Genomic DNA, 144179 nt, shown 5'->3' on the forward strand with positions numbered 1-144179 from the left:
GTTGGCAGTCAGTGAATGCAACATGGTGAGCAAATGTTCGGAATATAAAGGTTATGTTAAGACACTAATATGCCCAAAAAAGGGACACCTTCGCAAAAGCTCTTTTTAAACACTGTTTACACTTATATAGAGATATGCTGTACTACAAGTGGCCTCGGGGTTGGAGCGTGGCTAAGCAGTTCCTCTATTCGTTTGACATTTTCAGAGAAATTAGAAGAGATTTACTCTATGCAAGGAGAAGTTATATAAAGTGGTTTAAAATATATATATATATCTTGACCCCTTTGAGATTGTGTGTCCTTGATTTTGTGACATTTCAAGCCACACAACAAGACCAAACATTTGTGAAGGGGCTGATATGGTGAACTTTTGCATGAGAGCCAGGGTTCGTAAGTAAAAGAGTAGGAAGTACAGATGGAATATGTTATCTTCTATTTTTCTCCTGCTTTGTTTATTTGTAAAGGGAATACCAAACAGGACAATGCAGCTTATTTGTCAGTAAGTGCTAAATAATTCCTAATTTACTGTTTGATTGATTGAAAAATGGTTAGAAAATAATGATTAATATATAATGAAGAGAGGAAGGACATATATAAATGATCTCACTGTTTGTTTACGTTTTCCTTTGGATGCAGCCATCCAGCCAGTCACGTCAGCCTCGGGACACACAACATTACCGTGTGTGTCTCTTCTTTGCAAATCAGAACAAATCTGTATACTCTGCATGTTTTTTAATGCATGTCACATATTTAACATATGTAACAATAAGCTGTCTGTGGCTCTTTTTTCCAAATGTCCCCTCCGTGGGACTAATAAAGGTATTCTGATTCTGATGTCTGTGGCTGTCAGGGTAGGATCTTGATTTGTTGGAGTGAACCTGTCATGCAACAGCGGTATGAAATCAGATAGATGGGTCAAGAAGAGAGAAAAATGAGAGCCTGGATGTATATATCATGTGCCATTTCTCATGTGACCTGCTGGTTGATGCATTACAGTAGATCTTACTGAATCATCACTTATGGTTTATGTTTCTGTGTCAGCTGTTGCTCAATATGTGCTATGTGAACATATTGTGGGAATTTACCGCCAAACCATATGAGTAACACCTTCACCATATGGGACATGACACACAACCGCAGTAATAATTTACACGGTTAAATTCCAGCAATTCCTGTGTGTGTGTGTGTGTGTGTGTGTGTGTGTGTGTGTGTGTGTGTGTGTGTGTGTGTGTGTGTGTGTGTGTGTGTGTGTGTGTGTGGTGTGTGTGTGTGTGTGTGTGTGTGTGTGTGTGTGTGTGTGTGTGTGTGTGTGTGTGTGTGTGTGTGTGGCCTAGCATTACTATACTTGTGGGGACCTAAATCTGTTTACACAGTCACGTGTGGGGACTCGCCTCCCTTATGGGGACAAATTGGAGGTCCCCATGAGGGGAATCATTAATTTTAGGGTGAAGACTTGGTTAGGATTAGGGTAAGGGTTAGGCATGTGTTGGTTATGGTTAAGGTTAGGATAAGTCTCCAGGAAATGCATGTAAGTCAATGTAATGTCCACTGAAGTGAACAACAGCATTCTCAGAAATGTCGGCTCTGTTTAAAGTGCAGTGAACTTAGAAATAAGGTTACCTTAGAGAAGGTTCTGATTGGACTGACTGGTTGCTACGTCTGGTTGCTTGGAGCTGAGTTGGTATAACCCTGAATTAGATTAGAACATTTTAGAAATATGAGGAAAACCTCTTGGTTTTATAAACCGTTTTGTAATTACTTCTTCATCCATTTTTGGATCTCTGCTGGGTTTTCTTTTAAAACCTTAAACCCCCCCTTGGGCTTGGTCCCTCCCCTCTGCGGATCTAAGGTCCGGTAGAGGGGGATGGGGCACAGAGTCGCTTATCCAGGCGGGGGAGTGCATCTGACGAGAGGTTGTTGTGCTCTCTATCTCTGTTTCTTATCCTACATTTTCACCCTGGACTAGAAGGAAAGCGTTCTTGGACGCCTTTTCAGCTCTGTTTCTTACTATATTCTTCCTACCCCGTTTACCTTGAACTATTCTAGGAGAGTGTGTTGACGTTGACTTGTTGGGCCTTTCCTCCTGTACTTGTTTGTTCCCCAGTTCTTTCCTTTAACTGAATCTAGGAGAGGGCATTTAGGCCTCTCTACTTCCTTCTTTTGATTAGTTTAGTTTTTCACCCCCTTTCCCTTGAACTAATTTATACAGGAGAGTGCATTTACGTAGTCACGTTGTGCCTCTCGGCGTATACTTTGACTTTCTGTCTCTTTGGAGAGTGCTAGTACGTTGGATACGTTGGGCCTTTTCACTGTTGTCCCTCTTCACTAGTATCCCATGTCCCCTCTTCATAATTTGGGTCTTCATAATTTCCACCCTATTCTAAGGGGAAGCATGATGGTGCCTTTTCATTTCAATTTCTGGCTTTGTGTTTCTTCACCTCTTACTCGTTTAATATTTATGAGAGTGCATTTACGTAGTCACGTTGTGCCTCTCTTCCTCTGTTTCTGGCTGTTCTTTTCATACCCTTGTTTCTCAGAGAAGAGAAGAAATACTATTCTAAAAAGGAGCTGACACATGGTGTCTCTTCACTTGTACACTTGAGGGGTCAGAGTTCATATGGTGAGGGATTCCATGAGCGGTATGCGCCGGTCTGTGCCTTTACCTTGGACTTCTAATAGAACTGCTCGGGTCTTGATAGATTGAGTGGGGAAGTTCATGAGATCTTTCTAGAGGATTATCAAGAATAACTTTTATCCAATGACCTTTTCCCTCTCTGTCTGTGTCTGTGTATTCTCTTGTTCCGATTAACCCAGCCAAATCTTTTTTCTTGTTTTGTATCTATATACGCCGGGATCCGGAGTCGAAGCTGATCCTCTTGCTGTAGTCCTGTGTCTTGGATCCTCTATCCCGAGTTCTGGATTAAGTCGTGGACTTCGGGTCGTGGCTGAACCTGTCTCTGCGGTCCTGCCCTGTCCTCTGCGGTCCCTCATGCTGCTTCCATGATGGCTTCCACAGGATTGTAGCTGACATCCTCGTGGATTCATCTTCTTATTACAGACACATGCATTTCCTAACTTTCGGTCTATATGCTGTAAAATGTATTATCTCTTCGATTTACACACGGCATCTATTGCACGTATGTCCGTCCTGGGCGAGGGATCCCTCCTCTGTTGCTCTCCCTGAGGTTTCTCCCATTGTTTCCCCATTAAACTGTGGGTTTTTCTCTGGAAGTTTTTCCTTGTACGATGTGGGGGTCTAAGGATAGAGGGGGTCGTTTTTCTCATACTGATATTCTGAACAATCTGTGCTGTTGTATTTGCTGTAAAGTGTCTCTACTGTAGGCTATTTTTATTATATGTACAGCACTTTGGCTTGACCAAAAATCGTTTATAAATGTGCTATATAAATAAAACTTGAGAAATGCTGTAATCAACTGCTGTGTTATTTATGGGAGTTTCAATCTGGAAGGAAATGTTTTCACAATGAGAAAGACATTGTTAAAGTCTGGCATTCGAAGTGGCTTGTGTTCAGTTTATTACATCTGTAGAGGACTAATGTAGTGAAAATAATAATGCTACAAGTGAAAGGAGTCACTAGTACACTCCATATAGTTGCTAGGTGAATGCAAATGTGTTCTGTCTTTATTTTGAACATACTGATAGCCAGCGCCACAGGTTTTTTCATATTTTTGTCAAAGTTTATTTGTCTTTGATGAAATAGCTGCATTATTTTTCTATACAATGAAAGCATCTTCATTTTTTTCCTGAATCGAAAACCATTATTTTGGTGATTTAAAGACATCATTTTTTGGTCTGCACAGCATGTGTTAATAATAATCGTTGTTTATTCTGAAAGAGGTGATCAAGTGTCTTTTCATGATCAGAAATGTGTTAACCATTAGCAACAATACAGATTGGTCTTCAAACACTGTTTTTACAAACACTGTGAATGTATAGCAGAAGTATTTGTGCAATGATGTTGATATAAAATACACAAATGACTTGTCTACTTGAAGGCAGTACTATACCAGCTTTACTTTGCCTATATTCTCAAAAATGTACAATGTATTTATGCAAATTTGTTCCTGTGCATCTGCAGTATCCAGACAGAGAAGGTGGCAGCAGTGGGAGCTCTGATATACTTTATTTTATCTTTTGTTTTTCCATATTTTATTCCATTCTGCACCAGTGGGAGTCACCTTTGTCAAATCTCAGTGGGATATTTGAAAATAGCTGCTGCCGACTTCAGGAGGATTCTGTGGTTTCCCCTCAGGCAGTCGCAGTGTCGCTCAAAAAATTACTTTAACATGCCATTTATTTGCCCTTTTCCCCTCCTTGCAAAAACACTGGAAAATAATTTATGACTTTAGATTTTATTTTGGGATGAAAATACATTAACATTTTCTATGCCACCCATGTCTTTAATTCATCATAAACATGTTTACTACGCATTATAATCTGTTAAGTAGACTTTTAAATCCTAGTTATAAGCGCTCATAAATATTCATAATGCTTTATCAACAATCATGAATTAAATTGCTGTTTATTTAGGACATACAACATACTTTTATAAACACAGTATATGGTAGTGAGTTATTTAAGTATTGTATATCTGCCTATAAGTAAGGATAGTAAAAGGATAATGCGTTATTATTACAATATAATATTGTTGATTTGTATCCTTTTTTTTCAAATGTGAGTCCGGCAATGTTATAGAAGTAGCTTTTTATTATTACTCTTTTAGGCACACTCAAATGCCTTCATACATAGTGTATATGTACACACACACACACACACACACACACACACACACACACACACACACACACACACACACACACACACACACACACACACACACACACACACACACACACACATCAGGAAACAGATTAACATTGAAGGAGAAAACCTTTCCTCATCAACAAGTGATCTCATCGACCTTTCCCTTCTGCTTTTCTTTGGCTTTAAGTAGATTGCTTCTTACTCTGTAATTATCTTGCTTCCTCTGTGGGTACTTCTTGTATTTGTATGACTCACCCCACCCTGCTTTTGCCCTCTTTTGCTCCACATGTTTAATTCTCCAAATTCCTCCTGGCATTTGCTTTCCACTGAATACCTTCTGGTTTCTGTAATTGTAGGAGAAAGGTTGAGTGGAAAATGTTGTCCCTGTTTCAAATGCAGAATCCAAGTATGAAGATGTGTTTGTCTTTAAAAGTAGTTGATGGCTTATGTTTTTATTAAAGTTTAGCAGCAAATCAGTAGGGAAGAGAGATCACACTCTATTTTTGTATGTCTCTTTCACTTCTATCAGGTTTCATTTCAAGGTGACTGTGTGATGAGACCGATATATGCGGATGAATAAAGGACCAATTACAGGCTAATTAGAGGGAAGTGGAGGGAAAAGAGGAGCATAGATGACAAGGGATAGGTGAAGAAATCTGTGAATATTAACTCAAAATGAACACCGCTCTTTCCTTTAATGAGAACAAAGACCCGAGCATGAGACATCATTATTTCACCTGAATATGCAGCGTTATTAAAATCTCAAGAAAACAGCTTTCTTGAGAGCTCTTTATATGATTTAGATTTGATATGGTTGTTGAGTGATCCTTAAACTGAATAATCTAAGGTGCAGTCAGTGATTATAATCCAAAATAGTTTTTTTGTGTCAAATACAACCAATATCTCCTCATAGTCTGTTCTGTGTGCTAAAAACCAATCTTGCATTAACAATGTCTCCTGTATAATACAGTCCATATCTGAAGCTTAGAATAATTACTGCTTCTAGTTTTGTTTAAACTATGTAAACCATTTAACACAATTATTAAGACTATTGTTGATTTGAATATAAATGATTGCTAGGCCAGAGGTTTTAACCTGTTAAACCCTGAGCCTGTTTTTCAGGTCTCAGGCTCGAAAATGACATTCCCAGAACAAATGACCATATCTTCCCTTCTAAAAGGGTTAAATTAATAATCTTTTTTCTCAAAGTAATGATAAACCTGTGAGTTGGATGTAGAAAAGTCAGAATCAATATAGATGTTTTTTATTTTAAAGAAAATTCAGATTGAACATGGTAAAAAATCTGTAAATTATAGTGTCCGTCCAAACAATATGTTGTACTTATAGTGAAAACTAACCTTGGATGATGGGTTAGTAGACTAAAAGCTTTAGAAATCCAAAGTACAACATATAATAAGTACCCTGTATCAAGATTCATGCAAAACAAGTGATATTTGACCTTTTTAGACAGATTTAGCAAAAAAAACCCTCTTCTGGGGCCATTTGGGTGGATTTTCCATATCTCTGGCCCCCCTTGTTCGATTTTGACATGTGACATCTCTTTCTGACCGTTAGAGCCAATAGAATCCAAGGGAAATCGTCCCGCACACACTCGTGTTAAAAAAAAAGGGGGAGAAATATCGCTGCTTTTCCGTTGCTAAAGCAACGGAAAAGCTGTTTTATTGCTTATGGATTATCAGAACATTTCAAAGGGGACGCAGTCACATTGGATTAACCTATAGATTAACTACAGCATCGTTTTAACGCCATTGAAGACCAGTTTAGACCAGACAAAGACAAAGGTAAGCCATGTTAGCGTTGTGGGCTACCTAGCGCCACTTGTTTTGATGTACGTTTTTGTTGATAACGTCGCGAGTTTGTTATCTTTCAGTGTTGAGGTGGGCACCGTTAGATTCTGTGTCTCCTTGCGATCATAAACGATGTGTTGGATGTGCACCTAGGATAAGTAATAAGGGAGCTAGGAGTGATTATCGGTGCAGTAATAGGTTAGCATTTTTCGATGCTTCTTATGAGACTTGTGTTTTGTTTTGGTAAAAATTGTTTGTATCGTCAGTTAGCTGAGATTATTCCCGTTAATCTGGTATAGCACATTAATAGGTTATTAAATATTAAGATCCCCTGAGACCAGTGGCGGAGCCAGGACATTTTCAGTGGGGTGGCCAGGATGGAACCAGCGATCATTTTGGGGTGGCATTGAAATAACTATTATATGAACATAAAAATACATCTCACTATAAAATAAGGGGTTATTTAAGGCACCTATAACATACCTCTACATTATTTGGGATTAAGTGGTGGAATAGATCAAATAATATTCAGTATATCTAACTATTTTTTTCGTATTCCCGCAGGCAAAGTATCAACGAAGCTTACACTATACAATGTAATGCAATATACAGACTGTTTAGCTTATGATGATCAGCAGCACTATGAGCTCATTCTCTCAGTGTATCATCAGGAATACAGAGACACACACACATCGTTTAAATAAGAGTTTTTAAATTCAATTATTGGTTAAGAATAAACATCTTAAAGTAAATAACAATAAACAATAGCCCTTAACCCTGTAAGGCCCCCGGTTGTAATTTTACAACATTACTTTAAGCTATCCTAAAAAAGTCAGTAAATGTTTTGTTTTTTTAAAAGACTACATTTACATAGTCAAAAGGTCCTTTTGTTCAGCCTCACAATGCTATTGGGTAGTAAATGTGTTTATATGTCATGCCCTCTGGCCATACACGCCAGGGATTTTGGGCCCCATGAAAATATATCACATTGGGCGCCACCACCAGGCCCAGGCCACGCCAACCAAGCACAATTGCTGTAACCACACCTCCAGAACCCATTATCGATATAACGTCCTATTAATGTTAATTATTGATGAATGATGAAAGGTTACTTAAACATTTTTTTCTTAATGTTCTATAATTGTTTGGGCCCCCGTGGTGAGGGTGTTTGGGGTGGCCAATAGGGTGGCCAGGATTCAGCTGGGGGTGGCCGTGGCTCCGCAACTGCCTGAGACACAGTGTCGTGAACAAAAAAAAAAAGGACTCGCCGAGGGGTCCTTGGGGCTTAACAGGTTTATAATAGTATTTTTGCCCCATACTATAAAGTTGAATTGTCAGAAAACCTTGGTTTCAGCATTTTTTCTGCTGTTGTATTTACTTTATGGATTATTCTTATTTGATTCAAAGTAGGGACAAAGCTACAAAAGCTCATATTTCCTAAATTCCTCAGTTGCAGGATCAGAGAGTTGTGTTCCAATCACTGGAGCAAAGTGCTTGGGTGTCATTGTGTCAAGACTACAATTAAACAGTTTGCTGCTCATGTTGGCATGTCCAGCCTCTTCAGAAGAAAACATGAGTCATACAATGAACACACTAGCCAGCAAGTGCACATGAAATGCAGCCAGGCTGGTATTTAACGCCTTCTCTTAGTAATCCCCGCTCTCACAGAGCACAGTTTGCTGCCTGCAGCACACAGAGTCTTGGCATCCATTCCTAAATATGACTGACATATGACCACGGATTATCCCATTGCCCCAGTTTCACAGAGAGTCCTGTGTCGCAATAATATCCACAGACTACACAAAGTTCAGTGTGTGTGTGTGTGTGTGTGTGTGTGTGTGTGTGTGTGTGTGTGTGTGTGTGTGTGTGTGTGTGTGTGTGTGTGTGTGTGTGTGTGTGTGTGTGTGTGTGTGTGTGTGTGTGTGTGTGTGTGTGTGTGTGTGTGTGTGTGTGTGTGTGTGGTGTGTGTGTGTGTGTGTGTGTGTGTGTGTGTGTGTGTGTGTGTGTGTGTGTGTGTGTGTGTGTGTGTGTGTGTGTGTGTGTGTGTGTGTGTGTGTGTGTGTGTGTGCACACAAGAGATTAAGCATGAAGGTCTACACATCTGTGTGTGCATATGTTTATCTGCTAAGGAGCATATCATCAGGCACCAATGTCTGCTTTCAGTTATTGAGTGTGTCGCTGTGTGTTCCTGCAGATTAGGGTAGTTAAGAGAAAGATATAACACATTTATTTGCAGACCTATGACCTGTGAAGTTTGCTTTCAAAAAAGTATATAAATAATAAAAACCTAGCACTATGTTGAGGCACTTTTCCTGTTTATTGCAATGACAAATACTGCAGGCATCCAGATTATTATGCTCTGAAGCTGTTTCCTGAGAGAGAGGCAGGACATGACCCAGACATCTTTCTAAATAATTGAACTGTGTTCATTATTTTGAATATTAAATGTACAAAACTCAGCAGGATTGCCCAAGTAACAGCAAGTCTGTGGATTTCACAGACATCCCCCTAAATGGATGGTGGAAAAACTAGGCAAAAAAAAAACAGAAAACACACTCACCCAGGGACACACACATTAACATTTAAACATATGTATGCTCGTTCATTAAAACAAAGTACACTTTAATTATAGCAGATTAAAATGCAATGCTGGAAATACCGTATCCATCCATTTGGAAAATGATGAGTGTTAGGGAAATAATTGTCCTAGACTCCTAGATATGACGTACAGGACCAACCCTGACATCTGTTTATCTCCTTTAAGGACATAGGCTGCTTCAGCCATAATGTTATTGTTCCCATTCTGTGACCGGTCAACACTAGGTCACAGATGGTCTTTGTTGTGGGTGCACTGGGACACTTCCTTCTTTGTTGTTTGTGGACTCCAGGGTATGACATATTCGAGGCCGTAAGTGGCGGAAGCAGGTAATTCAGTGTGCCCAACTGTCTAAAGCTATCTTATCAAAATATGTTGATTACTCTCTGTGAAACCAGTTAAATGGGCTAGCAAGAGAGAGGCGCTCCAGAATTGACGTGGCAACCCACCCGTGCAGTCTCACCGTGACTGCTGTGATTTGTGATGTGAATGCTCCGGCCGAAACTCCAAATAAATCATCAGTGGTTTGACATCAAAGCTCCTGCTCTACCTTGTCTCCTTCCTGAGTCGGTGACTCCCATGCATTGCTACACAGAAGTTTCCCCTACAAATTGGCGTTGTCGGCAGGATACCAAAAAATCTTCAGAACTGGTAAGTGTGATTTTCAAATCTACATTTGGACATTGCCTTACCAGAATCTGTGATTGACGGTATCCTAAAATTACCTGTGAAACTGAGCGGCTGTGTTTCGTTTTTGGTTAATGAACATTTGGGGATAATAAACCCAGGAGATCAGTGTCTGGGGACTCAGTCCTGGCTGATTTCCTCTGTGTGTGCTGCTCGGGACGGAAGTGCCATACAAGCATACACAGCTCATGTTTAGAGTGACCTTAAAGAAGGGCATCAGTAAAGTGGAACTTCTGTTTAAAAGCAATGTAAAGATTTGTATTGGACGGTCTTCAGGCACGATCTTAGCACTTGTACAAGGGTGGATGCGCGAGTAGGTGCTCCATTTCTATAATTCCCTACCCCTTCTGAAACCTCCTAATTCGGACTAAATTGAGCTGAATGAACTTTGCTGTCACGCTGGTATTTGTTGCGAGTTCATGTTTGTTTGTCCAAATTGCAGTGTTGATCTTCTTGTACTAACCATACAAATGGGTAATCATGTGTCCACACCTGAGCCAGGTGTTAAAACTAAAACACACACATACAATAAAGGACAGACTCAAGCTGGACTAGTACACCCCCCACAATTAACAACAGACAACCAGAATTACACACACATGTTTTCCCCAAATATGCCATCTGGGATAGTCGGCAGAACTGTAGGCTGGAATCATGTGATGCCTTTCACATCATTGATGTGCGAATTCTCACAACAGAACAATCAGAGAGGGATAACCCCGTTTGAATGGCCATACACAGGCACTTTTGATATGAGTGTGCTGCGGCAGGCGTTTCAGATTGTGGATGATGACCCAAACCCCTCTTGGGACAAAGTGTACATGAAAGAATGTGTGAGAGCGTGGATGTCTGTGGGAGACAGAAAAGGATTTCATGAGAAAAAGAGTGAAAGTGGAGGGGGATGCGAATGGGGCTCCAGTGAGCTCAGGAGGCTGCTTGATAATGTTTCCAAATGTGTTGCGGGTTGTCACTTACTCAGCTTAGAAGCTGCTTTTGACGTCAGAGCAGAAAACATGTCCAAAATAAGAGAGAGACATGGCAACGATGTAGCGGCCGTAGCTAAGGCTGTAATGTTTGACTGGCTTAAGCGCCAGGGCAAAGCTCCCCTCCCGTCCCAAGTGATTAGCATCTTGGTAGGCGCAGGGGTCCCACTGACACAGAGCATTATCAAGGAGCCAGTGGCGAGCCGTGACTTTTATACCTAGGCCCTCTGACCCCTCGAAAGAAAAGAAGATATATTACATCACAGCGTATACTTCAGCAGAATATCAAAACAGCGGCCCGGGGTGCAAAACGCATCAATGACAGCGACCCACCACACAAAACAACACCATTTATATAAACACATATCATGACAGGGCACCCACAGCCAAGTAACAATTACAAATGAATTAACTCGGCACTGCGGCCCACATTGAAAATGACTTAGGCCTACCTTTGATTATCAAATCACTTAAACACAAAGTCCATCCTCCTGTCCATTTGGATGAAGCACTTGATGGCGGGTCATTCAGCTGATCCTTTGCCACTCCAGTTTATTATTGTAACTCAATCTTGAAAATGACTCGGTTAATAATTTCGCAACGATGTCATCACTATCACTGAAGTGAGCAATCATGAACGAATTTATGCTAATTATAAATCTATCGATCATAAATCTATCGATTAGATTTATGATTCGACAATAATAAAAGTAGGGTATTGTCCGGCTGAACAAAACGTGCATTTATCTAACAGGTTCGTTTTCCACAGACCTTATTTCGAGCTATTTTCCAAAACCCTATGGAGAAATCCCATTGATTTCTGTCGAGGGAACCCGAGCGCAGCTTACTTCCGGGTTTTAGGACGCGTCACTGCACCACTTGCATAGACCTCACAGCGGGCGGAACTTGTCATAAAGTCCGCGAAAATAAAGCCCGCCCATTTAGAGGGAAGATATGATTGGTCAATTGTACTGTCATTTGACATTACTCTCTCATTGAGTTACTATAGCTGGGCCCTCTGTGAATGTAGAGAGGGACCAACAAGCTCTCCCGTCTTCACATAACTCGCACAGACGGCATTTAACCCTTCACATTCTAACAGAACTGAACAGGCAGATTCGAAGGATTTATTTCTTTGGAAATATTATTTTAAATACAATTAAATCAAGTTATTTTGGTAAAACTAATGAAAAAATGTAACAACAAAAAAATATAAAAAATAATATTTAAAAAAAAATGTTTTTTTTTTAATGTTTTCAAATATTATTTTTTAGAATATCTTAGGCCCTCACAGAGGGCCTAGAGGGCCCTGACGGCTCGCCACTGCAAGGAGCACACTGTAACTCTCTGCCCCAAAGTGATCCCCACCACAGACACAAAAGAAACAAATCCTATTGCCAGAAACTCAGATAACGACTTGCTGATGGCCGCTGCAGCTATCATAAACAACAGACAGGTAGAAGTGAACAGGGAACTGAAAAGGGAGCAGGAAATACTAGAGGCACACGCAGAGCAGAACGCAGGTTTACAGGAAATGGCCGATCACAGGGGCGGAGGTGAGGCTTCTGGTTATTCAGGCAGCCAGTCTTCAGCAGAGACGGGACCATCTCCAGCGCAAAGCCCCCTCCTCCTCCTCCTCCTCCTCCTCCTCCGCTCAGTTTAAAACCCAACATTCCCACAGCACAAACACAACACCAATACACATCAGAGCAGATAGCGGCACTCAGGGGGAAAATGATCACAAGAAGGGCGACACATGCAGCGCAAGAGCAAGACATACATAGTACAACGCAGGAAGCACAACAAGCCGCTGCCGCCAGTGAAGCACTAAATGCCCCGAAAATCCTGATAGGAGAAGTCCCGGTTTATAAACCATGGACTCCCTCAGAGGTTATCGATGTCACAAGACACGCCCCCAACCCCACTAAAAACCCAGATGAGTATCTATCATGGCTGACTAATGTGTGTATGGTGTACAACTGTTTGGGGCATGATGTTAAACAGCTGATTGTCCTCACATACAAGGCCGAATGGCCCACATGCAAAGATGAGTTTAAATTTCCAGTGTGCACAAACGCAGGAGATTGGCCCATAACACAGTCCCTCGCTCAGTGGCTAGAAACTGACGCAGCCAAGGCTATCAAAGCATGTGCTAAAACCCACACTGACTTTTCCCAAGTGATGGCTTGCATCCAGGGCCCTACAGAAACAGTGCCAGAATGTATCCAGAGATTCATAACAGTGTGGGACAACAGTGCAGGCATTAAACGAGAGATCAATGATTTGTTTGCAGTACAGAGCTTATTGCATAACCTTATCCCAGAGACAGCTCAGGCTTACATGTTAGCCACCCCTGATTGGCAGATAAAAACCTGGAAAGTTACTATTGCCACCATGCTAGCCCTACATAGAAGCCAGATTTTTCTGATTCCCCGAACTGCCCAGCTGCTGCAACAACTTCCTCAGAGCAGCACACAGGCTTATCAGGGTCAGAATAACTTCCAGCAGACTCAGGGACAAAACCGCACACCACAGTATCAGAACCAAGGATAGTCACAAGGTTATCAAAACAAGAACAGACAGCAGCAAAACAGAAACCCCCAAAAACAAATGCACTGCCACGTCTGTGGCCGCACTGATCATTGGGCAGGGAAATGCCCAAACAGGTGGGGAGTACAGCAGCACACACACAACTTGCCTGCCCCGCCCCCACCCCTGCAGCCCTTACTGCTGCCTCCTCCACCACCCCCACCTAGGTCCAACAGCCAGTTTCCACCCTATGACAGGCAGGCCCAGCAGGGGCAGTATGCCGCAGCACAGGATGGCTATTCCTTTGCATCCAGAAAGCCAGTATCTGTTTGCATTTACATTCAGAGGTAAACAAATCACATACACGCGCCTCCCACAGGGGTTTGTTGAATCACCTACTGTGTACGCAGCAGCTGTTAAAAGAGACCTGGACACTTTGGTCCTTACAGGGGGTAGCACCCTCCTTCAGTATGCTGATGACCTGTTGATTGCATCCCCTAACAAAGACGCCTGTCGCATCGACTCCATTCTGCTCATGAAAAGACTTTCTGAATGCGGACACAGAGCATCCCTGGCCAAGTTGCAATACTTCCAGACTGAGGTCACGTATTTGGGTCACATTCTGAGAGATGGACACCGCCTCCTCTCACCTGCGAGAGTCTGCCTTTTGAACAAAGTGCCACCACCGCACACAAAGAAGGAGATGCTTTCCTTCTTGGGCATGGCAAACTACTGCAGACATTGGATATACGAGTACGCTGCTATGGACTCCGTCCTGCGTGCTGCCACTCTGTAGGCCGCCCCTAACATTGTTCAATGGTCTGATGACATGCACACAGCTTTTCAGGACTTAAAGCAGGCCCTCACATCGGCTCCGGCCCTGGGTCTCCCTGATTACCATCAACCTTTTCATCTACACGTCCATGAAAAGGGGGGCTTTGCAACGGGCATCTTGGTACAGAAGCATGGCTCTAATTTTCGGCCTGTGGCGTATTATTCGTCTCGACTTTCCCCTGTGGTACTTGGTATGCCTTCATGCCTGCGAGCAGTGGCCGCAGTTGCAATAGTTATCAAGCAATCCTCTCCCATTGTACTGGCCAGTGACTGTGTAGTTCATGTCCCACATGCAGTTTTGCACATTCTGAACACCTCTGCTACTCAGCATATGACAGCAGCAAGGTGCTCTGGTTATGAGGCGGTCATTCTTTCAAGCCCGCACATCACTCTCAGGCGCTCCCCTCCTCTGAACCCAGCCACACTGGTCCCAATACCAGACTTTGATCTAACACATGACTGCATCACAACCATTGATCTGTCTTCTTCCCCCAGAACTGATATGTTGCAAACTCCAATCCCAAATTCAGATATGATTCTGTACACAGACGGGTCTGCTATGCTGTTGTGAACGACTGGGAAGTCTTAGAAAGCCGAGCGTTGCCCAATGGCACGTCGGCTCAGGCGGCAGAGTTGTATGCTCTACTCAGAGCGTGCATTTTGGCTAAAGATAAAATTGGGACCATTTTCACAGACTCCAGGTATGCTTTCGGTGTAGGCCACGATTTTGGAGTCCTGTGGAAACTGCACGGTTTCTTAACATCAGCTGGTAAGCCTATTCAACATCATGCGTTAGTGGCTCAACTGTTAGACGCTATCCTGCTCCCGGCACAGCTAGCAGTAGTTAAATGTGCTGCTCACACAAATTCTGATGATCCTATTTCACGCGGAAATGCGTTAGCCGACACCGCGGCTAAACAAGCGGCCATTTCCTCCTCCTCCATGGTGCTCCAATGTCCCTCCACACAACCCGCAGAACCCATTTGTTTGCCTTCCTTTAATGATGTCGCGGACATGCAAGCCCGCGCTGATGCTAGGGAGAAAGACTTATGGCTGCGCAGAAGTTGTACACTTGACGCAGAGTCCCGCTTGTGGCTCCACCCAGATGGCCGAATGGTCTGCCCCCGCTCGTTCCTCCATGTTTTGGCACATGTTGCTCATGGCTCTACACATGTAGGAAAAGGAGGAATGAATGGAATTATACAATCACAATGGTTTGCTCCAGGCATCACACTAGCGACACAGGCCCTAGTAGATAGATGCATGACATGCCAGCAGACGAGAAAGAAAGGAAGCCCAGTCCAACACGAACACTTGGTATCCCCGTCGGGGCCCTTTGTACAAATGCAAATCGACTTCTCACACATGCCACCATGCCAGGGTTGCAAGTATCTCTTGGTAATAGTGTGCCAGTTCTCCAAATGGGTAGAGGCTTACCCAACCAGAAAAGAAGACGCTAGAACAGTTGTAAAGTGTCTTCTCAAAGATGTTATTCCTAGATTTGGTGTGCCCACAGGAATTAACAGTGACAGAGGTCCAGCATTCGTTTCTAAGATAACCCAGAGTCTAGCTACAGTGTTAGGGTTCAGATGGCAGTTGCACGTTCCCTATCACCCACAGAGCTCAGGCCAGGTTGAGAGAATGAACTTGACCATAAAGGAGAAACTCACCAAGACAATGTTGACCACAGGATTGAAATGGGTAGATGCACTACCACTAGTCCTGTGCTCCATCAGAAACACACCAAATGCTATGACAGGGCTTAGCCCCCACAAAGTATTAATGGGAAGGGTAATGTCCACAGGGTCCAGCCCCCCAGTAACACCCCATAAACTTACTCTTCTGTGGACAGATGATTACATGACTAACTATGTGAAATATCTAACCGACATGTTGAGCAAGTTTCACGGGCAGGTGGCTGACAGGCTCCCTCAGCCTGGAGAGGAGCCCACCCACCCTTTTAAGATTGGTGATAATGTGCTAATCAAGTCTCTTGAAAAAGATGTTCTGTCTCCCAGGTGGAAAGGTCCTTTCCAGGTGTTAATAGTGACCAGAACAGCCCTAAAAGTCCAAGGTAGGACAGAGTGGATCCACGCTTCGCGATGCCGCCTGTCTCCTCCACCGGTCAGTGGGGAGGGTCAGGGTGCTGGCGTGTGAAGGCGGTCCTCATACTCCTTGTTCTGGGTCTACTATACCTGGCCAAGGAAGCCCCGCCAGATGAAGCTGAACTAATCCCTGACGACAGGTGGCAAGGGCTCTCGCCCCTCAGAAGGGAAAAATAAGGTGCTCTTATCCAAGGGCGCAGGCAGGTTGACCACTCAGGGCCCAGACCCTGAAGGCCAAACCACATCAACGGGCACATCATTGCCTAGCGACAAAATCAGGTTGTTTGCAACCACCACACAAACATTTAAAAAAGAGAGAGAAAAAGAGGGAGAAGAATGAGGAAAGTGGGCCCCGAGATAAGGCTACTCCCTCTCCCTGCTCTTGTCATTCCCAAGACAGGATCACAGAATATTTCCTTTGAATGTCCGACTACACAATGTAACTCACATGACTGTGTTGTTGTGTTTCCTGTGTTTTTAAGCAAAGGCTTGTGGGCGTGGAACGTCTATCCAGAGACGGGGTACCAGCGGTTCCAGGTCTCACAGCGGATGGTAAGAATAACACTCAACACCATTGCAAATGTACCCCCAGAAATGTGGTGTTTCACTAAAGGACAGTTAAAGAATGATCCTATGTGTACCACATGGACACCCAATTTACGAAGATCCCAGTACAGGGGTCACTAGATGCTCAAATATAGAACCAGGTCCAGCTTTAATTAAGTCACCAGGAAGTTATGTGGATTCTTTAAAGAGTGCCCTAATCACTCCACCTAAACAAACTAAAACCAATTCTAATTCTGCAATAAGTTTAATGTTAGATTATGCACATGAACGCAATGTTAGCAACTGTTGGCTGTGTCAAAATATGCCAGAGTCCATGCACTCTCCCATGTTCAGCCCAATTCCTTTCACAAAACTTGACTACAGTTTAGTTAGCTGGAATGATATAGCATCCCGAATTAGCGATGAGACCGATGATTGTTACATCCCTTCTTACCCCATAGACTCTAAGCAACCTTTAAGGTACAAGGGCTTACAGTAATCTCGCTCATTGTTGACACAGTAAATAAGGTTTACCTACCAGACGGTTTCAAACGATTAATGGTCCTAAAACTTATATATGTGAAGAAGTACTTTAACCTAGTTTTTGAATACAGATTCCAATTAGCTCTAGTCCAGACTAATTGTTCAGCTAACTATACGAGGCCAACATGTTCACCTCAACCACACACACCATCTTTGTTGGTTGAAGCCGTGGTAACAGTCGTACCCTGGTTTGGGTCCCGAACAGTGGACTCAGTTAAGGTTAAAATACATGACTGTTCGCTGCCGTTACCCCTAGGTAAGTCCCCTACACGTGACTGTTCAGTTTATATTCCCCCAGTTGTGGTGCATGAGTGGAGGAATGTGTCCATCTGCTTTCAGAACGGAGGAGGGTCTCTACCCTCTCATGATGTGGGCCACAGCGACTGTAACACCGTAATAAAGGTCAAATTAACCAGAACTCCCCTCCCAGAGGGAGTTTACTTGGTTTGTGGGGACAGAGGCTACGGTTGCATGCCTTATGACACTTTTGATGGCACCTGTTATCTAGCCTATCTAATTCCTTTGATCCGTAAAGTAGAGACTGATGAGATTGCAGCAATACTCCCCTCCCTACACAGAAATCGTAGGACCATCACAACAGGTCAGCAGCTGGCTAGCGCTGTCCTGCCCTGGTACGGCATTTATGTTTCGCAGCAGGAAATTATAGCTCTCTCCAAAATCGTGGAAAACCACCTCAATGTATCCAACACAGCCATGTTGGCTGAACACAAAGAACTGCAGGAAATTAGAACAGTGGCATTACAGAATCGCATGGCACTGGATCTTCTGCTAGCAGCACAGGGGGGCACGTGCAAGGTGATTGGATCTGAGTGTTGTTCTTTCATCTCTGATGCTACACCTGAGGTCATGGATATGGCTCATGATACTGCTAGGGGAATAAAAGAATTGCACGAAACTCATGGGTTTGCATTTGGGGATTTATCTGGAACATTTGGGTCATGGGGAGCGGGATTGGGTAAACTTGCCGTTACCATTTCACTGTTTATCTTAGCTGTGCTAATCCTGATAGTGTGCCTAGTCACTGTTGTTAAACTAGTCGTGCAAAAGATTGTCAAAACCGCCCTCCAGGCCCCACAGACACTGGTGGGGTACACCACCGTTGATGACACCGTAATGATGTACGACGTCGAGCTTCCAGACCCGTGGGTCTCTACCGTGGCAACCATGGGTTCCCCCTTACAACGAATGGCCAATGAATTAAAACTGATGCTCAGATTAAAGTTGATTTTTTTTCCTTTTCAGGTTGTTACACTACACAATAAATGTCTGACTTTTCCTTTTCAGATTTTGAATGTATTGATATTACTAAAACTAAGTGCCTGACTCTTAAAGTAATCCTAAAATTGAGGACACTGCACTTTTGCAGATTACAGATTGATCAAATCACCATTGTGAATTCTATACTCTAACTGTGAATTTTTAGCTGGATCTCTTACGATCCTGAGTTTTAAAATGCTTTTGACTAGTGATTGCCTTGAAGTAAATCTTTAAAGCGGCAAGCTGGTTTTGATTTTATAGTTTGATGAATGAAATTAACTAATGATAAATGATAAAAGATATTAGTTTAAAACAAATATTTAGCTATTGTGCACCTGTGTTTTATGTGTGTTCATTATTATGCTTTTAACAAAAGATGATCAAACACTGATGAGAGATGATTGTTCCTATTATGATTGGCTGTATCAATCATTGTGATTGAATGTTTCAATCTTATTCTACTTTGTGATGTAATTAATGTAAGGTGAGACCACACTCAAATCTGGAGACACCTATTGAGTTAATTATTGACCAAATTATTATTAGACTAATGTTTTTAGGTTATCATAAATGATAGAAAGAGTGGACTGTTAGGGAAATAATTGTCCTAGACTCCTAGATATGACGTACAGGACCAACCCTGACGTCTGTTTATCTCCTTTAAGGACATAGGCTGCTTCAGCCATAATGTTATTGTTCCCATTCTGTGACCGGTCAACACTAGGTCACAGATGGTCTTTGTTGTGGGTGCACTGGGACACTTCCTTCTTTGTTGTTTGTGGACTCCAGGGTATGACATATTCAAGGCCGTAAGTGGCGGAAGCTGGTAACTCAGTGTGCCCAACTGTCTAAAGCTATCTTATCAAAATATGTTGATTACTCTCTGTGAAACCAGTTAAATGGGCTAGCAAGAGAGAGGCGCTCCAGAATTGACGTGGCAACCCACCCGTGCAGTCTCACCGTGACTGCTGTGATTTGTGATGTGAATGCTCCGGCCGAAACTCCAAATAAATCATCAGTGGTTTGACATCAAAGCTCCTGCTCTACCTTGTCTCCTTCCTGAGTCGGTGACTCCCATGCATTGCTACACAGAAGTTTCCACTACAATGAGTACTCATTTCAAAGTATTTAAACACACACACACACACACACACACACACACACACACACACACACACACACACACACACTAGCACATCACCTGTTATGGTAATGTGGATGAACCCTACATATTTAATGCAAATGTGGATAGTCTTTAAGATTTTATGCTCTTTGTAAGTACTCTATATTGTGGCTGGTTCACTAACCTCAGCACACTAGTAGACTGTGGGGTAAAGAGTCATGGTGATGTTTCATGTCTTTTTAACAGTTACTAAATTATTATTTACTTCCTTCTGTTGTATGGTAATGTTTCTTAGTAGACGGTGGTTGTCTTTGTCGTGGATCCGATACCTTTACATTCAGGACATTAGAATAAAACCGGATTGAAAAAACGCAGACAGTGTGTCTGCGTTTGTGTTCACCAGTGTGGTGATTGAATTTAAGGTTTTATATTGGGTACAGCACTATGAAACACCACATTTCCTCCTTTTGTACTTTTCCCTTTTGTAAATGCAGTAAAACATCCTAATAGATTAAGACAGCCGACCGTACAGTTCTCAAATTTGAGTGTCCACATTTTGGAGGAGGTCATAGCGACTACATCCACAACAAATATGAGATCAAAAAGAAAATCTCCTCCACATGGATAAAGTCAGCAGTTACACGCTAACAACTAGCTGTTTATATGTTAAACACAACCTATAATTATCCTTCCTTTTCTTGTGATCATGGCATTTAGTTTCTGTGCTCTCAGTGACTAACAGTGGTAACATGAAGTTATTTAGCTACAAAGCGTCCTAGGAAGCCGTCTGGGTGGAGTGCTGGAGCAAATAAAGTGCCTGACTTTGATTAAGCCTGTAGTTCACATCCTGTCTCCTAACAGTTCACTTGACCATAATCACATGTTATGGATTAATCCACAGGCCATGTTTTGAATCCTTATTATCCCATGAAAGTGGCAGATCAGAAAATGTTGGGATGTCGGTTATTTTCGAGAGTCGTGACAAACAATCTATATTTTTCATTAAAGTATTAGGTGTTGTTACAGGATGATGATGCTGCAAAGGTTCTCTGAAAACAACATGTTGTGTTTTAAAGTGACTCACCAGTGTATGAAATCCATAGAGCCTACAGTAAATCTGTGTCTTCTTGATGGAAGATGATAGATTTTCTCTTGATGGAAAGTACTTCAAAATTGTTTTTGTTTTATAGTTATATAATAAAGACACATCTTACTTGAGGGAAAAACTGAAAGACAATATTTCATGTTTTGTTTTTTCTCCCCATTTATAGCTTAACATCTACGTATCCACTTTAATGTTAACACACCCATCATTTCCAGAATGTAGCCGCCATGAAAAGAGTATCTTTAAGACCCCTATCAGTGAAACAAAATGCATTTGTCCTTACAGCTCATATCAAATGTTATCATACATTGACAGGAACAACTAAACCCATGAGGGACAAATCAAACTAAATACAAAAGTGTCTGCATCTGCCAGTATGCATGTCTGTCTAGTGCAGCTTTGATGAAACTCCTGATGGCTTCATGACTCTTCTCTTCCTGTATGATTTCTTATTCCCTGTGGCTCTGTTCCTCTCCAATGTCATTTCTCTCCTTCTCTTCTTTCTGTTTTTTTCTCCTCCACAACTCCCAGGGCCGACTGCTGAGGAGCAGCCTTTCTCTGACAGCAGGGGAGAGATGGAGGTGCAGTGCACATATCACACAGCCGTATGTGTGTATTTTGTGGATGTATACAAATAGAGACTCGATAGAAGATGGGGAAACACACGGCCACACTTTTCCTTTAGTAATTACATTTTGGTTTAATTTGATTATTTTTGTCAACATCCGTAGAGCACATTTACAAACAACAAAATGTTTTGCAGATCAGATTGTTTTTTTGTATAGATAAATAAATGATTGAAGGATCAGACCACACTACTAAGTTTATGATGCTACTATGTTTTGTTCACAGCTAGTGAGCACAACACCAGGCCTCTTGGAATTGCTGGACAAATTGGCAAACAGGCAAGCATTAATACCGTTGCACGGGAAAAAACTGTAAGTTGGAAAATAACTGGAACAAACTCACACATTGTTTTATTTCATCCCAATCACATCCAGTTTTGTTTTTTTCATTGTAGCTCCCAATAAATCTTTCACTTCAGTAGTTTCAGTTGTTTCAGATGTGAGCAAACTTTTTGCTGTTTATTTAAATATATACCAAGACAATAACTAACATATTTGCCTTGATAGCAAATCTTGTCTCCACTGAGTCAAAACACTACAACACTGCTGCCCATCTTCACCAGCTGAGAGCCAAGTGAGGTGAGGAGTGACAGCTGAAGTGGGTTGAAATAGAGAGTGTGTTGAAAGAAAGACTCAGACAGACAGACAGGTTGATGTGTAATGAGGAGGACAAAATGTGAGCCAAAATGTAGTTGCATTATGCGCGGGAAAGAGCAAGTCTGAATATAGAAGTCAAAAATAAATATGGTCCACACCGAGAAGCAGCTGTTACCATCGTGTAGGGAACACAACTTTAAGATCATCATCAGAGTTTCAAGCCCTTCAGATCCTTTTATGTGTTTTCTCCATACATCATTCATTCATTCAAACATGTTTTACCTCTTTTAAAAGTTCACTTGGTTTTCCCCCATCTACATTGACATGGAAATGGCTATTCATTTCCACATGTCAGGGATAATTTCCCTCTGTGTTAATCAACACAAAGCCTTTTGTCTCTCTCTCTCTCTCTACCCCTCTACTTTTACTTTTCCCCTGTTCTTCCTCCAACATCCCTCTCCACTTTGAAAGCATCTCACCAATGACAGGTCTGCAACAATCAGTCCTTCTTCACATCAATATCTAATATTCTGCACTGGCAGGAATTTAGCATGAATTATACCACTGCAAGCTATTTGCAATTATAATTAGAGAGCCAGAGAGGATTAATCCACAGTTCATCCCATATCTGATTGCCAATTGTCCCTCGTAAGTAATCAGGGCCATAAGGTCTTTTAAATGAATGGTCTAATAAGCCTGCTGAGGGTTGTATGCTTCCGCAGAAATTAATCTTAAATTACGCAGTTCTGCTAAAATCAGTGAGCTTTTAAAAAAACCTACACGTTATTATTGTCTTTTAAGGGTGTCTTTTTCAAATGAGCAACTGCATTTTTTCCCTTTATCTTTACATACACTGATTTATTCCCAGTTCGGTCAGTCGTCTTGTTGTTGTTGCCCTTTGTTGGCCTGTCAAAGATTGACAGCTACCCTTTCTGGCCCATATGAAGTCGCCAGCTGCTTCTGTTCACCTGACCCTTCCTTTCACAACATGTCAGCGTTGTGCTAGCATTTTGTAAGCATATGCAACCATCTGTCCAATAAGGGTGGACTCTTGAGTTAGTTCTGTTGTGTATCCATGTGGGAGAAAATAAAGCAGCAAGCATAAGGAAACTTGTCTTTTATGAGCAGTTGTCAACATTTAAGTATGCATTGCAACTGACTGACTTAACAGTGAGGCTTTCTTATTTTATGGAGCTATTATGGGCTCATTATGGATAAACATGTTCATGAGCAAAGACCATCAAATGGAGTGGCCCAATTTCAAAGAATAAAAAAAACAGAAACAAAAAGTAATCTTATTGTGAAAACTATTCGTTGGCCTCCAAACTCGTCAAAGTAGGATCCGTTTATTAAATAGAACTGCAATAATAGTAAGATAATAGAAGAAAATAAACAAAGCTTTATGCTATTGCTGCCTCTTTGTCTTTGAGATACCAATTACATATCTTTTGAAACCCTCAAAACTTCTGTTGGATTCTGCTTAACATGCAGGAAGGTGTGCGATTACTGTACAAATTGCCACTTCCTGGACATTTAAATGTGAAATTAAATGTACTTGTGTTTATATTTTAGAGTGACAAACCCTATATTTCATTCATGTTGAGTTTTCTGTTTTGTTTAGTCGGCCGGCGATTTAGTCCTCAGTGATAAAAAAAAACAGACAGCTGACGGATTCATTATAATACAAGCCTCTAATTAGAAAAGCTAGCTCTTCTTGTCACTCACTGAAGACTCTGTTGTTAGTGCTGCTCGCACGAAAAACTGAGGCCTTATCTGCCATTCACAGAGGACTCTGTAGACAGATAATGTATCCAGTAGCTATTGCAGATACATGTATTCTTCTGGTGGTACCTTATTTGCTGTCAATCACAGCTGCTCATCATTACAGCCGAAAAATCTGTCTGCAGCCCTGAACATTTCTGTACACGGGGAGCAGAATACATATCTAATGTAGTGTGGATTTGTGTAGGAGTATGACAATCTGAATAATACAACCCGTAGGAAAAACCATCACTGTCATTCACACTGCACTATCTCCGGGCTGGATTGCCCTTTGTGTGTGTGCTAGGCAGACACAGCAGTAAGTGGGACAGACAGACACACTCAGCACAGGTCACAGCTTGTTTTATTTTGAATTCAAACCAAGAGAAGAGGGGACAGGGATGCACACTGATAAATTACACCAGGTATCGCTACATATCAACTAACAACATCACAATATCTCGTAAAAGCGCTCTTGACAACAGATCCAACATTTACAAAATGAAAAATAACAGTACAGGAAGAAAACTTGGCCGCAGTTAAAGCCCATCCATAAAAAGAACAAAAACACAGCGGTAATAACAGTGTGGCAGGAGACCGGGATATGCACTGTATTTATTTTCCCGTCTGCAACATTTTGTTAAATGGACCTACAAGACTGAAGCAATAGGCTATGTAAGTAACTTGCAGAAACCAACTGTAGGTCTGTAAAAAAAAAGAAAGGAAAAACCTCCTAATAAAAGCTACTACAAGGCACACACACAAAAACTAACCTGAGCGCTCAGTTTTATTTACAGAGATTTCAGGATATAGCACAGCACATTGAAATGTTACTGAATAAGAGCCACCGAACAGCCATGATGGGAAAATAATGTTATTCAATCAACACACAATGTGTTGCGGTTGTTGAAATTGTCTTTAAACCTTAGACAATACAGCGGAAATGTTTGAAAACTGTGTTACAGAAATACAAGACCATACTGACATTTTTTTTAATTTAGAATATGGAGTTATCTGTGTGTGTGATGTGTTTGTCAAATGTGCCTGAGGTTACGCAGTTTGGATAAGAAAGGCAGGAAAGAACAAGGGCTGTGAATGAATATACAATAACTACAGTATACACACTTAACGAAACAAAAAAAGGACTCAGCGAGCGTGAAATTCCATATTGACTGGTTCCTATGTACAAAGATAATCACATACAAATCATCCATACATTACAGTAGAAAATAAATATATCAAGACATTCAATAAATAATAAGTTAGAGAGAGGGACTAAAAACATGGTAACAAGATAGCTGTGTGTGTGTGGTGCGTGTGTGTGCGTGTGTGTGTGTGTGTGTGTGTGTGTGTGTGTGTGTGTGTGTGTGTGTGTGTGTGTGTGTGTGTGTGTGTGTGTGTGTGTGTGTGTGTGTGTGTGTGTGTGTGTGTGTGTGTGTGTGTGTGTGTGTGTGTGTGTGTGTGTGTGTGTGTGTGTGTGTGTGTGTGTGTGTGTGTGTGTGTGTGTGTGTGTGTGTGTGTGTGTGTGTGTGTGGACAATGATAATCCCAATATAGCAAAGGTTTAATGGGAAACAAAGAGACTATCGTAAATCAGAATATGACCTAGCATGTGCTCATGGTTTTTTAATGTCTGCATGCATGTTGTCACCCTATATATTCACTATATATGTAGCTGTTATGGATGTGTACGTCTCTATATTTTTAACTTGTCACCTACATGTATGTGTGTGTGTTTCTGTGTCTACATCTTCCGGTGTTTCTTCATGTCTGCATGAACACCCTCAAATGACGGCTAACTTAGTGGCCCTCGCTGCCTGGGGGCTTCGGGTCGGGCTGCTGCCCTGCGGCCCCTCCAGGCAGCCAGGGGGAGACAGAGTGTGAGGTGGTCTGCTTGGCCATGCTGTAGTGGCTGATCACTGTGTAGAAACGGCCCCTCGAGTTGGCATCCTGGGCGGCGTAGTACGCCTCCAGAGAGGCTGGGATACACCGCTTGTGCTGTGAGGGAGAAACAGTGAGGTTCAGAACATTTATCAATTACTTTTTGTTCAAGTGCTACATGTAGTTATGAAGGTGGGACAATATACTGTAACCAAAATCTGTAGTAAAAAAAAATGTTTTTACCAAGGATATTTACATGAACGTGTATTTTACATGAATGGAATCAGATCAAATATAACAGTTCTTACTTGTTATTGAGGTATCCTCTACTCAGTCAGAGAAAATTCTAACTCTCAGTGAAATGCCCCACTTTTTTATGGGAAAATGTACACTTACATTTATAGAAATATAAAATGAGTGGGATACTTGGCATTACTCAGTAATGTTAAAATATAATGATATGATCTTTATAAAAATGCCTCAAAAAGCTAACATCAATGTCTAAACAACTTACAAAATATACTGTGTGGTTCCCAGTAGGCCAAAACTAAACAAAAATGTCTCACAATCATTTTTATGAGGAAAGATAATATATATATTTTTGAGGGAATAGGGAAGAGAGAGAAGAAACCATTACATTAACATAACTGAATTCATTAGCACCCTGTATATGTTGAGGGGATACACAGGCCATTCAACTGTAATGTAGTGTGTAAATGATTGTATTTTGAGTCTGTAGATAATTGTAAGTTGCTTGGAGTGCATATATTCACAACCGTATGTGCTGTTGTGTAGTGTGTGCTATATTGTATGAGCAGGTTTTCTATTAACACTTCTGCACCCGTTGTACACGCATGTGACACTGCTAATAATACCTCAGCAGACTGCAGGCAGAGCCCCTGCAGGGACTGTAACTAGATGTATTCTACCTTAAGATTTGTCCAGAGACACATACTTCCAAGGTGACCTCTCACAAAGTACAGAGACACTTGTGTTTTAGGTGCAGTGCAGGAGAAAGAGGAGAGGAAACAAGAGGAGAGTTAAACCTTTCTAGACTAATACTATGCATATCTAGACAGCAGATTGTTGGATAAGGATGGCTGTATAAGCCGTTATCTTTTACGGCCCCAGCCATATATTGGGGGTTGGTGACCATAATGTGGTAATTATTGTCAAATAGGCAGTTCCCCTAAAATGGACATGGCTAATTACATTTGGCTTCTGAATGAAAGCAGTAAAGCCTAAAATAACATGAGATTTTACTTGTCGTAAAAAAAACACTGATACCATTGATTGATTGAGTGCCTATACGGTGAGCCGGTTAGCATTTTCATGTTACGTGACCTCAAAAATGAGCAAAAATAGGGCTGTGCGTTTTTTTTCAGCTTTATTTTTTAACTTGTTTTGACAGGAGGGAAAGTAGATAAGGAGACAATGTAGGGACAATATTGTCTCTAGTGCTAAAATTAAAATATTTCAATTTCTTCGAGGCCATTTTAAGAAATACGCTTATTCATTTTGAGGACCTTGATACAACCCTCAAAGGATGTGTTGCTACTACCGCCAGGCTGAAAAACATCAACAAAGCAGAAATTGATCCTGGCTTTCTCCAAAGGTAACTACATCTGCTTAAGCACTTCTAAAGCTCACTAGTAAACACTTTATATCTAGTTGTCCTTATTTGGATTTTTGGAAAAAAACAGTTATCTGATGATGTTCCCTTGGAGTGTTGGACATTTTGAAGGACATTTCTAGCTATTGAGGATTTTTGTATGGAGTAATCATATCCATCATCTGATTTAAAAAAATTATTAAAATAGGGATTATTTGCAGCTTTACTTCTCATCCTGTGGAAGCTACTTTACTACCCAGCTGCCCTGCTAACAACCTGTCTGTCTCTGGGCTGTGAATAGATGTGTTGTAAAGCTGTAATGAAACGTGTGCCACTTATGGTTCTTACCTTGTAAATGAATCCATCTGGGCAGGCGTGGTCATAGGTGAAGGCTTTATAAACCACCAGGAACACGATGCAGGCGAGGAAGGCTAGGGCCAGGATGATCAGAATCGTCACCTGAGGGCAGGACAAACTCCGGTCAGTGTGTGTGCCAGAGCCATAAAGCAGGGTTGTGAGTGTGTGGTTTATATAAGTGGGGCAGGGTTAGTACTAGACAGTGAGAAAGATGGAGTATCTGCACCAGTGTGTGTGATTGTGTGTGTGTAGCCATAATAAATGGCACAGTAGGACACTGCTGAGTGAAGTGAATGGCTCCTCAAGGCAAGGTGTTCCTGTTGAGCTTCGTGATGGATGGCTCAGGTTGTGACACTGTACCAGGACCTGTGCCTTTTAGCATTGCCAATTTGTCACAGGCAAGGCAAAGCAGGCTTATTTATATAGAACAGTTTAACAACATGGCAATTCAGAGTGCTTTATAGGAAGCATTAAAAGCATCAGGAAAAATGTGCAAAATAAACCCATTTTGAATTACAATTCAAACACAATTAAAACAGTCACTAAAGAGCCAAGAGAAATGAAAACAAGCTTGTATACATTAAGACAGGTGTAAATACAAGAGTACAAGTTACATTGCTGTTTAAGAAAGGCATAATTGTTTGATTGAATGAAAGGCAGAGGCAAATGGCAAGGTCATTGGCTATAATGAGACTTGCAGCAGACATTTTTTCTGGGGGTTTGTTCCAGATATACAGTATTGATATATATATAGGATATTTACTCTGGGGACAGAAAGCAGACCTGTTCTGAATTCATAATATAATATAGAAGAAGATCATACATGTACTTTGACTACCAAACCATTCAGTGCTTTATCAACCACTAGTAGTATTATGCAGTATTATTACATGAAGCCAGGGAAGTAACATCAGAACTAAAGTGATGTGATCCACTTTCTAATGTTTTTATTATTCGAAAAGCAATGGTGTGACTTACAAAATGACCAATGTCTGTTCTGCAGGCACCATGACTGAATCAGCATGCACCAGCCTGAAACTAGAGCAGATCCACAGGATTCAGCCATCTTCAAGTCCATTATTTAGTCTTGCTCTGTTCCTACTGTGACATGTTCAAATGTATTCAGTGAAACAGGCCTATTGCAAATATGAACTTCTAATTATGTTTCTTGAATAAATAATGGTTTAATTAATATGCAAGAAAAGTTCTCATAAGTTCCCTCCTCATTCAATTATAAATGTTCTGCAAAAGTGAAAGATCAAAGCGCACTAAAGCTACATGTATAGGAGAGTTATCTCAGTTTACACTAAATCTTCCTGTAATCCTAAAAGATATCACCTCCTGTTATGCAGATGGTGAAGTTTTTTTCACATGATGTGAGCTTAACATGAAGGACTTCATTATGACAAGATGTCTCATATAGAGTCCTATTAAATTAGGACTAGGACATCATTCATTTGTGCTTCAAGTTTGACTAATATCACTTGCAACCTTAAGGTACTATGATTAGGATTTGTCTGATATAAAGTAACCAAACATTCAAAAACTGAAATTTGCCCTGCCTTTCGTCTTGCTATATTTGCATTGTGTTGGCGCCGTTTCCTTTTCCGTAGCTCTTTCTTGGAGCTGTTTCATTTTCCGTAGCTCTTTCTTGGATGTGTTTATACGATCTATATCTGGTAACTGCATTTTTATCTCAAGTTGAAGCCCAAAAACGTCCATAAAATATCCGAACATACAGGCAGGGGATGATGTCTCTACAAAAACATACTGATAGATTTAGTGGCTCAGAAGAGATGGTTATTTTTGTATTAGTCCATACACAATTTGTAGGGAAATCCTATTTATTGTGCCTTTTTAAATGCCATTTTGTTCAAGGACTTCATCATTATTATTGAGTTTTTTTCGAAGCAAATTGCTAATAAAAACCACCAAATGTATACAAACACTTTAACGTGAGGGTTTGCTCTCATGAAAGGCACAACGCCATTGCATCGAACATCAACATGATTATATTTATTTTGATTGGCATATCTTTTTTTCAAGGTTATTCAATATAGTATATAGATGTTCAGCTCAGCCCTCGATGACGACCCACATTGACTTTGGTGTTAATGATTGTGAGGGAGAAAAATGTATTGATTTTCAGTTGTTGTGTATCTTTTTTTAATTAGCCTGATGAAACTATCAGCATCCTTCCTCCCATAAAACCTTTGCCGAGATAAATCTTTCAACTTCCAGCTGAACACGGTGAGAAGCATAAAACGTTATTGTCCTGTAAATACGTTGAAGAAACTGTATTTGTTAAACCACAGGAAGCTATGAGGTGTAAAATCTGGAACAAAATTAAAATGTCTGGTACATCTTGACAGCAATGAACAAAAATATTATTAGCACTCGCTTAGACAGAGTCAAAATAGTGTGAACAATGCTTAATAGCAACTCAAGAAGCAGAGTTAATTTAAAGTGAATAAAATGAAATTACACAATTTGTCTTTCTGCCTACTGATGCAAATACAAAATGCCTCTCTGTAATGTTAGGTGTGAAACATTCATTTCCCTGGCAGGCTAGACAATGTCGAAGTAAAGCAGATTAACATATAAAAGGATTTATTTCCTCCTACTTTCTACTTGACATCCTGGTTGGGTGCTTCTGAGCGAGCACTTCATTAGAATTATGCAAATCAAGAGCATTGGATAGCTATGTTTAAATATTATATTTTCCGCCATGTCACAAATTTCAAATGTGTGGTCCATGCATATGCTTGTGTCGGCATTTGTCTGCATTCCCTGCATGTCCAAGATAAATGCCTTTTAAAAAGTCAGACTTATCCCAGTGACTGAGTCGAAAATATAATACAAGCTTCCATTATGGTCGGATGCCCCTAATTTCCTGTGTCCATTTTGAAACTGGCGTTAAGCCATTCTCGATGTTCTGCTCTCTATGTGATCTGTCACTGTGATATGTCAGAGCAATTACACATGGGTGTGATCATTAGTCTCCATCAGCGTTATGGGGGTGGACAGGGACACGCTAACTAAGTGGCTGTTTACTTGGTGTCAACGGGGGGACAAGACTCTGAGGCTTCATGCTACTGATACTCCTTTTAAGTTACATCTCACATCACACAATGAGGAACATTTAAAGGATACATTTAAAGTCATGGTGACCTGCCTTTGAGAGCAGACACAGACATGGAATGACTGATTAAGACCCACCCAGACCCCTTTTTTTGATGCACTTGAAAACAGCTTATTAAGGAGAGGGATTACTTTAAAACTCCTCATATCACACAGCAAGCAATCAGCGCTTTATGCATGTGGAGACCCAACTTTGTGTAGACACTTTAAAAAATGAAAAGAAGACTTGTGTTTCTAATGACAGAACATACTTTCTCTTTTGCACCACTGAAACTAAGGAAATTACAAATGCATGATTTTGAATTATTAGTCTGTGCTGCCCACCCATCTGAAACATACAGCTGATTATTTATTGAATCAAACTGCTTCCTGCAGAATATAGGATCTGACACTCTTAAATGATGCTTGAAATCAAACCAGATACATGAAACAGATTAGTGGTATCAACTCTTGCATAGAGAGGCTAGCTTATGTTAAAGTTTGCTGACACTTTTATTGTAGATTCAACACAGAAGTCGGAGCAACAGTTCAGTCAATAACCCCACCCTTTGTAATAGAAACGATCGCTACAGTGTCTCTGTTGATGCAGCTGCAGCCATGTGGTGTATGAATCCATTAAAAATCTATCCTGACCTTTCTCCATTATTCATAATCTGGCTGAACTCTGCAGTAAACCTCAGGAGGTCGTCAGGGTAACGCTACAGCTCAGGGATGAAGACTTCCCCCGTGAATGAAGTGGATTCATACATTTATCGGCCAGTATCTACTGGACTGATGCAATATTCCTCCATGATAAGATAATGCTCTTATGCTTCTGATAACGGCTGAATCTGGGCCAAGGGTGCGGCCACATTACTATTGAATAGGAGAGAACAAAATGCAGTAGAATCAAATACCAAAGAAAATCCTTCTTTTGGTCAATACACCATTATGATATATCCCAGCAGCTTCTCCCAACCACATCAACATCATCCTGTTTTCTGTTGAACGCAGTAGACAGGGCTGTTATGTCATTAGCGCTCCAGTATATGACATCGTAGAAACACTATCACCACCAACACACGCATCATCCTGTTTGCTGTGCCACACAGATAACAGAGAGACATTTGTTTCTCTTGGATGCAAGTGGAAACAAAGCATGCTGTTATAGTTTGGACTGAAAGCAATGTGTCTTTAACTAAAATTGGCTGCATCAGTAAAGATAGGATTGACTGCATGGCATGTGACTGGGCCCACTGGGCTTTAGTTGTTTAACCTCATCCACCCAGTCCGTTGGAAAGATAATAATAATAATACATTTATTTATTTCTATAGAAAAATAGGAAAGATGATCATGTTTATATTCAAATATTAATTTGACCAGCTTCCTAGTGCTCCTTTGAATTCACACTGTTTGCCCCATGATACTGGATATGATACATCAACACTTCAGACCAAAATGAACACTAGACACCCAAATAAAGAAAGTGTAATCAAACTATTCCTGTTGTGTTTGGCTTCTTATTTGGATTTTCTATCTAGGAAAGTCAAACTTGAACAGTGACACCATGTTCATATGAAAAGCATAACAACAAGTTACAGTCAAAATAAAAAAGGTCCCTTTAATATTAGTGATCACTATTTGGGTTAAGCCAAAAAAGCACCAAAAGAAATCCTTAAGGCCCAATTTCTTTCTTACATATAGTCAAAACACTAAAAATGTTTAATTAAAGTATGCAAACTTCCTATACATTGAAACTCAGAAGTCAAATTGGCAGTAATATTATACTAAATATCCTTGATGAAATAAAAAATAGCTAATCTTGTCAATTAACTGGCAGACAATTGGTATCATTGCTTCAAAACAAACATTCAAATGTCAACATTTTTATATCTTTCTGTCATTATACTTTATCATCACACATTTTCATGCACATATTCTCCCATTCCTTTGTTATGCATCAGAGTGTTCAGCTGTAGACGATTGCGTATTATGGAACTAGACAAACAATCAAACCAGATTAGAAAAGTTCCAGTAGGATTGTTTCCCTCATCAGAAGATTAAGCATTGTTTATGTTTACCCACATCTTTCATAACACACGCCACCTGTTTAGATTTCTAACAATGCACCCCTCTGGATTGTAGAAAATAATTGATTTATAAATGATATCTTCCACGAAATAAACTTACATTTATGGCTGCACAGTGCATCTTAGGTTCAAAGGCAGTTTCTTTGAAGATAATGCTTCTTCACAGTCTATTTCATCTCCATTCGACATATGATTTATTTCCTTTTTTTAACACCACACCATGTTAGAATGCAACACACCACCCACACTGCAGGAACTTGATAGGCCATATGGGGGGAACAGACACCTCTTCACATTCGCCCGAGGAGAAGAGGTGAATATGTAAGTGTGTGTCTGAGCGAGAGAAAGGGGGAGTGTGACAGGAGGGGGGTGGGAGAGAAAAATGACGCTGATAAAAACAGATAACAGAGTGGCAGAAGGAGCAAAGTGAGATATAAAGGAGGATACGACGGAGACAATAAAGCGGCGTGTGAAAGGCAGACAGAGATGGAGATCCAGAAGCAGAACGAGAAGCTCCTTCCCACTCGTGGTAGCAGGTGGCAGAGTCAGACAGAGAGGCAGGCGGGCAGCAAACACAATGGGATATCAGTTCATGCACCAATCAATACATCACTGATAAACAACAATTCAGTCATCTTCCTATTACCCCCTGAAACCTGCTTTACTGCAGCACAAACACACCTCAATCTTCCGTGTTTGTAATGGTTTATTTTACTGCGACTTTTCAGTGAAGCCTTGTGCAAGACATGCCTAGAAACATGCATTAAAAAGAGCTATAAATATCGAATGAGAAAAAGTTATAATATTAAATCCATGTAATAACTTCTGATGCCCTAAGGGAAATTTGATGATTATGAAATTAACTCGACAACAGGGTGAGCTAGTGCCGGGAGAAGGCCTCCTCTATAAAGATAAATTAAATAAGAAAAGCTTAAAGGTCACCGGTCAAAAGGAAGCAGAAGTCAGTGGACAATATATTTCCACAGGATTCGGCTTTGTTAACAGGCTGTAGTTGTTCCTTAAGGGAGATATTCTTTATCCTCAGGAACCAGACCACAAATGTAGCTTTAAGATCCAGCAAAGCGCAGATTGAAATGAGTCCTGCTGAAGTCTGTAATGGGGACACTAAGCCCTCACCTGCTCATCATATGTAGAAGCGTTTAGGTCAGGGATCAGCTAGCTACATAAAATGTAAATGAAAGACTTTCTTATCCTCTTAGGGCAGTTATGTAATGATGAATGTAATGAAGTGTGTAACAGCATGCCTGCTAGGGCAACTGGTTGGTATCTTTAACCGATAACTGAAAGGTCACAGGTTTGATCCCTGTGTGTCCTTGAGCATTACACAGAGCCCCCAGCTACTCTGTCATTGCACATATGATATCAATGTGCAGGTGGTGGATAAGAGCATTAGGTAACTGATGCCCCTGGTAAACCTGGTTCTTCAGTAATGGAAGAGATATTCCCTTTCATTATATAAAAGTACCCCTTACAACAGTATAACAGTGTATCTTGCTTTATACCCTAATACTTACCATTACTTGTGCATAAAAAGTGCTTATTTCTTAAAGGGGGTTCAAACTAAAATTGTTATGGTTTAATCCTTAAGATTATAGTTTGTTTAAGCTACAAATGTTTTACATCTTAGTTGAAAAAGTAACTATTAATCATAGCCGAACATGCACTATTTCACTCTGAAAAGCTGTATAAAGTAAAAAAAGCACATACAAATACTACTTCAGCACAGTTCAAACCGGAGAGACGTGATGTAAGAATTACATATTTATTGTTTACACGTCATATGAATGAAATGATTGCCACGATAATACAACAGGAGAATGTAATGGTGTTTGGCGATTAGGCCCCGGTTTGCAGGATAATCATTCAGGAGGGAAAGAACCGCTCCGATGAAATCCCCGGGGTCTAGACACTGGTGGTGGTGATGAGTAGGTGAGACCGGTCTGAAGGAGGAAGGTTTAGCTTTGTCCTGAAGGAGACGGGAGGCGAGAGGGGTGGAGGCGGGTTGCGTGTGATCATCTGCCGAAACCCGCAAAATAAAGCAAAAGTCGAGACAACTTGAAAGGATATGGCGTTCTACTAAACTTGAAGAATCTCGTTTAATTTGGCATATTACTCTCAATGAATATAAGAAAGCATTGCGTAAAGCGAGAGCAGCTTACTACTCTTCATTAATAGATGAGAATAAGAATAATGCAAGATTTCTTTTCAGCACTGTAGCCAGGCTGACAGAAAGCCACAGCTCGATTGAGCCTTCTATTCCCATAGCACTCAGTAGTAATGATTTTATGTGCTTTTTTAACGATAAAATTGTTACTCTTAGAAACAAAATTAATGACCTCTTGCCTTTGACCAGTATAGTGTTATCAACAGCTCCCGGAAACGTAAGTTCTAATATTACACTAGATAGTAAACTAGAATGCTTTTCAGCCATAAACCTTGAACAATTAAATTCAATGATTCTCTCTTCTAAACCATCAACGTGTATGTTAGACCCAATTCCAACTAAGCTGTTGAAGGAAGTTTTTCCATTAATTAGCACTTATTTATTAAATATTATGAATATGTCTTTATTATCAGGCTATGTTCCACAATCATTCAAAGTAGCAGTGATAAAACCGCTTCTTAAAAAGCACAACCTCGATCCAGAGGTTTTAGCCAACTATAGACCTATTTCTAATCTTCCGTTCCTCTCAAAAATTCTTGAGAAAGCGGTCGCAAAACAGTTGTGTGATTACTTAAAAAACAATGATTTATTTGAAGCTTTTCAGTCTGGCTTTAGAACACATCATAGCACAGAGACAGCTCTGGTTAAAGTCACAAATGACATTCTAATAGCCTCTGACAAGGGACGTGTCTCTATTCTTGTTTTGCTCGATCTCAGTGCTGCATTTGATACTATCGACCATGATATCTTATTGCAAAGACTAGAGCACTTAGTTGGCATACAGGGAACTGCTTTAGACTGGTTTAGGTCCTATCTATCTGAACGCTCTCAGTTTGTACGTGTCAATGATGAATCTTCCACGCAAACCAAAGTTAGCCATGGAGTGCCACAGGGCTCAGTGCTCGGACCTATTTTGTTCACATTATATATGCTTCCGTTAGGCAATATTATAAGGAATCATTCTGTAAACTTTCATTGTTATGCGGATGATACTCAACTATATTTATCAATCAAGCCTGATGAAATTAATCATCTAAATAAAATTCAAGACTGCCTTAAGGACTTAAAAACGTGGATGACCTTGAACTTTTTGATGTTAAACACGACCAAAACTGAAGTTATTGTACTTGGCCCGAAGAATCTACGAAACAAATTATCTAAGGATATACTAACTATGGATGGCATTAATTTGGCCTCCAGTGAGACTGTAAGGAATCTTGGTGTTATATTTGATCAGGATTTATCCTTTAACGCCCACATAAAATCAATTTCAAGGACCGCCTACTTCCATCTACGTAACATTGCAAAAATCAGGCATATCTTGCCTCAAAACGATGCAGAGAAACTAGTCCATGCATTTGTTACTTCAAGGCTAGATTATTGTAACTCTTTATTATCAGGGTGTACCAAGAAGTCAGTCAAGTCGCTTCAGCTGATTCAAAATGCTGCGGCTCGTGTACTAACCAGAGTTAGGAAAAGGGACCACATTACTCCTGTTCTGGCTGCCTTACACTGGCTCCCTATAGAACACAGGATAGAATTTAAAATTCTTCTTCTCGCCTACAAAGCCCTTAATGGGCAGGCGCCATCTTACCTTAAAGAACTCATTATACCCTACTGTCCTACTAGGGCATTGCGTTCCAAGAATGCAGGGTTGTTGGTTGTTCCTAGAGTCTCTAAAAGTACAATGGGAGCCAGAGCCTTTTCTTATCAAGCTCCACATTTGTGGAATCAGCTTCCAGTTTGTGTTCGGGCGGCAGACACCCTATCCGTTTTTAAGAGTGCGCTTAAGACCTTCCTTTTTGATAAAGCTTATAGTTAGGGCTGATTAGATCCAGCCCCTAGTTTTGCTGATATAGGCTTAGTTTGTCGGGGGACATCTTACTTCTTCCTTCTCTCTGTCTATACCTGTGTACTCTCATGTTCCGATTAACCCAGCTTCCCCAAATGTCTTTCTTTTTGGTGTCTATATACGCCGGGATCCGGAGTCATGGATGATCCTGCGCTCCTCTGTCCTGGATCGCGAGCCCTGGATCTTGAGTCGTGGCTGTGGTCCTGGATCATAGGCCCTGGACTACCTATGTTGCAAATGTATCCATCCATCCATCCATCTTCTCCCGCTTATCCGTGGTCGGGTCGCGGGGGTAGCAGTTCCAGCAGAGAGCCCCAAACTTTCTTTTCCCTGGCGACATCAACCAGCTCTGACTGGGGATCCCAAGGCGCTCCCAGGCCAGCGAAGAGATATAATCCCTCCACCTGGTCCTAGGTCTACCCCTTGGTCTCTTCCCAGCTGGATGTGCCTGGAACACCTCCCTAGGGAGGCGCCCAGGTGGCATCCTAACTAGGTGCCCGAACCACCTCAACTGGCTCCTTTCGACGCGAAGGAGGAGCGGCTCAACTCCGAGTCCCTCCCTGATGACCGAACTTCTCACCTTATCCCTAAGGGAGACACCAGCCACCCTGCGGAGAAAACCCATCTCGGCCGCTTGTATCCGCGATCTCGTTCTTTCGGTCATGACCCATCCTTCATGACCATAGGTGAGGGTAGGAACGAAAATGGCCCGGAAGACCGAGAGCTTTGCCTTCTGGCTCAGCTCCCTTTTCGTCACAACGGTGCGGTAAAGCGACTGCAGTACCGCTCCCGCTGCTCCGATTCTCCGGCCCATCTCACGCTCCATTGTTCCCTCACTCGAGAACAAGACCCCGAGATACTTGAACTCCTTCACTTGGGGTAAGGACTCATTCCCTACCTGGAGTGGACAGTCCATCGGTTTCCTGCTGAGAACCATGGCCTCAGATTTGGAGGTGCTGATCCTCATCCCAGCCGCTTCACACCGAGTGTGCAAATGTATTATCTTTTCAATTTACACACGGCATCTATTGCACGTCTGTCCGTCCTGGGAGAGGGATCCCTCCTCTGTTGCTCTCCCTGAGGTTTCTCCCATTTTTCCCTTTAAACTGTGGGTTTTCTCCGGAAGTTTTTCCTTGTACGATGTGAGGGTCTAAGGACAGAGGGTGTCGTATTGTCATACTGATATTTTGTACAAACTGTAAAGTCCACTGAGACAAATGTAACATTTGTGATATTGGGCTATATAAATAAACATTGATTGATTGATTGATCTGCAATGACAACTGACAGGGAGGAAGAGCAGGTATTTAAGGAATTTAGCATGTGCAGCGATTGGCTGCTGAGGGGTGACGCCCTCGTATTTAATGAGGGGGGAAGGGAGCCATAGAGTGATGTGTAAGTGACTCATGTTAGGTCTTCCTTATTGAACTTGCGCTAAAGCTTTCATTACTCGTATGTATCGCTGTAGTTCTTAACTTATGTTCTGATACCAGATTGATGCCACATTTCAAAAGAAAAAACACTTGTTTTATCTCAATCAATATCTCGAGAGCTGAATGTGAGAACGGTTTACTTTTTTCATTGATTTTCTTCCAGGACATCTTCGCAGAGGTGACTTCTAATCTCTTTGCTCCTTTAGCCAAATTCTCATAGTCAGTGAAACAAGGAAATTTCTCAAAGCAGGAGCCTCTGAGGAGCAAACGTCCGAGCGGGGATCTGAGAGGGGGCGGAGGGACGTCGAGGAGGCTGTGTACGGGGACCGGGGCTCTGGAGGACTGGATATCTGGTTGAGGCGAGCACAGTTACATTAGTGTGTGGCAAAAAAGAACAAACACTCCACTGTTGAGATGGATCGTATCTCTGATGGAAACAAAAACTGTTAAAATGCCAACCTGAGAAAACACAATTTTCCTCTGAACTCAGGTGGTCGGTTTACCTCAGGTCTCATCTATTGAGAGACCTAAGAGAGACTTGGCCTTTATAATTTGGAAATGAAAAACGCACGACAATCGTTCTTCTCTGACATCATTACCAAAAACAAAAACAACGCACGTGCCTTGTTTGCTACCGTCGACAGACTAACTAACCCCCCAGTGTCAGTAGCCTCTGAATTTCTATCCACCAGGGCGTGCAATGATTTTGCCTCCTTTTTCACTGACAAAATTCAGAAAATCAGACAAGCAGTCAGTGCCTCTGCATCAGGAACAGCAAATGTGTTGTCTCTGTGTCCACTTAACATCAATTCAAACACCATGACACAATTCCATCAGATTAATGATAAAAACCTAGAGGACATTATTCAACTTCTGAAATCCTCCTCTTGCTGCCTTGATATTATTCCAACAGGATTTTTCAAAGATGTTTTGCCTTGCATGGCCTCAGATCTACTTCATATAGTAAACAAATCTCTTCACTCAGGTATTTTTCCACAGGCCCTGAAAACTGCAGTCATTAAACCGCTCTTAAAAAATAATAATCTAGATGCTTCAGTAATGAACAATTACAGGCCCATATCAAACCTCCCATTTCTAGGTAAAATCATTGAAAAAGTTGTTTTTCAACAGTTGAGTAATTTCTTGCATTTAAATAACTGTTTGGATGTGTTCCAGTCAGGCTTTCGTCCAAACCACAGCATTGAGACTGCTCTTGTAAAGGTCTTTAATGACATCCACTTAAACACAGACAGTGGCAGAAATTCAGTGTTAGTATTATTAGATCTCAGTTCTGCGTTTGACACTGTTGACCACAGCATATTACTAGACCGACTGGAAAACTGGGTGGGACTTTCGGAAACAGTTCTAAATTGGTTTGAATCCTACTTAAAGGACAGAAACAACTTTGTTTCTATAGGTAAATACACATCTGAGTTGACAAATATGACATGTGGGGTTCCTCAAGGCTCCATCTTGGGGCCTCTTCTCTTTAACATCTACATGCTACCACTGGCTCAGATAATGAAGAACAACAAAATAAGTTACCATAGCTATGCAGATGACACACACATTTACGTAACAATTTCACCAGGAGACTATGCTCCAATTCAAACACTGAGTAAGTGCATTGAACAAATCAATGACTGGATGTGTCAGAACTTTCTCCAATTAAACAAAGATAAAACTGAGGTAATGGTTTTTGGAGCCAAGTCAGAACGTATAAAAGTTAGCACTGAGCTTCAGTGTGCAATGTTCAAAACAACAGATAAAGCCAGAAATCTAGGTGTAGTCATGGACTCTGACCTGAGTTTCAACAGTCACATTAAAACAGTTACTAAATCAGCCTACTATCACCTAAAGAATATATCTAGGATTAAAAGACTAATGTCACAGCAGGATTTGGAAAAACTTGTCCATGCTTTTATCTTCAGTAGACTCGACTACTGCAATGGTGTCTTTACAGGTCTCACTAAAACATCTATTAGGAAGCTGCAGCTGATTCAGAACGCCGCTGCTCGAGTCCTCACTAACACTAAGAAAGTGGATCACATCACTCCTGTTCTGAAGTCTTTACACTGGCTTCCTGTGTGTCAAAGAATAGATTTCAAAATACTGCTGCTGGTTTATAAAGCACTGAATGGTTTAGGCCCAAAATACATTTCTAACCTCCTGCTAAATTATGAACCATCCAGATCTCTCAGGTCTTCAGGGACTGGTCAGCTTTCTGTCCCCAGAGTCAGAACTAAACATGGTAAAGCAGCGTTCAGTTATTATGCTCCAAATATCTGGAACAAACTCCCAGAAACCTGCAGGTCCGCTGCAACTCTGACTACTTTTAAATCCAGGCTGAAGACTTTTCTTTTTGTCGCTGCTTTTAATTGAACTATTCATATCTTAGACTGCACTGTAACTGTTATCCATGTATTTTTTCTTTTAATGTTTAATGGAACTCCATGTATTTTTTCTTTTAATGTTTATTGTATTAGCTTTTCTTTTTAATGACTGATTTTAAATGCCATTTTCTTAATGTCTTTCATTTTTTGTAAAGCACTTTGAATTGCCTTGTGTTGAAAAGTGCTATATAAATAAACTTGCCTTGCCTTGCCTATTGAGTTCAACAAGCATCACAGTTTATCATTTTCCAGAAACAAGGAAAATGGGTTTGGAAGAAGGTCCATGCAGTGCTCATGCTATCTTTCTTTTTGAGTCAGGGGATTCACCGTTTCTTAGAGGGCAGTGGGATAAATAAAGAAAACAGTTAATCCAGTAGAGCTACAGCAAAGTGTAAAGGTTGATGAACGGCATCTTGGACCACAGAATCAAAGAAGTAAATGCAGGAAAAATGTAGAATTGCACAATTAGATTAGATTACACACCCAGAGGTGACCTATAAACACCTTTTACTTGAACGTCTTCTGCAGCCTCCTTCATAAAAATGCAGTCAGTGGTGTTTAATTTTCTTTAACCAGACGTGGTGGTTTGCTATTGTGTTCAAATGATTAGGAAAATACCAGAAATATTTGAAATGCTTAGCAACCTTGAAAAGTATAATCATTAGACATTTAACTGATTTATATGGATTATGGTCATCTCAGTTAAAAATCTTAAAGAGACAGTGTGTAGGATTTGGCAGAAATTAAAGCAACAACTTGAATGCATAAGAAACATTTGGGGGTAAATGAGGCTACATTTACAAAAAGAGCACTTGACTGCAATATTAGGGGTTTTCTAGTTTTTGTATCAGCCGTTTTGTTTGTCGTTAAACAACATCAAAAGTCTTTCTCCCGCATGTATGCAGTATGAAGGAGTATAGCGCATGCTAAGCAGGAGATAGATGCTAGTTATGCTAATGCAATCAAGAAAGGTCTCTATGGAGACAAAACTTCAAAGGTTTTGTCTGAGCATGCTGTTGTATTGGTTAGAGGAGAATGTGCTCTTAGGGTATAGACTTTAATTCAAATAGCAGGTGGGCTTAAAATGACGGAAAACGTAACACATAAAGGGGTAAAAGAGACAAAGAGAACAACAGCATTAACAAGAGCATAATGAATAAACATGTCTCCCTTTTACAGAGACATAATGATGCTCAGTTGCTCCTAAAATATGATCTGAAACCTTCTGTGCTCTAACACCTATGTGCACTGAGGAAATAGACAGTACTAATCGATAACGACAATATATCCAAATGCATCCTCAATAATGTGAACATAACAGTTGCACACACGGACACACAATCAAACACACACTAATTATGAATCATTAATGTCTCTGAGGAGTCACCAAACATCTGGATTAGATTTGCTAATCAGCTCCTACTCTGCTGGATGAAGACGTAGCAAGAGAAGACATATTATTAATGATAGGACCTCCTTTGCATACACACACACGCAAAGAACACAAACACACACAGGACACTTAGCGCACCTGAAATGTTGTTCACCAGACACAGTTCATTACTCTCATGTTTCCCGAGCTCTCTGTCTCATGGGTATTGTTTATGTTCCTGCATATGTTCAACATTCAGACAGCTGTGTGTTGTGTGTGTGTGGTGTGTGTGTTGTGTGTGGTGTGTGTGTGTGTGTTGTGTGTGTGTGTGTGTGTGTGTGTGTGTGTGTGTGTGTGTGTGTGTGTGTGTGTTGTGTGTGTGTGTGTGTTGTGTGTGTGTGTGTGTGTGTGTGTGTGCATGTGTGTGTGTGTTGTGTGTGTGTGTGTGTGTGTGTGTGTGTGTGTGTGCCTGTGTGCCTGTGTGTGTGCGTGCATGTTTGTTAGTTAATGTGCAGGGCTGCTACTTTGGCAACTTTCATTTGTGCAAGTTCAAATCATGTTGAAATTGAAATCTTCTTACATTTGATATTCAAGAGGCATTTTCTTTCCTTTTAACTATCAACCAATCATTACTTTTTATTTGTCATATCTTATCACAATCATAAAATAATGGTGTTGAGAGAAGAATTTAAAATATATAGGAAGGATTGCTGTAGAGTGGTGAGATTTAGGGGAGGAATATGAATGCAGTTGGGAATACAAGAATTGAAGAGCAAAGCTTTAGGGGTAAAACCATAGACTGTATATATAAATAAATAAAACTGTAAAACTGATGATGGGGAGAGGCTGTAAGCTGCTTTCCACCCTAATAAATCCTTTCTACCATTCCAGTCAGTAGAAAGTAATGAGAGCATTTCAGCTAACACACTTTACTGTTAAAAATTATGTTCAGAATATGTGGCTTATCAGCATTAAATTATAGATGGGGAACCAAAGGCACATGAATAATAATTATGGTAATAGAACAGAACGAGGACTAATGATACTAATAATAAATGAAGACAGTGAATATGCGATGTCTGGACTGAGAATACAGAATAATTTACATAATATATGGTAGAGAGGCGTATCGATAGAGAGGACAGAAGTGAGAGGAAACAACGAAGGAGTGAGGAGTGGAGGGTCGGAGCACTCATCCACGCTCTGTCTGTCTCCTAATTGCTCCCATGGCTCAGCTTGTCAGAACAGCGGCAGCGAGGTGAAGGACTCTGGCTGAGGACGAGCACACAATGACCACTTGCCTTCTTTCTCCGCTTTATCTAGATGGAAAATATCAAAGCCTGAGTTTTTCTTTGGCTCACGTCTCTATTTTTATTGAATGAACAGATTTTGCCATACCGTCGAGCAGCAGGAATGTGTTCTTTGAGTCTTATCAGGCAAAAATGCATCATATCTGCACAGGGCTTAAATGAAAAGATAACATTTTATTCCTACACATGGAAGAAACTAAAGGTATCTCCGAAATTAAAGCAACAGAAAACATAATTCGCTAAATAAAAAAATAGGGGACAGACTAGAAGTAATCAGACCTATATTTTGTCCACTTGACTAACCCTATACTCCGTTCACCCTTTCACCCTCGTCCACCCTCCTGGAGATCGATGAACACACAAAGGAGATACAGAGGGTTGGCACCGATTCCTTCCTGGAGTTCAAAGACCAAACGAAGGCGATACGCAGGGCTGGCACCATGTCCTTTACCCCCGCTCCTCAACGACGCCCACCAAAATCACCGCGGAGACGCGCACCATCTCCCCCGTCCTCATCACCGTGCCTACGTCGACCACCTCCCCTCCCTTCGAGGGGGCTTCTGCAGTCTCCGAAGCCTGATAAGGATGTGTGTGTACAAAACACAACAAACTCTTACTGATATGTGATGGGTCCAGGCTCAAGGGCGTATGGCACTCTCAACTCTTTCCAGGACATGTCGGGGCCCTGCCTGCCAGTAGCTTTGCCGATATCTGTGTTGATAGGTAATAGATTAAGAGCGGTGAATCATAGAAACAGGAAGCGCTCAAACGTTTGTGTGAGTGTATCTAATTTAGCAGTGATTCCATGTCAGCCACAGCTTGTTACAAAAAACATGACTGATAGTGTGTTTAACAAACTTAAACTAGCTTTATTAAATGTCAGGTCTTTGGCAGGAAAAACATTTTTAATCAATGATTTAATCACTGAGCACAATCTCGATTTTATGTTTTTAACAGAAACTTGGATTGAACAAAATAACAGTGCAGCTGTTCTTATCGAATCAACCCCTCCCAACTTTAGTTTTATGAGTCAGGAAAGAATGCATAAGAAAGGGGGTGGAGTTGCTATTCTGTTCAATGATTCCCTTCAATGCAGGAAGACATCTTATGGAAACTTTGATTCTTTTGAATATGTGGCCCTTCGGCTGAAATGCTCCTCTCGAGCTCTGTTCCTAAATATCTATAGACCACCCAAATACTGTGCAAGCTTTTTTGATGACTTTACTGAACTGCTGTCTATAGTGTGTATTGACTTTGACCGTCTAGTCATTGTTGGTGATTTTAACATCCATGTTGACAACCCCCAGGACAGAGGGGCTAAAGAACTATTTTGTGTTCTTGATAGCTATGGACTGACTCAGCATGTGACAGAGCCCACGCACAATAAGGGGCATACTCTGGACTTAATTATCTCAAAGGGTCTGAATATCTCTAAGGTTGTGGTGACTGATGTTGCACTCTCTGACCATTCCTGTGTTTTCTTTGAGAGCTCTATTTCTGTTCACAAAAATGTTCAAAAAGAGGTAACCACAAAGCGATATTTAACTGAAAATACTAGGGAAATGTTTACTCAGAATTTCTCTTCCACACTTGCCCCTGCCAACATCTCAGTAAATGAGCTAGTAGATCATTTTAATTCAAAAATTAAAAATGTTATAGATGCCATTGCTCCAACTAAGGTAAAGGAAGTGTCTGGCAAGAAAATATCTCCATGGAGAAAGGCCATGACCGTGAAAACAGAAAAAAGAGAATGTCGAAAAGCTGAACGCAGGTGGCGAAAAACAAATCTCCAGGTTCACTTTGAAATCTATAAAGAGAGACTTGGCCTTTATAATTTGGAATTGAAAAACGCACGACAATCGTTCTTCTCTGACATCATTACCAAAAACAAAAACAACGCACAGTGCCTTGTTTGCTACCGTCGACAGACTAACTAACCCCCCAGTGTCAGTAGCCTCTGAATTTCTATCCACAAAAATGATTTTGCCTCCTTTTTCACTGACAAAATTCAGAAAATCAGACAAGCAGTCAGTGCCTCTGCATCAGGAACAGCAAATGTGTTGTCCCTATCTCCACTTAACATCAATTCAGACATCATGACACAATTCCATCAGATTAATGATAAAAACCTAGAGGACATTATTCAACTTCTGAAATCCTCCTCTTGCTGCCTTGATATTATTCCAACAGGATTTTTCAAAGATGTTTTGCCTTGCATGGCCTCAGATCTACTTCATATAGTAAACAAATCTCTTCACTCAGGTGTTTTTCCACAGGCCCTGAAAACTGCAGTCATTAAACCGCTCTTAAAAAAGAATAATCTAGATGCTTCAGTAATGAACAATTACAGGCCCATATCAAACCTCCCATTTCTAGGTAAAATCATTGAAAAAGTTGTTTTTCAACAGTTGAGTAATTTCTTGCATTTAAATAACTGTTTCGATGTGTTCCAGTCAGGCTTTCGTCCAAACCACAGCACTGAGACTGCTCTTGTAAAGGTCTTTAATGACATCCACTTAAACACAGACAGTGGCAGAACTTCAGTGTTAGTATTATTAGATCTCAGTGCTGCGTTTGACACTGTTGACCACAGCATATTACTAGACCGACTGGAGAACTGGGTGGGACTTTCGGAAACAGTTCTGAATTGGTTTGAATCCTACTTAAAGGACAGAAACAACTTTGTTTCTATAGGTAAATACACATCTGAGTTGACAAATATGACATGTGGGGTTCCTCAAGGCTCCATCTTGGGGCCTCTTCTCTTTAACATCTACATGCTACCACTGGCTCAGATAATGAAGAACAACAAAATAAGTTACCATAGCTATGCAGATGACACACACATTTACGTAACAATTTCACCAGGAGACTATGCTCCAATTCAAACACTGAGTAAGTGCATTGAACAAATCAATGACTGAATGTGTCAGAACTTTCTCTAATTAAACAAAGATAAAACTGAGGTAATGGTTTTTGGAGCCAAGGCAGAACGTATAAAAGTTAGCGCTGAGCTTCAGTGTGCAATGTTCAAAACAACAGATAAAGCCAGAAATCTAGGTGTAGTCATGGACTCTGACCTGAGTTTCAACAGTCACATTAAAACTGTTACTAAATCAGCCTACTATCACCTAAAGAATATATCTAGGATTAAAAGACTAATGTCACAGCAGGATTTGGAAAAACTTGTCCATGCTTTTATCTTCAGTAGACTCGACTACTGCAATGGTGTCTTCACAGGTCTCACTAAAAAATCTATTAGGAAGCTGCAGCTAATTCAGAACGCTGCTGCTCGAGTCCTCACTAACACTAAGAAAGTGGATCACATCACTCCAGTTCTGAAGTCTTTACACTGGCTTCCTGTGTGTCAAAGAATAGATTTCAAAATACTGCTGCTGGTTTATAAAGCACTGAATGGTTTAGGCCCAAAATACATTTCTGACCTCCTGCTAAATTATGAACCATCCAGATCTCTCAGGTCTTCAGGGACTGGTCAGCTTTCTGTCCCCAGAGTCAGAACTAAACATGGTAAAGCAGCGTTCAGTTATTATGCTCCAAATATCTGGAACAAACTCCCAGAAACCTGCAGGTTCGCTGCAACTCTGACTACTTTTAAATCCAGGCTGAAGACTTTTCTTTTTGTCGCTGCTTTTAATTGAACTATTCATATCTTAGACTGCACTGTAACTTTTATCCATGTACTTTTTTCTTTTAATGTTTAATTGACAGCACTGTAACTTTTATCCATGTATTTTTTCTTTTAATGTTTATTTTATTAGCTTTTCTTTTTAATGACTGATTTTAAATGCCATTTTCTTAATCTCTTTCATTTTTTGTAAAGCACTTTGAATTGCCTTGTGTTGAAAAGTGCTATATAAATAAACTTGCCTTGCCTTGCCTTGCCTGCCTTGCCTATACTATTTATATACAATTACTTTTAGTTTAGTTTTGAAAGCACTAAGAGATGAAAAAACACTGCCTTGGCGACAACAATCTGCTCATAGGACACGTTTTGTTTCATTTAAGTCACTGTAATGGTTCAGGAAAGAAAAAAGATTTTTTAAATTGTCCTATTTCGCAATTTTAAGACATCCTTTGAATATTGCTAGATCAGCATCAGGCACTAATTGCTTTTTTCTGCCGGCAATGGCCTAATTTTCCACCAAAATGTTTTGAAATACGCTCACAAGTTTGAGAGATATCCCTGCTAGCTATTCAAATAAAATATATGAGTAATAATTATGTCCACAGGCCGTTTAAAACCAGCCACTTTAAGAAACTGTGACTTCATTTGATCGCTTCACTATGAATCTGGGGACGCTGCATTAAATAGATTGGGCTGTTACCATTCCTATCCTGAGCTGACTGATACAGAGCACTTAAACAAATCCAACTGCATATGAATATGTTTGCCAAGAGATTTAATGATGTCCGACTGCGTGTGCTTGTTGGCCATCGATCAGGCTCAGAAATCCTTTTTAGCCTTGGCAACCCCTGAGTTATTATTATAAGTCGTACAATGGAGGGTGGATGCAGCCGCTGTCTTGTCCTTGTATAAAAACAAGACTGGATGGTCAATCTTAAATGGATTTCAGTTCCTTTTTTTCTTTAATCATAAATCTGATTCTCTCTTCGACCTTTGAGATAAAATAGAATTTGCAAAATGTCAGTGCATTGTTTATTGAACGGATAAAAGAGATGATATATTTGTATATGTATTCACATCTGCTGATTTTGATAGGCAGACGGTGATTAGAGTCTGCTATCATTTCAGGTGCTGCTTTATATGGGATCTGAAACAAGATGTAGAACCATTTGGACTAATACATCTTCCCAAATATCACTCACACAGCAGCGATGGCTTCCTCTGTTGTTGTCTGTCTCTCTGGCCGTTTCTCAATGTCGAGTATACCTGCTGCAGAGCCACTATTTCAAGTATACTACGGCGCCGAATGCTGGGCATTTAACATGCATTTAAACAGTCCTTCGGCGCCACTCGATGACGTAGTATACTTGAAATAGTGGCTCTGCAGCAGCTCTACTCGACATTGAGAAACGGCCTCTGCCTTTCCATCTGGCCCTGGAGATTGCGAGTTGTCAGTCCTTGCGGCCTTTCTAAGTGTCTGTCAGCTTACATGGGGGACCTCTTTGCAGTTACAAATGACTCAAGACTTGTTTTGGCTCTGGTAGGGCAGGCTGACCTAACCTGCACTCTGTTTGTGGTTCAGTGGAGTGTGAAGAAGCACGTATGGCACCATCCGGCTGTACTGTATGCTGGATGGTGATTTGATTGATTTACAAAGTTTAATAATTCCCAGCATGTTAAAACAGCATCCTCTTCCTCTCTGTTTTACACTGATAACTGATGTTCTTGCTCACATGAAGCCAACACAATCATATTGAGCTGAGGCCGTCGAATACACAACCAAATTATGCCGTTCAGCAAATTCACTTCAAGTGTGTGTGGGCAAGCCAAGGCTCTAAGATCTTGCAATCACATCTGGCTCGTTCAATTTTTCAGGAGCCAATATTTAACAATAAGAAGACTGTGAATATCTGCCAATAGGAGCTGGCAAGGTTATAAAAGAAAACTGTGTGTGTTAGAAATGTTGAAAAATGCTTCCCAGTACTGAATTTGATGAGAAAGCATGAGCTTATGACAGGATGAAAAGGAAGAGAAAGATGGTGGAAGGACACAGAACAGAGATCAACTGGACAGATGGTGAGAGAGAGGGGAAGTGAAGGAGGAGAAGAGTGATGGAGAGAGAGGGGATGATACAGCTGGACGGAGAAGAGTTAAAGAGAAGAGAAGAAGATTAGTCGAACAACGATAGCCTTTAAGGTTAGCAGGTTAACAAACAAACCCTCACTTCTGGTACCATTTGCTTACATTATAAGATCTGAATTCAAGCAAACAACAGCCGCTTCAAATAACATTAATGTAAGATGATAACGAAATTCAATTCAGCTCAGTACTTGTTAAACATTAGTTCCATTGTGCTATAACTAGATAGCTCTAAAGCAGGGGTGCCCAACCAGTCGATCGCGATCGACTGGTCGATCGAGAGGAGATTCCCAGTCGATCGCGAGATGTGTCTAAAAATAGAACAACAACATTCTGTTTTATCGTTAATGTCCTGTAACATAATGTTCCTGTGCCAGAATAATGCACTTGAACGCATCAAAGCTTTGTGATTGGCCGGCGTGACCCCATGTGTCGGGGCGTGGCTGGTGGGCAGTGGGCACTATTTCGCTGACGTTGTTGTCCGACCTTGTCAACAGGAGTGACAGTCCGCACACACACAAGATCGCAATTATGGCAGAAGCAAAAAAGCCCAAAATATATAATTTTCACTCCGAGTGGGAGAATGATTATGTGTGTATCTATTCCAATTCAAAGTCCATCTGTCTCATCTGCAATGCGAGCGTGGCTTTATCGAAGAAGGGTAATTTAGGAGCGGCATTTCAAAACAGTCCACAAACGCTACGAGACGGAACTCCCTCCTAATTCTGCCCTACGCTCCCAAAAGGGGAGGAGCCTGAAAGGACAGCTAAATGCACAGCAGTCCATTTTCACCAGGCCCAACAACAAGAGCAAGGCTGCTACCAGAGCATCTTATCGTGTCAGTCACGTTCTTGCGAAACACATGAAGTCTTTCAAAGACGGCGAAGTTGTGAAAGAAGCATTCCTGGAGGCTGCGACGCGCTTTTTGGGGACAGTAAAAATAACAGTAGCATTTCAACAGGTTTTTGATAAAAACTCAAGTTAGATACCGTTATTAATCAGCTGTAAGTTTTAGTTTGTTTGAACTTATTCATTATAATTATTGTACAAAATGGTATAAGAATGCAAACATTAAGATCTGTTCTGTTTAAATTGATTATAGTCTATTATCAATTCAGGTTAAGAAACTAGTGTTGCTTGCATCCTATTTTAAAGGCATTTATTTTTATATTCTACTAAAATGCAACAAAAAAATGGTTTGATTCTATTAATTTTGTCTTATTTATTGCACTTTGGCAGCAGATTCCTGTGTAGCTTCAGATCTGAGTTGTCTTATTAGTAAGCCTCATTTATACTTTTGTAGCAACACTATTTTTATATAATGGCAAAGAAAGGGTTCAGAGTCTTTTATTTTGTTCCTGTGTCATATGTGGCAGCACTGTTCAATGTTTCTTGAAAACATGACCCACTGTAGTATGTGACGTGTGAATAAACTCCAACTCTGTATCAACAACACTGTTGTGTAACTTCAGTTAAATACTTGTATGTGTGTAGATTAGAAAGAGGTAAGATAAAGGATCTGCAGTATGTTATGAAGTATTAATCGTACAAAGGTCAGTTTTATACAAGTAGAAGTGTGTATTTACCTGGTAGTAGGCTGTCAGTAATGGCTACGCCTCTCTATTTGGACTGGTAGATCTCGGCAGACTGGCAACTTTAAAAGTAGCTCTCGGTTCAAAAAAGGTTGGGCACCCCTGCTCTAAAGTCTAAGGTTGTCTTAATGTAGTCACCTATTCATTTTCTTTGGTGTTACTGAAGGATCTGCAAAGATATACAGTACAGCACTAGCTACAGCATACTAAGGTTACATAAAGTTATTTCGAGCATAGAGTAGTTGTTTTGCTTCTGATGAAAATGTACACAATATTTCTGCATCACATATCGGATTGAAATATCTGAATGAATATAACAGAGAGGCAGAAATGATATATTTTTATGTATTTAAAACGGCTGCCACGACTGATGGTACAGATATCCTTTCAGGTATATTAACTGTGGTGATTCCTTAACCTCATATAACTGAAGTTTATGTGAATTTTCCCAATTGTCCAGTAGGCCTCTATTGTTTTTGTTTTTTTATGTAAACATGGGAATCTTATACATACTATAAGATATCATGTTTGCATTTCTATTGTGAACAAGGAAGAATCTGGGAATATGAAAGTCGATATTATACTGTGTAATAAATTAACAAATGCAAATCAGTTTTTTCCAAATGACATCTCCATCTCTTCATTGTATATGACTAGAACCATATTCATACCTTGCCTTGTCACAAGAGTACCTTGATTTTAGTAAACTGTCATCATCATTGTCTTCATGCAGCATCCATACTTATACACGATGCAAGCAAAACTTTTTTGAAACAACTCAAACAATTAGAAAGAAATATAGAGTGGTTTTAAATGTATAGCTAAAAATATGACCATAGTGGGAGGATAATGCTCACATGAAAACACATTATGATCTCCCTTTTCAGAGAACTTGCTGTAGAGTGCAGCAGAGGAGTTTTCACACTGTTGCTCCCACACCACAAAAACACAAAGCATCCGCCCTCTTCTCCCTTCAACAGCACACAGGCTCCAGAGTACAACACGAATGTTGAAGGTAAATCAATTACTTACTCAAATGCATGTGTTTTTGCGCATGTGTGATAATGTGGGTGTATAACTGAGAGCAAATAGCCTTGAACACTCGCTATAATGAGCGTGCTTTTAGTTGTCAATACAAGGAAGAATAATATGTGGAATAGGAGGCTGTGCGAGGTTTTGAACAACAGCAGTAATTACCTGAAACTTGACAAACAGTGGAGGCCTTCTGTGGAGGCGGCAGAATGCAGCGAGGCTCTTATCAGAAGACGAGGTGGAGGTAATAATTGGATAATTGTTTTGGACCTGGCTACCTCTCCCGTTGCTACCTGCTAACTTCAGCTGGCACCGACAGATTCAACTTGGCAGTATGGAGCTGCCATGTGGTCCTCTGTCTGTGTGTTTTAGGAGGTTTGTGTTGGAGTGTCAGACCTACGAGTGTGTTTGTTTGGCGAAGGTTGGCAAATTATACCATGTTGTCTGGATAGCGAGAGTGCCAGAAAGCAAGCAGGACACAAATGAAGTCCCCCTTTCATCAATCTCCACACCTGCATCTCTCAATCCCAGCCAGAATCATCTTTTACTCTCTTTCAGGTTAGAATTTTCAAGAATGCTCTTCACGGCATTCAGAAAGGCCGCAGTTGATTGTGGTGCAAGAAAGAGAAAGTGGATAGACATTTTGCAGAAAAGGTCATGAGCTGAATTATATCAATTGTAAAACACTGCAAACACCACCATGCAGCACCTTTCCTCTTTCCTTAATGTCATCCTTTTGAATGGATCCCAAAGAATATTACATGTCCGTGCTCAATGCAATATCAATATTTGAACGCGCATTTTTATTTAAATTGAAAATCTGGCCATTTTGACAAGAAAACCTATTGAAAAATGTGCTTTGCAGTAAATCACACTTACTATTCTTATATATTTGCTAGTACGAACACAGTTTTATTCTGTCTCCTAGAAACTGCTTGTATAAAATGTCATTTAGCAGCCACACAGGATTAAAACATGTATTATTATGACCTGGCAAGTCACAGATACTGTATGTAGATAGTCAACTTCTCAGGAAAAATGTTATCACAATATCTGATCTTGCATTACAATATCTGCTTGTATGATCACAGCATTATAAAACCTTTATTTTGATTTGTTTACCAACCTTTGACAGCATTTCAATTCCTCAGGGTTAAACCTGGTTTTAACCACTGCCAAGAAGGTTATGTTTTCTTAACGTCAAATAACTTCAGTATTCAGGATAACTCTAGTATTTAACTTAGATATGTATTCATCATTCATTTACAGGTATCATTTTGAATTCTCTAGGTGACACAGGCTTAAGGAGAGGTGTTGCAAACAGTATACAGTATACAGTATATGTCCACACACTGAACATCGTCTCACTCTCCAGGTTCAGTTTTCTCAACATGCTGGGAAATTCAGGAGCTTGTCGTTCAGTTGTATTTCACATAGTTAATGAGAAGGGAAGACGTGCCCTACCCGGTTTGTTCAAGGACCAAAACAACTACAGAGGATACGCTCTATCTGAGGTCTGCTAGGAGTAATGAGGGAGACAAGGGGAGAGAGAGAGGAAGGGAGGGAAGACGGTAAGCGATGACACATGAACTTGGTCTAAAGGGAGGAATCCTATGGAAACAGAAAGGGAAGAAGGGAGGAAGAGATAAATGAGAGGCCAGCAGAAAGGAAGGTCGAGTTGTGAGAAGTCATCATTTTATATCTGCCCTACTTCCACCAGATCATCACTGTGCTGTATTTTGATGCTTTTTTCTTTCTGCATTAATGCATTTTGGATATTATGTCGTCTGCCACTCATATTTCTGTCTGCTTTCCTTGCAGGACGATCACTGTGCTCACACTATGGCCATGGTTGTCACGGTGGATTAAAAGCTGCAACTACACACCTGTCTGTTTTTAAAAACAAGCGGCACTGTATTTCAAAATAAAGCAGCTTCGATCAAAAAGGACAAATAATTGCAGTAAGTACAAACATGGGAGAAAGAAAGCAGGGAAAGGGAGAGGAGAGCAGAGGAGAAAAGGGTGAGGGAGAGGGGTAAGCAGGAGTGAGGCGGTGAGGGAGGGCAGATTAGAGAGCATTTTTACACTGAGCTCTTCATCCATCAACACAATCTGCAAAGCTTTGAAGAGAGAAGAGATGTGCAAGCTTTTCATACAGAAGTGTGTGTGTGTGTGTGTGTGCGTGCGTGCGTGCGTGCGTGCGTGCGTGCGTGTTTGTGTGTGTGTTTGGACATGCCTGTGTGTCTGCAGAATCAGCTCAGACAGTCAAGCAAACCTTTCAGATGAGTGCCCAAAACGAAGAGACATTGCTCAAAATCACACAGACTGCAATGCCTTTCTGCCTAACAAAAGCTGATATGGTGTGGCTAGACGGAGATGACAGTTAAGTCTGCCGCAACATTTTGGAGCAACTCTGATGAGCAACAACTTCTAACAAGTTGGCTCAGCATTGCTCCATTGCAATGTGTGCATTTTTAAAACTGTCCAGGTTTGCTCCCCCCTAAGGAGCAACAACACAGGTCTCCAAAACACCTATGTAGTAGAGTACGATCCCTGCTGTGTTACATTGTCAGACAATTCCATATCAGATCAAAATCTATGCAGCAAATATGTTATTATTCCAATATTTGTCTTCCTTGTCAAACCTGGTGCCTACAAGGACCACAATGCAACTGCATCACTTTGCAGCTTGGTCAGAGGTGTGTGTACGTTTTGCTTCTAACCCCTAATGTAGCCTTTACTTTTTAGCATAATAAACATTTGATCAAAATGAAACACCATATTTGTGTCGAATGCATACTTCTTGTAAGTGGTAATAGCTGTAGAAAGTTGGGCAGTTATGAAAACATACAGCATGAGATGATAGATAATAATCAAATACCAGACATCTCTTTAATATTTCTGATTGAATAAAGCCTTTGTGTGCAACATTAAAATCATCTTTAAAAAGTATCTTGGGTTTTTAAGTATTATAATGAATTATATTGGTCAAACAAAGATATTCCTATCTAAGTATTGCATGCATAAAACATATTTATATTGTATGTCTTATTATGATACTGTATATATCAATATAAAATGATGTTACATTCTTTGGCAAAAGAGTTCATCCATATCACCCACTCGACCTATATGATGTCAAACAAGCTAATAGAAGGCTGGAGACCTTTTATGATTCTTATATGTTTGTATGATATCAATAAATGAATGCAAGACTTCATGGAAGAACAAGCCTTGTCAGGACTCCTGACTTTGTCCACCAGTGCTTCCATTTCCCAAACACTGAGCTCATTGCCTCGTTTGCAGGACTGTAGAGGCTCAAGTGATGCAGTTTGTCACTTAACCTTGCCTGCGTGCTCTGAAAGTGTAGCAATGTGTGTATATAGCTTGTGTGTGTGCACTTCAACATAGTGACTAATCCGGACAGATTTCACAGCCTCTTTTGGTGCCATTCTGCACACACACACACACACACACACACACACACACACACACACACACACACACACACACAACACACACACACACACCACACACACACACACACACACACACACACACACACACACACACACACACACACACACACACACACACACACACACACTTGTATTTGCACTCCTCTGCTTGAGCACTTCTCTCCTCTCTCTCTCTCTCTCCTCTCTCTCTCTCTCTCTCTCTCTCTCTCTCTCTCTCTCTCTCTCTGTCTCTCACTCACTCACTCACTCACTCACTCTGAGTTAGGGTTGCCATGGAGGGAGGTTATCTTTGCTGCCATGACAACGTGAGTTCTCTTTGGTCTCCCCTAACGACAGTGGAATTGAACACACAGCGCTGGGTGATGTGATGTGATGTCTTCGGAACGGAGGCTCAGAGATTCACACACAGCGCAGGAGTCACCCGAACTACTCTGTGCCAGAGAAGAGGAGTGGTAGAAGAAGAACTCAACTTATTTTTCTACTAACTAAAAGTAGCAAAACTATTATGTAAAAATACTGCCAGTAAAAGTCCTTTGTTTAAAGTCCTACTTCAGTACCATTGCGTACTGCTGAGAGAGTGCAACAATCTGTTGTCCCTCGAAGACCTTGAGGCTGGTAGGAACGATTTTAGATCCCTAACACTCAGGACACACACTTTTTGAATCATTCTGTTGAACAGTATATCCCACATGATCATTACTAGGAAAATTTTCACATCCTCTATCTATACCGTTTTGCAAAACCTGCACTAAAACTACATATTGTACACATTAATTATAGTACTTTTATCTTTTTCAGATTTGTATTTTGTTATTTTTTGCTTTATATTTATGTTCTTGACATTTCCACCGCTTTGACAGATCTTATATTTTCTCCTAATATGGAAATGTTTTGCACTAAAACCATAAAAGGCAGATTTCCTGTAAGTGAAAATGTAATACCAATAAACCTCATTCTGATATAAAAGTAGTACTTCCTCTACATGAGGTTATCATACCATTACCAAATCTTCCATGTTTGTCTACAGTTTTGTTTGCATCTCTACCCCCTGCATATTTTAATAGAGAACTAATTTGATTGTAGATGTTTTTCCAAACCAAATCGGTAGTTCAACCTTTTTGCACTGATTTTATTCTGGGAAATTGAGTGGGGGAAATGTCAGTTGAAAAAATGTCTAATTAGAGCCAAAACAAATGTCAAATTAGAGCCAAAAGTCATAATGAAAACCGCACACAGGAAATGTTCGACTGAAGCCCATTATACTTTTGAGCAATGTGCTAATTACAGCATGTCATCATCACCACCAAACTCTTTCTCTTCGGTAACTGAACTCAGGATTACATCCAATAATACCAGTGCTGAATTAATGCAACTGATTTTAATATTGACATTGACCAAGAAACTGCCATTAAAGCCTGACTCCATCCCGCTTAAAAGTTCAAGATCAAGGCATATCCATATCCCACATTTCCGATAATTTAACCCAAAACAAGTTTATAAACTCTTTCCTTCTTACCTTGAGTCTCTCAGACACCCCGTCAGTGAAGCTGATGGTGAACTCCTCCACCTTGGGAACTTTCAGCCTCTTCTTCTCTGTCTGGTACTCCGTCCGAGTTTTCACCACCACCTGCAGGATGGAGAGAAAGCAGTTTAATACTCAGAGATGCTTAAGGTAATATATGGGAGATGCATGGTATTGTAGCAGGAAATGGTAGAGTCATATTTGTAAAAGTCAAGGCAAAGGTCTAACTGTAACGCACTGAACTGTAGACAAAATGACAAGGTGCAAGGAGGCAGAACAAAATCAGATGTTGTGTGTTTTCTAGAGTTTACTAGAGGCAAAGTCTGCATGTCTTCTGAGGGATTGAGCTATACATCTTGGAGATATAGACTTATTAGATGCATTCGTTTTTATATTACCAGTAGTATCCCATTGTGTACTGTTTATATATGAAATAAAAATGGGATTACTGCTTCCTCTATAAACTGGATGTGCATAAGGGAACAACATGATAGATATGATAGTGAAAAGCACATCAGGAGGGCAGACATCCCTCCACAGTGTATACTCTGATGAAGCTGAAATGACTTTAAAAAAGTCATTTGAAAAACCGAGGTTGAGATGGGTTCACAGCTCAATACACAGAGGTGTAAGTTAGGATTGAAGGAGTGGATGAAAGCGTAGGCTGATAGATCTGGAAACACATTAAAGAATACACAAAAACAACACATCTAATATACAATATCGGTGTAGGATATTTGAATAGCAGTGAATGTTTTTATTTTGGCGGATCAAACCCAACACAGCTAGAAAGCACACAGCGAACACACAGGCATGCCAGGCATCTGTTGGAGCACTGCTGGATGTTAATAAATTCTGGTGCCCAGAATTTAAGACCCTGATAATCCAAAGGGAAAACATTGTGCTTTTTGCAAGCAGCTACATGTAAAAAAAAGAGTTAGGGCAGCACAACCCTGCCCCAATACTGTCAGTCTAAAACTCCTCAAGCAAACCTGTTCAGAGGGAAGAGAGGGGCACGGGGAAAAGAGACGGAGAGAGCTCAGAAACTTTCAGATTGATCAACTTTTATTTTTGTGAAAGGCATTTGTACACAATCAGTGGGTGTGGTGAAAATGGATGGGACTTTTCCAGCATTCTTGTTTTTTGCCTAAAACCTTAGTTCCTTTCCAAGTGACAAGTCTTCTTTTGCCGATAGAATTAGGACTAGTGGATAGTTAGGTCGACAAAACGTTTTTATTTTACCACAGGAGATCACTGTGTGTTCCCCCATTTCAACAGGGAGTTTAGGTTATGATTCATTGTTGTATTGTCTTTATCAGCAAATAGCAAGTAACTTGATTTGTAATTGTGATAATTAACAATAGGAATAATGTTCAAATCTATTTAGTTATGATAAACCTGGGTCTTATTTTGGTGGACACTATATGCATGCATTCATATCGTTTCACCTGAATAATCTATTTAAGTATTTGCTTGAGCACTTTTTCCTCAAATGTATTTTTAAAATTCTGAACAAATCAGTAAAATGTGTATAAACCTAAAACTATGCATCATTTGTAGTTTTGTGGTTTTAAGTCCTACATCAGGGGTTCTCAAAGTGCGGCCCGCGGGCCAATGGCGGCCCTCGGAAATGTTTCTGGCGGCCCGCGATAGTTAATGTGACACGCTGAAATGCATGCGTTATATTTTAATCCTCCATGGTTGTATCTAGTAAGAATTAGAATGAGTAGCTTTCCAGCGGTATCTCCTGTGAGACTGTAACCCGGGTTGCGTTCCGATAATCCAAAAATCAGCTCCTAAATTCTAACCCTATCTCCTATTCCTTGACCTCTGAGTGAAACGTCACGGGGTTAAGGGATAGTGGATAGGAGAATTCAAAAGGACTTAGGAGAAGAGACTGCGGTACTTTAGAGAATCCGAATGCACTTTCACTATCCGACGTGTTTATGATGCACCAGCGGACGTCATGAATGTGCGTCTGCTGCTATGGGGAAACTATGGAAACTACAGTTTTCTATACAGCGGACTACAACATGGATGTTTAATACGAACCACGGACTACTGTAAACTCATCTAGAGACTCTGCACCGTGCTCTGATGCTGTTGTTTTATACTTTATGAACGTGGACAACAGAGAAACATATTCTTCATGACCAAAGTTGGAATTGAAATAAAAAAAGTGAAACTTATGCTCGTCACCCTCTCCCTCCGGTCCACATCAATACAAATGATCCCAATACGTATGATTGTATGAAAATATCTTAAAATCAATACAAATGTATTTATTATAAACGTTAGTCCTTAACATCTATCAGTGTGTATATGACCATTCAAACATCTTTTAAAAGTTGAACAAACCCCACACAGCTCAGTAAAGACTGTGAGATGTTGACTTTATTTGATCATTTCAGTAAAAACTAACGTTCATATTTCTCTTTTTGATTATAATACTGATGAACGTTCAGAAAAAAGCACTTTAGCAACTTACCACATACGTTTTAAAATGCTTAATAAGCACCGTAACTTTCATGATATCATTTATCGGTCATAATCGGTTGTTTCCGTGAACGGCCGACTGTTGTGATGGCAAATGCTGCGGCTGCAATGCATTGTGGGGCAGCATTTTCTCCTCTCCTTTCGGTTAGGGAGGTCCAGTGGTTCCTAAGCTAAAGGAGGTTATAAAGGAAGTTTGAAACCTCCTTTCCTTTCATTTGGAGAATTGGAACGGCACTTATCATGGCTGCCACTGACGTATTTCCGGGTCATTTCACTCCGTTAGGAAGGTTCCTAAGCTAAATGGACTATTGGAATGCAACCCAGGGGCCCAGTCCAATAGTCCATTTAGCTTAGGAACCTTCCTAACGAAGTGAAATGACCCGGAAGTACGTCACTGGCAGCCATGATAAGTGCCGTTCCAATTCTCCAAATGAAAGGAAAGGAGGTTTCAAACTTCCTTTATAACCTCCTTTAGCTTAGGAACCACTGGACCTCCCTAGCCGAAAGGAGAGGAGAAAATGCTGCCCCACAATGCATTGCAGCCGCAGCATTTGCCGTCACTCAACAATCGGCCGTTCACGGACACAAACGATAATGGGAGAAATGATATCATGAAAGTTACGGTGCTTATTAAGCATTTTAAAACGTATGTGGTAAGTTGCCAAAGTGCTTTGTTTTGAACGTTCATCAGTATTATAATCAAAAAGAGAAATATGAACGTTAGTTTTACTGAAATGATAAAATAAAGTCAACATTTCACTGAGCTGTGTGGGGTTGTTCAACTTTTAAAAGATGTTTGAATGGTGATATACACAGTGATAGATGTTAAGGACTAACGTTTATAATAAATACATTTGTATTTATTTTAAGATCTTTTAATAGTTCATACAATCATATGTGGACCGGAGGGAGAGGGTGACGAGCATAAGTTTCACTTTCCTTTTTTATTTCAATTCCAACTTTGGTCATGAAGAATATGTTTCTCTGTTGTCCACATTCATAAAGCATAAAACAACAGCATCAGAGCACGGTGCAGAGTCTCTAGATGAGTTTACAGTAGTCCCTCGTTCTTATTATACATCCATGTTGTAGTCCGCTGTATAGAAAACTGTAGTTTCCATAGTTTCCCCACAGCAGCAGACGCACATTCATGACGTCCGCTGGCGCATCATAAACACGTCGGATAGTGAAAGTGCATTCGGATTCTCTAGTACGACAGTCTCTTCTCCTAAATCCTTTTGAATTCTCCTATCCACTATCCCTTAACCCCGTGACGTTTCACTCAGAGGTCAAGGAATAGGAGATAGGGTTAGAATTTAGGAGCTAATTTTTGGATTATCGGAACGCAACCCAGGGCACAGCAGCCAATATGGCCGCTCAAAGCAGCTTGACTTTACACTGTGTGGGATTTGTGGATTTGTGTGTCCGTCAAGGAAATCTCGGCCGGCAGCCATCATGGTCTGAAATGACCAATGGACATCGAGAAATCACTAAGGGCCTACCCACCAAGTACAAAAAACATAAACCACGTGTCTCCCATCAGTTTCCTTTATTGAGGAGAGAGAGACAGATAAAATGGCTAAAAAAAACGTTACAGTTGCCGACTTCGCTAGAGATTATTTTCGCTAGCAGCAGTGAAGATAGAGCCTCAGAACCTGAAGTCTTCGACTCTTCTGAAGAAGAAGAATACAAAGACAACAACAAGGATCCATTTGGACATGGGTAAGTGTAAATATGACAGTAATAGTGTACTGGCAATGTGTGGGGAATACCGCGAAAATGAACAATAGGTTTATTGATATATATTTTTTATCGATAGTCATTAACTTTTTATTGGGACAAAATAGACTCTCCATTAGCAAACGTTTACTCTGTGTTAACGTTATTTTGGTGTGTAAAAGTGAGATTACATGTGTAGATGATTTAAATTAATAATTTATTCGTCCCACAACAGAGACATTTACAGTGACATGTTTTTGCCATCGATTATTTTATCATACTGTTCTGTACATGGGCGTCGCAGCCATTATATGTGGGTGGGACAAGTCCCCCCCACTTTTTCAAATGATTAGTTTAGACCCCCCCCCACTTCTACCATGTGGAAAGTCCGTGAATCGGTATCTCCACTCGCCGCTCTCCAACCCTGTCTCCTAAAAATTACGTTCCCACAGAACTAAACTGCATTCTCAATTACGTTTAGCTAGAAACGTATTTTCTCCCACGTTACGTTTGTTATGAACGTATCTCAAATACGTTTATTTTCTACATATCTTCTAGAAACGTATTTTCTCCCACGTTACGTTCGTTATGAACGTATCTTAAATACGTTTATTTTCTACATATCTTTGCCATTTATTGTCTTGCTTATAATAATGATAATAGTCATTTATAAATATCATTTTAGAGCACACATTTGAAATCGAGAATCGGGCTCGATATATGGTTAAATTAAAATCAGTAGGCGAGGCTGTAATTTTGCCAGCTGTTACTCTCATGAGCGAGGCAGAAAATAATAGTTTTAACATGCCAAAAAGCTGCTGTGTCGTTTATTGCACCTCAAAGATTAAAACAAATCCAGAGTTACTTGTTTCTGTACTTCCTCTAAGAAGAAAGGACAGTAAAAGAAGAACTCTGTGGCTTCAGGCTTGATCGCCGTTCAAATGACAGCGTTGGTTTCCCCAAAAGTGGGCGGGGCTGTAAAGTGACGTAGATTTTACTATCATCTATTATTCAAAACCATTCTATTTATTCTAACGTAAATTACATGCCAGTGTTTTATCTTTTTATTTATTTGTTTTTATTTTAAATCGTATAATGTTGGACTTTTTTCCCGTCTGTGAGGAAAATAAATGGGGTTTAGAGCCTCAAAATACTGAAATCTGTATTTTTTAAAATCTTTTCCTTTTAAATTTGTTATTCTTTTCTAAATAACACACTGTTATTTACTCAACCATAACACACAATTATCCTTGTTTTTATTTATTCGTTTAATTCTATAATCTTGGGCTTTTTAGACGTAAATAAAGTCACCGGAAACAGACGGGACATTTCGAGCGATACACACCACAAACCCACCGAACTGATTACCCAAGATCCTCAGCTTGAAGCTCGTTGATACATAAATATATCAACAATTAAACAACATCTTCAATTTCTTTTCACAAAATACGTCTCCTTGCAGTATCAATAGTAATTCGGCTGACTTTTATATTTGATCCAATTGGTAGATAATAGGTTATATTTACACCATAACGGTGATAGAAAAGGACTTTAAAGATTTTTAAAGATATTACTGATTTTCTTTGAATATAAGAATGTAAATACTGAGTTGAGAGAATAGTCAGGGGATTTGGGTGATGGGAGACACATCTATGGATTCAGAATTTCAATAGCGTACCATTAAATGACGGATATACCTTTCTGTCTGTGATGTTTTACAAATCAGATATTAATGTGTAGAAGTAAAACATGTGAAATAATATAGCAATATCCTGTAAAAATTATGTAAAAACATGATTAAAACTACACATCTTCAGATGTTATACATACAAGTGTCCTACACTAATAATTCAAAGTTATTATTAGTATGCTGTGTGTACCTTGTGTGCACCGCCTAGTGGTTAAAGCACGTTATTGAATTATTTTTGTTGAATAATGTTATTTGATGAAAACAATATTAAGAGTACATACTTTCATATGGGGAAAGTAGAAGGTCAATGATAGAAATATAGAATATAAAAAGTCAAGAAGATACTATAAGTGATCTCTACAATAAAACAGTTTAGTGCCGGATGTACAAAGATATTAATAGGAGGATGTGCAAAACAGAAAAACAAATTAACCTTTATTAACACATTAAAGAATACTTTAGGTTAAGGTCTTATTTTAAACAAGAAAAAAGCTTTGGGGGTATCTATCTATGAATATTAAGCCTGACAAAGTACTTAACGTCTAATATATTGCTTTCCTGCAATGTTAACTATGTTGAAGCACTTCTTTTAACTGATATTATACACATTAATTATACTCTTATGTATGTAGATAGAATAAGAAATGTGCAGAATATGACAGTTTAATGGTGGAGGTACACACATATTGATAGATGTCTTGTAATGCGCTGTTGACGAACCTGCGACCCAAGTTGTGTATATGATCAATAAACCTTAGAAAATCTTGAAATCTTGAAAGGGATGTGCAAAATAGCCATTATACAGTTTTTAATTAACTATTAGTAGAGAATAACGAGTAATGAATATACTTTATAGAGATCTGCAGATAAATGTTTAGTCTTCTCAAGCACCACCTATCAAATATCTCTCCTGATTGTTGGCACTTGACAATCACCTTCCCTGAATTTTACTCAGGTGTAACTAAAGTCTGCTTTAAGGGTTGTTTATATTTCACATCATTAATCAGAATCTGCAAAGTAACTAAACAAATGTAGTGGAGTAAAAATACCAGGTTAACCTCTGAATTGTAGTGGAGTAGAATTACAAAGTAACAATGAGCTGTCGTGTGGGTATATATTAATGCTGCCCATTATGGATATAAGCGATTTTTACCCATTTAGTAATTACATGTTTTAAATGTGTACACACCAATGTGTTTCCTATCGCCTAAACCTCCAGGGCTGTACACAGTTTAATACTGGCAACTTCTAATTTTGGGAAAAACGTCTTTTAAAACTACAATTCCCAGTAGATACGTGCCATAGAGAACATGTTGCGAAACACAATAGCCAGCATGTGTAGTTCTCGGGGGGCGTTCGAGTCCAGTTTTGAATAGTCTGCCGTGGTTTCGTTCCATTTCAAAGAGCTTGACGCTCGGCGTAACCTTGGCGCACTGCCACTCCAACATCACGGGGTTTGTCAACGGGACTGTAGTCCCAAACGATAGCTGGGGATTGATTGATTGATTGATTGAAAAGTTTATTAACAGCTTGTATATTGGGTACAGTACAGTACAGCTCAAAACATACAATTGTTAAGGGGATGCAGACCAGAGAAAGACTTTCGTCTTGTTTACATCAGGGTCCCCCATTTCCAATTCATCATGTCATTTAAGACATATAAGACATATTTGACATACAGATGGCTTATTTACAATTTACATACAGGTGGTTTTTTTACATACAGATTGCTTGTTTACAATTTTCATTTTAGATTTCGTTCTAATACATCCTAACCGGACATTATGGGATTATGGGATTATGGGTAGTGTAGTGTCTTCGGCCATCCTAAATCTCGAAATGTCCCGTCTGTTTCTGGTGACTTTATTTACAGCTAAAAAGCCCAAGATTATAGAATTAAACAAATAAATAAAAACAAGGATAATTGTGTGTTATTGTTGAGTAAATAACAGTGTGTTATTTAGAAAAGAATAACAAATTAGAAGGAAAAGATTTTTAAAAATACAGATTTCAGTATTTTGAGGCTCTAAACCCCATTTATTTTCCTCACAGACGTTTATACGATTTAAAATAAAAACAAATAAAAAGATAAAACACTGGCATGTAATTTACGTTAGAATAAATAGAATGGTTTTGAATAATAGATGATAGTCAAATCTACGTCACTTTACAGCCCCGCCCACTTTTGGGGAAACCAACGCTGTCATTTGAACGGCGATCAAGCCTGAAGCCACAGAGTTCTTCTTTTACTGTCCTTTCTTCTTAGAGGAAGTACAGAAACACGTAACTCTGGATTTGTTTTAATGTTTGAGGTAAACGACACAGCAGCTTTTTGTCATGTTAAAACTATTATTTTCTGCCTCGCTCATGAGAGTAACAGCTGGCGAAATTACAGCCTCGCCTACTGATTTTAATTTAATCATATATTGAGCCTGATTCTCGATTTCAAAGGTGTGCTCTAAAATGATATTTATAAATGACTATTATCATTATTATAAGCAAGACAATAAATGGCAAAGATATGTAGAAAATAAACGTATTTAAGATACGTTCATAAGGAACGTAACGTGGGAGAAAATATGTTTCTAGAAGATATGTAGAAAATAAACGTATTTTAGATACGTTCATAACGAACGTAACGTGGGAGTAAATACGTTTCAAGCTAAACGTAATTCAGAATGCAGTTTAGTTCTGTGGGAACGTAATTTTTAGGAGACAGGGTTGCGCTCTCTGTAGAGCGCTGTGTCAGTGCTTCACTATCAAATGATCCATTCCACTTGCTTATTGAGAGAATGCCCAAATCAATGAAACTCCGTACCATGTTTTCACTGCTACTTTGTACCAAGGCAGATTCTCCCATAGCGCGCGCATGTTCAAGGAGTGTTGCCATAGTTGGACAGCTCAGATCTGTGATGCCGGTAGCGGAGGTAAGGCACACACACCAAATGTTCAGGACATTGTTAATACAGCGAAAATCAAAGCTGACGATCTCTTGGTTTGATATGTTTTCTCCCCCAGACAACATGGACATAAGAACATTGTTTTCAGAGAAGAGGAAAGTAAGTCACCAGCTGGTAGCAGTTAATCAGTTAGCAGTGATGGCGGCGGCGGCGTCTCACTTCTGGAGAGGAGTTTCGTCTTTATGTCATGATAGAGAGATACAAATACTGAATAGTTTAGATGAGAAAAGGCATCGAAATGCCAGGTTACTAGTTTTTATCATGAAAACAGGGAACATGAATAACCCCGTCTCTCTGTGCTCATGTAAACAACATATCCCCAATATGATCATAACCGGGATAATACTCATAACGGCTTACTGAGTCAGTATGGATTATTTTCTGAGTTCTTTAACTTCGGTACTCTCTCTCACAATGATAATGTGCATTATGTTTTAATTATACTTCTTATCATTCAGAAGCTTTGTGTGTGTTTATGTTTTACTGAGTGCTTATAGGCCATTTCCATCCCAGTATTCAGTTAACTGTTTATTTTCTGTACACATTACATAGACTAGCTAATATTCTACCTACTGCTTGGGACTTTGAGTCTTCAAAATGTCCAATGTCACAGACTGGGACTTACTTTAGAGTCAGTTGTATTTACATTCAGTATGACTTGTTATGGTTCAATGTGAAAGAGTATACTGCTCAATAAATAATGATCACTTCACCACCTCTCTTGACATCTAGGCGCTTGAGAGTGAGTCAGAGGCAGAACACAGGGACAGTGGAGAGAGGTCCGTTGCTGAGGTGAGTGATGAAAGGGAAATGACAGTTTAGAGTCAATTGTGATGTGGACTCATTGCTCTCATTGAGTGTTAAGGAAATCAGTGGGGATATTGAACAGGAAGCATTTCAGTGAAGGGGCATCATGTGACCAATATAGACAGAAGAGCAACATTGAAGTCAATGATACCATTCCGAGGTGAACTTAACATCTGTATGGAGTCAGATCAGTCTCAATATTAATAAATGCTCACAGAAGGATTCACAAATGTATTTTGCGATTTATATATAAATGACTCTCCACAACAATATCTCTCAATGCACTCACAAATATTTATTGTTGTATATAAATGTACAAACAATGGGCATTTAAACTGCTTTTTATTAATTCAAAGACAAATATGTTTCCTTTCTTTACTACTGGATGAAATTACAAAATGTACCCATCATTTTCCTCATGCTAGTATAGCCTGTCAAAACCACCTGTTAAAATGCACCAGAATACAGGAAATCTATTTTTTTTTCGTGGTGGGGACCCCCACACCCCCCGTTAAAAATGTCCCCCCCACATTCAGGATGCTTCCTACGCCCATGGTTCTGTACAGATGAGACTTTGTCATAGATTTATTTATATGTGTGCCTGTTATTATTTTACCGTCCTGTACAGATGAGACTTTGTAATCAGATGTAGCCTATGTATAGGTGTGTCTGTGATTTTATACTGAATGTAAAGTAACTGGAAATACCTCTGTCTGTCTGTCTGTCTGTCTGTCTGTCTGTCTGTCTGTCTGTCTGTCTGTCTGTCTGTCTGTCTGTCTGTCTGTCTGTGTGTGTGAGATCGAGAGAGACTCCTGCAACCTCCCAAACTTTATTTTTATGTGTGCATTGTTATTTGTGCTTGAGCAACATTTTACTTTAACTTTATTTCAATGAAATTAGTTGTAATTATTGTCCTACACAGGCGGCGTTTATCCAGCAGCCACAACATCCATCTGTGCCGGCCCCCAGGTCAAGATCTACTGTGGCTCAAGGGCCTTCACCAGAGCCATCACCACCAAGGACCAGCAGACCATCATCACTACAGCTGCCTCCACCTCCATCTGCGGCTGCCACCAGGTCAAGATACACCTCAGCACAAAGGCTCCACCACAGCCATCACCTTCAACCCAGCCAGCAAGGAGGTCTCGTGGAGGTCTCGAATAGCACTTGTACACCCCACCTACACAGCAGCCCATGCACCATCACCCCCACCTACACAGCAGCCAGACCTGTCTTGGAAGACAGACAAAGACCTTGACACTGTCTTGACATTTATAATGAATAGTTGGTTGAAAGTTCTGATGTTCAATATTGTAAATAGTGAGATTTTCCAGTTTCTTATATTTATATAAATAGTTGGTTGAAAAAAACATATTTATAATAAATTGTTGGTTGAAAAAAAAAAGACCAGAGATTGTCCTGAACATTTTGATATTTAACACATGTTAGAAGAAATACATTTAAAAGGTGATTTAAGAAAACATCTAAAAATCGAGAAAATACCCTTAGACTCCAGAGGGTTAAGAATGGTAAAACTGCGCCCCCTGGGTTGTCATTCCTAAATTATGAATGACAGCTTGTGGAAAGTTTGCTAGACTACTGGTTGCATGGCAACTAGGCATCGGTAATTGGTTAGCACAATAAAGAAAGGATTTGTTTTGGAATTATTTTGTGTTCTGTTTTTTCTTGGGCGGCCCTCAATCCAATATTGGGTACCTAAATTGGCCCTCACTCATCAAAACTTTGAGAACCCCTGTCCTACATGAACCTAGAAAGTAGGGTTGCCAGAAACTGACCATGATCAAAATCGATTATTCGGCAGCCCTGGCGAATAATAATCGATTATTCGACCGACTTTTCGCAGAGCTTGCATTTAACTTCCTTTGGACATGTAAGTTCGAAGTAGTTCCACGAGGAGGAACTCTTTTTACCTGCCGCTTTGTTCATCTTTAGTCGCACGTGTGAGGGAGAGGGGGGGTGGGGGCGGGGTCGGTGTGTAGCGTGCTGCAGCAGCAGTCTGCTCTGCACGCAGGCTTCCTCCAAGTTTACAGTAAAACAAACTGGTGGTGTGACCAATGGCCATTTACAATTATTAATACTATTACTATTATTAGCATTAGTCTATATTTTGGTTGAAACTAAGCCAGAAAATAAATAAATACATAAATAATAATAAAAATATATATAAATAAAATCGATTTTTAAAAATAATATTCGATTATGGAGACTGTAACGAATAATCGAATAATCACTGGCATCCCTACTAGAAAGTACCTACAGTAGAAAGCATTACACCACAATCATTCAACAAAAAAGTTAATAATTCCTTACATTTATTATAGCGCTTTTCCAGATGCTCAAAGCGCTTTACAAACACACATTACATTATTTGTTATACATGCAATGGTCACTGTGGACAATACCCACAGGAGCAAGTTCAGGTGAAGTGTCTTGCCCAAGGACACAACGGCTTTACAGACGCAGCTGCGGCAGGTTTCACCCCTTGATCTGATGATCATTGCACAGCGCACTGCGCCACACCGTCCATCTTCATGCCGAGTACACATTGATATCATACATGTACTGTGGACATTACCCACAGGAGCAAATCCGGGTGAAGTGTCTTGCCCAAGGACACAACGGCCTGACGCAGTGGCGGCAGGAGCGGGTTTCGAACTGGAGTTCCCCAGCACCCCCCTTGATCTGATGATCAGATGCACAGACCACTGCGCCACCCGTCCCGTGAATAATATTCCCTTCAACTTTGACTTATAGAAATCCAAATTTATATTTCATAAAGGCTTTGTCTCCTCAGCTTTAGCATTGTGTCCTCTTTTGCGGCGCTGACTTCATTGAACAAAATAATCGCTTTTAGCAGGTTGCGCCTCATCACTGTACTTTTTAAGAAGGGAAAGTGCCCCTACTGTGTTGTGCATTCAATGTTTATTAATGTGCACACGTGGACTTGGCAGATAGAGAGAAGGTGAATAAATGACGAGGCGGGGGAGAGGTGGAGGAAGGGATGGAGGACAATGTGTCGGTGTCCTTCTGGCTAATTGCACAGCTTCTGAGCGGCTCCTTCACTTTGAGGCAGCGCCAGAAACTGCTGTGCTCACATACTGGCTCCACTATCTGAATAACAAAGCTGTCAGTTGGCCGTAGGAAGCCCTTATCGAAGAGTTGAAGGCCACAAGAGGGGCACTGAAAACATCACATCTGATTGGACCCCTGAGGCTCCGCAGCCGCGTGGCCTTCAGTGCATCAACACCAGACGTCACTGTCCTAACTAATGTCTCAATTTTTCCTCAACTTTGTCTTTCTTTCCTACTCATCTCACAATAACATGTTCAGAGCCCCAAGGTTCAAACACAGCGGGGCTTCATGTTGCTTCATTAATCTCGCTCCTCCTGTACCTCTCGCTCCTTTATTTCACATTACCGTATGAAGTGCCTATAAATCACGGTTTCCTCACTTACACAGACCTTTAGCAATCAGCTGCAGCTGGAAAATATACTGAACAAAGTGTCACCTTCTCTGATTAGACAGGTGGAAAAACATTAATCTATGGGCTATTAAATATTGTTAAACAAAGCTTGATGTAAAAGAAAAACATAATATGAATGATGCAGTCACGAACAGTAATGATAGGATGAAGGAAAATCTAATTACAACTTGCTCACTTATTATTCCACGGAGGTAGCAGCTCATATTTCACTTGAGAATTTGACCATTTGCATTCCTGTAGTCATGTGTTGTTCATTTGTTAGCAAGTGGTTTTATGGACGGAAATGTTGGTCAGTCGGATGATACCTTATTACGTTTTCGGTGGATTATCAGGAAATGTTGTACAGGCATTCCCATGAGATTCTCGAGGAACCATATTTAGTGATCCCCTTGCTATAATAATTATGTATTCATAGCACTTTTGTGTTAGGGCGAGCTTATTTAATATCTGTCATGAGCAAAGAGCAAAGGCATTTTCTTTTATTGTGTTTGATCCCTCACTATAAAGAACTGTACCTGCTGGAAGTCTAATTGCCGATGCAGAGGTGATAACAACTAGCTGCTCTCCATAAACAAGTACCTCATTATTCTAAGAATTGTACCCATTTCCTTCAACCTTGTTAGCCTAAAATGAATTGCTCTACCAAAGTGTCTGTGCGTGTCCCTGTTGGCAAAGTGATTTTCCCAAAGGGGCTTTGAAATACAACATAATAATGAATGTCAGGGTTGTTTACAACATTTTACCCTAACAGTTTGGTTCCCCTGTACTAAGAGTATCATTTATTTCTCCTTCTCCTTAAAATGCCTAAGTTTCAACCCCTTGTTCACTATTTGTTCCGATATAACTACATTGAATTGCTGATATAAACCAGTTAGTCATTTTCTGCTACCTGATTGATACAACAAAATTAACCTGCAGTCTGTATTACCATCACCTGACTTTCATCTCAACTTTTATCCTTCTTACACTTTCTTTTGTTCTTTAGAGGAAGCCTAAAAGCCTCCCCATTATGTATCAAACCTCTAGACTCACTGTGCATTTGAATTATGTTGATAGCCCTGACACAGGAAGGTAAATGAATCCAGCACAGTAGAGAAGCACAGCCTCTGCTTTGAGATTCTTTGAAAATCTATTTACAGATATTCAATTAGTCATGTATATTAAATGTCTAGATTCACTGTGACATTGTTATATCTCCGTGACAGACATGAAGTCACTTTTAGATCTGAAGGCTGTAAGATTTCTAATTCATGTCTGTTTGTTGAAATAACTTGTGCCACACAGGATGTTTCTCAAGCCAACAGAATTAAATGTTTATTTAAAAAAGCACTTCAGGGCTTTTCAAGTTTTCCTTTTTTCCTATCTGAGTGAATAATCGGGAGAGTAAATAAGACATGAATACACGAAAGATTTCAGAAAAGGCAGTTTTAACTTTTTAAACTTAGCCAGCTCTCTCTTTCTCTCTCCAATCATAAGTTTTTTAGATTTATATTCCCTCTGGTAGAGCTGGTCGAAACCTATCTTTTCTCCCTGTCTTCCCAAGTATGTTATTCTTCAGATTTGTTATCGCTATGATTGCCGCTTTATTTGATATTCCCCAAGGACTAAGCTGCGGAAGAGATGGCAAAGTGTTGATGTTAAAGGCTGCAGACATTGTCTTTAAGGTGTTTGGTTTATCTTTGTGAATAAAACAGTGAATGACATTCATACAGAAAGCAGGAGGGAGTTACCCTTCTTGGGGTAAACCATTAGCTCTGACAGGATAAGGGTAAGTGATAATATAACCAAAGGTGAGACATGTTTAATCAACTCCTCTTTTAGAGTTTGGATTGAAATAAGACACCCCTACAGTCACAAAAGTGATTCTGAAATAAGATATGCACACTTTGGAATTATGTTCTTACATTGTTAAGTTTTTCCAAACACCTTTATTTACAAAAACAATTTCAGAGGATGTAATTTCCTCTTTTCCCAATAACATTGAGTTAATCATACCTGATACACTCTGTCAACATGCTATATCCTTTTTTAAGGCTGAAATAAGTGTTTCTTACCACTCAGGGACATCACAAACAAGCATTTAAGACAAATTTGACATCCTTAAAAATGATAGCAAACGCATTATAGGATACAGAACGGAGCAATTAGCTGGCAGATGCTAAAAGGCTCAGTAGAGCTAAGGAGAACTGCTGAGATAATTGCAGATATCATTTTCTGTGGGTTTGTAACTACAAGCATTGCTTTCCACATATATGCAGGGAATTTAAGCTTTCATCTTCGGTCTAGGATATTTTGTTGTATAGTTTCAACTTTTTCCAGACATTTCCTAGACCAATTAATTGGCAGCTGATGATTTCATTTGGGTTTAATCAGAGCTATAGGGTATATTATATAGTGTAATGGAGGTAATGGTTACAATCCAAACTTGTATGCATCTAAAAGCTGAAGCTACAGTAACTGGCTTTTGTTGTTGAGTAATTATACATGTTATTACCTTCACAGCTACAGCCTGTGCACAGCCAGCAAGATACATTTCAAAATAGGCTTTGTATAATTTGTGATAATTGTTGAAATAAACTTGGATGCTAGTAACAAGGCTTCACGTCACAACAGCACATAAAAAAGCAATGTATTACTGACCTATTGCTGGGTATTCCTGCTCTAAGGTATTCCTCTCTAATTCATGAAGCTTAGATAAACACAGTCGCACAGAATAAATGAGACTTAAAAGCTCCTCCAAAATAAGTAAGGAGAGGAGGATGTTATGTAAAGGGGACATTTTGGACAAGAAAAGAGAATGGTTATAAAGTCTGTCATATGCTTTGAACAGTGGCGAGCTGTCAGGGCCCTCTAGGCCCTCTGTGAGGGCCTAAGATATTCTACAAAATAATATTTAAAAACATTAAAAAATATATATATATATTTAATATATTTTTTTAGTTATATTTTTCATTAGTTTTACCAAAATAACTTGATTTAATTGTATTTCAAATAACATTTCCAAAGAAATAAATCCTTCGAATCTGCCTATTCAGTTTCTGTTGGAATGTGAAGGGTTAAATGAAAGAAGCTCGTCTCTGCGTGATAAGAGAGGAGCTGTTGGACGTCCAGGCGGTCCAGCTATGAATTCACAGAGCAGTGGCGTTTTCTCCCGGAGGCCAAGGGAAGCCAGGCTTCCCCTGTTTTTTCGGATTGTAGTTATAATTTAAATAAATAAATACAAACACTTTGTTTTGTTTCGATAATTCTCCTTTGCTGTGTGTTGCTGCCGGCCCGGCTCTCCCCCATTCTCATTGAGTATTTTACAAAGAGTGAAACAAACAGCGCCCCTCTAGATGTTATGGTGAAACAGTAGATTGCACTCACTGTTGCGAGAGGAGGCCAGCCGAATCTAGCTTCCCTTGGTGAAAAAAAATGGAGGGATTGACCAATCAGATGAGGCCCACGTGATGCCCCTGCCAACCTGTGATTGGTCAGGGCCATGCCAAGGGAAGCTAGCCGCCTCTTGCTTCCCTTCAGAGGCGGCTGGCGGCTGGCGATTTGATTGGACACTGCCATCCAATCAAATCACATCAACATCAGTTTTAATACTGTAACTGTCATCACCGCCGTTAGAAATTATCAAGCAAATGAAGCATTATGGAGGGTGGAGATTTGGCGTACTTAATCAAACATAACTTTACTAAACTTCCGCTACAGCAGCAACTACAAATTAAATCAGATGACAGGCAAATGCCCGCACTCGAGCTGTGTGTACGCAGAGGAAAAAGGGAGAGAATCGGACGTTCAATGAGGACAATTATGTCCGCACGGAGTGGCTAACTGGAAGCGCTAAACTTCAGCGTCTAATTTGCTGGCCATGTCTTCTTTTTGACAAGGATTCGTGCTCCCTGAACAATCCTTGGGCAACTTCAGGATTCATCGACCTTGCCAACCTGTCACGGGCAATTGAGAGGCACGGTAAATCCAAAAATCACATAGATTGTGTGATTGTCTGCATACATTAATAAGTAAAATGCTTAAATTAATAAGGAGTTTCAGCTGGAGAGTGCGTGCGGACCTGTCGGTTAGATAACAGGCGTGTGCAAGTCCTGCATCTGTGTGATACAAATGTGTGTCAAATGATACCGGGCGCTGTAATCACTCATCTGGTTACGTTATTGACCACCCCCCGACCCAAAAAATGGGCTTCCCCTACATTTTCCCCCACGCCACGCTACTGTCACAGAGGGCCAGCTATAGTAACTGAACGAGAGAGTAATGTCAAATGACAGTACAATTGACCAATCATATCTTCCCTCTAAATGGGTGGGTGTTATTATCGCGGACTTTATGACAAGTTCTATGGAGTCAGATTTGGGTCAATATTCTCGCGCGTAAAACAAGCTACTCACGAGCGGAAAATGTGCTTTTACACGCGCATAAAATGACCCTCGCGCGCAGATTAAACCCCCGCGAGCGGCTCTGCGCTCGCTCGCGAGAGAGACAGCCCTCTTGCTTGCTCGCGGGAGTGTCAGCCTCGCGGAGTCTGTCTACGCACGCGTGAAAAGTTTCTGGCACTTTGGGGCGGAGCCACTGGACTTTGATTGACAGCTGCCAGGAAACCCGGGGTTGTCAGGTTTGATAAATGCCTGAACTGCCAAGAGCCGAGCAGTGACGGCAGCAAAATCAGTTGGACGAGATTGAATGGTAAAGTTGTCCATAAAAAACTATTATATTCGTAAAGTGTACAGCTAATATATATATATATATATATATTAGTGCTGTCAAAATTATCGCGTTAACGGCGGTAATTAATTTTTTGAATTAATTGCGTTAAAATATTTAACGCATTTAACGCATGTGCAGAATGGCCTGCCCCATACATGCCACCAGTGGCAGCGCCAGGGTATGGCTGGGGTAGGCTACACCAGAAATGGCTTAGCCCCACCATGAAAAATGATGTTAAAGTAAGCAAAATAAAGTCTGCCAACTCGCGCGGAGTAAATTGCACAGACAGCAGTTAGTAAGATTGATTTCAGGAGCCACGGTTTTGAAAACTTTTGTCACGTAGTGATGTCTTCTCAATAGAACATCTTTGATAACGGCGTGGTTTTGTTGCAGGAAGTCCCGACGGAGAATACTTGTGCTGTAGTACAGGGGTGCACATAACTGGTACGCAGGTTATGTGCGTAATCTCTCTGAAATGCGTACCGTCACTTGTGTCACAAAGCGCATTTGCGTACCGACGTACTTGTGAAGCTTTTCCAGAAGGCGGTTAGATCACCGGACGACAGAGTCGGTCTCCGTGTGCCAGACAGGGCTGCTGTTAACGTCGGTCTGTACAACGGAATTGTGCCAAAACTACGCCAACCGGCTGCGGAGGGAGACTCACCCCCCCTTCACTGGAGAACTGCGCTAAAACAGCTGATCACAACGTTCACACTCTGTGGTCACGAAGTACTCCACTAGCCGCCGCCCCCCCCCCCCCCCCCTCTGTCGACTTTCCTGAAGTACTTCCCCGTTGATAGAAATCAACACTGTAATGAATTAAGACCCCACGGTTTGATGATTGATAGGTGTGTGGGTTGTCTTTCATTTTTGACACGCAGAAAAATGTTATAATAAACATAGATACTGTATGTTAAATGGATATATCCGCCTTCTTTCATTTATCTTTCCATTCCCACAACAATATACATAAATAAATGGCATATTTTGGACATAGTTCGAATGGTGATTAATCATGATTAATTAATTTTTAAGCTGTGATTAATCTGATTAAAAATTGTAATCGTTTGACAGCCCTAATATATGATTCTGTTTTCTTCAAGGTTGTGTCTTCCTGGTCGAATGTACTTATTGTAAGTCGCTTTGGATACAAGCATCAGCTAAATGCAATGTAATGTAATGTAATATACATTAATTTGATATAAAACAATATATTTTTCAGTGGGCTGTGTCCGTCGAAAACTGCTAGCTACTGTCTGCTGTATAGCACCTAGATTTTGCTGCCGTCACTGCTCGGCTCTTGGTAGTTCAGGCATTTATCAAACCTGGCAACCCCGGGTTTCCTGGCAGCTGTCAATCAAAGTCCAGTGGCTCGCGGGCGCAGAGCCGCTCGCGGGGGTTTAATCTGCGCGCGAGGGTCATTTTATACGCGTGTAAAAGCACATTTTCCGCTCGTGAGTAGCTTGTTTTACCCGCTAGAATATTGACCCAAATCTGACTCCATAGGTTCCGCCCGCTGTGAAACTTTTCTTGTTTCCATAGCAACAACAACTTCCTATCAACAGCGTTAACTCGCCTTCAAAATAAAAGCATGCCAAATTACACTTAAGACATACAACTGCAACGAAAGTAACAAACACAATGCAATATCCTTTTCAATTTCTAAGAACACAAATAGGGTTATTTACATGGTGTTGTTTTGTGTGGTAGAGGGTCGCTTTCATTGATGCGTTTTGCACCCCGGGCCGTTGTTTTGATATTCCGCTGAAGTATACGCTGTGACGTAATAACTCGAGGGAAAGGGTGGGGGTCAGAGGGCCTAGGTATAAAAGTCACAGCTCGCCACTGGCTTTGAAGCAGATACCTGAGCTTTGTTCTCAGAGGAACAACATACTGAAAGGAAAGATGTTTTTCAGTGTGTGAGTCTCTTTCCCCGCCTCTGGTTGTTTTTTCCTTTTCAAACAAGCAATCCAATCAAGATATTGGTGACCCAGCGATGGCTGTGAGAGGTCTCTGTTCAGATTGAATCAAATCGAATGCCTCCCTAATGCCTCAGTCTCTGCAGGGCCACAGCAGCATTGTTATGTCTGGATGTGTGTGTCCATTAGAGATGTTAAGATTCACCGATTCGCATCGGTGCACCGGCATAAACGTTCAAGATGCGAGTGCACCGGTTGAAAGAGTGCACATCGGCTACAGTTTGGGTTGAACCGGGTTGAACTCGCGATGCATCGATTGCGTAGCGTCTTTGCATCGGTAAAAAACCGATTCATTCATATAAAATCCCCTCATCCTGTCAACGCTCAGCAGAGACGATCTTTGATATTTGCTTTGCCACTACGGAGGCCGAGAGTCTCAGTTATCAACACACACGGAAGTTGAGGAGAAAGAGAAACACAGCGCACCGAAAAATACCTACAAATCAAACGTTTGGCAACACTTCGGATTGTTCAAGAAAGACGGTGTAATAGTCCTTTATGCTATATAGTTGACCGCAGGTCATGGAGAGTAATAAGGTATCCGTAGACCTTTGTATGAGGTATCTTTATTACTTAACAGGTCTACAGCCATGATACATAGATCCGTCCTAGATGCGGGCTTGCATACACACAGTATCACTCCGCAGCCGCACCCCATCAGTAACGTCCTGATGGTATATGTGTGCGGCACTATATACTACAGACGGTCAACTTGAAAAATCGCTCGCAAATTGTTAACGATGCCGAGCCGCTTTAAAGTACACAAGTAGTACGAGGAACTTAGCGACGCACATAAAGAGGCGACATGGGGTCTGCGGCTGAAAAGAGAAACCTGAAAGTTAGACATATGAGTTAAATCACTCAGTGAGGTGTTCTGTCAGAGAGAGTGGTGTTTAGTTTACAGCAGCCTGTGACGGCCAATAATAATGTAAATGTCTTCCTTACTGTAAGCAATACCTGTTTGTGAAAGGTTATTTGTGTTCTTTATTGTTCATATAGAACCCACTGCTTTCTGCTCACTGGTGAGTTAGCCTATGAATGAGTGTTAAGCACATCAGGATGGCAGCTGTATGGGCATTGCACTATGGTAGCTGTTATTTTCACATTGTTAATGTGAGCAATGCATCCTTACATTGTTGGATGTGGACTGTGAGGTGTTATAGAATTGTACTCTGGAGAGCTTTTAAAGGTAAAAAAATAAACGGCATGATGGGATGTGCAGTACCAAATATGTAAAGCACTTTTTTGTTAATGTATGATTTGCTGCATATAAGGAATAAAACAAAAATCCTCTGTCGTACCATATTGAAGTATCATTATTTTTGCATCGTGTTGAATCGCATCGTATCGCACCAAATCACATAATGTTGAATCAAATCGTATCTAACTGTATCGCAACAGGGGTGAATCGTATCGCATCGCCTGGTGTTTCAAATGTATCGTTAATGTATCGTATCGTGGCAACGTATCGAGATGCGCATCGCATCGGCCTCAGTGATGGAGATGCACATCCCTAGTGTCCATACGTGTGTGAACTTTGCTGTGACTGCGCCCCCCCCCTCCCCCGCCCCTGCAAATATCCGCTAGTACCCTAGTCTGAAAGGTCATGCAGTCATCAGGCAGGATCAGGGTGAAAACAGCTGGGGTCGTATTTATAAAGCTGCTGATCTGGGGTTCTTGTTAGGTCACATGACCCAATAAATCTCGCTTTAGCTTTTAAGGACAGCGGGAATAAAACTGGCCACAGATCAGATTCTGAAAGGCTGATAAAAGCTGATTAACAATGAACTCCTTCTGGGCTGGGTGGTTGGCAAAAACAACAACCTTAAATTCAGTGAGATTAAAGAGATTTCAAAGACATTACTGGTGCACCATATTTTTAGGTTTAGAGATAGAAATGCACAGAAAGCCTACAGCGCTGCCATTGTCCTTAAAGCGGCTATAATCAATATTGTATTAAAATAAACACTGTGTTAAAGGAGTTGCTCGTAATGTTGAACATACAGATAATTATCAAACAAACAAAAATCTTCCCTCAGCTTTATGGAGCTTTAGAGTGCAAAGCTCATTGTTTAGCCGTCTGAACCAGACCTAGACTATGTTGGTGCACTTTCACAGCATAGCATCTATTTCACTTGAAAAAGGCAAGTGGTTCTTTCCTGGGAACCAGCAAATCTGCAGTTATATTTTTGCTCTGGCTGATGTGTCTTGTCCCCCTACGCTTTGGACAGATAACCAGCAGTGTTTGAAAAGGGAGACCATGAAAAGAAGCACAGTTTAGGCATTTTCAAAAACATCCAAGAATGCGCTGTTGGATACATTCAAAAGCAGTTATACAAGTTTAAGGATTTAACCCTGCAAGTAATACTGAAAACAGGCATCAGAAACACTGCTATGTTGTATTTTAAGAAGAGTGTGCTCATACACATACACAGTGACAAAGTACAGAGAGCCGAATACTAATTAAATGAACTGTGATAGCCATCATCAACACCTCCCACACTCTGAGGTTTAATTACAGTTGCCATTATATATTCTTTTGGCCTCTGCAGCGTTCATGCATCCCTTGTCAAGAAGACAAATTATTACACTTACAGCTGGAGAGAAATATTTAACAGCAAATTGACCCTTACTTCTGCAACAGCATGTCGTGTAAACATGGATGGAACCATCTGCCCTTTCATAATGTTTTATAAAAAGGAACGAACATTTATTTTGCTTGATATCTGTAATAGTTGGCAACTTAAACTAGGAGCAGCTGAACTGACAATTTCTTAGTTCATTTTCTGTCAGCGACGTGTATCGAGGAGCAACAAGCAACAGTAGTCTTTGTGTCTGCGTCTCTGAGGGATGTAACAGTTCACTGATCGTCAGCAAAACAACCAGCTTTCTTCCCTGACCTCTTTCCCTTTCATATGTCACTGGCAATAACTCGCTGGTATATCCCAGGAGCTGATCCTCCACCCAGCTTATTAACTCTATGTCTCTACCTGTTCAGGAAATCACTCAAATACATTCAGTCACACGTACAGTAACATAAAAATGTGTGTGTGCGCATGTTTGCAAGTCTAGTGAGGCTGATTTAATCAGTGCAAAGTGTCTGACAGCTCTGTGGATGTCATGTCGCAGACTGCTGGCTGCTGACAGAAACAACTTGTCACTCACACAGTCACATGTCACATGAATGTAGTGTGCACAAAGAAGAAGGCAAGCGTGTATGTGTGTGTGTGCATATATGTGTGTGTGTGTGTGTGTGTGTGTGTGTGTGTGTGTGTGTGTGTGTTGTGTGTGTGTGTGTGTGTGTGTGTGTGTGTGTGTGTGTGTGTGTGTGTGTGTGTGTGAATGTGTGTGAGTGAATGAATGTGTGTATGTGTTTAAGGGAATGCAGTGAATGACAAGTCAATTAACATGTCTATGAAATGGAAAGAGATTGTCCCTGCCTCAGAAGAATACACAATTAAGGTTCAAGCTGTACCATTTTTTTGGGGATTAGGATAATTTCTGTATATAAATGTAAAAAATACAAGAAAGCTCCTAAAATGGAGGGTTGGGTTTCACCCCAAGTCCAGCACCCTGAGCTTATACACTAAGGAGGGTGGTAAGGGACTAATGAACATCAGGGACACTACCCAGGATGAAACATCACAGATCCAGGGTTACATCAGGAAGATGGCCACGTAATGATATGAATGGAAACCCAATAAAGAGGCAGGGGAGAGGAGGAGCCATCATGGAAAGACAATGCATGTACCACAAAGTACAAAAAGAAGAAGTGGCTCATATCGAGAAATCAAAGGGCTAACCAAGTGGAAGTAAATCAAGTAGCTAATTACTGTTTAAAACGGAATTGATTGGCCTATCATACCCCAGTCCGAAGCTCTGTATTGATTTGAATAATGGTGTATGTCAATAATCCTTCTGATACCTAATAAGGTGCGTTGACTGTTGCAATGATAATATGATAAATTGTGTAATTTCACATTGAAGCTCTACAATAAGTAATTGATTGGCGGTTTAGAGAGATGGATTCATACAGCTGTGAAATAAAATCACAAATAAAACCGTAACGGATCCAGACACTGTCACACAATGGATGCATAATAAACCTCTCATAAGACCTCTGCTGATGTCTAATACCATTCATTTTCATAATGTGCATAATCAGTGCAGCTCTCTGTCCTGACCCGTAGAAACACCAATCAGGCTCTCCGCGTTGCACTGCCACCATGGTAACTGGATTACGAAGCTGCGGTGCAGTTACTCTGGGATGTCGAGATGATAAATGACAGTCTGTCTGGCACTGAATCTGTCTCCTAATCTCAGCTGGAAAACAAAGGACACTGCTGGGACGGCTGAGATGAATGAATTTAGGAATGAATGAAAGTGTGTGTGTGTGCGTGTGTGTGTGTGTATGTATATGTGTGTTTGCAGGTGGGAGTATTAAGCTAAGAGGATTTAAGGACAGTGTAGGTCACCAGCATTGAGTTAAAAGAAACATTTAGAAATTCAGATGCAAAAACAAACAGAAAAACTCTCTATTTCCCCCCCCACCACACACACACACACACACACACACACACACACACACACACACACACACACACACACACACAGTTGGGCTGGTGTCTCTCACCTTGTCAGGTGCTTGGCTCTGGAGGCTGCCCACATCCAGAGGAGTGATGAGGGGCACATTTTGGAAGCCGTCCTCCACGCTCACAGGTTTGGCCCCTTTGTCTTGAAGATTACTCCCCAGTTTCACCATCTTTCACTGCCCTTAGTATATTCCCTTTATTTCCCTGAAGACAGCTCCTGAATAAGAGGTGGTGAGAAAGGATGGTTTTACCTCACATCCTCTCAGGTCAATGGCAGAAACAGGCTATATGATGGAGAAGACGCTAATACCTTAAATTACACAGTACAAATAAGTTAATGTGGTCAAGTGAGTTGAGATGAATCGAAATACGATCAATGATGAGAGCAGCAAAACACCACAATAAAGGGCATGTTTTGTTTGCAATGAAAACGGACTATTTTTACCATGACCCATAAGGGAAAGAAACCACCACCTATAGCACATTTTCCTTACCCCAACACGAAAACACAACAAAACTGTACACCCCAAAAAAGCATTACTCACAGCTGATCGTCCTTGTCCGTGCGTCTCCTCGGTGCTGCGGCAGTGTCTGGACAGAGGCGGAGGGAGGAAGAGGAGCAGGTGAATCTGGAGGCTGCGCTGCGGTGTCTCTGCTGCTGCGGGAAAACAACGCTGCGCCGCCGGATGAGAGACTGGATGTCTGGCGGCAGGTTTCCGAGCAGCAGGCAGCCCAACCCCCTAATCCAAACTCAGCCTCCTCTTCACCGAGCTGCTGCACCCAGCGCCGGAGCTGCCACTAGGGGGATCTTTCACCCTGTCAGGGGTCTCGTTTGTTTGATAAAGTGGAAGTCAAATGAATGCTGCATCTCAGGGTTTATCGCCAGAGCTGAGAAAGTGGATTTATATTTGCATAACACTTAAATATTTCGATAAAGGGGATTTTTCTTGACGATAAGATCCGTTGGAAATGTTATTTTGTTGTATATTGTTTATACATTGATTAGACCGGTTTGATTTTGCACGTAGCCCAGCTTGTAATTTGATCTAAAAGAGCAGCTAACTCCCTCAAAAAAACATTCATAAATTATGTTTTGTTTTCACACAATAAGGTTAGTCATTCTAAATGTTACGGTGGCCGGCAGGTGCAAACGCAGAACAACGGCCAAAAACAAATACATTAGCAGGAAACAGCTGCAAATCCTGAAATAAAAAACAAACAAACCCCGAAAACAAACGCAACAAAAAAACGCTGCAAATACCAAAACGATATGCAAAGTCCAAAGCACACACAAATCCCAAAACACATACAAAAAAAACATTCCGGAAGTGTTCCAGGCCTCTAGGGGGCGCGCTACGTGGAACAGATTGATGTCTGACCAGACATAGAGGGAACGAACAAGAGAGCTGCAAATTGAAGCCGGAGGAAACGAAGTTGATCGAAGTGGAAAAAGACGATATATAAAAAGGTAAGTTTTGTTTTGATACAAATAGCGTCATATTTACCCAGCTAGCGTTAGCTTGTTTGGTGAAAGAGCTTGCAAGTCAAGAGACAGCACTGTCTGTGCACCTAAATGTAACTCTTGACATCATATAGATATATTATAGGTGCAGAGAGGAGTTGGTTTATTGTGCTTCAATGTAAATCCTAATGTGAGAGTTAAAGGACGGTCAACAATATACTGTACCTTGGTCAGTTTGGATTTATCGTGGCATTTATTCTTAATTAAAGTGAATTTATTTTTATTTCAGTCAGTCATTTGTGTGTATGCAGGTGTGGGACATTCCAAATGTTCCAAAAGTGAGCACTACACGAATGGACAACAGTTTGCAGGGTAAAATAAAACATTGTCAACATATTATTTTGTGCCACAAGAAGCAGAATGTTTTAACAGTACAGTAGTTTGAATATATTTGTTGTTTACCTTTATCAGACCTCTCAGGCACCCACAACCAGCGTCTGATCGGGTAAGACTAATTACAAATGTAATTATACCATGTAGGTTTGAATTTGTGAACATGAAATCAATAAATACCTTTGTGTGCACTTATTTCCTGGGTAAAAATAGGATGGAGCACCAACCCCATTCCAGGAAGAGGTCCAGTCTGCCCCGGGTCAGAACCACTTCTATAGGTAAACGATGTTGACAGTTGCATCGTGACACAGTTGTTTGCTGTGTATCTTTATTTTACATTTGTTTGTTTGTATAGCCTCCAATCACAGTGGGTAACATTGCCAGGAAGCAGAACAATTATACTTTTATACATTTCCAAATGACACCCACAACATCTGACATCTTAGTGAAGACGATACAAAAAACACCCACAAATATTTTTCAAAAATCAGATATTTTTTGTTGCATCCATTTCAAATGTTTACAAGGATTGTGCAGGAGTATGACAAAGTGCTGTTATCGACATACTTTTGTAAATATGACTGTCATGCATATATTATGTATTTGAAAGTAATTATTCAACTGTCTTCTCACTGCAGCAACTACACAACTGTGTATGCACTTATCATTATTGATAGCCAGTCTGAGCCAGAAGACAACATGGAGCAAAGGTATTAATTGTTACTATTACCACTTAATTTGTCTATTCTATTCTGTAAATCTTATTACTAGCTTCATCATTTAATATTACAATACATCACTTTGTCTTTCCCAGCACAGAATACCTGACTGCGGAGGACATTGTTGCAGAACTCTCTGCAAAAATAACAAATACATCTTGCAGCAGGTTCAATATGAATAGAGCCAATGTGTGGGATGGAGCAATCCGCGGCTTCAAAGGTGCCTCATTCGATCCCTCTCATGAGATGTCAGTTAAGTTCACTGATGATGAGGGACACACTGAGGATGGAGGGGACACTGGTGGTCCCAAGCGTGAGTTCCTGACCCTCCTTATGGAACGCCTGAGAATGAAGAAAACATCACGTCAGCAACTGTTTGTGCCCCATGGCGGTGTGACTTCCCAGCCGCTCACTGTCTCAAAATCTGATTCTAAATGTATATTGTTCTCTATAAAGATACAACTAATACACAATTATGAATGTATAATATAAGCTGTTTTGTGTATTTAATCATGCATTGGTCTACAATTTAATGATGGCTTCTACATATTTCACATAAACAGACAATGAAAAAATGTGTCCTTCATGCTGATAACTAGTGATACGCATCTGCCAATTAGTATTCTAAACAGAGTAGTGTGTTGAATCCTTATTTCTTGCATTTGAAACAGATACAATAAAAAAAGTGAACTTAAAGTCAACTTCTGCCAAAAACTGTACATGTTTGCCACAGGAGCCACAGAACACTTGAACTGTCCCCAGATGCTGGCCACAGAAAGGACAAAACATGGCAGCCTGAAAAGACATACATTGATGTATCTACCATAGCACCTCCAAGGCGCTAAAAATAAAACTTCAAACATCGCAAAATAAACTGGTCAGACTACTGCTTGACCTTTCATCTAGAACCCACCTCACCTCTGCCCACTTTGACAAACTAGGATGGCTTAGAGTAGACGACAGAGTACAGCTACTTGCAATGGGCCTGGTCTACAAGATCCACTACACCTCTATGGTACCCATGTACATGTCAAAATTCTTCCCAAAGGTCAAGGAATACCATGATCATAACACCAGAGGGAGCTCCACAAATCATGTGAAACCCAGATTTGGCACAAAAAAGGGGGAATACACGTTTCGCAATTATGCCACATCAAGGTGGAACGCTCTTCCCACAACTGTAAAGGAAAGTAAAACTATACTTACCTTCAAAACCTCTCTTAAAGAGCACCTTCGGGGGAGAGCATTGCAAAACTGGCCCCGGTAATGGTACAAATCTCAACCTGTCGTTCAATGGACAGCTTCCCCCCCCCCCCCCCCCATCTATGTATATAGGCCTACTCGCATTTTAGACTCTGTTACTAACTGTATATCTGTAGACTTGGTATGTCTTAAATGTCCGGTTAGGATGTATTAGAACGAAATCTAAATGAAAATTGTAAATAAGCAATCTGTATGTAAAAAAACCACCTGTATGTAAATTGTAAATAAGCCATCTGTATGTCAAATATGTCTTATATGTCTTAAATGACATGATGAATTGGAAATGGGGGACCCTGATGTAAACAAGACGAAAGTCTTTCTCTGGTCTGCATCCCCTTAACAATTGTATGTTTTGAGCTGTACTGTACTGTACCCAATATACAAGCTGTTAATAAACTTTTCAATCAATCAATCAATGTAGTAAATCCATTTAATCAAGTCAATCAAAAACACATAGTCTAAATAGTGGTTAGCTAAATAAATAGAAAGATACATCATGTTTACCGTTGAATCTGTGTTCTCTCTCTCCTTGAATGTCTCTATATTTGTTCTTGAGCATGTCTAATGCACACTACTCTCCTGTCATTACTTTGTCCCTCTTCACATGTTGTCACATCTCTCTCTCTCTCAATTCAATAGCTTTATTAGCATGACCATAGTTACAGGTAATTGCTAAAGCTCTGTATAGTTGCAACATCTATACACAAACATATACATATAAACAAACTGCTAAGAATTCAAATGTCCTTTTTCCGCGGCACTCACTATGGCCCGTGTTATTTGCCTGCACTTGATTTGTCATCTCTTTTAACAATGTTCTTCCCTCACTTTATCTTCTCTTCACGTGAAGCTCTCCTCAGCTGGTGTAGTAGTTAGGCACACTAACGCTAGCTATATAAATATGACGCTCTATGTATAAAAACAAAACTTACCTTCTTATATCTTTCTCCACTTAAATGAACTTTCTTTCCTCTCGATTTCCATCACTCTTGTTCGTTCTCTCTATGTCTGGTCAGACATCAATCTGTTCCACGTAGCGCGCCCCCTAGAGGCCTGGAGCACTTCCGGAATGTTTTTTTGTGTGTGTTTTGGGATTTGTACGTGCTTTGGACTTTGCATATCATTTTGGTATTTGCAGCGTTTTTTTGTTGCGTTTGTTTTCGGGGTTTGTGTGTTGTATTTAGTTTGCAACATTTCTGTAAATGCAGCGTTTTTCTGTTGTATTTGTTTTCAGGGTTTGTTTGTTTTTCATTTCATTATTTGCAGGTGTTTCCTGCTTATGTATGTGTTTTGGGCCGTTGTTCCGCGTTTGCACCTGCCGGTCACCGTAAAATGTGCCTCTCTTAACATCATTGAATTATGTCTCATGAATTATATGAAAAACCAACATCCTCACCTGTCAATTTTAAGGGAGAAATAACAAAATAAAAAAAATATTTTCCACATTACCTAAAGGCAGCAGAAAAAAAAAAGTTCACTGAACCATTTTGGTCCTATGGCGCCATCTGCTGGTTATATAAGTGACACACACGTGAGGAGCTGTTAAAAAAAACGACATTAATCATCTGAATAACAATGAGTGAAATGCTTTAAAAGGTAGATGCTGGGATGTGTTTGTAATTGTATGGTCAACAGATCTTCTTAAATCTTAAATAATGGTATAAATTCAACAAGGCAATTAAATGTAGAAATTGTGTTTTCTTTTATATAATAATTAACCAAGCAAGAATAATTTCATTTGTTTCATAAAAATATATTTTAATAGTCACAGTATGTATGTGATACATAAAAACATATAGTCATACTCAAGGCTTCTATGTCATAATGTTCTTAATAATAGTGTAGAAAAAGTCATACTATAGTACAAAAACAATGTCCTAATATGTGTAGCATAAGAAAGTTTAAAGAAATATGAGTCAAATATATATTAAACCATAAAATGTTTAATAATGTAGTATAGTGATACAAATGGCATAAAGAAACGTCATACTCCAGTATGTCATAACATCATAACCAGGGTTATAGCTTGTTTGCCATTTTTGAAAAAACCTTTTTAGTTGGCAGTCTACGAAGCCTTTTGTAAAGTTGTTCACTCAGTGGACCATTAATACATTTTTAATAATTAGAGTGATAAATGATACATTTTGATATATTTTTATGGAATTTGGGACGCTATTCTAACATTGAGGATCTTTTGATTTCATCCTGAATTGGGAAGGAATTTTGTTCGGCTCCGAGTGCTTTGGATTAATAACCTGTAAAACAAACATTTCATTTAAGAAATGTTTTACCTATATTAAATCAGAGAGAATAGAATGCCATGAAACATAACATTCAAAAGGTCATAGTTTTGTATGTCCTTAAAATGACATTAAGAAGTCATAGTATAGTATGCCATTAAAATATAATTAAGAAACTCATAGTATAGTATATAATACCTCAGAAAAAAAGCGTTTATTCTTTTTAAAGGCATTAATTGTCCTTACATTGATGTATCAATTAAAACCCTTGTAGACGCAAAGTAATATCACAAGCTGAAGATCTCATTTTTGTTTGAAGTTATGGAGACAGTAGTTGTCCCACTACTAATTTAAGGACAACTACTGTCTTCATATTGCTGCAGTTATGACGAAGAGCACTCCAGGGTGGGGTCAGTACCATAGACTGTATATATAAGGTCAGTACACAGAAACCTGACTGCTGGGTGTGGTCGGCGGAACGAGGCAGTGGAGCTCCACCTTTCAGTCGGTTTAAGAGTCACTAACTGCTCATGCAAACAATAATAATATGACAGTACAAACCGTCCCTGAACAGAGAGATCGCACCAAATATAGATAGCAGTTAGTGAGACTTTCCAATAACAGATTTAAATGTCCAGACTTAACATAAAAAAGAACACCAAGCAAATCTTTTCATCACAGTTAAGATTTATTTCATTCAACATTTCACATTACAAATATTTAAAAATTATGCATACTGTTATAAATAGTTGGCTGCAAACAATTAAATAACATTAGATTTTTCTTTTTCGTTTCACTAGCACTTCTACAGACCAACTCCTAGAAATATGGACATATCCGTATTACATAACTTAATTAGAAAGGAAAATACAAAAATAGGAACTTATAAAGTGAAATGACAATAAAAATTAAGGTGATATCTTAAGTAAAAAATGCTATTAATAAATACAACAACCTTCCCATACACAGTTAAAAACTATTGAAATCTTGCCATTAAGTAACATCATTAACAGACAAATATTTAAATATTTATTTTCCTTCAGAAAATGTGAACCATATATTGTGGAGCACAATATAGCAATTAGTAAAAACTAGACACTTTAACATATTAAAAGCTTCACCTCAAAAATATAACAAAAATCTGATCAAAATTATAAAAATCAATTATACATTCCAATTAAAAATATACCAATAAACAGCTAAATACATTGTTGACCTAATAATTACAATGCAATCAATCACAGTAGCTTAAAATAAACAAAATAAGCAAATGAGCACAAAACCTTTAATGTTTTAAAAATAACTTCAATTATTTATATTAGTACAAATAGTTTGATTTCTTTTCTTTTTTACAAACACCAGCATGAAAAGGATTACAATAACAGTAGAAAATGACTGTGAAAAACATATTAGCATCTTCTTTAATTAAATGTCTGCAATTAAAAATGGCATTAAAGAATTACATTGCAAAGAGTCTTTATCTGGAAAAAGGTTCAAAAGAAGTATTGCACATAACAACTTGAAGTTAACTTGCAACATTTACCACATTCAAGTCTTTAAGCTCCCCTTCCTCCAGATAGGTCTATATAATCACCTCGACAGACAGCGGGGATGAGTTCTCAAGTCTTTTTAAAACAGTGTTGTAAAAGGATGCTAAAGTCCTGCACTGCCAAATCGATTTATAGTTAAGTTTCTGTCTTGTTTCTCGTCTTTTCTCTCTGTCGTGTGCATCCTGCAGAGGTCTGCGAATGGGGAAGCGAGGAGATCAACACGTGGCGTGGAGGGGAGAGGGGGAGGGGGGGTGAGGTGAGTGGGTTTGGGGTGTCCTTAACAACTTAATAGTTGAGAAACATTTGGTGCACACCACAACAGTTAATTTTTAATAGCTAATTCATGTACTTGTCATTTTCTCTTTTTTTTGTCATGCATGCTAAGGATTACAATAGGTGCTAGTTGGCAAGTTCAAGAATATATATATACTTTTTTTGAAATATTAAAATATCTAAACACCAAACATCCATTCTTGTGATACGAGACTCAGCGTTACGCCTGAACCAAATTTTGCATTCTCCTTATATTAAGTTATAGTCCATCTATGGAGAGGAAACCAAGACAGAAGTTACCATTGTCCAACTAGTATAGCCATGTTTAGAGACATTAACATCAATTTCAAATGACAACTTGTTTTTTTTGTTTTTTTTTGTTATTCTCGCCATGCTGTTATTGACCAGATTGACTGGAAACATCTAATGTACGAAAAGCTAAGACCAAGAGAGCAATAGACTTTGGTCTCTCCTCTGCAGATGTGAAGTCGCACCAACACAAGTGCGCACTTAGTTGTAAAGTTTCCTCAGCACTGAAATGTATAAAAAGCATAATTGAAAATAATATATATTGAAATCACTCAACTTTTTTTCTTAAAATGAACATTTCCATATATGCAGATCTCTCAGTAACAAAAGTACAAAAGCTACCTTTCACAATGTGAAAAATTGAGGTATTGCAAAAAGGAGTTTCCCCATTTGTGAAAAATGTGCCTAAAATGACTGTTGGAAAAAGAAAAAATATTTAGAAAAGTAGTGCATAATAAATGTTTATATGTGCATGACAAAATAATTTAGCTAGAAAACACTGTACCAAAAATCAGCAGGCCATGTATAAAATAATCTTTTTTTTTCATCTCATTTAACAGCAAATTCTTCACAAAGTGTTTTAACTTCTAAAATGCTCACCCACCACACCCACAAAACAAATGACTAGGGTGCAAAACTGGTGCGACGACACCACGCCCATATGAGGAAAGGTTTCTCACTAGTGTGTATAATCAAGTTTCTGTACTAACTCCCTGACATATTTAAATGCTCGGCTAGCAGGTTACTGCGTGACTTAAAACGTCAAACAAAGGTGAGGATTAGTTTGACTTTAGCTGTGTGAATGTGCACTTAATGTTAAACGTTCCGCGGACCTATTTGAGATAAAAAGAACTACCAGCGTGCACCTCCATTTTGAGCTATGGAGAACTTGTGTGTGTGTGTGTGTGTGTGTGTGTGTGTGTCTGCAAGCCCTGTTGTTTTTCCACTGGTGTTCTAATGGGTTTTGACTGCACTGTCAAATATATATATATATAAATATATCATGTTCAAGGCCAATCTTTGGTTTGCTGGGCTTGACAGTTAAGCAAAACTGGGTAGAAGTGACAGAATAATAAAAAAAAAAAGATATATGAATAAAAACTTCCTTGAAGTAATGAGAAGGAACATAAGAATAAAAAAAACCTAAATAAGAAATGAGCTACAGTATGACCCACTACTGCACAGCCATCTTTGGTTCCCAAAAAGCCACTGGGTACAACCGACTGTTATCAAGAGCAAACTGCATGTGGGTCATAAGTGTGTAGTAGTAGAGCACACTGCAGAGACTATCTTCATTTATGCTTCAAAAACACTGGATGCTGAGTTGGATTAGCTTGGCAGGAGAAAGGACAGAGGGTTCGCCAAAAGGGCAGATCCCTCCATGAATCAAATGTGTGCTGACGATTGGGAAATCCGATAAACTTGAATTGCTTCTCGCATTAAATGTAGCTGACTCTCGGATGCGAAGTAGAACTTGTTCATTAAAGACTTGGGAGAATTGCACAAATGCATCGAAAAAAGACTAACAAAGGACAGGCATTTTCCATTTGGTGGTAGCCCTGTAGAAACTGCAATAAAAAGGTGGACTACTAGACCACCCTACTCTCGAGGAGACACCTTAACCTCAGTCCTGAAAGATCTGGATCCAAACCCCCGCGGTGTTCAGACACAGAAAACAGGTTTTGATCCACGAACGAGGCCCTACACTCTGTTAGCTGCTAGCTTAGCAGGCAGACAGGGGGGGGGGGGGGGGGGGGCTTATCTCTTTAAGCCGTTCTGTCTCTCCTGTAGCCTCCCTCCGCCTTACATTCCCCAAATACACTGTGTACTGTACGATGCTCTGCTCTGTCCCTAGCACAACCCTGGCTTTGAATAAAAAAATAAGGAGGCGATGAAGCAAGTGAGTACAAAACTGTGCCTGTCACATCACACTCTGCCTGTTGCATCACTTCCCTTTGATTATAGTTCTAAGGAAAGGAGAACACGAGCGGGTGATGTTTTCTTTCTTGCTTTTTTTTTTCCTTTCTTCTTAACTGTATCGGCACATTAGCAGCTGAGTTTGAGGTATTAGTTTTTGCATGTCAAAATGGAGATCAAAACCCAAATATGCGTTGCTAAAATTTCCGTTGCGATTTTCAAGTAACATCAAAATATTCGTGTGAAGTTGGAAATCATAAAAAGAGAGAGGTTCAAACATTTTGATATGGGAGGGAAAAGAATCCATTTCATTCTGCAGTGGGCCCTCTCTGTTCTTCAAAGTTAATTCAATATTGAGCTTTGGTTGACTACTAAGGGTCTCGTATACTGCGCTCTTTCAAATTGGAAATAAGTGCACTCTTCTTTAGCAACACCTTTTCAATTCACATTTGCTCTGGAGCCTCTTGTAATCGACAGAGAACTTAAATCACACCTCAGAAATAAATAGCCAATCATATGCTGTTACAACAGCACTTGCACTGCTACAAAACAAGTCAATCAAAAGTCAAATTAAGTGTCTTGTTTTGGGGACAGTTCTTAAAAAATTAAATAAAATACATTGTTTAGAAAAAAATAAAAAGGCCAATTGAAGAGAAGAGTACCATATCACACTTCAAACGTTCCTATATATGTTGTTGTTTTTTTTAGAACTAATACAAATATTTCAAAAATCAAACGCATAAATAAATTTATGTTACACATCTTTTTTCCTTGCTGGACATATTTGGATATAATTCCAGTTTTTTTTCTATCTTCAAAATATAGATATATATTAACTTAAAAAAATGAAAAAAGGTTCAGTGAAATTAGAGCGAAAAGGAACCAGCAACAGAAAAGTGCATTTATTTGTACAATGATTTGCGACTCCTGCACTACCTGCCCTCTGCTCCCTGTTGCCTCTCCCTCTCTGTCCCCCGCTCAGTTCCAGCGGAAGGAGATGTGGCGGGGGCGGTCCCCCCCCTCCTTCACCAGGGGTTTGTGAAACTCCCGTCCGGCGCGGGAGTGGATGGCCGCCCAGCAGTACTCGCAGTAGTACTGCAGACAGGTGACGTTGGCGCAGAAGAACGGCGCAAACTTCCCGCCGCAGCGAGTTCCCTGGCACTCATCGCACAGCTGGTCGTCCAGCACGTATGGCTTCACTTCCACCTGGGGGGGGGGAATCAGTGGACATTAGCCGTGTTGTTTCCTTTACAAACGTGTGTCTGCATGCTGCTTTATCAATCCTGGTTCTACCATATGTTGCTCAAACTAGCAGGAAATGAAACAGATGGCACCTGGAAGGTAGAACGTTTATCTGAAAGCGTATCTTTTTTTATACTATGTACAAAATATACTAAAGAGATCCTATTAACTCAGTTTTGTCGGGTAATATTTATTTAGTATTATGTTTTTGTTTGACTGGCATTGTCATCTCGTCATACTGTCGTGTCCTTCTCTGCATGTGTTGCCTGTACTGCAGAAAATAAAGAATTAGATTTAAAAATATATATTTGTATTACTGCACATATTTTTAGTCCAATTTCATTTCTACGATTTCAAATCATATTCAATGCTAATATTGGTATATTTTACTGTATTTTTTTAATATTATTAGTGTTCTTAAAATTGTATTCTATCCGTGTTTTTAATTCTCGTTTTATTTGTATGTATTTTTATGCACGCACCATAACACCAAGTCAAATTGCTCGTATGTGTTAACCTACTTGGTACCTGATTCCGATCCAACCTTTTACAGTATATGTTCTTAAGGAACAGCCGCTCCAGCCCATGTATTGACCTTCTTTAAATATCAGCTTTCATCACGAGGGGCGGAGTCAGCAGGATTAAGGCTTGTTTTATTTATCACAGGGAGTAAGAGAACAAGAGGGAACAGCCACAGTGAGCTCTCAGATCAAACATTGCATGCGACAGGCTCAACATGTTGCTATTTGTGAATTCTCCCTTTCCCTTTGCACACTGTTCACTATTCATTTGCTTTCCCCACCAGTCAGGGATGAGAGATTGTGCTATTAGCAAGTGAATGTCAATAAGAAGGTCTACAGAATGTGAACAGTAATCATGCAAATGAGAAAGCAGCGTACTATTATTCCTGTAGTTCATATCACCATGTAACCTCTTCACTAAATATTTCTGTTGGATTTCAGCTCATGTTCTCTTTCACTCCCCTCTATTGTGTAAATGTGAATAATATGAAGCAACTACAGAGCTCTGTAATATCTACGGCTGTAATTCATTGGCTGCTGACAACAGTGTGTAAATCACTGATGGCCTTACTGCCAAAGTGTAAATGCATCACACAACTGTGCACTGTTTAAATTCATGTATGAATGCAGTTTTATCATGGAATCATTTGCCATGACACGCAATGCTCTCTTTAACTCTACCTGTTACTGTTTGAATTTAAACGGTACACTGTTCCTGTTATTTCACTTGTACTCTGTAACGCATTGCTATGAACTAGTATGTATGCTAATCATCTGCAGTATAGAAATATAGGTTAAATAAGGAGTTACCTTTATTATCATGGATTTCATCTGAATCTAATAACGGCCTTTTGATGCTGTTCTGTGCGCTCACTCCATGGCAGCTGTTTTGGTCAAATTCTATTTGATTTTGTCAAAAGAAACTGCCCCCCCATAGCTTGGCTTCAGAACATATTGCTACTTGCCCTGATCTTCTAAAATGAACAATTCTGCCAGATGTGCTTCTCTACACTTTCTGCACTGTAATCCAATATAGCAAACTCATTCTGCATTTGTTACTTCTCAACAGACAGTTTGACAGAAAGAGAACAGGAAGTGAGTTGTGGGGAGACGAATGAAGAAAGAAGGGGAGCGGCGAGGGAGGACTTAAAAAACACTGAGCTCTCTTTTCTCTCCACTCACCCGTTTATCGATTTCTCCATGCTGCAGCTGCACAAAGCGAGCACTGATAGCAGCAATGTAGCTCTGCTGATTAGAGAAGGCGACCCGCCCTGCTCCCTTGGGGTACTTCAGCTCAGGGTCTGTGTCGATGCCAGCGTAGCACACCCCTCCATACAGGCGGTCCATGATCATGGCCAGCTCCACTGCAGGGGGGGAAGACACATTGAAGAAGCTGAACAAAATATTTACAGAACTAAAAACATGAACACAATGTTAACATTCTGGCTAAAATCCAGCGACTATTCCACACACACACACACACACACACACACACACACACACACACACACACACACACACACACAACAACACACACACACCCACACACACACCACACACACACACACACACACACACACACACACACAATCACACACACACACACACACACACACACACAACACACACACACACACACACACACACACACAGCACAACACACACACACACACACACACACACACACACACACACACACACCACACACACACACACACACACACACACACACACACACACACACACACACAGGCTCAATACATGAGCCCATGTTCCAACACAAACACGTTGAAGAGGGTTGTTTATCTGAGGGCTTAAAGCCGTCCACACAGATGGATTAAAGATCACAAGCGTTTGATGGAGCAAATATGAGCGTAGCTGCTAAAATGGCTACTATAAATCCCAACACTTTAATTTGCAGTCTTTATTGGGCTTTTCTAAAAAGCTGCAAACTGGCAGAGATAACCTTGTGAATTAACAAGGCAGATTAACTTGTTAAAACAGCAAAAAGGCAAATAGCTTTTCTTTTAATATGTCAAGTTAATACGTGTGAATGTGGACCCATGTTACACAAGGTTATTAGATATGTGATGCGCCACAGGGCTATGTGACCTCAACTAGAGTCTAAAACAGTGTTACCAGCAGTGCAGAAAACATGAGCACTCAGCGCACACAACATTGTTATCCGGATAAAAGGGAATTTTATATTCTGCACAGCACAGCGTGCCACTGAGGGAACTTCCTGACGCTCCAGTGTAGGTCAAAGCCAGTCTCAGCGGCACAGTGCCTCTTTTAGCTCTACCCTCTAGCAGGTCGTATGTTTATTATGAACACAAGCTGATCACATTGCAAGGTTTCACAGAAAGGAGAATTGTGTTTAGAGCTGACCTTCAAACATTAGGAGGAAATAAAGAAGGGGAAGTCAAGGGTGGCTTCTTATTTGTGTAAAACAGTGTAAATGTACACAGCAAAAGGTACAGATTGATGAATGTATTAAAGCATTTTGATAAAGAAACAGGGGAATGAGACAATACCAAACACATGGGATTCAACCTGTGTGTATACAACACACTTCAAAAGGTAAGTGTTGTCATCACAAAGACTCATATGTTGTGGTTTCACATGGTTGGAAAAAGAGTCAAATAAGAACGAAGAGTACCTGCACGGAGCGGACGAGGGACCCCTCCCACAAAGATGGTTTTCCTCGGGTCCAGAGGCTGAGATCCGTCCATCACAAAGTCGCTGTCATTCAGGTTCCACGGGCGGATTTGGACCTGAACACACACGACATGAGGTTTCAAAGTCAAGTAGAAGTCATACGTTTCCTTGAGTTCAGCGGAAACTAATGATGTGAGCAAATGGGTGTTTGTGTGTGTGTGTGTGTGTGTGTGTGTGTGTGTGTGTGTGTGTGTGTGTGTGTGTGTGTGTGTGTGTGTGTGTTCCCACTGACCGGCTTGTCTTTGATGGTGGGGCTGGACACACAGAGGTAAAGCTTGCCGTCCTCTTCAATGCAGGCATCGATCAAAGCCTGCACGGAGCTCTCATCCTGGAACAGCAGGAAGGCGTAGCCTGCACGTAACACAGCAGAGTTATTCATGCTGCTGGGGACACCACGTATTGACAAAGACTCATGTTGGATTGAAGCGCAATGATAACTGTGGCTGAACACAGCTTTCTGCATGCACAGCGGGAAGGAATAAGCTTTAACAAATAGACAGAGAAACGGACAAACAGTCCACACATGGCTACTAAGTGCTTCAGACAATACTGTAAAGGAAAAACAGACCGCACACATATGAATAGTGGTAGTACACAAGGCTGACATTTCTCTACTGAATACAGAAATAGATTCAATTCAAATACATGTCTGACCCACAAGGAAACACAAAGACACTGAAGCAGTCACAGGAATCTATCTTTTTGAAGATAAATTGGAATCAGAAAATACTACTGAAATGTACCCAGCTAGAAAACTCCAAACCATTGTGAGACAAATCAGCACATAAATAATTCAACAAACCTTTGGGTGGAAAATAGGATTTGCTCTCTGCTTTGTGAGGCCAGTCCACAAACAGGTGTCCAAAACGCCGGAAACTAGCAGTTATCTCGTCTGAAATCAGGCAGAATGAATTATTGTTGAGAATTTGGAGATAAAACAAAAAAACAATTACACTGATAATTTACAGAGAAAGTCCTGCCTGACTCTCTAAAAAAAAATACATATAAATTGCAGGAACATTTGAACAAATTCCATTGTTTTTATCTAAAGAGATGTGTAATGTAATATCTCATGGTCTAATTTACAGTCAGAGTGATAATGTTTGTCAAGTCAATCAAATTAAAAGCCTAAGATTTGACTTTGAGGTATCCTAAAGTCATCTTAAAGGTGTCATTTTATGATGTTGGATTATGTTTTAAATTGCCCTCAAGTCTCCATCTTGTAAGTGTCAATCTTTTTAACTGTAAAATGATAAATCTTTACCTTCATCTATGTCAGGGGGCAGTCCTCCCACAAAGACCTTGCGTGAGTAGCGTTCAACACGCTCTCCGTTCTGGTGAGGGAAACAGTGAGGGGAGCCCAGGCCTGCAAGACCCTGATCACCACGGTCATCGTCAGGGAAACCATCCTCCATGGGGAAGAGAGAGGAGTGGCCTGAGAGAGAGAGAGAGAGAGGAAGAGGAGGAAGGGTTTATTTCCTGAGGAGTGATCCTGGGAGTTGTTGTCATAACAACACTACCCCTAAGGCAGTAAGATAACCGTACATACAACTTTTCATTCTGTTGACTGCATTCATATTCTGGGCGGAAAGAGCAATCTGATCCGACATCACTTACAACATAATAAAGGCAAGTGAGTAGCATGCAAGGCAAATCACTAGGGATTCATTCAAACATATTTATATTACATTGTGTAACCTTTCATTAAATGTCGCAGTTAGTTTCTAAACCCCTTAAACAACAGCAACTATATACAAAAACCTCAGAATACTATAAAGAAGAAGAGTAAAGGGTAACATATAACACAATGGTTAGTGGGGTGGAATGTAACAAAATAAAAACATAGCTAAAAATAAAAGTGGTTTGAGTTCATTCCAGTCATGTCAAATAAAGAAAAAACATTTTGAAAGTACAGATAAAACAAGGCAAATAAAATGAATGCAGAATGAGACGTGGTTTTTTTCTTGCATGGCCAGCAAATGTATTTTCCATGAAGTACTGAACATGCACGCAGCTTTTCTCTAACAAACGCAGCATTTCTCAGGTTAATACTTTCACAGTGGACTGTGCATGTTTGTGTTGTAGCGACTAAGCTCTCTCCGGCCTATTCCTGCTCCTATACGACCTGCCCTGAGCTGCTTTATAGAGATTTATGCAACAGAGTTAGCCTCAGCTTACAGTTTGTGCTGGTGTCAATGGGGAGTGTGTGTGGTGTGTGTGTGTGTGTGTGTGTGTGTGTGTGTGTGTGTGTGTGTGTGTGTGTGTGTGTGTGTGTGTGTGTGTGTGTGTGTGTGTGTGCGTCCGGCCATGTGCCTGGCCATGTGTCTATTCTTCTGTTCTCCGAGTGTGTAAATCAAATGCTACACTTTGTGTGTCTCCTCTCCTGATAACTTTTAGCCCAAATGTGACAATAACATCTATTGTCTGAGCTAACAATCTTGCAAAATGTGTGTGTAAATGAGAAAAAAGCAAGCAGAGTCAAACAGAGTCAAGCATAATGAGATAAACGCACAATGAAAGATGCATAAGATCACTTCTCAAGCTGTTGGCAAGATGCGACACTTAAGACAATCATGCAGGCAAACATGTCACTTCACTGTACAAAGCGCCGAGTCATTCCAAAACCATTTACGAGCATTCATTAAACACCCAACGCACTGTAACGTAAAACAAAATCATAACAGAACGGCTTCACATCACAAAGTCAGACAGTATATTGAGACCAAGAGAGCTGGATTTGAGCCATGATTTTATTTTACCTCGTCTCCTGCTATAATTCCTGGCTGCATGTGGAATAAGGACAAATCCAAGAAGAGGGTATTTGTAAAAGGTGCATTATACACTATACCAATAAATGTGCCAGGTGCTTCATGACAATGGAGTCATTTTCCATTGTCTGTCCCTCTGCCCTGTCTTCTATCAGTCAGCTGTGAATTATAATTAGCCACCATACCACTGTATCAACAATGCAGCGTGGAAAGTATAAGTCCGTAGTTCAGAGATGTACAATGACTTGTAAGTTGATTCAACAATCATTTTCTCGTACAGTTCTTTTGTTCCCAACAAATGAATGGATATGTTTTTCCTGTTTCAGGGTGGAGACTTGTCACCTGGCTGTTTGTACAGTACTTAAACAAATAAAGATGGAAAGGATTTATTATCATACGAGATAAAAGACACAGTTTAAAGAAGGTAAAGACAGATCGGTAAACTAGTCAGAACAAATATAGAAATCGTATACTGTAGCAATACCAACACCAACATTCTCTTCTGACCTGTAAAAATCCAACTGATTTAATCAACTAAAAAAAGGGTTCACAACTTTGTTCTAAATAAACTTCACTTAGAAACACACAAAAAACGAAATGTCCTACAAATGTGTCAATAACCCAACATTTACTAAATCATGACCAAGTCTCTCAAATATATGAAACAAATAGAAAACCAATAAAATAATTCACATTTTAATTCCAATTTATATGCTCCTATTTTTTTTTTTAAAGCAGAGTTACGTCATTCATTTTGAGACTCCGACAGGCACGATAATCTAAGTGTTCCCAGTGGCAGCGGCTTTGTTAGAGTCCGTTGCTGAGGGACCACTATTGTGACTCACTTCCACAAAAACGAATGAAACTGCCAGAAGTAATAACAGAACAGTTTCCATCAAGTGTTTCTGGATACGGCCAGCCATTACACATATGTAATTTACCTTCTTAGAGTTACACTTAAGACTGTAAGCAAAAAGCCTCCTCGACATCGCACGATAACCATTTCAAACTCCATTGTTTACTAAATAAAAGCAATAGCAGCCCTGCGGCCAAGGAAGGTAACAGGGGACCAAGCAGAGAGGGCGGCGGCCATTTTAACATACATGTATTTTAATATGCCTCTGTCGTGACGTGAGGTTTAACACTTAGATCATTCTGTTGAGATGAATACAGTACAGTCTCACAGGCAACCATTTCTGTTTAATCTATGCTGCAGAAATCCAATTCTTGTTCTGCCTTGTCTAAAACCCATCTAACAAGTCCATCAGTCCACAATGCGGCTCGGTGTCATATGTGTACTAAAGAACATGCTCTATTTTCCCGTTCAATTTAATACGCGCCTTGGGACATAATATTTCTTTGCACAGAGCTGAAGTGAAACAAATTAAAATTGTGGACACTGGAGAGATTGAAGCAGCGACCCTTCTAAAACTCTAAGGACACAGAGAGGATGAAGAAGTGGCCAGAATGCACAAGCAATAATCCCCCGCTCCCTCGGTGGACTTTCCAACCCAGATGGACATTAGCTCTGGGGGGGGTGAGGTCAATGAGAGATAGAAAGAGAGAGGACAGAGAAAACAGGAAAGCAGATTGAAACAGAGCGGAGCGTGCTATAAAAAGATGTGTGTGTGTGTGTGTGTGTGTGTGTGTGTGTGTGTGTGTGTGTGTGTGTGTGTGTGAGAGAGAGAAATAGATTGGAAGAGATGGAGGAACAAGCTGATAAAACACTATGTGGGGGTGAGAGAAAATGAGAGCGAGAGATCAAGAGAATGAGGAATGCAATCTGTATACGCTTATGAGACAAAAAAGAGGGAGAAAGAGCGAGAGAGAGAGAGCGCGAGAGAGAGAGAGAGAGAGAGAGAGAGAGAGAGATGGTGTGCAACCTCTGAATCCTGCCTATCCGCTGGCACCATCTGTCTCAGGGCTTCATGACAGCTCCTGACCATGTGATCTCACCATGTGACCCGGCGATCTTGTGAACAAACCACCGACCTCTCGTGTTTTACATCATGGCCCAAGACCAGAAGGCAAAGGCTTCAACAACACAACTACACAATGATAAAGGGAATGAGAGGTGGCTAAATATTTAACTGCTGTTGTGGAAACTGTGCCATGTCAAGAGGATCGGCTGGACGGGTTATTCATATACTGTTAGAAAAGCAATGTTGTTCTTCTCTAGGGAAAGACCGTCTGGTGAAACTGGGGCAGCTAGAACATAACTATTGATCTGCAAGGGAGGTTTTCAGAAATATAATGATGGGAAATATTTTGGAGTAAAATATGTATAGATAAACTACAAACCGCCTACAGGTACACCATAGAGTCCTACTGCTATCAGAGGCCTACCACAGAGCATAACATAACATCCCTAATTTGCGTCCAGCAAGGGGATTTTGCAGTATGTGAAACACCGAAAACCAAATCCGCAAACATGAAACCCTGCAGTCAGAAAGAGGGATGCTATTTAAAAAAGGACAAGAATGTCTTGGTCCTCACGTTAAGATAACACGCATATAGGGGGTCCCTTACTGTTGCTATTCTATCTCTAAATGACCCACCTATTAATGTCCTTTCATTCCCCCTTTATCGTACTACATATTTAGGGATTAGGAGTAAGGGGAAAGGAACATGTTCCAACCAAAGGTCATAAGTAGGTGAAAGGTCGTCAACACAAATGATTGTTGTTTACCTTAAAGATGGGGTAGGTACGTTTGAGAAACCGGCTCGAGATACACTTTTTGTTATATTCCATGGAATGCTCTTAACATCCCGATAGCCGTAGCACTGTAAAAAGCACAACCAATCATTTTAGCCGGCCCGGCTAAAATAACTGGCCGTCCATCTGTGCACAAACTTATCTCGTGCCCTCATTGGTCATGTGCGCGTTTGTGTGTGTTGGAGGAGGGGCTCTGTAAGGAAGTGGCAGATTTTTTCCGGTTGTGTATTTTCAAATTCTAGCGCACTCGAACCGGTTTCTCAAATGTTCCTACCCCACCTTTAACCAACAGGAAGCAAGTTAGTGCATTTTATTTTATTCTAAAAATGCAGAGGGGCAGGACTTTTTGACTGCCTTGAATCGTTGGTAAGCAAGGGCACACAAGGCTTTTAAAATCTTAAAAGCTTTATTTCACATCGGCCGGACACACAGTTTCAAGACAAAGTGAAAGACACAAAAGTCAGTGAAGTTGGCTGAGGCAAACTTTATAAATAGCGCTTAAATGGGTAAAAGCTGACATGATTTACCTGAGAGAGCATATTTTAGTACAGGAAACATAATGATCTTGTATGTTTTTTAACCTTTCATATAGACTGCCAGGTAGGTTCATATTTTTAGATTAATGAGCAATTGAATATGGAATCAAGGACAACACCCTTAATGACAGCAAATGCTTTATAGGATTTATGATTTTTTTTTATCCCCGACTTGTAATGTTAGTGTGCTCTTGAAAAGCTGGTTAGCTTGCCATACGTACCATTGAGGGGCAAGGGGTTGTCTCCTCCTGGATGGGGGAAACCAAGACGACCTAAGCAAGGAGACACAGAACAGAAATATGTAACATGTTGGTACCTACATATTACTTCATTTGAAACACAAAGGTATGTTTTGAATCATGATTGATTGTATACTTTACAGTTAATATCCCGTTATTATATGCAGTCCCATTTTGAGATTTAACAGAACATGTCTATAAAAAAAAAGAGTAAAAACAAAATGGCAGCCATAAAATGATAAACCCACAATCTGAGGAATCCATTATCAGTTAAGCAATCAATAATTTGGCAAAAGGCTGAGACCGTGATAAAGCTCTTGATTAATGCTGCATGCTCAGAGAGGAATATATTTAAATAATTCTGCACAAAACGTAGGACAAATCCCAAATACACGGGCACGGATTTGGTTTGAAAAAGATGAATTGCACAGCTGAACATATTGAACAACTGGGTGTTTTTGACAGTTCATTAGGAGTGCCCAGACAGAATATGCAGTGGCGATAATAACAGATATGAGAACACTGAGTGTTGCTTTCACATCAATCTCATTAGAGACTACATCTGTGGGACACCAACCATCTCTCTGCGTCTCATCGACCTCCATTTCCCTGTGTGTGTGTGCCTCTCCCTCTCTCTCTCTGAGCCTCATATCATACATTTTACATTGAGCCACTTGCCAGGCCCGCACACACACGCCCGCACCCACACAAATACATGTTATGATGCCAAACAAGCTTCAAAGTTATGCAAGGCCTGCTTGCTGCAGAGGGATAATGAGATGAAAGAGCTGAAATAGTACAACCATTGTGGTATGGCTACGGACCGCCCTGTGATTGGTGCATTCCGACGCCTCGGTCACATGGAAATCTGATGGCCCCTCCCCCACACCTCGCCTATTCATCCACACAGTACTTGGTAGATGTGGTGCATAAAACAACTCAAACACAGAAACCAGGACGTGTCACCCCATGGTTGTGGAAGCTACTATACTGTACGATAGTATACTAAATATTCCAATACATTCTATCACAATCTGGGCATTAACAGGTTAGTTTACGTATCATTAAATAATTACATTTCAGTCAAAATAAATGTCAAGGTGCCAACCAAAACCAGTTTGTAGACGTGCTATTTCTCTACACTGCACGGCAAGATTCAACAGTTTATCTCCCTCTGTAATTTAGCTCAGTGATTTAGTGTTTGAGCTGATATGTGCGCCTCCCAAAATCAAAATCCATCCCAGCTCAAGCCTTCATATTGGATTTAAAGAGCCTTTAATAGCCTCTGAGGAGCAAACGTGCAGGCACGTAAGCACACCACATCCCTGTGTGTCTGCAGGGTGCTGCGTGCCCGCTCTGTGAACCTCATTTGCAAGCTGCTGGCTGAGTACATGTTCAGTGCAGTAACAGTTTTAGCACATGCATGCACAAGCACATACACAACAGGGCGGTGTGTGAGTGTGTGTCTGTTTAGTGGCTGAACAGAGGGATCCTTTCTGTCAGTCAGGACAATGCTGGAAGCGATTCAAAGCCACTTCTAGAGACATTTTATCTCGCCTCTTCGCTTGCTTCATAGCGCTCTAAGTTCAATATGTTCTGCTGGAATGAGAAATGTGTGTGCATCTAAACGTGCTTGTGTATGCACTCTGTCTGGGTTTATCAGTCGTGTGGGCATATTTGTGTGGGCATGCCTGTACGTATGTGACAGAGAGCAGGAGAGAGCAAGGGACAGTTGGCCTGGAGAAGAGTCAGCACTCAAAGAAAATGTGCTGTAATTATGTTTCTCTTTTTACTTTGCTGTGAGGGAAAAGAGGAGTCACATAAGTTACCCTTGGTACAGCAGTGTATACGCCTGGACTATAATAATGGAAACAGGGAATAAATAAACACTAAAAAAATAAGTAGACCAAGGGCAAAGAAAGAAAAAGAGGAGTGTGGGATGAGATGATGCGTGATGTGAAAGCAGTAAAGAATGGGGCACTGTATAAGAACCAATCTGAAGGGGATGACTGAAGAAAGATCAGGTCAAAGGACATAAGAAGAATAAATAACCTAGAATGAATTGAACAAAATGGACAAATAATTCACATTCAAGGTTCAAGTTTAAAAATACTTCACAATGTCCAAACCCTACATAGTTTGATTCTTTCTGAAGCAGAAGCGTGTGGGTTTTCAATTTCCAAGGAAACTTGTTTTGTATTCAGATGCCCGGCTCTTGGATCTAACAGTCGCAGGAATCTGTGCCAGCATGGCTGGAGCTAAGACCCCAGCACTAGCTGATGAGCTAACCTTCTAGTCTTCCTCTGTTAATATAGAGGGGAGATTTACTAAAGTTTGACAGCAGAACATTACATCACAGCTGGAAGTGGCTGAGCACAGTGGGTGTGAGGCTGAAATAAATACGAGGGGAAATGAAGAGTCTGGAGCTCAGAGTTTTCACTCATCTTGTCATTCTGGTGGTGGAACTGTTTGAACCTTTCTTTGTAGGTCACATGCACAGTAACGGTATTTAAATGTTAAAAAATAAGACATAAATTCTGGAAAAGGAAAACTTCTTGATACTGGCTTTTTGAGATATTTTGTCTACCAGTTTCTGGGGCCCATTAGACCACAACCAAAACAAAAGATGGTTATCTTGTTTTGAAGTAACTACTCAAATATGTGTTAAACTCTACACCCGAGTCTTTAAAATCCAAAGGTGTTTCCTTTCAAAGGACGATCATTACCAGAACTACTCCTTTAGCTCCCCCCTTCCCACCAACAGCTAACATTGGCCACAGTATTTCTTGTTAGCTAAGCACTCTCCATCTATAGTAACTGTCAGTTACGCCCTCAAACAATAAACAACACTGGCTACCTGCTGCATTCAATAACCTATTTTCTGGGTTACCATTGACCTAACAACATTCAGCCAATAACAGATGTTGCTTAGTGTCTATCAATCAATAATCCAGGTCAGTTACGGAGCGTCCACACAGCAGCGTGCGTTGACGCTTGGCGGTGGGCGTATCTGAAGCTTGGGGATTTTTTGCGAGCAACACGACCAACAACCAATCACATGAATCTCCCGCCCCCGACATACAAAGCAATAGCAATGTTAAAACGAAGTAAACTGGATATAAAATCCCCAAACAGGCGAAAACCTACCAGTTTCACCCACTGTCTCTGCCACCTCCCTCCATGCCTCGCTCCTCCGGTTTGTATCCCGGTAGATGAACAGAGACTGATCATACAGCACCGGGTGATTCACTACCGCTATAATGAATTTTCCCTCCATTTTTTGGAATATGAGGAAATTACCTGCGTAGTCTCTCCCAGCATACACGCGGTTTGATTGGCTAGCGCTTGTACTGGCAGATTTGAATAAACGGGATTTCATTGGCTGACGCCTCCGTCGAGGCGTCAAAAGTTGAACATTGCTCAACTTTTGAAGCCAGCAACGCTCCACGTCGCTTCCCAAAATGCATTTCGGCTAAAAGTGACGTCACCCCATTCAAAGTGAATGGGCAGAAGCGTTGGAAGCTTCAACGCACGCCGCTGTGTGGACGGGCCGTTAGAGTCCAATTTCCAATGCAGGATTATTTTTTCTCATTACAAGTCTCAGCCCGTACTTTGGAATGAATTCTATTTAGAATACCAGTTTAGAGTTTCCGTTAGGTGTATTTCTATCATTTTGTCTAATGAGGGGCTACTGTAAATATCAGCGACAGGAATCAGTATATCCTAGTAAAGTTCAATAGCAAACCAACAAAAACACAAATGAATGACAATTGGAATTTAATTGTATACGTTTTACACTACATTGGTTTAAGCTAGATGTACCAAATAAACTGGCAACTGAGTGTATGCACGTGCACAACCGTAATCATCAAATCCATAAAAGAGCAGGAATACAGGGATTTATACTGACCCAGAAATGCAATGGACTAACCTCTTTAAAAGGTGCAAAGGTACCGCATCAGCCTACCCCAGTTTCTAAGCACTGTTTCCTAACTAGAGAAAGGTTTAATGTTCTCGCTTTTTACTGGCATTATCTGGATAATATGTGTGTTCTGATTGAACACTGAAAGGTTAACATCCTCACACTTCAGGTAACAGATGTGTGTCTTTCAAACATGTGCCAGACTTTTTGGACAGAAACAACTGTGCGCCATTGTTTTTATAAGATTGTTGTTATCCTTCGTAACAGGAGGCTGTGCAGCTGTGATCGTTAGAAACTGATGATGGCCAACAACTTTAGTTCAGATCAGTGGGAGTCCTTCCATCTATTTCACAAATCCCCTCTTAAATACAAAGCCTAAGCTTCCACCCGCCTTGTATTCTCGCTGTGCCTCCTTCTCAAAATGAAAGAGAAAAGGAGGTCAGACTCATTGCATTGAATTTTCCAAGTGAGAAAACGTTTAGCTGTTTTGAATTCAGAGTGGGAAGGAGAGAAAAGGAAGAGGAACACAAAGGTGTGACTTGACCTCTCGTGTTATTGTTGATCACAACAAGAAGAAGACATCTGATCTGTGGAGGAAGTGAAACGTTGCTGCTAAGAATTAGGTAAATCGTGAGTAAGTGTGTATTAGGTATGATCAGCTCTACCTTGAAGTGTAACACGTAAAAATCAAGCCACACTTGTCCACACCTATAGAAGAACAGCTAAAGTGGGAGAATACAGCAGGTACAAACTCATGTTTTTAGTTTAGTTTGTGTATGGATTAGGGCTGTCAAGTTAACGCGTTAATAACGCCATCGGGAGGACCGGGAGGGTGTGTGTATGTGTGGCACGAGCGAGCGAGAGAGAGACCTTACGTGTATTGTTGTTGTTAGCATCTGGTGCTAGCTAGCTGCGCTAACGGATATAAGGAGCTTTTTAAATGAAAACAGAGGAGCGACATTTCGCCGACAACTGCGCCGAGCACTTGACTTTATGCAGGAAGCCAGACAGTGGGACATTGTACGAGAAGTCAGCACACTCAGCACGGATAGTGCGCAACATGATTGCAGCGTCCAGGCAGCTCCGACACACACACACACACACACACACACACACACACACACACACACACACACACACACACACACACACACACACACACACACACACACACACACACACACACACACACACACACAGCACACACACACACACACACACACACACACACACACACACACACACACACACACACACACACACACACACACACACACACACACACACACACACACACACACACACACACACACACACACACACACACACACACACACACATTCACACACACACACACACACACACACACACACACACACACACACACACACACACACACACACACACACACACACACACACACACACACACACACACACACACACACACCACACACACACACACACACACACACACACACACACACACACACACACACACACACACACACACACGAGAGGTTCCAGGTTGAATTGAGGCGAATATTTGTTCAGAAGTTGTTGTGTTTAATATTCATGAGGATATTTGTCATTGTTCAAATGATAATAAACATTAGCATAAAGCATATTTGTCCACTCATATGTTGATAAGAGTATTACAAACTTGAAAAATATTCCTCTAAGGTACATTTAGAACAGATAAAAAATGTGCGATTAATCGCGATTAAATATTTTAATCGACTGACAGCCCTAGTATGGATTGTCAGTGACTGAAATCCAAACATTGATGTATCGAGTCATTATTTTGTCTTCTAGGCACTACGTATGTGCCGTCAACAGAGCGTACAATCGTTACTGGATGTTATATAAGTGTTTAATGTTTGTGAATTCAATCCTCACCTTTCAGGGTGTCCTGCTCGGCCCTCATGATGTCGATCAGGGAGCTCTCCAGCGTGTTCATGTTGAAGCTGTCAAATGACCTGGTGCGCTCCTACAGAAAGAAGAGAAAGACCAGAAACATTCATTACTTTTTCTTTCAATGCTTCAAAGACAAATAAATACATTGTGTGGCAGCCAACAGGCTTTCAAGTTGAAGATTCAGCTGGTCCATGGAAGCAACTTGAGCAATTAGATTTATCTGAATCTTTGTATGTAACGTTGCCTCAGTTCATTCAAGCTGATCAGAGAGAAAAAAAACAAGAGAGCATACAAATACTTTTAGAAAAATGAAAAAGACATAATAGCACTTCACATTTCTTTCTACCGTCCTACGAATACATGCAATACCAAGATACTGCAAAGAGTCCACTTCATGATGGACGCTGTTTTTATGCTTCTCACAGCTTTTGGCATTGGCCTATATAGCAGGAGTGACAAACAACACAAATTAGGAGTGAGCCCTAGTTTCACATGAGTGGAATCTCAAGTGATTCACTAATATATTCTGCAGACTTATGTAAAAACTGAGATAAAAGTTTTCTTTTTTGCCGGCTTAACGGATTTGTATTCTGCTCTAAAGATGCCGCCGTCCTGTTTTGGTTTTCTAGCCCCCAAACCGAAGCTAAAAAGACAAAAATAGACGACTATGGGACAGGTATTTATGTTGGCATAATTAAATGTATCGATGTCTTATTGTTTACTTAGATTATATTGTATTTAAAAAAACAACTAAACACTATTTTCGTCCTCATGTGGTTATTATGTGTTCTTAACCGACAACCTAACTGAGCTATAAATGCATCGTAATGGAAGTCAACAGTAAAACCAGCAGTAGAACGAAACAGGAGGCGAGCCAATTCTTGGGCAACAGCTTTGTCACCTACAAACAGGGGAACCTTGGCATACCCTCCATACTGCAAATGTTTATGTGTACGCACACATATGTGTAAGAGAAATCACAACCATGAATGTGTACACAAAATATATGCAGGCACCAAAAACACGGGCCCATAAACAAACACATTCTCCAAGTGCCATGCTGATAAGGCTTGTGTTTTGACTCCACCTCAGCCAAACAGAAAGAGCGCAGCTTTTGACAACAACATGATAACAACCTGATGAACTATTGTGGCTTCCTTGTATCCAAAACAACCACAGTGAAGACTATAGTATTGTATGTATATTCTCCTTGTTTATGTTTACAGTCAGCGCTAAATGTCCCCACAACATCACATGAGTGATTGCCCATTCCTTCCTCCGTCTATCCCCGATGTTCCCGTTATTCTCCGATGCCACCCTAAAAGCAGAAATACCTTTAAAGTTGTGTATTCCTCATTTATGCGTCAGAGCGCTCACACCGCACAGAGACTCTTCTGGATAATGTTGTTTTTCAATAAACCCTACATGGTGACTATTGTATTTCCTAACTGTCTGGTCACGACTGAAATACAGTTTTTTTCCTTTCTGCATCATACCCATTGTATCAAACATGTAGTGATAAAATACTTTTAAACTATTTGTCTTGCAAAATAATAACCTTTTATGTAAACATATAGTGATGTAAATGCAGTATTTGTAAAACACACACATGAGCAATTTAACACTGGAGTACAAATATTTAACACAGGGAGAAGGAGAGGCTGCTGGACTTTAAAGAGCCATGCTTTTAAAATAGCCGTGCCAATACATGAGAACATTTTTTGCTATTAGATTTAAGTCTGGAAAACATCCGCTTAGATTAGATTGAGTCTGGCAAGATGCTGACAGACCAAATAATGAAACGTGAGTTTTTTGATGATGCCATGTCTTGAAACTTGTGAACAGTGAGGTGTTATAGATCATAAAGCTTCACGCTGCAGCAACACGGCCAGTCTTTTTTTTCCAGTCTTTTTTAACAAAGAAACTTAATTTGGTGTATAGTTTAAGAGAAATGTAACATTCCCAAAACAGCAATTATGTGCTCCAGTTTGAAAATAATAAGCAGGTGTAGAAGCAGTTCACATCAAGGTGTGATTGAGGTCTATTGTGCACCCTACTTGAGATCTCATGTATGAAGAAAACAAAAGGCGACAACTGTGGGCTGATGTTAACGATAACACAATACGAATAAAGTGTGACATTACTCGAACGCCTGTAAATTAAAATCTTCAAGTAGAAGTCAAAAGAAAATCTACAATCCTGACAAAATAATAGTACATAATGAAATGTGCAGCTTTCTGTCAAAGTCAGTCTGAAAACATACTGACACAAACACTGTGTGATCAGCTCTGCCTTCGACCTGACTGATAATGGACAGGCCTTGCACAACAAGAGTTACCCAACATCTGTCAACTTAAAAGTAACCTATCTGAATGTTCAATCCCTCTACATTCACCACTTTGTTTTTCCAACAAATACATCAATGCATAACCTCTCGATCACACACTCCGTTATCCAGAAACCAGTTCATACAAACATTAGGCCAACGTCTGTTGAGAAAAGTCTGAGAGCAGAACCACCTTGGGAAGAAAGGCTCACAACAAACCTTGTTGCTCAATGAGCTCCACAGGGGTCAAATGCTAAAGGGTTCAGAACAACAGAACTACGTCATATGACCAAGGGTCGGGGCAGGCAGGCAGCTTATCTTCTCATCTACTGTCTGGTGCCTGCACCCGAAATCCAATAGCTTTACTATCTGATCAACCAAAGACCAATTGTTGAAAGTCTGGCACACACTACTCGCCCATGAAACGGCCAACAATCCACAGCCGTAGCCAACATTTCATCCGGGTTTTGGCCGGTTTTCTCACACTGACTGAGGAACCATGCTAACAGAGAGATGACATGGGTAGAAGTACACACTCTCCCTCTAAACAAATATCAATACAGGGATATAGGCCAGACTAGGTTGACTATTTTCTCATATCCACCTCAGTATCTTATGTGGACTTAGGCGATTGCTTTAGGTCAAATAAACCAAAAACTCAAAGACAGGAGAAGAAGAAACAAGTGAAGGACTGCTTAGTGGGGGGAAGCATAAAACCCACTGGTGAGTACATCTAAAGCAAGCTCTTGAGCACATTACCCAGGACAAACACAGGGCATTAAAGTGCAATATGGCTCTTAGTTATGGTATTTCTGAAGTATACTATTAAAACTGAGCCGGACGCAGGAGCCTTTCCTGGTTTGTTTTTTTACAGCTTCAATCATTTATTCTTATTTGTCATTATACTCTATTGTACCATCTCCTTGGTACAATTACAGATGTATCTTGGCTGATGTAGCACTGCAAGGTAATCCGATGATATTGCTTCAGGAGAAAAGGAATTCATTTTGTGGCTGAGATGGGCTCAGTATGGCGGACATGAGGTCTGGCTTGTGCTCTGCAGTTGCTAAGCATTAGCCTGGAGAGGTGCAGAGGATGATTAATCATCAGATTGGTACATCCTTCTCTCTCTCAACAACTGGCCAGCTGACCAGCAAAGTACTCATCCCTGACAGATTGCAGGGATTGCACAAATACACACACACAGTCACTCGTTACATCCAGAGACACACACACACAAACAGATTAGCTGTGGGCAAGACACACAGGATTTACAGTGCAGCCCACATCAGATCTATCTATAAAAGCTTCTAACCCAAGGCCATAGGTATAAAGATAGAGGACATGGCAGTACATGGTGTGTTATTTGGTGGCTTCAGTCAAATGTAGCCCGGTATACATGGGGAGGCAGAACGGATTTAATAACCATAACCCAATCTAGTTGAAGTTAATGGAATAGAAATGCGAAAAACATCCTCTTTTTTTTTCACAGTGGCCCTGAATAATGATGGATTGATTTGGATTAACCAGCACATCAAAGTTTGACCCTGGATCAACAAATGTGTACTGACCTGATCTAAAAGCACTGGGTTTAAACAAGTAGAGAGTGAATCATCTCATTTGATGTAATCAATTTGAAAAGCAGCAGCGTGGGCTCAGTGGATCAGAGAATGTGCACAAAAACTATAAACCTGTGTGGGCTTTGTGGGAGGAATGAAACGTGACCTGTGGGTTCATTTATTAGTGTCGATATAAAGTCATTACATTTAGACTGCATGAAAAAGTGCATTCCTAACCCTATACTAGGAATGATCTTATAAACAGCTCACCTGAGAGACCTAACAAAATAGTACTGTGAACATTTTGGACAATGCAACTTAGCCAATGCTTCCTGGGCTCTGCAGGATACTAGAGCTGCCTTGAACCATTGTTGATGAATCTGTTAAGTTATTTCAAGCTAAAATGACAAACATTTCATGGTTCCAGCTTTCCAAAATTCCACTATTTGCTGAATATATTCCTCCTTAGATTACTTTAAAAACGAATATCTTTGGTCTTTGGCACATCAACATCTGTTTTGATGTGCTACTTATAATTAAGGGATTCATCGAGAAAAGAATTGTGTCATATCGTGCAATCTGTACCTAGACCAAGCCACAAATAGACCAAGCCTCAACCCCAACAGATCTCACACAGCAATGATAGAGAATCTTGATTGAAAAAAACATCCTGAAAGCTAATAAAATGAAACATCTTAAATCTTTATTTGTTTAAAATGGTTAAATAACAGAGTAAGTCAAATGACCTGCAAAGTAACAGAGCTCTTCATGCATGTTTTAATGTTAACAGGGAGGGCAACCTCGAACATATTTTGATGACATATAGGAAAATAAAAATGATTAAATACAGCATGCTGGGGGTGATTAACTCCAACATTAATCTTCCATGTCACCTGCCTGTTAATGACAAATGGAAGTAGAGGGAGGGTGGAAGAGTGGAGAAAGTCACAGGGTAAAGGACATGAGAAAATATATTTGGGTGCAGTATGATTTTTAGGTTTTGAGAGACGCCCAACTATTTAAAATTCACCTTAGATTCATTCGAGAGAAGGATGATGTTTTTTCCTTATTTTGTATCCATCTTATCTAACCCCGAGACAAAAGGGAGAGAGAGGAAACCCAGAGCAAAGAAGGGAAGGGGGAAATGGCAGATGAAAGAAAGGGGCTGACCGAGAGAGGCAAAGCTAGTGGCGAGTTACGGCAAAAGTAAAAAGAGAAGAAAGGAAGGCAGGAAAGGGAAGCAGGTTGAGCTTTTGATGCTTTCGATTACGCTTCTTCCTGGTCAAAGAATCTCAAAGGCCTGCTACGACATTAAGAAGCCCCAACTGTCAAAAACAACCTATTACTTAGTGTCGGCTGTGTGTGTGTGTGTGTGTGTGTGTGTGTGTGTGTGTGTGTGGTGTGTGTGTGTGTGTGTGTGTGTGTGTGTGTGTGTGTGTGTGTGTGTGTGTGTGTGTGTGTGTGTGTGTGTGTGTGTGTGTGTGTGTGTGTGTGTTAGTGGAAGATGAGTGATCAAGGCAGGGACTTAGACTGAACCGACACCTTTGTTGTGTTTACTGAGCTGGGCTGAATACAATACGACACTTCCTGCATACATTCTGCTTTGTCTTCTTCTTTTGTTAAGACACATGGCAGAAGACATAGGCCAGGCACTAATTTGGGCTTATGCACTCATGGGCATGTGCAGATTCATACACACACACGCTCTCTTATTTCCCGTTTCTGAGCGTCTTTCGAGGCTGTGAGAATAGCACAATGGGGCTGTATGAGCAGCAGAGTTATGTGCTTGCCAGAAAAGCTTAGGCCACTCATTAGTGTAAAAAACATTTCTCTCATTTAACACCAATGGCAATGGCTGAAACCTGGGGCCTCTAGAGCCTAAAGGCTAGGAGCATTTGTTAGTTGACATGCACGCAAGACAATTTGCACGCAAGACAATTTGCACGCAAGACAATTTGCACGCAAGACAATTTGCACGCAAGACAATTTGCACGCACACTTCACGAATAACCGAAGGAAGGCTACCCGAGAAAAAGGAAGCTTCTTGCGTTAAAATAAAGCCTCAACATTATCAGGTACTTCACACGTCATAAATGGGTAAAGAAAATCACTGGATAATATCTGATACTTGCCTAAAGACCCGTCACATTGATTAGACAGCCTTTAAAAGAATAAGAAATGTCAAAAGGAAACAGAACGATCAAATCTGACAACAGGTGTTTCCACTGCAGACACGGGGAGGTAGTTTAATAAAGTACGTTCATACTACAGCACTGTAAAAGGCTGCAGTATGTCTAAGCTACACAAACAGACAGGAGGGAGCTGTAACCAACAGTTACCCAGGCAGCTTACTGAGACAATATCCTGTCCTGGCTTAGATCCAGGCCTCTGACCTTGAAATTCACAGGTGAGGAATTAGTGAGCAAGGAAAGAAAGACAATTTGCGTGGGAGCTTATGTTGACTCCTAGAATCAAAAAGGTTAGTTTTATTGGTGACTCCAAAATAGCCCATAGGTTTAAATGTGAGCTTAAATGGTTGCCTGATAGATACAGGTCCTGGGTGTACACCGCCTCTCGCCCTGTGTCGGCTGAGATTGGCCCACTGCCCCCTCAAGTATAAGCAGGTATAGCGAATGAATGGATAGAAAGGAAAAAAAGCAAGAAAAGAAAAGATTTGCTGGCATTTAAAAATTACAAATCTCTTGCCTAAAGCTAGTTACTAGCTGACCAGTGTATTAGCAGTTAGCAGCAGTGTGCCTGGCCTGGAGCCCATCCCAAATACTAAAGCTGCTCTAATACAGCAGTGGCCCAGCCTTCTGCAGCAACAGCCACAGTACTGGAACATTTTCTCCCTCTTTGTGCCATGGTGCTGTACACCATTTTGGATAAAATATCCACCAAATGGCGTATGGCCTGGTTCTCAAGTGACATCTACATATTGATCATATACACAAAAACTAATGTCCTAGCCTTAGGCAATTCTAAGAAGGTGCCAAAGTGGGCAAAGAAAGGGATCTCAACTGTAGCAGTTACCCGTTTTAACATACCTCACCAATGATGTATTGTTGTTTTAATGGTGTGTTTGACTAGCATCTTACTGTAAATGTTACAAATATGAACTATCTACTTTGTCTATGTGAGCTATATGTTACAACCACATCTAGTCCAAAAGTGTACAAAGAAATAGATCAAATGGAAATTCCAAAGCAAAAGCCACCAATCCTTCATCTCTTGTCAGAGCTAAATGGAGACGCTAGGAGAGGACTTGGAGAGAAACAGTGTGACAGTTTCTCATGGGTTCTGTTTAGTTCATGTGTACGGTAGCTGCTGTTTCAGTTACCAAATGTGGGGTTGCCTTGTGTGAGGCAACATGTGTCATGAGCCATCTGAGCTGTGCATGATCTCGACAAGACATGACAAGAACTATTTTGAGTACAGTACAGCTCAGCAAATCTATTGATATAACATATTTGTCTTTTGCAATTTGTCAGCAAAGGCAATCAAATGTTAAAAGGTTAATGAAAATAAAATGGACAGCAGATCTTAAAGCCTGAACTGCACTGTGACAAGATAAACCTGACACTTGGTGGCTTGTGTAATAATTGAACAGTGTTTCCTACTGTGACAGCTTCAACGCTGAAACCTGATCTATATATCACACCGAAATGACACTTTTATCCTATTCAATTACAGGGAGTGGGAGAATACCATGTGTTAATATTTCAGAAAAACACCTGATATATGGTTCATAAAATGATACAAGAATATTTTACAACATGTCACAAAGAGAGAAATTGCTTGTTACAGCATCTAATATGTATATTAAAATTATAAATCCTAAATGGTTAAGTGTCAACGTATATCTTCAATTCTCAACAGTACATATTTGTTTCTAATTTCCCAAAGCTATACTAGCAATCCCTTTATAAATTGGTTACACCTGCATAATCAGTCATTAACAAGCACACGCCATTATTTGCCCATCCTCCACCTGTCCTTGCCGTATCAAGAGGGCAGAAGGACAATGCTACTTTAGCTGATCTGATTCAACGTGATGACATACTGCAGCTATAGCCATGCAAGCTTTAGCTTAAATCTGACAACATGGGGACTACCAGGAGGGGCTCTCTATTCCTCAAAATGGATATAGATTCACACTTAGGACGGAAAAACGATTTGCTCATCTGTAGCCTTTTATATACAGCATTTACAACCATTTACTGTTCCTAGGTACAGTGTCAATTTGAATGCTGCTTGAAAGAGTCAATTTTAGCATAATATAACTCCAAAACATGAACGAGGATTAGGCCCTAATGATTTGGAAAAAGCCAAACATAAACCTGACCCCATGACTACCTTCAGCAATTAGCTAATGGTAACTGCTGCTCGCAAGGTAAGCTTTGCCCCTTATTCAACAATATGCCTAAGACATGCCGAGACATGTCAGCACAGCGTCCTTACCGTTTGGCCTGTGGTGCTCTGTGAGTCATTCATTGCAAGTCGAGATAAGAAAACTCCTTGAAAGGTCACAGCAGGCATCACTTTCTAAAGTATAAACTGAGGCAATTTGCTATTTTGTTGGAAATTGCTTACTTGGCTTGCCCAATGGATGGGCATGGCCAGGAAATTAAGTATTTCCTTACTTGTGGTCTAAAACCAATTAGTAATGCTGTTAGGCTATTGTCCGACAGCCGAAACCACACAGGCAAGCATTCAGACTATTTAATACTGTCATCTACATCCAAGATAAAAACTAAATGGGGAAACTGATGGCAATCCGGTAACTATGACTGACCAGAAGTTAATTTGACAAAGCACAAGGAAAACTGCCCAGAGGTCAGGAGGCAAAGGATATGTAAAGCACTTAAAGAAGCCTTTTATCAGGGAATCAGGTCTAACTGGGCCCGTTGGAGACCTACTCTCTCCTCCCCCGCCTCCTTGAAACGACCGACAAAATCAATCATCAGCTAGATCAATAAAATGAATTTATCTCTGTGCTCCCTTTACCTCCTTTCATCAATTGTATTTGCTGTTTTCTAAATGTGATAATACAATTATTCACGCCATCTTCATTGTGAATGGACCCGGCTATCAAAATTAAACCATGAATAGGCTGGCATTTTGAAAAGGGGATGCAAGCCTATGGCAGCAATGACCAGGTGATACATTAAGCGATAATCCTGAACAATCATTGGGCATTAGGCTCGGGCAATAAATCTACAAAATGACCTCGCTTCTGGCGAGAATAATAGAAGTCCTATGATTATGTCTACATTTTTCTTTACATCACAGTCTCTGTCATCCTTGGTCGTCCATCCACACTCTCCTGCTTCCCATATTTCTAACTCCCTCTACCATTTCCGCATCCCTTTCCACGCCTTTTCCCTTCAACCATGATGCCTCCCCTACTCCTCACTACAACCCCCCAGCTCGTGTGCGTGGCACACACCACTGCAGTGCCACATTAGTCATCATCAGGGACATACAGCTGTGGAAGTACAGAGTCCAAGGACTGATTTCTAAGCGGTAACAAATGCATCATGTAAATCCATACCCTCCCCCCATGTCTAAAAATAGCAGCTATACTAGATACTTTAATAAAATCAACAGCTAGCAAATGACACAGTGATCTTTAATCATTCTGGTAGCAAGTGGCACTGCTAAAAAATATCCACACATAAAACAACATGCTTAGGTACATAATCATCACAGGAAAAAATGTAATAGTCTCTTTGTATGAACACCATTGCATACTATCACATGTAAACTGACCTGAAAGGGGAAGATGTTGTCACTGCGGCCGACTCCTTCATCCATCCAGGACTTGGGGTTGAAGCCTGCGGGACTGTTGCGAGGGTACTTCTGGGAGGCCACATGGTTGTTTGGGAAGGTCTTCTTCAGTGGAGAGATAGAGTTGATGGGGGTCATCCCGCCATTCAGCCCTCTGCGATAATCTCTGCCCTGAGACCCTCCCCAGCCACCGCCACCACTCCCATAGCCTCCTCCGGGACTCCAGGAGGTGGAGGAGCCAGGGGAGGGAGAGGGGCTCTGGTAGCTGGCTGGACCCCAAGGGGACGGGGGCTTGTTCAGGCTGTTGGACAAATGCGGCAACTGGCTGAAAGCCGGATTCCTGTGCGGAAAGGGCGGAGGAGGGTGTGGAGAGGCCGGGGAGCGTCGATGCTGCTGGTGTTGGTTATGAGGGTGTTGGAAGTGGGGGTGTGGTGGGGGAGCTGGGTGGTGCTGGGACAAGGCTGCCGCTGGTCCAATTTGAGGGGAGAAGTTCCCACCAAACCCTGGACTGACATGGTGTGAGAAGTTCTGGAACAGCAGGGGCCCGTTGTTGGCAGAGGCCGGGTTGAAGAAGCTGACGTCTTCATTGATGATGGTTGATGGCGCCGGTGGAATGGCAGCTGACCAATTATTGAAGCTGGTAAGTGATGAGGAGGTTGTACTGGACTGGACCTGGCCATTTCCCCCAAGACCAGACGTCTCCTGGTAATCAAAGCCTGTCAAGACAGGTGACTCAAGACGCAGCTGCTTCTCCTTTCCGTTACTTCCTTCAGACGTGCCGTTGTCAGTCTTGGCATCCTCTGACCGGGCTTTTTCCAGTTCTGAAATGATCCCACCACCATTTCCAACCTCCTGGTGACTCCCAGGGGACAACTGCTGCTGCTGCTTTTCTTGCGTTTCTTGCATTTCCTGTTGCTGCTGTGCTTTGGGCTTCTCTTGGCCCCCCAGGATTTCGTCTTGCACGCTGTTGTGGGTGGCAGAGGCAGGGAAGAGCCAGGGAGAGCCTCCTGTGGTGCCATTCCCTGCGGCTGTGGTGCTGTTTATGAAGGCAGCAGGGCTCTGCGACACATTTTGGTGGTGGTGTGGGGGCTGCAGATGCGGGTGGATTCGGACCGGGAATGCAGACTTGTTGCCAGTGTTGTTTTGAACTAGGACACCAAACCCGTAATCCCCCATTTGTTTTCTCCCCCCACACACAAATGCTATCCCGTGATCGTTTGGTCCTATTGAGAGAAGAGCACACAGGATGGCAGGCAATGAGTTAGCAGTCAGCCTTTCTCATTGCACTATAGATCAAGGGATTTAGAAACAACTAGGTGATGGCCATAGACATTTTCTAGTGACATAAAATATATTATTTTTTTTCTGTTGGGACTTTAAATCTCCCTTTGTGAATGCCTAGATATATGATAATGATCATACAACACTGTCATGAATGAGCTCATTCTAGCACTGAACAATCTGCCCTTATTACTATGGTCAGTTTAAAAATGCCAACCAGTTAACATTACATCTTTAGCTAATTATAACCCCGTGACGTTGCCAGCTTGTAAATCTTCAGCTGAGCTGCTGGCAGCCACTAATATAGCTTGAAACACTGCTGTGTCGAGTCGACACAATCTCCATTTGGAAAGACCAACTGACAGATTATGAATTACCCACAATGCAACCTTTAACAGATCGCCGCTGTAAAACATATCAATGAACGTTTATAGAATTAACAATCAACCGTTATAACGTTAAGAGCAAAATTACTCGACCTTGTTTGACAGCTGTCACCAGAGACCAAACTCAAAATGTATCAGATATAAGCAATTCCATGAATAGTGTCAGTTGTTCATATTACATTTGTACACGTCAGGTAAAAGCCGACAATCAAGTGGTTGAAATATACTAGACAAATTAGCTTGCCGGCTAACATTTCCATCCGTTGCTAATGTTAGCTAGCAAGCTATCAACCGTTAGCATATATGCTAGTTAGCTGGACAGGCTGAATACAGGAGAATAAAAATGTCTTTTCACCTTCTGATCACCAGCTTCGACCTCGGCGATGTCTTTCGAGATCCTTCCTACGGTTCGAAAACGAAAGGTGGTGTCCTTGAAAAATGAGTGCGTCAGGCAGATCTTTTCAGAGACGATTTGATAGCTGACTCGTACAGTGCAGTCGGTCAGCTTTTTTTCTCCCTTCTCCTGACGTGTCCTGCCTGCTCAATGACACAGCTCTCTATCCTCTAATCTGGACTGTGTGGTCAAAGAGCTTTGTTAACGTGTCACTGAGTGAGATATACCCTGCCGCAGATGTTTCACAAGCCTTAAACGATCGGTTTCATTGTTCGCTTAATTTGCTGTATATTTTTCTCGCTAACTGTCTTTCTTACGGAGCAAGCCTGATTCCTGTATGCTTCTTTGGGCTGCCCCTCTCTCCTGAAACCGACCGTGGCCGAATGACAGCGAGAGATCAGCCGAGACTCACTTCCGCTTCTAGCCCCGCCCCTCTGCACCGTGATCACTCCCTCGCAGAGCCACACCTCGGTATCTGATTGGCTGGAGGAGCCGGCAGCCTCGCCTTATTCCTACAACATTTAAAGCCCATGCACCAATAATACAATCATGCCATCCGTAAGTACTGCCTACTGAGGTCAGATATGATAAAAAAGAAAAAGGAAGATCCACCCAGCAAGCACGGTGCTGTCCTTTCACGATTCAGCCGGTATCAGGTCGTGAGAAAACTGAGATACCCAACCCCCCCTCGAAAGGATGGCAATGCCTCAGAGAAGGAGCATCCGTTGCTTCAGCTTTTTGATCTCATGGTAAATGTGGAAATGAAACAGAAAGCTATGAAACCATTTCTAGCTGTTTCTGTTATAATCCTATTTGCTCCTATGCATTTGGTTATATTCCTATTTATTTATGTATATTCTATGTGCCATTCATTATTTTAGGATCCCTCTATACGGTTTTTGTTGACACTGTCATAGAGGTTTTGATTTATTTATAGTTTTTAGTACTGAGGTCACATTTAGTGCTCGCTGTGTTGTACAGGGCTGCCTTATATTACGATGTGTTTCTGCATCATTTCAGTAAATGTGAAGGTCAAAAGGTTAGACACTCCTCCCAATATAATGTATTCAGCAACACCACCTTTTACTATGAACACAATAATACACATGTTTACATGATTCCAGCAATGTCAACAGACACTTGGCATATGAGCTTGGTAAAGATGCAGGTTATGGCAGGACTGTTTTATTGGATTGCATTCAATTGTACAGCCAGTTAGTCGCTTAGTGTAGGTGGTATTGCACATATGCTATGGTATATAGGATTAACTGTATACACAATAGCTGTATTCAAATCCTTTTTATAAAATGTCATCTCCCTGAAGACAGTTTTTCATTTATCATGGATAATAAAGGACATATACATGTGAACAATTAATAGTATCACATTTTGTTCTATGCCACATTTGATACATTTATAAAATATGTTTCACTAGACACTACATATGCATTTACTATATATTTGTATATATCTACTGTTTGTGTTAGCTTACTATAGAGCCTAGAAGCAGGAGAAACAGCTAGCCCGGCTCTAAATATGCTGCACAAGTTCTTGGACGACTTCCTGGAGAAAGAAAACACCAAACGTATTGCCCAATATGTGTCTGATCGTCCAGCCATTTTTTTCCCCCATCACCCGCCCACACCATTTCCCCTGTCTCTGTATCTCCCTCTTTATCTCCCTCTGTGTCCTCCTCTGTGTCCTTCTCTCCTGTACGGTCATTATCACCTCGAGGTCATCAAACAGCTTTGACTCTGTCAGTCTCGCCGACCCTCAACTGGCTGAGTTACATACAGCCACAAACGGCTATCTAATAAATCTGTCACTTCAAGTCCAGCTGCTAGAGAGTGATAAATTAGGGAATCCGTGGTGGACTGCATTATTAAATGTGTACAAAAAGGATGAGCATGCTATGGAAGGTGGGTGATGGCAGGTATTGGCAGGGTTAGGGAGTGGCCGGCTTTTAGTAATCCGACAAAAAAAAGAAAATAGATTACAGATGTCTGATAGTAACACTATTTACATTTAGCTTGCAAGCGGTGAAAATATCCTCACATGCAATATATGTTAGAGGCCCTAAAGTGATGTCTTTCTAACAGTACAACAGGTATAATTTGATGCTGGAAATGATAAAAATGTAAGCTCTGCATGCGCTTAAAAGAGCAGACAAAGGACAAACTCTACTTACTTTAAATGTTTGCTGAGACCAAGTCCTTTACAACTGCAACATTTTTCAGATTTTCGCAAAAGCTTTTACCCTACTAGGGAACACAGTTTTTTTGTTCTATTGTCATTAAATACAATTTTAGAAAGGAGTAGCATGCCAAAACTGCATGATTTGGAGATAAAACTCTCAAGCTCACATTGTTAAATTGTAGTTGTCAGTTCCATTAAAATATCATGTAAGGCGTTTTTCGTAATCAGAAAATATTGAGTCTAGCGTGCAGGATATTCCAACAACTTTGTCTTCTTCAACATTATATAGTTAATTCATTGTGTAAGGATGATGATATAATAATTCAGCAGCTATCTTTGAGAAGTAATTATTATCCCTGCATTGCTTTTTAATCAATGTAATAGGTCCAACACTAGTACGGCAGTACGCATTTCTTTTATATTTTGTCATTTCCATCTGCGACCTCCATTTCATTTGCTCATTTTATAATCTGCATTTTTATCCACAAACCAAATGTTCAAGTGAAATCTTAATCGTGTGCTTGAGGGCAAGATCAGCAGGAGGAAGGAGTCATGTTTGACAGTCCTAAATTTGCTCCAGCTTCACAGTATCTCTTGTAGGGCGGAGTATTCCTCTCACAGATGGGTGGTTGTTTAGGCAGAGAGCTCAGCAGAGTTAAAGTGTTTCAAGGACGGAGTAACCGGTCTTACAGGCCTCACCTGGGAGACAACACCCTCTCCTTATTATTGCCCTTTCTCTATCTCTCTTTCACTCTCTGTCACATTCTCCATGTCCTAAACCAACAAAAACATATATACTTGTGAAAATAGTTGTGTATACATCTACGGTTTGAATCCAAAATGCTACTGTGATAGATGTGTAATTCAGCCTCTGTATTAAATAGCTAATAGCAATTTTTTCTGGCAATGGTTTTGTGTGTCCCCTGCCATATCCAAGACTGGATAGGTGCTATGAATAAAACATGGCATCCATTAAAAAATTAATCGCCTTTTACCTTAGGCATAATTATGGTGTATTCCTCCCAGAGTGCATGTGTGTGCACGATCATTGGTATGTGTGCACAGAGGTGTCTGAGTGCAAATGTGCACATGCTCATGTCATAACTCGAATGTTGGCGATTTATAACTTAAAATATTTCAATTTCAATCTGAAACAATTTCATGGTATTCTGATGTTAGAGATAATCCTGCAGTATTTTCACCGGGGCTTGGGAAGGTGAAATAAAGAAATGCATTTTGATCCATCTAAAAACATGACTGTTTTCCAAGTTGACATTTGGGACAAATACAAGGTTTTGACCTGTCAGCAATTGTATTTGTGTAAATTATGTATATCATTTCAAGATAGATGGTTTCTAGACAATGTAAGGACGCCTCATGATGTGTTGTTGTGTGTCTTATGAAATATTCAGGGAGTGTATGTGTTGCTAACAAAACAGTGTGGACACACTCCTGGGTGGCTTTGGGACACAAGGACTTCTGGGCACAGAGTGGAGTGGTGGGGGTGAATTAGATGATGCAAAAAGCAAATATGAGGGAGATGGATACAAAATATATAACAAATAAGGATCAGGGATGAGTGTGAAAACAAATATACACGAGTGTAGAAGCTAGAAGCTCCTATCTGACAGCTCTCCAATAAAACATATTAAGAAACACTAAAACATGATGACCTAGTTTCCGTTTAAAATGTCTCTCACAAGGATTTTGAATTGAATTGCATTCATTTTAAACATATTACTTATCTATGATCTTATTATTATAATCTTCACACACAAAGAAGACATGATACATGTGGCAAAGCCTCAGTCAGCTTCCCAATATGTCTAGTCATATTGATAGATTTAAATTAATAATTCATTATTATTGATAACATAATTGAATACATATATTGAAAAGTAAACATCGGTGTCCCTATTTTTATATACACACATCTCCTCAGTGTTGTATTATTTTGTCTGAAAGCCATCTCACAACCTTCATCTGTCGAGTTTATTTTGCCACGTTGTATTTTCCAATGGGACTCTATACTAATTAAGCCAAAGAGGTCTCTGCCGGGGCCGCGACGACTGTGAAAATACACTTGGACTGAGTGTGTGTGTGTGTGTGTGTGTGTGTGTGGTGTGTGTGTGTGTGTGTGTGTGTGTGTGTGTGTGTGTGTGTGTGTGTGTGTGTGTGTGTGTGTGTGTGTGTGTGTGTGTGTGTGTGTGTGTGTGTGTGTGTGTGTGTGTGTGTGTGTGTTGCAAAGGTCAGGCTGATTTCATGACTCCACTGGGTACAGAAGGGATAATAAATTACAACAGAGCAGCAGCTGGGGGTCAGTGATGTGAGTGTCAATGTGTGTTTGTGTGTCTTAGTGTAGACTACTAGTTTGAGCAAATGTGTTAGGGAGTTAACACATATTTCGAAATTCAATATTTTTCCATTGTTACAAAACTGGAAAAGCTGCAGTTTCACTCATTGTTCAAATCAATAAAGGAATGACAGGTGATGTGAAAAAACATTGCCAGTCTTAAAAGTAAATGTGCCAAACAATTTATGAACTGGGAAAAAAAGCAATGAATTAAATTTGGAGGGGCACCAACTTCAGGGGAAAAAAATTGGCAACATTTGCATAATTACTATAACTGGCATAGAAAATTAGTACTGGTAGATTACTCATTTTCGCCCTTGTGGTAGTCACGAGAATCAGATGAGAATTGAGCACATTAATGCCAAAAGGTTTCACAAAGAACTGGCTCTAAACACTGCGTCTTGTTTTAGACGAAATACTATTGAACCTTCTGATGTGGAAATTTGGTCAACGACGTACAGAAAGAAGTATCATTATGTTTGTCCATCTTTATATCTTTAAGTACTTCCCTCTATCTTTTGTGATCTCTTGTACTCTATATGAGGCAGTCTGCAATGTGTGAATTTGTTGTTGCCATGGCAATGTCAAATTTGAGCTACTTGTTCATTCATTCACTGTTGATGACACATTAAAGAGATTCAGATTCGGCTCATTTTCATTCATTTTCATCTTTATTGTATATGTCTTATATATTAACACGAGAAGTAACCTTTTGAAACAAGTATTGATCCGTCAAAGAGCCTTGTGTGTATGAGAAAGTGTTTGAGTGTAATTAAAGAATGTGCACAGATGTGTGTGAAATCAATTGAGGAACCGTGGCGCTAAAGCAGGAGTGGTTTCATTTACCTTCTGGGCACTTCTCCATGGCTGATGAGTCTGGCTGGGTGACAGCATGAAAGTAGCCAGGACAACAGATGCTGGATGCAGTGGCCAGCCTCAAGCAATACAAAAAAAAACATAATGTTGGTCATCTTCAACTGTTTTCTTTGTAATCATATGATGTTCAAGTCACAGATCCAGTCAAGCTAAATGAGTCATTTTTGCAGGAATTATTGTAATTTGGAAACATGGAATGTTGAGAGCAACTGTTTCCAACCATTAACTGGTGGAGTTTTAGCTGTGTTATTAAAAGACACACATGTTGTTCTTACAACTTATACTGTTCTTACAATATGGTTTAACCATGGTTGTGTCATCCTGGTCTCTTAAGTTAGCGATTTATTTTTATAGCGTGGCTCTATGGATGGCAATGTTGTTGATCAGTCTGTCTGTCTGTTGGTTTTCAACACTTTAGTCCAAACTGAAATATATCAACAGATTTAAGATGGATTTCCATGGACTTTGGTTGACACATTTATGTCTCCCTTTGGAGTGTAACATGGATTTTAAAACCAAGAGTTGTTTTGTTTTAGCTAGGATGGGGATCCCCTAAAAGCCAGCACTATTATTACGTCAACATTTCAAAACTGTGTGAGCAATACACTGATATTAGACCAAATATCTGCCAAGTAATGACATTCCCATCCGTCTCAGTGCTTTGTGCTAATTAACTAATGTTAGCATTCTCACATAATGAACTATGATTGTAAGGCAAGGCAAGGCAAGTTTTTTTTCACCTTTCAACACAAGGCAATTCAAGGTGCTTTACAAAAATGAAAGACATTCAGACAAAGGAATTTAAAAACAGTCATTAAAATAAAAAATAATAAAGGAAACATTAAAAGAAAAAATACATGAATCAAAAGTACATGAATCAAAAGTACATTAATCAAAAGTTACAATGCAGTTTAAGATATGAATAGTTCAATTAAAAGCAGCGGCAAAAAGATAAGTCTTCAGCCTGAATTTAAAAGTAGTAAGAGTTGTAGTGGACCTGCAGGTTTCTGGGAGTTTGTTCCAGATATTTGGAGCATAATAACTAAATGCTGCTTTACCCTGTTTAGTTCTGACTCTGGGGACAGAAATCTGACCAGTCCCTGAAGACCTGAGAGTTCTGGATGGTTCATAATTTAGCAGGAGGTCAGAAATGTATTTTGGGCCTAAACCATTCAATGCTTTATAAACCAGCAGTAGTATTTTGAAATACTTTATACTTTAGGTGATAGTAGGCTGATTTAGTAACTGTTTTAATGTGACTGTTGAAACTCAGGTCAGAGTCCATGACTACACCTAGATTTCTGGCTTTATCTGTTGTTTTGAACATTGCACACTGAAGCTCAGCGCTAACTTTTATACGTTCTGCCTTGGCTCCAAAAACCATTACCTCAGTTTTGTCTTTGTTTAGTTGCAGAAAGTTCTGACACATCCAGTCTTTGATTTGTTCAATGCACTTACTCAGTGTTTTAATTGGAGAATAGTCTCCTGGTGAAATTTGTATGTAAATGTGTGTGTCATCCGCATATGGTAACTTATTTTGTTGTTTTTCATTATCTGAGCCAGTGGTAGCATGTAGATGCTAAAGAGAAGAGGCCCCAAGATGGAGCCTTGAGGTACCCCATATAGGTATATGTCATATGTGTAAACTTGGTAAACATTATAACCACTTAACATCAGCATGTTTGAGCATAATGACGTTTGCGTGGATGAATGGTGAACTGTAAATTGTATTCCAGATAAAAGGAAATTAAGCCTTTTCTTAGTTTAACATCTTGATAGTGTTTTACAAATGAGTGTGTAGCTGATTCAACATGTATTTTTTTTAAACTTTGGTTTCTTTTTTATAAGCTGGATAAATTGTAGCTCTTAGAAAATCCATGCCTCGCTGCTAGCTACCTTTTTTTCAATTGTGTTGGTGAAAAGTGTTGTCAGTTTGCTGTCCTTTGCTTCTGAGCAGCTAGACCAAACCTCATGTTGGCTACTATTGTTTATTTAATTTCCATCCAAGCCCCTGAAAATAGTTGTTGACCTACAAAAGAGGTTACAAAGTCTGTTTGTTGTCAGCTGACCTGTCAGCTGTACACCGACTTGGGCTGTGCCTCTTGTAAGGTCTAGCTGTCTGCATGGGGTTCAACGTCTGTTTGTCTTTCTCTTGTTTTCTCTTTCCTGTGTATGTACACACACACACACACACACACACACACACACACACACACACACATCCACACATAGACCCACCCACACACACACACACACACACACACACACACACACACACACACACACACACACAAACACATTGCTGACAGAGGCTAAAAGAAAAAGAGCAATGGACAGAGGAATGCTGAGTCAAGCAGACCTGAGCCACCCCCTGCTCCAATAAAAGTACAGAGCATGTGGCCTCATCAATTATGAAAAGTCCTTCTTAAAGCCCTGAAAGTCACTGATATGTGCGTGCATGTGTGTGTATTTGTTGTTTGTGAAACATTAGCTTGTGTATTAAGACTTCAGGCTATACTGTGTGCATGTGGTTGGGAGGGGGACACAGAAAACTAGGGCTTATTCACTTAAACTGTGAGGTGGAGCTCCAAGTGTCTCTTATCAGTCGACACAGCTGTACCTCCAAGGATACTGTGTACTGTGATGTACTGTGACGTGAGTGTCAGTCGGCCGATTTAGTTAGAGCCAATCTGAATGATGTTCACACTGTTAGACCCAACCAAAGGTTTCCAGACTTCCATGACTGCACGTTCCTCCCTCCAGCAACTCTGTAATCCCCCATCTCTTGCTTCCGTTGACTCAATTAAATTATATTTCTTAATAAAAGTTCAGCACATGCATACAGTGTGACCATTTCACTTCATCATACCATGTGGACATTAATCAGGTATGTTTTGTGTGCACCTAGACGACTTAATTGTATTTAAAGGGCCTTAAAGGGAAACATATTTTTCGTAATATTATCAGCATTGTATCCAAATATACAGTAATTTAAAGCCATACAAATACTTTAGCAATGGAGCCATCTGATAACAACAGCAACAACTTTTCTTGGCAATTGTTTTGCCTGTTAAGCCCATTTTGCTCTGTCCAAACCATTTGTGGGTGATAACAACTGATAACGACTTTTCAATCTGCAGATAACAATTGAAACAGGTGTTTCCAACAGATCTGATACAGGGACAGGGATACTGTAAGGGGAAGGTCACAGATGCAGAGGAGGTCACTGGAGTTTACAAGATCATTAATCCATTTGATGCCTGGGCGGGTGATGATTGCTGTACTAGCAACGTCGGCATTATTATCAAGCAGAGAGACTTTGTGACCTTTCCAGTGAGCACCAGTGCAAGGGGGGGCCCTTTAGTACAGAGATTGATCCCCCCACCCCAAACCCTTAGAGCCCCCCAGTATCTGTTGTTTTTATTGACCTCAGTTTGCAGAGTTCACAATCTGCCCCATTGGTACTTAGAGCCATTGATTGGAGTATAACACATAGATGATCAATCTGTTAAAATCGCACAGGCTGGGAGATCAGCCAGTCACCAGCATCTGGGGTCACAGCAACGTGACTGTTGGGGGGGAGGTTAGCTGATCCTGGGTCGTGAATGCATGCAAAAAAAAAATAATGTGGTGTGTATTCATGCATGTCTGTTCATCATGCATTCATAGCAGTGTGTGCACCGTGTAAACACACATTAATCACGAACATACCATATACACTCTCTACACACAGAAATGTCATTGCACCCAACAATCAATACCTCACAAAATCCATAGCAAACTGTTTAGCATATGCTTTGATCATCAGCAAAGCTACCCCCAGAACAACCTTTTAAAGCAGATAAATAGATGGTAAATGTCACAGTGTTCTTCCAGCCCCTTCACTATTTCATTTTTTAGCCTCTAGTGGCACGGCTCTGGGGATGGCAATGTGGACTGCTCTGTCTGTCGGGTGGTCAACTACTGTAGTCCAGGCCAAAATATGCCTGGACTACAGTAGTTGACCACTGAATTTTTTTTACTGAATGCTACTTTTGGTGGCCATTTTGTCTCTTCAGGATTTTTTCCATAAAGCGCCACCATCAGGTTAAAAATGTTGTCCTTTTATTTTTTTTAAAGGGCAAAAATGTGCTCATTCAACCCTAATTATTATTTAGTTCCAATTTGTATTCACAAACGATGTGGTTAATTATCAAATAGCTGTGTAAAGTAACGACATTCCCAGTAGTATAAAATGCTAATGAGCAAATGTTAGCTAACATGCAAGTGTTTGGCATTATAACTGTGTAATGGATATATTTGATATATTACTTACCAAAGTACTGTTCACATATACTACATACACAACTGGATTATATATTTGTCATATTCCATGCCAACACTCCTTATATAGGCCAACAATACTAAGCCTTATTTTAATCATACATTCAACAATGAGCGTTCGGTCTTCTGTAATGCTGCTTACACGATAACATGCAAACAATGTGATCCTTTTATGTTTTACCATTGTCTGTGTTTGTGCTGTGTGCTGTAACCCAGTCTATCTGCCTCTCTCTTCCTCTTAGCTAGCAGTAGTGGACAGATGGTAGGATCAAACCCCATCAAACATTTACAACCTCACAGACACAAGCCTCATCACACTCACTCCCTGACATCAGAGAGGTCCACTCATACCACCCCCACATGCACACACACACAAACACAGCCTTTATATTTATTTTTCTAATCAAAACTTTGATTGAGCTTTGACAGAATACTAACACTGACCAATTCATGTTTTAATTATAACAAATATCCCATATGGTTAGCCTTACTTAACAGCTTAATGCCGTGTTTGTGTTATATTGTTGAAATTTGGTCAAGGACTTTCATCAGGACATATTGGATCCATCAGACTTGTTTTACTGCAGCCTTGATCCCCAGGGTTCTGTATCTCAAACAAAAGGAGAAGGACCGTAGGAAGGGAGGACAAGGATGATGAGTCAAGGGAGAAAGAGTGTGAGAGAGAGTAAGAACAGGATGACAGTGCTGAGGAGGATGGGAAGAGAGAAACACAGATGATTAGCAGGCGGGAGAGAAAGAGGAGGAGGAGGAGGAGGAGGAGGAGGAGGAGGTGGAGGAGGAGGAGGGGAGGAGGAGGAGGAGGAGGAGGAGGAGGGAGGAGGAGGAGGAGGAGGAGGAGGAGGAGGAGGAGGAGGAGGAGGAGGAGGAGGAGGAGGAGGAGGAGGGGAGGAGGCAGGAGGAGGAGGAGGCAAAGAACTCAAATGGATAGCTGCATTGCTGTCATGCTATCATGTCCTTGAGGCTTTTCACTGAAACAACCAAAAAATTATAACATGAAGCAAACTTTCACACCCAACATTACATGCAGAATAATGCATGTACTGTATGTTCAGGTACAACACCTGCATCATAAAGAACATTCCTACATCCTGCAGTGTTCCTTGTATGATCACACTGTTAAACATACACAGATAACCTCATACTTACACAGAGACAAATAGATGCAGGAGATAAAATCCTAATAATGATCAGTCTGTTTCTGTCCCAACAACCCCACAGAGATTGGTTGCCAAGTCAACCACGGCCCACCCTCGATGACAACCATGCAGTCAGCTTGTCTTCACCTCTATTCAATATTCAACTGATACCGCTGGCTGCTTTTCTCATCATGAATTTGCATCATGCATTTTGATTCTCATGCTTTGGGATCATTTCAGGATGGCACATGTACTCTAGGGCACTAGATTGTATCATTATATTGTATGTTAAGTCTGTTTTGTACAATTTTTTACTTTGAGTTCAGTCCCACACTCTCTTGGCTTGATTTGCTCAGGAGAATCTAGTAAGCAAAGACTATAGATTCAAAGGCTGCTCTCCAAATGTCTTTAACATATGGTCTAACCATGCACCGGGAACAGCCATGGACGCTGCAGAGAATTGGCAAGGCGGCCAAAACTACAATTGCAGGTTTTGCTATAGAGTTCCATCACAGAAGAAAGAGATGTAAACCGCAGAAGGCAGAGTTCAAGACTAAACATATAGAGGAGATTTTAGCAGCTCGAGAGAAAGTCCACCTGAAAAAGCTTTTTTTAAATTTAGTATGGCATATTGATCAACACGCCGCTCTTCAATAATGTAGCCAGACAAATTGGCATTGCAAACAAAGTAATATATTACTCATTCTATTATATATGTTTAATAATTTAATACATTCCTTGAGCCTAGAAAGAGCTCAAGGTCATCTCAGTCCAGATATTAAGGGATGGGTCTGTTGGTTCAGGGAAAGTGTGAATGTGCAGGAATACGGAAACAAACTAAGAAGAGAGAAAACGTTTTGGGCCCATGGCTGGCTGAGCGACTTTCACTAGAATACATTTATATCGGGCATAAATTGGTGTAACCAGCATATTGGAAAACCACATGTTGTAATGCATTTATGTGTCGTAACCAGTGTTGTGCTAGTTACTGAAAACCAGTAACTAGTTACCATTACTAGTTACTTCATGTAAAAAGTAACTCAGGTACTTTACAAGTCACTTACACAAAAAGTAATGCGTTACTGTGAAAAGTAACGTGTTCGTTACTTAACAAAAAGGGCTCCCATTAATGCCCTTATAGCCTTCATTTCAGTACTGTTATTGCATTGGAGAATAATACAATCTGTTGATCAACTTGACATGCATTATATGCAATCTGGATTGCATCGATATTAGCTGGCTTTCCATTTTTGTATATTCTTTCTCCAGGTAGTTGGAAAAAGTTTTCCGTCCCATATGCCGTGTGCCGCCCGGAAATGCTATCATGCTAACTAGCTCCCTGAAAGTGGGTGACTCCACTGTAGCAATAGCCTGCATGTGTTCTACACATAGACTGTATATATAAAGGTTCTACAACATACCGTGCAATGGCTTTATCGACTTTTCCCTGGCTAGCAGTCCCTTGGTTAAAATCCAGCCACTGTTGCTTAGGTGGAGGTGGAGTGGCGTCGGCTGAGTCTCTGTGGTCTTAGCTACTAGCTTCGTCCCAGCATGTTGTTTTTGCAGATGTTTCAACAGATTTGAATTACTGGTTTGGGCAGTAGATAGGATCTTTGACCCGCCAAAACACAACTTACATTTAACTAAAACGTTCTTTTCTTTGTGCTCGACAAAAGTGAAATAGTGAGAATATCTCCAGGTGGAGAAACTAGACTTGAGCTCCGCCGCCGCCATGATAGTCTTGTTAGTAAACAACACAAACACGCCCACAGCCCGTCTCCGCATGTGACACAGGAAGTATCTAAGTACATTTACTCAAGTACTGTACTTAAGTACAGTTCTCATCTCTGTTCGCCTGGCTGTTGACTATATACAAAAAACTAACAGAGTAACGCACCATGTAGTAACGGTAACTGCGTTACTGAATTTAAAAAGTAATGCGTTAGAGTACTAGTTACAGTAACGCGTTACTTTGTAGCTCGTTGGGCCCAAGAATGGTCGTAACATCAATGTAGCAATTGAACTACAATATCGGTGAGCTAGTTTAGAACCACAGTAATGATGGTGGATGACAACCAGAATGTTACATTCTAGGACATTTTGTATTCTTTCACAGGATTTTGATGAGATGGACCCTGGCAAAGAAAATCTGCCTTTGAATTCAGCCCTACTGGAGCGATGCCTGGCAAAGCTTATTGTGGGATAGTAACACATTACAAATTGATAGCCTGAAAATGACGATCCATGACGATATTGTGTGTGCAGCAATTTCTACTAGAAAAACAAGTTCAGATTTGTGTTTTTTAAATGCAGTAAGAGTTTAGTCTTTGTAAAATATATGCATTTTTCATGAATAGTGTAAGGTTATGTCAGAAATAAATTGTTATATACTGAAAGTAAACCAGTGAACCAACACATTTCTTTACAATTGGTAAACCAAATCTATTACAGTAGGAGACACTTATTTTTACTGCAGCCCGTATTTATAATTTCAATCAAAAAGGAGATGATGATATCTTGCCTATTGTAGCATTATTAATAGAAAATGGATCGCCTGGAGTGTCCAAAAGTAAACCATTAGAGTCACACTGATATACAGGCTGGGTGCTGCATGATCCAAACAGAGATACAGCGTGGGTCGACGACTTGTGAATGCATGAAGGGTTATATTATTCTGTACAGGCTGTACGAGTTTGAAAGTACAGAGCACAGTGGAACAGTCATTGCCTGAACATACTCAAGTCATGCATAAACTACAGAGGAAATGTTTGGCTGCTCACACACGCATGGATTCACTCACTCACTGACCTACAGACACTCTGCTGTCCATGCTGCTTATTGTCACACCTCAGTCTATAATAAGCTTTAGTCATCATGCCATTTCTTTCACACAGGTAATTACCAATAAAAACTTTGGGACAGCAGATCAACACTGACATAGAATAACACAGAGATCACAGTAACGCAGTATCTTTGCCTTCATGCCAATCAGTGTATCTGTGAACCAACAAGGTTCTAGTGTCCTCTGACCTGATTAGACACAATATGCATTAAAGGCCATCTTTCATTTGAAGAAAGTTAGAAAGATAAGCCAAACAAAATGTCTCTCTCTCTCCCCCTCTCACTTCCACACATGCACACACACACACACACACACACACACACACACACACACACACACACACACACACACACACACACACACACACACACACACACACACACACACACACACACACCACACAGCCACACCCCACACTTATACAAACACTTAAACACACACTAACACCTCAGCGTTCAGAAACTCAAACCCTGAGCCAGGGATGAGTCTGAATGCTCTCCAGTGTTGATTCTGCAGTGTGCCTGCAGTCATTGAGATGCATAGCAAGGTCTACATAGAGTTCTGCCAAGTTGGAGCCATTTAACCACCACCAATACACACACACACACACACACACACACACCACACACACACACACACACACACACACACACACGCAGCAGACACAGGGAAGGATAGACACAGAGGCCAGGATTGTGTAAAAAGACAATTAACTAGAACTTCTTGTTTCTGTGATGCACATTTAGAAAAAAAAAGTGTGTGCTGTGTCGATATTTTTCAAGAGGAAATCAATTGAGTATAGAACGTGTTTGCTTTAACATTGCAGAGGTGGCGTATTGTGCTTACTCACCAGCAACACTTATAAACATGGTAGAAATAAGATGCTAGCATTATGCTAACATTCTGATGTTTATCAGGTTTAGCGGTTATCATGTTCCCCATCTTGTTATAGCATGCTAGCATTTCCTAATTAGCACTAAACCAGAGTTGAGGCTGATCTAAATGTTGTTCGTTTTGCAGGTTTTTCTTCATGATTTACGTGATAATCGTTCTTTATGCAAATACATGGGACCACCAAAATCAGTATGAGTTTTACTAGTCAAAAATGTGTCATTTAAACTCAGTTTGCTTTCATTCTTTCTGATATACCATTAAATGCAATCTACCGAGTCCTTCTTAAGAGGCACCATCCTTCCTTTGAGCTAATGATACAACCAGACATTACCTGTTGGCTTTTGTTTATTTCTCCTGCCACCTCTCTGCTGCAGTAAATAAATACATATTAGCACTATAAAGCAATGTTCTGCTGTTTTCCTCTGGAACCCCTTTGAAAATATGTCTTGTGCTGCTCCTGCAGGAAGAGCAACGAGCATCACTCAACTATGGGATAACGAAACAATGAAGAAACCATTCCACATACTTCTATACAGTGCAGGTTGAATAGTGCCAAGAGGACGCGATGTACCGTATGAGCTTTGAATACAGTCTAGAACTGTTCTAGGGTTGAAGTGTTAAAAATTACACCTACAAAGCCCTTCCTTTGCTATGAGACAGTTAAAGTATTTCTCACGACGTGAAAAAGGAAAACCTTCCTCAAATGCCTTCAATTCATTTTAATTATTTATATCCCTGCCATCTTACCACAAGATGCAATGTTAGCCAATTAATTTGTTATCACACCTCCAATGTTGTTGTTAAAGCTACTCTTGAACCAAATGAACTGTGATGTGGCACATATAGAAAGAACCAGAAAGTGTGAACTCAAAGCTATATTTAGCTTTAAAGTAGGTGCATTCCAAACCAAAAGCACAGAGCAACACCCTGATCTGTACTCTGTAATCTGTATTTAGTGGAACAAAGGTCATAAGGCAGCAGTTTATCGGCATGCATGTTTGGGGGGAAGGTTGTCACGATTAAGGGATGATCAGCAGGCCGGGGGATTGTGATCTCAACTGATCATTCCTGCATATTTACTCTGCGTATTTTCATCATGTTTGAGCCTCTTCTCTCTGTGATTCTCAGTTCAATGAGGCAGTTTTCATGTCAGATATGTTATAAATAAATAGTGGTTGTTGTCAGTCACCCTGTTATTTGTTTCAAATGCATGATGATGAAAAGAGATGTGGATTTCAGGTTACTTTTTTGTTAGATGTTTGCATTTAAAACCCAGATGTACTCTTATTCTGGGCATGGATTTACTGTCAATAAGAGACAATACATTTTCTGTCAAGTGGCATGCATAAGGTCCCTTGAAAAACATATTGACGTTGGATCAGTGTGAAAAGATTAGCCTTTTTTTCTTATTGTGCCCATTGTGCCCATTACTATTCAGTCAGCCCACGTCTTCTCTTTTTCATTTTTAAAGAAAATGATAATCACCTTTCCTGCACTCGTTGTTTATGAAGAAATATCCCCCTTTCTCAGCCTCTCCCTCACCATTTTATCATCTTCCGGGGAGGGTCTCATGGCACCCGTAAAAAAAAAATGTGACCTTGCTGTTCCACTCCAATTCATATGTGTGTTGTGTGTGTGTGTGTGTGTGTGTGTGTGTGTGTGTGTGTGTGTGTGTGTGTGTGTGTGTGTGTGTGTGTGTGTGTGTGTGTGTGTGTGTGTGTGTGTGTGTGTGTGTGTGTGGTGTGTGTGTGTGTGGTGTGTGTGTGTGTGTGTGTGGGAGAGAGAGAGAGAGAGAGAGAGAGAGAGAGAGAGAGAGAGAGGTCATTTAAATGAGCTCTGTAGGAGGTTGTTGTTCCACACAGGCACCTGACAGAAATGCCTCAGAAGCCCCAGCTAAACTATAGACTACCCCTCCCCACACACACACACACACACGCACACACGCAAAATGTATTTGACACACCTTAAGGCAGAAACAAAGCCACTGTTTGTATACATAAGCCTTATTTTCTAGGAAGCTCTTCAGTGATCCCTCAATGAATGGGAAACTGCATCGTCACTTCTAACAGGGACGCCATTTTGTTTCAGAGGCAGTGCGGAACTACCGTATCAGGACTCTGTTACCCCTGCAGAAGGCTTTCACTCTTTCTCATTCTTGATTCCAGTGAATTTCCCTCTGACAATTTGACACTTGATGAACAGTTTTCCTGCCGTTCAGCAGTGTATGACTGTTGCATACTCTATATCTGTGTCTCAAACATGCATATTTCTGTCAAACCCGCTCTTATCTTTCACTTAGTCTCTCTTTTCGTCAGTCCTTTTTCCGGTGTCCTGATCCTTCCGATTGGCATGGGTAGCAGACATTTGAAGATGTGATTACCATGACAACATGAGGGACTGACGTGGGGGTTATTTCTGAGGCCACGCAATCCATAGAGGAAACTTGATGACACTGATGAATCATGAAAAGATGCAGAACCAGTATATCTGACTCATTTGTTTCATTAATTAAATTGTATGTAAAATGTGGGATTTTAGCTTTACCCTTTTTTTTATAAATAATAATAATAATGCATTTTATTTATGGGCGCCTTTCAAAGCTCTCAAGGACACCTTACAGAGCATAATTAAAAACAAACAACAAAGAAGATCAAACAGTAATTCAAGACTTAAAAACAACAATCAGTTTAGAAGAATTAAGATAATGAATACGCCAGTTTAAAAAGGTGGGTTTTCAGGCAGGATTTGAAGGTTGAGAGTGAGCCCATATTGCGGATGTCTTGTGGGAGAGAGTTCCAGAGACGGAGGTCAGAGTGGCTGAAGGCTCTTGACCCCATGGTGGTCAGGCGGGCAGAAGGTACAGTGAGTTGCAAGGCAGTGGAGGATCGGAGAGCACGAGAGGGAGTGTAGATGTGAAGGAGTTCAGAGAGATATGGAGGTGCAAGAGTGTGAAGGGCCTTGAAGGTGAGGAGCAAAATGTTAAAGTCGTTGCGGTATTTAACGGGGAGCCAATGGAGTTGTTGAAGAACCGGAGTGATATGATCAATGGAAGGAGTTCTGGTAATGATACGGGCGGCTGAGATTTGGACCAGTTGGAGCTTACGCAGGGATTTGTGAGGAAGACCAGAGAGGATGGAGTTGCAATAATCAATACGGGATGTAACGAGGGTGTGGATGAGAATGGCGGTGCTGTTGGGTGTGAGTGACGGGCGGAGATGATTAATATTGCGGAGGTGGAAGTAGGCAGATCATAAACCATTCAGGCATGTTTCAGAAAGTGGACATATTTATCCTTTTTAACCTTCACAAACCCAGACCTGTTCCACACACCTGCCTCATTTTTGCACCCTGACCTGTTTTCTTTCACCTTTCTTCCCCTTCCTAGTGTTTTCTTCACCTCCTGCTGGCTCAGACTCATCCTGTCCCATTTTGCCTTTTGTATTTCTCCACCTGTTCATTACCACAATTGCTCTCTGTCTACTGGTCTTGCAAATGCACTCCTCCATTTTCCTCCAGGAACCCACAGCCTCGCCATAGCAACAGAAATGACTGCGTGACAGCATGCATATCAAGGAAGGGAAAGAGGAAGATAGAGGAGAGGAGAGGGATGGAGGGAGGACTTGCAGAAACATTTGTCTGCTTGCAGAAAGATTGTGAGGGGAAGCGCCAAGCTTCGCTATCCAAAAACATAAGTAGGTCAGTCCTAATCTGGGGTTGAGTTTAGCATATAAATAAATAATGAAGTCAGCTTCAGAGTAAAATCACCATCTAGGTAGAAAACCCTCTAAATATCAAAACACATTGTTCTGCACTTTGACAAATACACAATTCACTATCCCTGTAAAGCAGAATAGTGATACATTGACAGGTAGATAGAGGCTGGTGTAGCCTGAAGAAGCTGTAAGATACAGTAGATAGTGAGGAGGTTATCAGGATACAATGCTGTCACTGTGTGTGTGTGTGTGTGTGTGTGTGTGTGTGTGTGTGTGTGTGTGTGTGTGTGTGTGTGTGTGTGTGTGTGTGTGTGTGTGTGTGTGTGTGTGTGTGTGTGTGTGTGTGTGTGTGTGTGTGTGTGTGTGTGTGTGTGTGTGTGTGTGTGTGTGTGTGTGTGTGAGAGAGAGAAAGCCTGATTTTGTTGGCGATATGAGGTGCATTAGACAGATGGGGCATGTGATAGGTCACATCTGGTGATGGGTGAGGAGGAGAGGAAGAGTAGAGGAGACAACGACACAAAGGGAAATTTGATTTTAAGGTTATACTCATATCAATGGTTTATTTATTTCAAAGAATACTTCGACATTTCTGGGAAAGAATGCTTATTTGCATACTTTTTAAGAGTAAGAAGTATAGAGTTGAAGTGAGGACTTATTAATGTTAGCTCGGGGCAGCCGATCTCTGATGAAGTCACTTTTTTGTTGTCATCTCTCCAATTGTTTGGCATTTGCTAGAGTATTCCGGACACAGCACAGCACCTGCTACATAGTGTTAAAGGGTGTTAGCTACGCTACCAATAAACAATCACCCATGCTCCTCTAATTTATTCAAAGTGGTTTTCATCAGCAGCACACCTGGGTAACAGCAGATTTGGAAACATTAAGAATGCAAAAGTGCACCAGGAGATCACCTATCTTATTTTAACAGAGAACAAAGACAAAAGACATCCAATAGAATGTTTCTGCATGAGGCCCAATGCGAGTCATGTTTTTTTTCTGTGTACATAACCAGTCAAAATTCTGACAGCAAGTTCCATGTCACTCTCAGATAGATAGTGCATCAACTTAAACTATTCCTTTAAAAAATAATCTTTACTCTATCAGGCCTCAGAAAAGAGCATGTTGCCATTTTCCCAATGTCTTTAGTCTTCCCCCTTTTTTATTTATTATGGTTAGACATCTCAAACAACACATCCACACTTACTGACTCCTTAAAGAACATACAGAGGTTCAAAGAGGACACATTTCTTAGTCACATGTGAAACAAATGTAGAAATTCAAGTATGTTTTTTTCCAATTATCTTGTCCTGGCCCTGGTGTCAGTGCACTACTTACTTTAATAACCGGTTTCAATAAGATATATCTTATACTAAGGAACAACACCTGTACTTAACCCGTACTGATATCTGTGACACCGCTGTGGCCTGACACACCTCTCCGTCACCATCAGCCTGCACTGATTGGATCTATTTCCGTTGTCCTAATAGGGTATTATAAAGCCACCTTTCCTTCCCTGGGAGCTGAAAGGGACAAACAGAACAAAGACTGCAGTGGATGAGGCCCACACCTTCCCTGCTGGCATTAGCTTTAGTTTCCTAATCTCACCTCGCAGTGGCTCAGCCATTTTGTTAACCCCATTCACACAAATCTCAGGGGATTTATACATCACCATGTATAAAGGTAATGTACGTGAATCTAAAGGTTTTCTCCTGGAACAACTGGGGCTCTCAGCTGCACATAACACTGTTATAGTTTTCAGCAACGTAATATCAATGGTGTTTTACATTTAATAAATGTCCTTTATTGACCTCATGTGTTTTAGCAATAAGGTTGTGCTCCGACTGTTGTTGTTTTGTCTTTTAACTTCCTGTCCACACTGACAATGTGTTGCATTGTTACATTGACATCTGATACTTTCTTTCAGGAAATATCTGATTCGTTTTACTGCATAACAGAATGTAAAGCATAAAGCCTGAGCTAATAGATAACAAGACGTTTTGTCTATAGACGTCAAACAGACAAACATCAACTGCTGTTTACATAGTGACGCTAATTAGATCAGTTCCCCTGCACAGAGCCAGGACCAGCTGGTCATGTTACTGTTGTAATGGTGACCAGTCAGAAGGGGCTGGTATTTGGCATGTATTATATGTTATACCATTATGCTGCAAAGTTAGCATCAAAGCTCTTTAAAAGGTTTACATAGAGCCAACTACTGCAACACACATAAGGGCAGATTCAAGCTAGTGAAAGCCAAAATAAAAACATTTTTCAAATGCTGAGGTCTTTGTTGACAGCATGGTCTCTTCAAAGTATGTTCTTTTACAAGGTAACTGCATTGCTAATTATGTTTCAAGGAATAATGTTTTTGACATATATATCTATAGTAGGCTGTGCAAAATGATCAGGAACGCACATATGTATTTAGCCAGTTTTATTGCTGCAGGCAAAAGTTAAGATACAAAACTGGACGTGGAATTATTTGACAACATTTTATTTCAAACCCTTTCAGAGACTGAGCTTCTATATAAGAAAAACATTGTCAAAGTGTGGATTGGTTTTGGTTTCCCAGTTTGATCAGATCACAAATAGGGGCTGGCTGTAATGGCTGATCTGATTCCTCAGGACAATGGGTGACCTCACTGTGTGATTGAACACCAACACTGGTATCTTTGGTTACCGTCGTCGTAGCAACTAATGCTAATGCTGCTTGTCCTGATCTGTGTTGATGGTGACAGTCTGGTTTGGACAGTTAATCTCCTGTTATCAACAAAATCTTAATTTTTCTGCTTTCCATTTACTCTCCGAACCCCTCACCTTCCTTTTTTGCATCTTAACTCTGTATCGCTGATCTTTTTTCTGCCACTCTCTCATGAAAAAGTAAAAACTCCTCAGTTATGTTGTTTCCAAGAAGGCTTATTAAAATATGCTTAAAGATTCAACAAAACAAATACTGAACACATCTCTGCTGTCTGTGCCAGCTATTTTATTGCCAGTACCAGCAGGATGATGAGGCTAGTTTTCATCATCTCTTCTGATTGCTCCCATGGGCTGTGTAAAGAATTGTGCTAGTTTTAAAGGCAATTAAAAAACAATTAGGAAAAACAACAATCTTTTGCATTCTTTAAAACTACAAAACAGTAAGGCATGCCACTGAAACATGCTCCAAAGGCAGAAATAAGCTCAAATATTCACACACTGCACTTATAGCTCTTAACAACTGTAATACTGTAGACCAAGTAACATCACTGAGTAAATCAGCAGTATCAATTACATATATTCAATCTATAAGTCTGTGTTTGAGTGGCAAAAGCTACTACCTGTACACACTTGCATCTACTACAGCTTCAAACATTCACACACATTTCAAGAACATTTGACCTCCATGCTAAATGTCAGCATCCTAGGAAAAAAACTGTGGCCGCCAAGGGTGGGGAAATAGCAATCTGCTGCATAAAGCTGATGTTAGTAGCTAACAAAAATGAAAATGGTATTTCATTTGATTTTAAGGATTTTTCTTTCTTCATCCACAAATGTGCTTAAAGCTCAGTGCAACAGACACTGGCTTTGTTGACAAACATATGACTATAGACAAGAATAATGACAATTGAAAAGCTTGTAAAATCAGTCTGCTGTTACTCAACCAATAACACAATCTCTACAACCCTGTCTGATAGACCCAAAAAGGACAAAAGGTGCTTTTACAAAGAGCTTTTGTATTGCGTAATTTGTAAAAACTAATTAAATCACCTGAATAGTAACAAAACATTTCCAAAACAGCTCTGTCTGGCTGAAGTGTTTTGAGGATGATGTTATCATGCTAATGCTAATGTAAGTCAGGAAACCACCCAGAGTTTATCCTAAAGGGAACAGAAAGAGTCATCCATGCCATAGTTTTGAGAGAATGCACACTGAAACAACATTTCAATACAAATAAATTGTAACTAGGTGGACTGTGGGAGGATCAGCAACGTCAAATACTTCTCAAATGTGCATGATGTATATCTGTACCAAATTTAATTCCAATCCAGTAGAAAAGTGATTTCACAGGATAGCTCAAACTACACCTGCTGCAGGTCCTGGAACAGAAATAGTCCGGGGATCAACAACATCCTTAAAGTTAATCATCTGGTTATATATCAACCACATTTTATAACTGAATTATTGTTTAGATACTGTATTTCAGTTTTGTGTAACCGACCAAGCAAGACATTGCTACTCCTTGGAGCTCTAGTTTGGTTTTACATTGGGTGAAATGCATGTTTAATAGAAACTCCTGTAGCTTTCATCACTTTGTGTGTCTTTCTCTGCTGCACTCTGTCACCTCAGAGTGGTTTTCATGAGATGAGCATGCTGGTAGACTGCGCTGTGTGGTCTGACCGGGCACAGCTGCTGTTTAAGATCTCCTGTTGTTATTCCTGCCCCATTAGGACACCACAGAGCAGCTGAGGGAAACAACAAAGGCTCACACAGACACACATGTTGCTCTGCATCTGTCGGATGTGACAATACTGGTGGTTCACCGGATCGACTGAAAAGGTGCTAATGTACCAGTACTTTGCAGCCAAATAATAATCAAAACTAGAAGTAAAACTAGTTGATCAATCATGCAAAGTAAATAAAACTAGAAGGCCACTTGGAGTGCAGTTCTCCCCAAAGGCATAATGCCCTATCTAACAACAAGGAAAAACAATCAAAGCAATGTTTTTGTGTAGCTAGTTGTTTGATACTGCATTCTTTCTTTCTTTTTCGTTTTACCAAATTCACACAGGGGTGATACAGTATGACACCATGTTTATGGAAAGGCCGCTGCCTGAGTTGCTGCCAAAATAAAAGTTGGGAATATGTTCACTTTTTGTAGCATCTTTGAAGATAATGTTACCTCAACTAATCGAGGGATTCATGTGACCACAGTGATAATCGACCTTTTTAACACAGAGCGTCTTCCTGCTTGAAATGTCTTTAAACGTATGCACACGGTCGAGTTGAATTTAGCGCAAGAAATCATAATCCAACAAAATAAATCAAAATAACTTGTTGTGTAATTATGATCCATCTCTTTCCTTGGCCCATGCTAGACCCTTCCACCAAGAATCATGAACATGTGGATACTTTTTCCATAATCCAACAAATCAAACCGTACACATAACCTCATTGGCTCATTGGCGGAGGTGAACAAACATAGCTGCTGAGCTATGCAAATTAAAAACATGCTATTTAGAGCTAAATAAACACACAGCAACATAATATGGACTAATATATTACTTAATACCTTTTACAATTACAAGCCAATAAGTGTTATTCTATCAATCGACATCTTTCCGCCCCTCTCTCAGATCTCAACACTGACTACATACTGTGACTGAGATGGTGTTTCCACAGCAGCATCCTTTTGAAACACCTCTGATCTTCCCTCCTCTCCTTTCACCCTCCTCCTCCTTCTCTGTCCCTCTTGGCCTCTGACTGTCTGCCCACCACCCTCGTCTCTCTGCATGCTTTCCTCCCCCTCTTCTCTCTGGACACTGCAGTTGGACTCATGCGAGAGAAAATAGATACCGCTGCAGATAGATGGACAGAGAAGAAGGCAGAAGGGCAAACTGATCTCAAGACATTTAAAGAGGAGTGATGAGTTCAAGATCCCTCCATTCTATCCAAAGAAAATCCTTATCTGATGTGTTTTCAAACTCATATGAGGTTTAGAAAGATACAGGCTAAGTCTTGAGTGCAAATGGGACATACAGTAACCTCCATTATACTGCAAGAAGACTATGAGAAGACTTCAAAAATCCTTGGTATCACTGAAATATCCAGACATTGATGCCAGCATGCATTGTTTTGACACAGTGAGTGTTCTTTTATCATGTGTCAACTTGATAATTAGAGCTTTGATCGAGCCAATTCATTCTTTCTAGATAGAATCAAAAATAATGGTGTAACCATCTTAACAGCATGGGAAATCCTCTATACTTAGACCTCAATTGTAGTGCGTAAAAAAGGAATCACATTT

The 144179-nt window shown here is 40.5% G+C and overlaps 2 protein-coding genes across 4 annotated transcripts; both read right to left on the minus strand.

Annotated features, from left to right (window-relative positions):
• Positions 1–25327: 25327 nt before the first annotated feature.
• On the minus strand, positions 25328–82218 carry nsg2 (neuronal vesicle trafficking associated 2). Of its 2 annotated transcripts, none has more exons than XM_034206736.1 (5): positions 81932–82218; positions 81420–81595; positions 56915–57025; positions 27746–27856; positions 25328–25902 (listed from the first exon to the last, which is right to left on the minus strand). In XM_034206736.1, exons 2-5 carry the CDS (start codon positions 81546–81548, stop codon positions 25705–25707), a joined length of 549 nt encoding a protein of 182 aa, XP_034062627.1. In that variant the 5' UTR covers positions 81549–81595; positions 81932–82218; the 3' UTR covers positions 25328–25704. The 2 variants fall into 2 exon arrangements, with proteins under 2 accessions (XP_034062627.1, XP_034062626.1); XM_034206735.1 differs by having other exon boundaries at positions 81924–82216.
• Positions 82219–88124: 5906 nt separating this feature from the next.
• cpeb4b (cytoplasmic polyadenylation element binding protein 4b) lies at positions 88125–120305 on the minus strand. Of its 2 annotated transcripts, XM_034206705.1 has the most exons (11): positions 119780–120305; positions 117740–118980; positions 108065–108155; positions 102227–102277; positions 98745–98768; positions 97250–97420; positions 96788–96877; positions 96218–96336; positions 95927–96041; positions 94450–94631; positions 88125–92710 (listed from the first exon to the last, which is right to left on the minus strand). In XM_034206705.1, exons 2-11 carry the CDS (start codon positions 118931–118933, stop codon positions 92483–92485), a joined length of 2265 nt encoding a protein of 754 aa, XP_034062596.1. In that variant the 5' UTR covers positions 118934–118980; positions 119780–120305; the 3' UTR covers positions 88125–92482. The 2 variants fall into 2 exon arrangements, with proteins under 2 accessions (XP_034062596.1, XP_034062597.1); XM_034206706.1 differs by lacking the exon at positions 98745–98768 and having other exon boundaries at positions 92423–92710; positions 119780–120286.
• Between the last annotated feature and the right edge of the window lie 23874 nt (positions 120306–144179).

Source organism: Gymnodraco acuticeps, unplaced genomic scaffold (genome assembly GCF_902827175.1).
Source record: "Gymnodraco acuticeps unplaced genomic scaffold, fGymAcu1.1, whole genome shotgun sequence".
In the NCBI taxonomy this organism is placed as follows: Eukaryota; Metazoa; Chordata; class Actinopteri; order Perciformes; family Bathydraconidae; genus Gymnodraco; species Gymnodraco acuticeps.

Coding starts and splice junctions, on each gene's coding strand:
- nsg2 (XM_034206736.1), bottom strand. CDS start 81,548: ATGGTGAAACTGGGGAGTAATCTTCAAGACAAAGGGGCCAAACCTGTG. Junction 27,857..56,914: donor GGGTGTCTGAGAGACTCAAG/GTAAGAAGGAAA, acceptor TCCTGCCCTCAG/GTGACGATTCTGATCATCCT. Junction 25,903..27,745: donor CAGATGGATTCATTTACAAG/GTAAGAACCATA, acceptor TCTCCCTCACAG/CACAAGCGGTGTATCCCAGC.
- cpeb4b (XM_034206705.1), bottom strand. CDS start 118,933: ATGGGGGATTACGGGTTTGGTGTCCTAGTTCAAAACAACACTGGCAAC. Junction 108,156..117,739: donor ACAACATCTTCCCCTTTCAG/GTCAGTTTACAT, acceptor TTCTTTCTGTAG/GAGCGCACCAGGTCATTTGA. Junction 97,421..98,744: donor GAATTATAGCAGGAGACGAG/GTAAAATAAAAT, acceptor TCTCTCTCTCAG/GCCACTCCTCTCTCTTCCCC.